Raw genomic sequence first — 144,179 nt, 5'->3', positions numbered from 1 at the left:
TTGTATAGTGTGTATTCAACAATAAATAACGAAATGTTCTAAATAAATAACACTGTAACAATGTGGTCACAGGCAGCCTCCCATAACGTGGATGCCTTCTAGCCACTCTCCTGTCTGTGGCAAAACATTCCACTGCCCCTAGCGTATCGCATTGATCGAACATTGATCGCTCATATTTGTGCCTGAGGGAAACATACAAATTTCGTATCGAAATGAAGAAAATGCTGATCTGCCACATCGCCGGGGTGTTGCTCTCTATAGCTGTGCCAACATTAGTTGATTACTGGTGCGGTGCTTATGGAAGCCCTAAGAGGCCATACATTGATACATTTTATTTACTCCGTTTTCCCGTGATAACGAGTTAATTTAATTTGTTTTCTCGTGATAACAGGATAATTTTCTCGAGATCTCGAGATAACAAAGTCCGTTTTCTCGTGATAACGACTTATTATCTCGTTATCTCAAGATAACGAAGTCTGTTTTCTCGTGATAACGACTTAATTTATCTCGTTATTTCGAGATAACGAAGTCCGTTTTCTCGTGATAACGGATTAATTTATTTCAGGGGGGTACATGACATACAGGTATACACAGTACTGTTACATTTGTGACATACAAGATATGCAAATATACAGTACTGTTAAACAGAGATCCTAACAGAAAATATACATACGAGGGGGAGGAAACTGTACATGGAGGGGGGTGGGAGGGGTTTGGACATACAGGGGCCAGTTTAGAGTTGCAGCCTCCCGTAGCCAGGTGTTCTTTGAGAGCTCACTTTAATTGAGCCACCGGTAAAGCTGAAGCCTTTGCTAACCGTCTTCTTAGTGTGTATATATATATATATTATCTGTAACAGCAAGGCATAAATACAAAATATGTGACGCGGTGATCAATATCCTCCTGCTCCTTAGCCCCTTTCGTGACTGATGCACCGCATCACAGTCACGAAAGGGGCTACCTGCTCCTCTGACATTGCGACACTGAATGATGTTTCCTGCAGTGATCTAATATATACTAGACTATCGTTTCGTTTTCTCGAGATCTCGAGAAAATTATCCCGTTATCACGAGAAAACTAATTAAATTAACTCGTTATCACGGGAAAACGGAGTAAATAAAATGTATGAATGTACGGCCTCTTAGGGCTTCCGTAGGTGCTGACAGTAATGGCTAGAAGGCTTCTCCATTACTGCCTCTGTCACAGATGCTCTCTGTGCGCTCCACTGTGGACTCACAAGATGTCATAGCAGTTTTAGGAATGTCTGCCATTGCTGTGAATTTCATGGGTTCATGTTTTAAGACACATTTTCAGATACACTAGAAGCATATGGTAGTGATTAATAGGCAAAGAATAACCACACTTTTCAGTAATGGTAAATTATGATTTAGTTTTTGTATCAAAGCAAGAATGACTTGGGACCAACATGCTCTCCTCTCCTCTCCTCTCCTCTCCTCTCCTCTCCTCCTCTCCTCTCCTCTCCTCTCCTCTCCTCTCCTCTCCTCTCCTCTCCTCTCCTCTCCTCTCCTCTCCTCTCCTCTCCTCTGCTCTCCTCTCCTCTCCTCTCCTCTCCTCTCTTCTCCTCTCCTCTCCTCTCCTCTCCTCTCCTCTCCTCTCCTCTCCTCTCCTCTCCTCTCCTCTCCTCTCCTCTCCTCTCCTCTGCTCTCCTCTCCTCTCCTCTCCTCTCCTCTCCTCTCCTCTCCTCTCCTCTCCTCTCCTCTCCTCTCCTCTGCTCTCCTCTGCTCTCCTCTCATCTCCTCTCATCTCCTCTCATCTGCTCTCCTCTCTGCTCTCCTCTCCTCTGCTCTGCTCTCCTCTGCTCTCCTCTCTTCTCCTTTCCTCTCCTCTGTTCTCCTCTGTTCTCCTCTCCTCTGCTCTCCTCTCCTCTCCTCTGCTCTCCTCTGCTCTCCTCTCCTCTGCTCTCCTCTCCTCTGCTCTCCTCTGCTCTCCTCTGCTCTCCTCTGCTCTCCTCTCCTCTGCTCTCCTCTCTTCTCCTCTCCTCTACTCTGCTCTCTGCTCTCCTCTACTCTGCTCTCCTCCTCTCCTCTGCTCTCCTCTACTCTGCTCTCCTCCTCTCCTCTCCTCTCCTCTCCTCTCCTCTCCTCTCCTCTGCTGTCCTCTGCTCTGCTCTCCTCCTCTCCTCTGCTCTCCTCTCCTCTGCTCTCCTCCTCTCCTCTCCTCTCCTCTCCTCTCCTCTCCTTTGCTCTGCTCTGCTCTCCTATGCTCTCCTCTCCTCATCTCCTCTCCTCTCCTCTCCTCTCCTCTCCTCTCCTCTCCTCTCCTCTCATCTCCTCTCCTCTCTCCTAGAGCCATTTGCTATCTGAAACTGAATCTCTGTGAGGAGGCCAAACGGGACTGTGACTCCGCCCTGGAGATGGAGCCAACCAATAAGAAGGCTTTCTACAGACGGGCCCTGGCTCACAAAGGCTTACAGGTGCAAACACCTCTTCCATCACACTGGATGCACAGTAGTACCTGCGTTGCATTCTGGGAGTTAATCCAGATTGGAAACTATTCACCAAGTCTATAGTCTAATAAAATACACAAAGATTTGTTATTGGTGCAGACCCTTGTGAAAAAGTATCATGGTAGTTTGATGGTAATTTCCATGGTAAAAACTATTGTATACATAATTTACAATGATACTGCCATGGTAACAGTGATGTATCACCATGGTATAATCACATGATGCAATGATGTCACCTCACAGCGCTTTGTGCCAGATCTCTACATTTCAATTTCTCAGATTATTCCAGATTGCTAAAGTACAGAATCTAAGCTTTCAAATGATGTGTCATATGTTGAAATCTGAGAATGTTTTGAACACGATGTGCTCAATTATAACTTCTAAAACTGGCTGTGTTCTAGAATACCTAAGAGGTGAAAAGGCGTCTCAAAGGAAGGCCACTTTTCACACTTCAGACAGTTTCAACTGGGCGTCAACAAAACCCCCTCCAGCAACGCCCCTCACCTGAATAACATTAACATAATTAAGTGCTGCCATCAGAGTTCTCTCTCCTCAGGACCCCTGTCTCTCCAGGACCCCCTATCTGGACTGTATAGGACTGTGAAGCTATGTACCCCCCCCCCCATGCTGCTTTGACACCAGAATTATTGTTAAATCTATGTCACAACGAGAAAAAGCAACAAAGTCCTCACTCAGTGGCATGGGCCATTCTCTGATGCATAAATAATAAAATAATGTATGATTGAAGTGATGGATGTCAGTGTCACAGTTACACATACACACAGTCCTCATATCCCTCCTAGTTACACACACACAGTGCTCATATCCCTCCTAGTTACACGTACACACAGTGCTCATAGCCCTCCTAGTTACACACACACACACACACACACACACACACACAGTGCTCATATCCCTCCTAGTTACACACACACACACACACACAGTTCTCATATCCCTCCTAGCCACCACAACCTAATGTTATGTAGCTCTGCAAGCTGCTTACACACACACTTACCTGATATGCTAAGAGTTAAAAAAGAAGAAGAGAGTATTTGATGAAGAAACTGTACATTGTATGAGGTGGGGTGGGGGGTAGTTACACATACACACATCAAGCTGCAAGCAGAATGATTGTTAAATCTATGTCACAACGAGAAAAAGCAACAAAGTCCTCACTCAGTGGCATGGGCCATTCTCTGATGCATAAATAATAAAATAATGTATGATTGAAGTGATGGATGTCAGTGTCACAGTTACACATACACACAGTCCTCATATCCCTCCTAGTTACACACACACACGGTCCTCATGTCCCTCCTAGTTACACGTACACACAGTGCTCATAGCCCTCCTAGTTACACGTACACACAGTGCTCATATCCCTTCTAGTTACACATACACACGGTCCTCATGTCCCTACTAGTTACACACACACAGTGCTCATAGCCCTCCTAGTTACACGTACACACAGTGCTCATATCCCTTCTAGTTACACATACACACGGTCCTCATGTCCCTCCTAGTTACACATGCGCGCAGTCCTCATGTCCCTCCTAGTTGCACATACGCACGGTCCTCATGTCATGAGGTGATGAGCATCTTAAACTATCTGGACTCAGTGGTTAAGAGGTGATGCAGCATCTTAAACTAGCTGGACTCAGTGGTTAAGAGGTGATGCAGCATCTTAAACTAGCTGGACTCAGTGGCTAAGAGGTGATGCAGCATCTTAAACTAGCTGGACTCAGTGGTTAAGAGGTGATGCAGCATCTTAAACTAGCTGCACTCAGAGAGAGGTGATGCAGCATCTTAAACTAGCTGGACTCAGTGGTTAAGAGGTGATGCAGCATCTTAAACTAGCTGGACTCAGTGGTTAAGAGGTGATGATGCAGCATCTTAAACTAGCTGGACTCAGTGGTTAAGAGGTGATGATGCAGCATCTTAAACTAGCTGGACTCAGTGGTTAAGAGGTGATGCAGCATCTTAAACTAGCTGGACCCAGTGGTTAAGAGGTGATGCAGCATCTTAAACTAGCTGGACTCAGTGGTTAAGAGGTGATGCAGCATCTTAAACTAGCTGGACTCAGTGGTTAAGAGGTGATGCAGCATGTTAAACTAGCTGGACTCAGTGGCTAAGCGGTGATGCAGCATCTTAAACTACACACACACACAGTGCTCATATCCCTCCTAGTTACACACACACACAGTGCTCATATCCCTCCTAGTTACACACACACACAGTGCTCATATCCCTCCTAGTTACACACACACACACACACAGTTCTCATATCCCTCCTAGCCACCACAACCTAAGAGATACAGATACAGTGCTGAGATTATAAACTTGTTGTTATTACACACACACACACACATGGACCCTGCATCCATACACTTTCGTCTTGTTTACAGCTCTCCACCTTGCTATCTGAAACAATAGCTATCAATATAACGTTAGCAACTTTAACTTACATGGCTGTGTGGCTAGCTAGCTAGCTAACGCTAACGTTAATGTAGCTAACGTTAATGTAACGTTAATGGGCTCGTCGTAATAACACAATAAACGTGACATGGTTGGACTTGTGGTCGGCAGAAAAACTTGGTGTAGTTTTATCAAAGATGCGGAATTGTAAAGAGTTGGCTGCTACTGTAAACAAACATTATTAAACTTACCCATGCAGACGCATCTCGACCGATCTCATAGTTAATTCCGTTGAATAGCGCGGTGTTTTCACCGGTGAGCCGAGACTGAATCAACTGGTTTAACAAAGTTCATGTACTCGTTCATTAGATCCGATGCATTCATCTCTTTCTGATCCAGTGCAGCTGCTGCAACGTAATGATAATCCCATTGAAAGTGTAAACAGACAGCCAGTGCGTCGCTCTAACACTCCCCCAATGTAAATCTCTGCGGGTTTGATTCACATGCAAATACAGTAATTACGCCCCCGTTTCATTGAAATAAAGTCCGTGAACAACCAATTTTTAAACAAAGGAATGATACTATTTTAGATATTCTAACTGTTCGTTTTTATAGTAAACAAGTACTTATACATTCAATTTATAATAATATGAAGAAGAAAAAAAAAAACACAAAAAAAAAAAACTCTAGAACGTCTAGACGAGAAGGGGGCGGGCCGAGTTGTGGTCACAAGCACTGTGACTTGACACAAATGATAAATGGCCCATTCACTCACACATTCACATACAGACGGCGGAGGCAATCATGCAAGGTGCCAACCTGCTCATTTGGAGCACATAGGGGTTAAGTCCCTTGCTCAAGGACACATCGTCACGCTACCCGGGAGGAGCGGGAATCAAACCAGGAATTGAACCGGGAACCTTCTGATTACCAGGCGACCGCTCTACCTCCTGAGCCACTGTCGCCCCGTCCTACCATAAAGAACCAAAGATCTAATCGTGACCTCATAATTGAAATTCGTATTTAATCTGAATTTGATTTGTGTATCGTAACACCCCTGCTGGTGAACATAATGTTATGTCTCAGTGCATCAGTTTATTGTATTTCATATTAATCTGTGTGTGTGTGTATATCTCTGTGTGTGTGTATCTCTGTGTGTGTGTGTGTGTGTGTATCTGTGTGTGTATCTGTGTGTGTGTGTGTATCTGTGTGTGTGTGTGTGTGTATATATCTGTGTGTGTGTGTGTGTGTGTGTGTGTGTGTGTGTGTGTGTGTGTGTGTTCCCCCAGGACTACCTGTCAGCCAGCAGTGACCTGCAGGAGGTGCTGCAGCTCGACCCCAACGTGCAGGAGGCGGAGCAGGAGCTAGAGACGGTGATGGGTCTACTGAGACAGAGCCTGGTGGACGGCACCGCACACACACACTACTAGGTATCACACACACACACACACACACACACACACACACACACACACACACACACACACACACACACACACACACACACACACACACACACACACACACACACACACACACACACACACACAAGACCCAAAAATCGAATCTTTTTTTTATGAGAAGACTGAAACATATGTATATAATGAAACACACAATACAGTTTTTTTTTATTGCTTAAGCATGATTTTGAAAACGGGGCCCGGTGTTTCAAAACACACAATTAGCACAACCACACACACAATTATCAGAACACCTCAGATCCTTTGCTAAATTAAACACTTGTCAAAACCATACACTAATTTATAAAAACTACATTTTGTTACCACACGTTTCATATGACTTAATTCTGTTTGAACCAGTTACACACACTGCTGTGCTTAACCTAAAACACATTTAGCAATTCTACTTCTCAGTGATTAGAGTACTGTAAGTGAAGTACGCAGAGAATGTGCAAATATACAATAAATTCACCAAACACTACACAAGACCAATGCTGTAGACTGATGAAAATATAATTTATTTATCTACATATACCCAAATCAATGATGCAGACTGCTGGAAAAAAAACATTTTCTCTCCATATACCCAAATCAATGATGCAGACTGATGAAAATATAAATGTTCTCTCCATATAACCAAATCAGTCAACATTTCAACATGGAGAATCACAACAAAACATGTCCCAGTTTTCATGCTACTATGTGCATAACACTGTAAGCTCAGCAAATATCAGACAAACATAAAATACTGTATCCAGTACAGGTTAAAATTACAGTAAAACAAAAACTATTTTGAAAAAATTTAAATAGAGTACAGAAAATACTAGACATTATCTCTTTGCCTAGCTGGATCTGGCAAGAGAATCTTTTGTTGTGATTCTCCATGTTGACATGTTGACTGATTTGGGAAAATGGGAGAAAATGTATATTTTCATCAGTCTGCATCATTGGTTGTCTTGTGTAGTGTTTGGTGAATGTATTGTATATTTTCACGTTCTCTGTGTACAGTACTTCACTCTCCTTCCATTTTGGTTGAAGACAGGTGAACTCACCTGCTGCATTTTTATAGTGCTTAAACCTGATTGGTGTATCTACAATTAAGCAATGGTGTGTTTGTGCATCTGATGGCTGTGTTTAACCAATTGGCTCATATGTGTGGTAATTTGACATTCTGTGTCTAATGTAATGCAAGTGTGTTTAGTATTTTGCAAATCACTGTGTATTGTTTTGCAAAAAGTGTGAGGCTGACATTGTGCTTATAGGAGTGCAAATCTGGGCCTATGTTTTGCTCCTTGAGTGTAAGGTTTTGATAATTGTGTAATACGTTTGATTTGAGTGTTTATGCAATTTAAGAAAACTGTAAAGACTAGAGATGAACTGTTTATTTCCTTTGTACATAGGCTGTGCATATGTTTGTTTATTTGCTTATGTGTATGATTCTTAACTGTTTTTATTTTGTTATTGGTGTATATATGTGTATGTATGTACAGTATATGTATATATATTATATATATATGTATATATATGTGTATATATGTATATTTGTACTCCTGTTGGGGCCTCTTGGACCAGATCAATGTTTTATCTGGCTAAATAAAGGTTAAATAAATAAATAAGAAACTGATGATTTGGTCCTGTTAACTTTGAATTTTCTATGGGGACTGCAGTGCCCAGATCCCTCTCATGGACCTGGACCTCACTTTGAGAACCTCTAATGATTCTAGTTCTTCAGTATTCATCTCTAATTACTCTAAAATTGCATATTTCTGTGTTTAAAAAAAAATATATATACAAAAAAAGGGGGGGCCTCCACCACCCCCCGGGCTGAAGCCCCCAATGTTTTCTAACCCTAAAAACGCCCCTGGTTAGAATAAATATAGAATATAGTTTCAGTTTAGTCTAAAGTCAAGTTTTTATGTTTTCTTCACACCTAGTTTTCGTTTTCGTGTTAGATTTAGTCAACTATAATAACCTTGAGACACACTCAGGCTTCTAATCCCTCTGTCCTCTGTCCAGGTGTGACGGGCCGCTGGCTGAGAGAGTTGGACAGCGGAGGAGTTGAACCCGTGTATAAGGCCTGTCGCAGCAGCAGTCACAGAGGAGGGCTGTCGCAGCCAGTGAACTGAACCCCAGCCTGGGTGTCTTGTCTTGGGGACAATACGAGAGTCGGTGGACTCTCCCTGGACCGACTCATCGTGGGATCGGCTTTTTAAACCACGGCATCCATAAAACACCTCGCCCCGGGTCCAGCGTACGCATGGCTTTGACGAGCGACAGCCCCTGATGCTTAAGAGAGTTCATCCCGTAACTGGAAGGTTGCAGGTTCAACCCCCCCCCCCCCCCTCCCATTGAAATACACAGTGAAAGTTATGCGTCTGTCCGAGGGATATGTTAAGAATTACATGTCCAGATACACAGTGTAATATAGCGATTGAGAGCTATGAAATCCCCCCAAAAATATACAAAAGACTACAAGGAGACTACAAGGAGACTACAGAACTAGACCCAGATCCAGGCCCCATCAGCAGTGTATGCAAACCATTCCCATTCATCAGAAAGGTACTACAGATGAAGGCCAGCTCTGTTAACCCTCTGAGACCCACATAGACATATTTGGGGGGGGTACAAGGTCTACAGTAGATGCCACATAGAAGTGTTATACACCATCCGAAAACTGGTACCCTGAAGATTATTATAGATTTCAGATGCAATCTAGCACCGTTGATTTTTTTCTAGCCATAAATATGTAACAAATATTGTGTTTTGATTTGCGCCTATTCAACATACTGAAGGGTTAGAGTGTATACAGGCATGGCACAGATACAAATACATAGAGAATGCCTGTATCATAGTGTTTGTAGCCACAACACCCGTCCCTTAAAGGGCTGACATAAAACATTATAAAATATAATAAAATAAAAAGGTAATACAATCGGTTAGTGTACAAAGTAGACATGCCCTCACTAACATTAGATACACAGATACATACACCATTACATACACCTGGGATAACACTCTGGTGTGCACCAACATCTCTATGTAAAGATACCCGTGCACACCCCACTGCAATCCCAGTATTAAGGCACACAGGAATACCATCTATAGACCTAATATATCAACATACCCACAGCCCTACTCAGACCCAGACATTCACCCAAGTTCAGTTATGTGTAATAGGTTACTGCAGTAAATTCAGTTATGTGTAATATATTACTGCAGCAAGTTCAGTTATATCTCATACTGGCAATCGCGTCTCGCTCTGCGTACTGAGATATCATAATCTCCAGCACCTACTGTGCCCGTGGAAACTAAACACATGCACCCACCTGCACGTGACCACGCCACTCCCGTGCGTGCCTCTACAATAGGCAGGAAGTGGTCATGCTTACACCCTTCCTCATTCTTTTCTATCCGCGGAAGCAGCTCATATGCACTTCAACCAGGTGGAACTTGGTTATGAAGCGTAGGGAGAAATTACGCAATGTTGGGCTTTCGCCAGAAGTACGCCAGCCCCCGGAACCTTCTCGGCACGTCCAGACAGAATGGCGGTCCTATCCTGTGTTTTCCTCGTCGCTTGACAGCGGACCGATGGGCTACGCTCGGCGCTTGGCACTTGAGCCACGCCGTGCTCAGGTAGGACCTACGCCGACAGGCGTTGGTACTGGCATATTAGATGCTGCTCGTTGTCTCGTGAGACGGCCGAGCGATGTGTTGGCTGGGTGTTTGGATAAACGTGGTCATCATGACTCATTGTTGAATGTTCCAAGTATCCTAGCGCGTGCAGCTGATGCTAATGCTACAATGTTTGGGGCGCCGTTCCCATGTACCCCGCCGGGGCTGTCTTCACTCTTCCCTCCTCTTAACCATTTCATTGCTGACGGTCAATCGGTGTCTAATGTTGGGGGTTTAGCTGAGGCTTATTTACCCTTTACATGGGTGGATGGGCTGACGACAGGGCTCAGGACAGGTGTGCATTTGTGAATCTATGAATTGAAAATGGGGGACCCTGATGTAGACAGGACACACGTTTTCTCTGGTCTGCATCCCCTTAACAATTGTGTGTATTGGGCTAGGCCATTCTGCAATATGTTAATAAAGTTGTCGTTCATTCATTCATTTATCCCTTACACGGGTGCACAGGTGTGCCGCAGTGGAGGTTATTGCATGACTACTAGTGGAGCAGTGCTTCACTAGCAGCCGCCACTGGTGTTCCATGCTTAGTGAAGCAGGTGGCATCGGTCCTTTGCCCTGACATGGTGGAACGGTATCCCGCCCGGCCGACGCCAAGAGGCGAGTCGGCCCGGCAGGTGGCTGAGTGGGCTGATGAAGCTTATACCACCGCAGTACAGAATTTAGCAGCAACTAACAACATTGCTCAATTGGCTGCTTTTCTGTAAAAAAAATTGTCGGGTGGTGGGGCCTTAGGGCCAGCCGACGTCAACCATCGTGCGAGGTTTTGAGGTTATTCAGCTTTTGACCCAGCCGCAAGCTATAACCGCAGGGAGGGCTAGGATGCTGTCAACGGTTGTTCACAGGCATCTTTGGTTGGAGCAATCTCCCCTTGAGGAGGGGAGGGGTCTCCTCCTCAGGGCTCCCCTCTCCGCGGGTGGACCTTGGTCTGTCCACGGAGGCGCAGGCGGTATTTGACCTGGGCTCCACAACGGCCCACACCACGCAGCCAGAGGTGAGAGCATGGCCTCGCCAGCAGCTGCGGCGAGACCCCCGGCCAGCGGCCATGTGTCCCCCGCCTGAGATGACCTGGACACAAAGAGAACAGGTGGTCACAAGGCAGACAGCCTCGGCGGCTGAGGGATCAGCTATATTAGATGGGCACGCCCTGAAAAAACGTTGCCATCTAGCTGTGTCTAGCACGCTCCGGTTACTCCCCCCCGCTACACTACGGGACTCAAGGCTCTGATTTGTCCCCTTTGGCTGCGGGCCGCGTTCTTCCAGTGAAGCGCAAGCGGCCCCACATATCGCTTCTCATGGAGACAGGGGCTGACACCCAGTTGCTAGCTAGGCCTGGGTCTGTCTATGAGAATGCTGTGCTGTCAGGAGGCTCCCACACCACACGTCCTGCGTCTGTGTTTGGTGAGCCTGGTGTTGTATCTGTCGACGGAGCAGGGTTCCCTGTATCTAAATAATGTTGTCAGAGGGGGAATCCTAGGCCCAGGAGGTCGCAGCGTGGGTTCCCCCAGCCCCGCCCTCGCCAGGCCGGGTATTATGTTAGTGCCTCCCCCTGGACTTCCGATCCCGCGGTGGTCAGTCAGGCATGCGTAATTTGGGTGGTAGTAATATCACTACACGGCTACGGTGTGTAGGGACTCACCCTATCGGGCAGTGTGGGGACCACACACCTTGCATGCCCAGCTGCAGAGCAGGCTGTCCTCAGCAAGCTAAGCCGGGAAGATGCTCAGCGGGGGAGCCTATGTCACCAGGGGTGATGGCCGCTCCCCCCATATCAGACCGCCCCTTCTGTCGGGGTTCCCCCCTTGGGTGCGATTGCCTCGTTGGTACAGTCAGGGTGCGTTATCCTGGCTCCGCGAGACACCCTGCTCGCGCGGTTGGCGAGACCAGGGTTGACAACGCACAGCGGGAGGGACCGGGCCACCTATCTACGATTCCTAGCGGACCAGCGGCAGTTGGCGGCGGGGGCGCTTTGGAATTTTTACCACGTATGGCTACAGTAGTGCCATATGTCGGTGTGGATGGAGAGAACGCTGAGGGCGGCGCTTGTGTTACAGTTTGCACACCCCCGCCCTTCGTTTTTTGGGTTTGGTACAGACTATTGTCAGAGTCCGCGGCAGTGACAGCCATGGCCGAGGAGATTCGTTCTCTGGCGGCGAAGCAGGCCATCGTCGTGGTCCCATGGGACGACGCGATGAGCGGCGTTTACTCCCGATATTCTCTGGTCGTTAGGTTTTACCTCATGGACATGACTGGGGGTTCTGTCTCCCAGGCAGTCCTGAGGTCCGGGACCTCTCCTGCATCCCGCCATCAGGTGGGCTAGCAGGAGTGTGTGGGTGTGGACCGCGGAGTGCTGTGTCACACGTGGTCCCGCTTGCTCTGTGCGTTCTTGGGGGCCTGGTTTCCCTTTTCGCACATTGGTTGTAGTTGACTGCCTCCCCCCCTTCGTTAGGACAGGCGGGTGGACGGGACTCCCCTCCTCCCTGGCAGGGGCTTACAGGCCCTCAGGGGGTGCATTTGACGTGGCCACGTGTCCAGTATGAGATATAACGTAAGGTTATCCTATAACCCTAGTTATATGAATACTGGCTGAGCGTCTCGCTCTTCAGCGCCCTGAGGTCCCTTGGATGTTTTCCGTGTATGGAATTCGAACATGGAAGGGTGTAAGCGTGACCACTTCCTGCCTATTGTAGAGGCACACACGGGAGTGGCGTGGTCACATGCAGGTGCATGTGTTTAGTTTCCACGGGCACAGTAGGTGCTGGAGATTATGATATCTCAGTAGGCAGAGCGAGACGCTCAGCCAGTATTCATATAACTAGGGTTATAGGATAACCTTACGTTATGTGTAATAGTTTACTGCAGCAAGTTCAGTTATGTGTAATAGATTACTGCAGTGAATTCAGTTATGTGCAATAGATTACTGCAGCAAGTACTGCAGCTTTGGGTTTTGGTTCTTGCCGGTGGGATGCACGGTCTCAGAGGGTTTAAGGTGTAATTCTGCCAAGATTAACGTGTAGTTTGATCTTTCTTTTATCTGTTTTATGAGTTATGAGCTCTCAAGGTCAAGGAAAATTTGATCATCAAATTGTATTCTCAGAGGTTATTGAAAGAAAAGATGTTATGGCCAGTCATTCCACCAAACCTTTGTTAAACATCCGCTGTGGGATTGTTGGGGGGAGGGGGGCTAATGTACATATTCAAGTATTGGCAACATGATGGCTTGACGTGATATTGACAGCTCACGGCTCTTAAAACCTGTTTTCAATAGGAAAATGTCTACTTTTGTAGAGCAGCACTAAGTTAATTTAGGTGGAATTGCCCTTTGAAAATAACAAATGTCCAGGTTACCTATTTGCAGTATCGAGTGACAGAGTGCGAGAGGGAAAGGGAGAGTGATGTGTGCCTTATTGAGATTCAAATTACAGTCATGATGAAATAAGTCAACATTACCCCCAATGCTTGCTTTGTGGTTGAACAAGAGCTTTAAAGAAAGAAAAAAAAGTACATTATTTGTTTACATTTGTATTGTTTGCAAACGTAGAAGCAAAATGGACTTGAACAATGGAAGTTTGAGTTACAGTGGGGTCTAAAGGTTCTGAAGGGATCATCTCTCAGAAAGACCTACCCTTAGGTATGGCTATGTTTGTAACCGTTACATTTTCCAGATTTGGGCTTTTTAAAAGCTTCTGTTTTAGTACAATTGACTTATTCGATCAAAGCAACCAGCTTCTCCTAATCAATGCACCTGCTTATACAAACCACCATGCATAGCGTAAGTAGTTGACTTGGGGGGGGGGGGAACACATATTTTTGCATATTTCCTAAATGGCGTTGCAGCCAATGTTTCAAGATCTATGTGCTGAGAGACGGGGCTGGGTGGGTTAAATCCTTTTCAATTCAGGACACTTTACATTCATATATATATGAATGTAAACAACATTTTGGCATGAGCAGGTTGACCTAACCAATCTGAATCATAAATTGAGAATGAATATTCCATCATTAGAAAATGTATTGGGATATTATTGGTTCAAGTTTTGAATTAAATTTAAATTGAATTAATCCCAATTTTGCTGAGAAGCATGTGAGAATCCTTCAGAATATATTATTGATACAATTGAATTGGGGTTTACGATGGCAGAAATCAAGATGATGTACAGTTGTACAGTACGGTGTCTGCTCCCGTTTGGCTCTCCTGCTAAATTTCAGATAAATGTCCTGAATCCGTTTTTTTTTTTTCAATGACTTGAACCCTGATCACCTTGGTGGTACAAGACAACTCTGCAGTTGGAGTCATGTTACAGATGCTATATTGTGTACAGTACGATTCTGGTCTCAGGTTCAATCTTGAATGTAACCAAGATGATTGTATGTGTATAATGTGTACAGTATTTATTTAGGTTTAACAGTTGCAGATACAATACTTTGAAGAAGAAAAAACCTGAACAAAATGATGACACACTCGATGTGGGGCGTGTTCTTTTGAAAATGTTGCTTCGTTGAATGGGAGATTTAGCATGTTTTGAATGTAGATCATTTGAATGCAAGTGTAAATAATAAACTGCATTGTGATTGCTTTGATTTGAGCATTGTTTTCTAGCACAGGGTTGCCCGTCAAGTAATTTAATCGTTCAGTTTGGTCTTAATTCACCAAGACTTTGTTAGTCGATTTTTATACTTTTCCCCCCATGCTGAATGAGTTATTTTCTGAAGAATGATAAGCACATAACTGGTAAGTGTAAGCTCTTTCTCTATGATCGAATGTGGAAAACAAGATTAAATGAACTGATTGATTATTAGTCGACAAATCCTGTGACTATTAGGATATTATGAATTTCTTAAAAGCCCTGTAATGTGCGACACGTGGTGTAGTGGTTAGTTAACACTGTAGCCTCACAGCTAGAAGGTCCTATAGGTTTGATTCCCGCTTGGGGACCAGGTTGCCAGGTACCCAGGTGCCATCCGTCGGGCAAGAACTGTGGGTTTTCAGCCTCTCTCTCTGGAGCTTAACGGAGTTTCGATTCCTGGCTAGAGGAGCTTGTTGCGGCTCATGCGCATGCGCGCGCTCGGCCAATCAGAGGGGTCTGCAGAAATGGGCTCAACCAATCAGAGGGGTCTGCAGAAATGGAGCTACGGAAAGTAGAGACGTGGTATCTCCTGGGCCTTTCTGTGTCTCCCCTCACTCGCAAGATAAACCCAATGGAAAAACATGCAGAACAGACGAAGACGGACAGCCCATGTCTGCTCCCGGCTGTCCTTGGGGGGCATGATGACAGGGTGGGTCAAGTGCAGAGACGTTTCATCGGCGACCCAATGCATGTGTGTTAATCTGCATGACAAATAAAGACCTCTAGTCTGAACTCTGAAGAGATATTTTGCATTTTTGCTAGCATTATTTTTACTGTTGTGCGGTTGCCCTATTATTGGATTGAATGCAGGGGTGTAAAGTACTTGAGTAATTGTACTTTGTTACAATACTTAAGTACTGTTTCGGAGGATTTGTACTTTTACTCAATTATATTTCAGAGAAAAAATACTTTTTACTCCTTACATTTAAAATGCAGACCTACAAAGTACAAATCTCACAGGTCCAACCATTTTAATTAGTATATTTGTTTATCTGGCCTAACGTTAACACATTCCCTGCCATAACTTATATCCATCAATATAGCCAGTCTGCCACCACTGTAAGCCTATGGAGATGTTCACCTTCTTTGCAGGGCTATAACTTTTTAAATTGTATTGCTAAATTGACATTACTATGGCCCATTCAACATCGATTATCTATCGTTCAGGATGTAGGAACGTTATACTTTTTTCATTCAAACATTCATACAAAAATACCTTCTAGAATATAAGTATGTTTTTATCGTTTTCTGCAGTAATTCCTAGAACGTGAGTTATAGGCCTAAACGCATATATAGATTATCGATTGCCGTTTATTCCCGATACACGCTATATTAAAAAATGCAACTATATGATCCTATATGTTATGCGTCATGCGCGGAGGAAAGGGGGGGGGGGTCGTTTATAATTCCGTGATCGTCAGTAAATGCTTTATGTAGTATGGGTGATATATTGATCAGATCGGTTTGCAGTGAAATTAATAAACAATTGGGCTGAAAATAACGTTAGCGTCCTCTTACCGTGCGTCAAAGAGACTGGCGGTGAAATATCCCAAGTATATGTAGCACCCTGAATATGTACCTATTATTCAGAAGTGCTGACTTGCCTTTTATCTCCCCTTTGTGCACAAAGACATGTTAACTAGTTTCCATTGATATTCCCTCGAACAATGACGCAGGCTTCCCCTTCTCCTACCGGCTGGAATATGGATTATAAACAGTAACACTGGATCATGGGGGACCCTGATGGAAACAAGACAAACGTCTTTCTCAGGTCTGCATCCCCTTAACAATTGTATGTATTGAGCCGTACTGTATTGTACCCATTCTGCAATCTGTTAAATAAAGTTTTCATTCATTCATTCATTCATCATATTCTTCCACCCAGTGCTTCCCTGTGGGGCTAGGTGGCAGGCGGAGCGTGGAGAGAAGCAAGCAACGAGGAAGAGGGAATCACCTGGAGGTGAGGGGAACAGGAAGTTCTCTTCGGTGTGGGATGTAGCCGTGAACGGTCGCAGCTACAACGGGAGGTGCTTTGGAATAGCCCCGTTAAAGAAGTGAGCCAGAGAGCCCCGCCGGAGCGAGCGACGGGTGACGAGACATACTTGCTAGTGACTGGTTATTCTAGAAGTATCCGTGATAGTGTGTGAGTAAGAGAAACCGAACCCAAGGACTAACGTCCATAGATAAACGTGTTATAGTAGCAGTGTGTGCGGTATATTTAGCATGCTGCTAACGGCTATATTGACTCCAGTATACACCGGGCGCGAGGCGCTGAAGAGACCGGTGGTGTAGCCAGCCACGTTGCGTTAACAGTATAACCGAGTAGCAGGAGGGCTGTCTGGGACCCGCAAGAGTAGCTTCAGTTAAGGTAGGGCCAGAGTATTGTCGCGCGTCGACCCAGCGCCGCCGTCAACAACCAGTCTTCGCCGGCGTTCGACACCTGCTCTGCACCAGCTGTCTACAGCCCAACACGGTTCGTCCCGACCAGCAGAGGTCGCCATCACCCCGCACGCGCGCTCAGCCCACTACTGCTCCCTCTGCCCCAGCCCCGCTTGCTAACGCCCGTGACGAGAGCGTTCGACGCCATCTTGCTACTCGGACGGTGGTGGCGCGGCGAGGCCGTCATCTTGGTTGAGTACAATAGGGCTTCGGTGCCCAGGATCTTATTGCACAGTACACAGTGTGATGCGGCCTACGGGTGAAGCTAACGTTGCTAACTACAGTTCATAGGGGTACCCCATAAACATTACATGCCGGCATTAGTATAGGACTTTTGTTGAGGTAAAGTGGGCCCACCTTTTTGATTTCCTTTGAGTGTGATAACGTGTTGGTTCTTTAATAATAATTTCCCATCTAATTAACCCTTTCCCTGTGGGGAGGTTACAGACCTGTGATCTCATAAGTAAAGCCTTAGAGAGGTATTATCCATGGTACTAACCCAGACATGGGTGATGAGTCAAGCACATTGAAGTATATTATCCCTGGTACTAACCCAGAGGTGGGTGAAATATAAGTGTCTATCAGGTATTGAGTTACAAATTGAGTAATAGTAGGACTTCATTCTATTTGACCCATTCCTATTAAATCTTTGTAACTGAACAGTACAATTAACATAAAGAATTAGATGGGGTTCTGTGTGCGTGTCCCTTCCTGAGCCTATAAACAACTCTTTTGGTGTGGGTAACGTTAATACAATTAACCCCTTCCTATCCAACTCTCCCCTTTTCATTATAAGGTTTCTAGTGGTCATCAAGGGAGGGTACTGCTTGCGGGAGGAACGAATCTATCTATGCATGTCAGTCACTAGGTGTGGGAGGGTTAACGGAGGTATTCAGGGAAGTGAGAGCGAGTTGGGGAGTACTGCTGACCGCTCCGGAGAGGAGAGGAAGACCAGAGTACCAAACCAGGTTGGTAAATCCCGGGCCCCATTCACTCCCACTACCGGGCCCCAGTTTGACGCTCCAGGCCCAAAGACGAGGGTGCAGTCAGCCGGAGCTCTGCTGTGTCCAGCTACCTTGTGACTGCCAACAACCGTTCCCACAAAGCAGGGATAATCCACCCTGCTACATATAGGACATTGATCGCCTAGGTCCATTTCCGGGTTGTATGTCGCAATAAACGCTGAAATCATATCGATTATTAAGTTTATAAACCGATCCATATGTACATTGTGTCTGTCAAGAGTCATGCAACAATGTCTGACGGCCGGATGAATTTAATCGACGCACACCTCCCACTTCCTGTTGTTCGAGTGTAACTCGCCCGACCATCCACCAGGCGGCGGTATTGAGCCATCGTTGTATTGAGCCGTAGGGTCCAGCTGCAGAGCCGGAGGTGTATATATGAATTAAAAATTAAATATTGATCTCAATATCGCTGTACAGCGCGGTCAAAGCATGGCGGGCAATAACGTGTTACAGCGTGAATGGCGGTGGATGTGTTAACGTTATTAATCTTGCGGCCGCACTTTTATTTAAAAACAGCCAATCAAATCCCCATCAATGGAAAATTAACCCACCCATACCCATGCTGATTGGTCCTTCTGCAAGACTAGAATGCGGGTAACCTTGTTCCCAGTTGTATCTCCGTGAGATAAAAGAATGCAGGGATCTTTGATTAAACACCTGCTATCAGAAGAATAGACAGTCAGAGTGACAAGCTACAGAAGATGGTCACAAACGATAGTATCAGGCTGCGGTTACACTATTGGTCAGAATTTTTGGTCAGAATTTATTGAAAGGATAGCCCCTTGAGATGCAGCATCTCATTTTAGAGGGGGTCCTATGCACAAACGTAAAACATTACATACAGTACAAGTACACAATACACACATGTACAGATAGTTACTGTAGCTTGCTCACCCTCTCCCACCCACACCCCCATTCACCAACTCATTTTAAACAAAGAAGTCAAGTATACAGTACAATGACCTATCTCAAATTCAGAAATAGACGTATGTACAAGCAGTGTTAAAAGCATGCACAGGTAGTTTCAAGATGTGAATACAGTGAAGTCTTGAAGCGGCCAAGAGAGGTAACAGATCTGAGAGAAAGAGGAAGGTTGTTCCAGTCAGATGGAGCTTTGTAATGGAATGACCTTCGTCCAGCTACAGAAAATATTCTTCTGGGAACAGTAAAATAGGGATGTTGTGAATGTCTAAGCGGGTATGGTGATGTATATGGTTCCAGAGACTGTTTCAAGTAAGAAGGACAGTTAAAGTGAACACATTTAAAAAGGAATAGGTACCAGTGAAGTTGCCTTCTTGCCTTAGGCTGCAGCCAATAAAAGCGAACTATACAGAGAGCAGTGGTGTGTTCTGTATGGACACCTCAGCACAAATCTACATAGGGAGTTATATAATACATTGAGAGGTTTGAGATTAGTGTCTGTGGTGTTCATATATACAATATCAGCATAATCTACAATGGGAAGTAGTACTTGGGAGATTATTCTTTTCCTCACTTCAAATGAGAAACAATTGATTGAGGGATAAAGTGAGCACAAGCTTCCATATGTTTTTTTAATGGTAAGTTCAATGTGAAGTTTGAATGAGAGTTCTGGATCGATCGTGATACAGAGGTATTTAAATGAATCTACTTTTTCAAGATGGGAGCCGTCTTCAAAATTGATCTGTAGGTCAATGGAACTTGCACCACTACGTGAGTGGCCAAGCAGCATGCTACAAGACTTCCTCTTATTCAGTAATAGTTTGTTGTTTTTAAGCCATTTTTGGACCAGATTGAAGTCTGACTGTAAAAAATGTTGAATTTGATTAATGTTTTTATCAGAGACATAAATAACGGTATCATCAGCATAGAGCTGGACTTGACAGTGGGAACAAATATCTGGCAGATCATTAATAAATATAGAAAAGAGAAGTGGCCCCAATATGGAACCCTGAGGAACACCTTTCTCAACAGTTAGAAACTCTGACTGAGAGCCTTGAAGTACAACACACTGGCGCCTGTTGTGAAGATGGGCACTAAACCATAGTAGGGCATTTCGGTTTAAACCAATAGAGTACAGTTTGTCAAGGAGGAGGTAGTGATCAACCATATCGAACGCTTTGGAAAGATCAATGAATATTGCACCAGTAAGATGGCCTTTGTCAAAGGACAGAAGCACATCACTGGTGAATTTTAATGTAGCTGTGGTTGTAGAGTAATGAGGTCTGAATCCTGATTGGAAGGGGGATAAAATGTTGCCATGGTTAATGTATTTTGATAATTGTTTAAAAGTTTTTCAAAGATTTTCGCAATAGTGCATATAATGGAAATAGGTCTATAATTATTTAAATCTGATGGATCTCCAGCTTTAAAAATGGGGGTAACTCTTGCACATTTCCATATCGATGGGAATGAGGAGGTAGACAAAGATAAGTTGAACAAGTCTGCAAGGCGATACATTAATATGTGAGCAGCAAGTTTGATAAATTTGGCTTCAAGACTATCAGGACCAGCACCACAACTCTCTTTCAGTTCACATATTGCATAGTAAACATCAGTAGGCAGAATTTTCTTAAAATAAAACGAACCATTATGAGCACTTAAGTTAGGGGAACCAGCTGTAACATAGGAGTCTGTGCATTGGGAACTACAGATAGAGGAGAAGTGTTTATTGAATGCTTGGGATATGAGTAGAGGATTAGAAATAATGTCATTATTGATTTGTATCTGCTTTAGTTTTTTTGTCCGTTTTATTGAGAAAAGTGTTCAGTTTGTTCCAAAACTGTTTTGGATTATGAAAATCATGTCTAAAACTATTTTTGTAGTAATTGGATTTTGCATTCCTTGTTTGAGTTTTTGATGAATTCCTCAGATATCTATAATGTTCCCAATCCACAGGGTCTTTAGTTGTTCGGTATTTCACCCAGGCTTTGTCCCTTTCTTTAAATAGATGGATAAGATGTGAGCTGATCCACGGTAAATGTCTACCTTTCACTCTAATTGTTTTGATGGGTGCATGAACATCAATTACTTTAGTATTGGCCAGTTTTCGTTTAGTTTTCAGGGTCAGTTTCGCTTTTCAGAACGCAACGTAATGGCAGGCAAGTTAGACATGGTTTTTGCCTCCTGAGCACAGTGATGTATATACATGTAGTACAATGCCAAAGCAGTAGGTGGCGATGTAGTTCAAACATGAAGGGAATTTTCAACCAATCAGAAAAGTTGAATGTGCCAATACACTTCCTGCTAAAAATCAACAATCCACCATCTTTAAAGGGGCTATGTACTGCTATTCCTAGCACTATTTGGGCAACTTTACACAATTCCTGTTAGTCTATTGAAGACATCTGTAAGGTTTTTCTTTAAAAAATGCATTGTTTTATATTTCTAATCAAGTACTCAAAACCATCATTTTTCAGCTCCAAGATTTCAGGCTGTTATGGCCTGGCTCCGCCCATAAGCACTTTGAGTGACAGTCAGTCCACACAGTCTGCGACTGGTAGGCAGAGAGAGATAGAGAGAGAGAGAGAGAGAGGGGGGGGGGGTGCGAGAGAGAGAGAGAGAAAAAAAAGACAGGCCGTCTCTTCCTTTCGTTTTTTCTCTCCCTGCGTGGGAGATTGAAACCCGACACCTCTGCATACTCTGGAGGGAGAGAGAGAGAGGGAGACAGAGAGAGGGAGGGAGCACTTGGGGGGGACCTGCCGCGCCACACGAGAGAGGGGAGGAAGGGAGGCCCCCCCCCCTCGTTTTCGAGAGGGTCCCACCTCCCGTGTGGCGCGGCAGGTTCCCCCCAAGTGCTCCCTCCCTCTCTCTGTCTCCCTCTCTATCTCTCTCTCTCCCTCCAGAGTATGCAGAGGTGTCGGGTTTCAATCTGCCTCGCAGTATGAGGAAGTGGGCGGGCATTAGCTCCAACCAGAGCCAATCGCATCACTGTGCGCTACCCAGCGTCCGAATGACGTGACTCAGACGTTCAAATCAAAATGGCCTGATTTACTGGAGGAGGAAAGGGGCTGAGCTGAATCAGAGCAATCCGCCAATATGGTATTTAGACACTAAAACACATTGATACAAACTCCTATTACTATAATACAATGCTAGAGACTGAAAAATGACATTTATAGTACATGTCACCTTTATATGCCTCGCGTGAGCCATTTAGCCAACGTAGCATTTATCTTTCAGCAAAGAAAGTGCAATAAACAAAACGGATACATTCACTGTGTGTTCTGCCTCTCATTTGTTGATGAAACAAAACTAACAACACAATTGACCACGAAGAGCGGAGTCTAAGTCTCACAAAAAGATTGTTGCCGATTTTGTTAGCTTACACGCTAACGTGATATGCCAGTACAACAGTATAGCATTGTGGCTAGCAGCGAAGTTTGTTAGCTTACGTGCTAACGTGATTCGTATATGCCATTATAACAGTATAGCATTGTGGCTAGCAGCTTGGTAACGTTAATGCTAGCAGAATGAATGGATGTAAACTTTATTGAACAGATGCAGAATGGGTACAATACGGCTCAATACAAACAATTGTTAAGGGAATGCAGACAGTTGTAGCTTGGACTGGGCTCCTTATAACAATAACTTGACAACACATGGTAGCCGCAGCTACTTGGGACAGCTCTGCTGTAAACACTGGAAATAACCGTGCGGGTCTCTACTGCGCATGGGCGTTGAGCAACAACGGCTCTGTATGCGGCTCATGTAGATTACATGGCACCATTGTCGGCGAGTTTTGGAGAGTATCCAAAACGGAAACACCTTTTCAGCGTGGTCAGTAGGATAACGCGGTTTCCTGCCAAAACTGCGTTTCTTTTTTACTTCGACAGCAAACGTAATCATTCAGCAACAAAAACGTTGCTGTATTCCCCAGTGTAAAGTGATGAAGAGGACGAAACGGTCGGCGTGGACGGACAAGACGAGCACCCATGGCCCTGGCCTATCCATGAAATGTTCTCTTTGGCCGCAGTCAACACCGATTCTTATAGAATGAAGTGTCTCCTTTGCCTCCCCCGATCCCATGAAATGTCTGCCTTCAAAGCTGTAGTTTGGCCAACTTTACAACTGATGCTGTGATGTGAATGCCGTCCACGGTCCATGTTAGTTTACCTTGACATGTTTTTTCAAATTCGATGGAGAAGTGGATTAAGTCATTTTAATGGAAAAAGTGTCCTTTAATTTCAGCATTGTCTATCGCAGAACGGAACACATACCACTGGCATTGTGGGCCGAGTATGCTCGGTTTCATTCCAGCCTTGGCTAAACACAAGCCGATTATTTCATTATAACCTGGTGCAAATGTGTAGTTAAAATGAAAACTTGGCCCACGAGGGAATGCGTTTGAGACCCCTGGTCTATCCCTTGCAATAAAAAAAAGTTTACTTTTAAATGTACTTAGGTACTAAAAGTAAAAGTAGAACATTGACTTTTACTCAAGTGTTTTTAGCCAGATACTCTGACTTTTACTTGAGTACAATTTTGAGACGGTACCCATACTTGTCTGGGTACTTTTTACACCCCTGATTGAATGGAAGCTGAAGAGCTGCAGCCAACAGAACTGAATGATTCAATTAAGATAAAAGAAAATTGGGAAGATTTGTTGGGAAGTAGGTAACTGATTTGAGATTACAGACGTCCATGTTACACAAATTACAAGCAAATTACACAACGTCCCAGCAGGCAATCAAACATGGATTACAGTTTGAAACTATCCCTTCCGACCTTGTTCATATTTCAAGTAAAAAAACAGGCAGAATGATTCAGAATTTTATTGTAAATTTTTTTGTAGATATGAATTTACACACATTGTAAAACAAAAGAAAAGAAATACAATTACCATACGCTCCTTTTAAAATAAAATAAAAAAATACAATTATCATAAGCTCCTCTTGCAAGTTAGACCTGGCGCTATAGTCTTCAGGGAATAATATAAAAAAAGAAAGAAAATAAACAGGCATCTCAACAATGTGTTGGGAGGGATGGGGGGTTGATTTGCTGCCTAAGCAGCACAGAAGAAGAACTTAGGTTGGACCTTTTCAGAACAAATACTCAACTCTTCACCCAGCCTGGTTCCAGGACCCTGTATAAAAATCATATGCATGTGGAATTATGTCAACACTAGGGGCATTGTAGATGGGGGAACTCACAGGTTGAACAGCAGAAATGGATCAACCTCCTTCCCACCACTCAGGCTTTGGCTACATTAGGGAAGTATTTTCAGAACAGTCATTCTATATATATAAAACAAAAACATATATATAGGTCAGTAAGGTCACAAAGGATTCTATGAAAACTCCACCGATGACTTATAGGGTTTAACCTGCATTGCCATGAATCTCTATGGACAAGGGAAGACATTTTGTAACCTTAACTGGACACTCGTATACTTATTTCCATTAACTGAATCATAAATTGCGTCGATCTCGCATAGAATCTCTAAAGCACAAGAGGCTGAGTGCAGTCTTTGGTAAAGTAGGCCAAACCATGCGGCTGTGGTCCGTCGGCGTTAGCCTCTTCAGCCAGTACTGCTAGCGGTCGGCATCAGACCATTGCACTAGAAATTACTGCTCTCTTATGACTTTCATGTTTTTCTTTTAAAGACACAAGAGGATGAGAAAAATAAAGAATCTTAAACAGCATGCCCCCCCCCCCCACCCCAAAAAGGCACAGCGAGTCCCAACAAATAGGTATATAAAAAATAAAATGTGAATCACAACCATTATGTAGACTTTCAAACAGTATAAGACTTGAGGGGGAGAGTCGATGCCTTTACTTCATCACTTTGCGTTCAACATGGGCCACCAATCAAAACATCAAGTTGACTTAAGCAACTTTACACAGCTTCTTAGGGCTGGGCAATATGGCCAAATGTCATCACAATATTTCTTTCATTGTTTTGATGGTATGTTTTTGACTTTAGGGTAAAAAATTATGATAATCTTTGTTATGTCTGTTCCCTGTGACACAATCGTCACGGTGCCACACTATTCTAAGTCTCTCCTCATTCAATTTCCATCAGTGCCTGTATTACATCCAATTTTGATCAGATTACATTTGAAAAGTTATACAAAAAAAATAAACGCATTGTACAGATTCATACAAACGCACACCTTTACATATGTGATGGTTTACCTCAAAAGCCAGTATACCTCCCAATGCGCTAAACACATGGTTGACTCAGGTTGACTCTCCCTCCTTAATGTCTATACCAAACCAACCCCTAGCCAATACATAAAGAAAATCTGAGGCCATAGTGGGGGGAAAAAAAGAGAAAAAAAGAAAGCTTTTCACATCTGGCTTCAAAGAGACCTCTAGAAGAAGAGAGATGCTCTTTGCAGTATAAACAAGGTGGGATCTGAGAGTGAATCTAGCTTTTAGTTCCGCACCTCTGGAGGAACGGAACAGAGACACAGAGCCAGAGTCCAGAAAGACACATTTTTGTATAAACAAGAGCGACTACCGATTGGTTTAGCTTATACCCAATAACTGAAGCCCGTCCATTTGCCTTACATGTATAATAAAATATATGGAGGTGGGGCTAGGGTTTGATTTCCTAACAAGGTGTTCGCTGCACTGCTGGTCAGAATAAAAACACAGGGCTTCAACACGTAAAACAAGACTTTCCCAAAATGGAAAATAAAATACAGCAAAAATACAGAACCAAAAGAAGAAGAATCACATCTTCACCAAAAGAAATAATCTGTTTTTTCTTTTTTGATGACGAATCGACAATTTTGCTACAGACTGGTCCCTCTTAGGTTTTTTCTTTAAAAAAAGAAAACGGGTTAAACAGAAAGCTCAACAATTCTTTCACTGTGGTGTGTATATATATATACGGCGCCATTACAGGAATTATAGTTTATCGGTGGCACAGCGGTGGACCACAGCGATAACATTGCCACCCTTGAATCTCATATAAACCACTCATAAAACACTACCTCCTTGTAGACCCGAGAAACTGAATAGTTGTGGTAGCAGCTCAGTCTTCGCTGACTTGATCTTCCCAATCCCATCAGATCTGCTAACACGACCTCCAAGCCTAGAGGAGGGTCTGCGCGGTTGATATGAGATTCTGAAGATCACTCAGTTGTGTTAATTAAACAAGCCTCATCTTTACAGGCTCATTTTGATGGCTTTCAGAGGATAATCTCTATTGTAGATCATCGTAATAGCTAGCTGGATAGGCTAACATAGCCATCTGCAAAACCGCACCACACTGATAACCCCATGTTACACCTGTCCCAGTACATTGAACTCTACCTTCTATAGGCCTTGCTGCTCCAGCTAGCATTTCTACCAATAGGCAGAGAGCTCTGGTCTTCACATGACTGCTGGCACCGCCACAGAGGAGAACCAGCCAATCAGCTTTGACCTTACTGGGCTTCATCTCAACTTGTTCACCAATCTCTCTTAACTTTGTCCTCAATCCCCTTCTGTCACTATATAGACTTTTAACATTCCCATAGTATTCTCGTCTCCATAGCAGACACAAAACAAAAAAGAAATTTAGCTTTTATCCCTCCCCCTACCACTAGTCCTCAAAAGGCATGCTGTGTCCCACTCAAGATCTGTACGAGTGGTTAGCGGCTAGCGCTAGCGTTGCGGTTAGATGTGCTAGCTAACATATGTCAGCATAAAGCGCTAAGGCTAACTGTGCTAGCAATGCTAACAGAACTACCACCACCAGGGCCGGACAAAGTGTAGTTCCATTAGATATCAGTCTGTATACAGCTCTTACTGGGGCTTCCAGGCTGTATAGTGGTGTTGTTGTTGGTCTCTTTCAGGTCCTCGTCCTGCTCCGGGTCCACTGAAACTGAGTCCGGTTCCGTGTCTCCGACCAACCCCGTGTTCTCCTCCGCGATGTAGAAGAAGGTTCCCCCGCTGCCCCCGTCCGGCGAGGCGGGAGGGGACGACGACAGCGAGAGGTGGGCAAAGGAAGCGCCGGCGCCGGTCAGAGACGGGCACAGCTCCAGGCGGTCGTGCTCCACCTCGGGCATGGGGGCGACGTCGCTGAGGGCGGGGGGGCAAGGGTGGGAGTCCACCGGAGCGAAGCAGGGGAGCCGGGGGGCCCTGGAGGTCTCTGGGTCCGAGAACTCGGCCGAGAAGTGGCTGCAGTGCGAGTCGGCCACCGAGGGCAGGCTGCCGCTGAGCGACGGAGAGTCCAGCTCCGAGGAGTTGGTGCTGCGCTGCTCCAGGAGCCGGGCGTCCATGTCCTCCCGCGTCTCTTTGATTTTCGTCCCTCCTTTTCCGCCGCCACCACTGCCCCTTTTCCGGAGCTTTCCTTTGCTCTTCTTCCCCCCTGAGGAAGAGGAGGACGAGGACGTAGACGGTTCCTTGGCCCAGGGAGCCGTGGAGCAGCAGCGGGCGTCGTGGTGGTGCGGGCAGCAGCAGGCGGAGGGGCACGGACATGTGCCGCCGGTGGCGCCTCGGACGGCTGCCGCGCCGCAGCCGGGATCATCCAGGCTGCTGCTGGCGCTGTGGTGACGCAGCTTGCTCTCCGGCTTGGCCTCCAGGTCAGCCTCCAGGTCAGCCTGCACCTCCAGACTGCCGTCTCTGGAAGACACCAAGCAACTTCATTTACATGTCATCTGGGTTTAATACGGGACTCGGCCTCCTCTGGATGATGTGTCAACACAGTCGTTAAGGTCAGGGAGGCTCAGTGAAAGTGGTTGAGAGAAGCTGGAGTGATTTGTTCAACTAGTGATGTCTGACAGATACAGTAGTGATGTCTGACAGATACAGTAGTGATGTCTGACAGATACAGTAGTGATGTCTGATAGATACAGTAGTGCTGTCTGACAGATACAGTAGTGATGTCTGACAGATACAGTAGTGATGTCTGACAGATACAGTAGTGATGTCTGACAGATAACAGTAGTGATGTCTGATAGATAACAGTAGTGATGTCTGATAGATACAGTAGTGATGTCTGACAGATACAGTAGTGAATGTGATGTCTGATAGATACAGTAGTGATGTCTGACAGATACAGTAGTGATGTCTGATAGATACAGTAGTGATGTCTGACAGATACAGTAGTGAATGTGATGTCTGATAGATACAGTAGTGAATGTGATGTCTGATAGATACAGTAGTGATGTCTGACAGATACAGTAGTGATGTCTGACAGATACAGTAGTGATGTCTGATATATACAGTAGTGATGTCTGACAGATACAGTAGTGAATGTGATGTCTGACAGATACAGTAGTGATGTCTGATAGATACAGTAGTGATGTCTGACAGATACAGTAGTGATGTCTGACAGATACAGTAGTGATGTCTGACAGATACAGTAGTGAATGTGATGTCTGACAGATACAGTAGTGATGTCTGACAGATACAGTAGTGATGTCTGACAGATAACAGTAGTGATGTCTGACAGATAACAGCAGTGATGTCTGACAGATACAGTAGTGATGTCTGACAGATAACAGTAGTGATGTCTGACAGATACAGTAGTGATGTCTGACAGATACAGTAGTGATGTCTGACAGATACAGTAGTGATGTCTGACAGATACAGTAGTGATGTCTGACAGATACAGTAGTGATGTCTGACAGATAACAGTAGTGATGTCTGACAGATAACAGTAGTGATGTCTGACAGATACAGTAGTGATGTCTGACAGATACAGTAGTGATGTCTGACAGATACAGTAGTGAATGTGATGTCTGATAGATACAGTAGTGATGTCTGACAGATACAGTAGTGATGTCTGACAGATACAGTAGTGATGTCTGACAGATACAGTAGTGATGTCTGACAGATACAGTAGTGAATGTGATGTCTGACAGATACAGTAGTGATGTCTGACAGATACAGTAGTGAATGTGATGTCTGACAGATACAGTAGTGATGTCTGACAGATACAGTAGTGAATGTGATGTCTGATAGATACAGTAGTGATGTCTGACAGATAACAGTAGTGATGTCTGACCTCTCCAGCGGCATGTAGGCGTTGAGGATGGACCCAGCCATGGCTTTAGTGCTGGCGTTGTCGCTGATGGTCCCCAGGCTGACAGTGGCAGACTCTCCGCTCAGACTGCAACGCTCCTTCTGGACGTCCGCTTGGACCTCCAGCCTAAAACACAGGGGACTTTTAGTGACCCATATAATCCTCCTAGTGAAAATCACTCAAACTACCAAACACATTGACATGTATCAAGGGGTCTGGTCCTCGTGGTGTGTACTCTTGTTCCATTTAACTCTTTCACTACCAAATGGTTAACCCTTTCACTGCGACAATACAGAAGGTTAACCCTTTCACTGCCACACGACAAACGGTTCAAATAAATCAAAACACGTATTCTATTTTTCCACCAATACCACTTTCCCATAGTAATTACTAAACTTTCAGTATCTGCCGTTGCCAGGTACAGTTCTGATACATTGCTTTTACAGTACAAAGATTATTAGGAGTGTTTGAAATGAGTGTTCGATTCAGACCTTCGAAATCACAAGCAGGTTTGTGATTCTACCAAAATAAATTATTTCCATCCCTGGCTACTTGTGTGCGTCCAGTAACCCCCCCCCCCCCAAAGAACACACAGCATAGTTAACAAGCGTATCAGTCGCCTACATTTTCCAGAAATGGCCACTTCCGGAATCGGATATGAACAAACTGAACTGGAAGATCCTCCTGCTCCCCTCCAGTCGCTAGTGTGGCAACATGTTGCTTCCCATGAGGTATGTAACCAATGACAGCCACAAATGCATCATCAATTATCCTCCATTTTGTATTGATCGTGTCCAGTGCAAAGGAAGCCTTTCCAAAACAAAAACAACTCCTCATTGGGAAATGAGGCTCTTCACCCTCTCCTCTCTCATCAAAACAGTTTTCCTTGGCAAGTCCAGATTAAGAGAGGACGATGACAGACAGTGTGAGAAAGTTCTCCTGGGCAAAGGCACAAGCAATAAAAACAAACTCTTTATTTCTAGTAATGATCGATCTCCTTTCAATAAAGTCCAGCATGCTGACGCCAAGCTGCCAAGACTGCCTTTCATGACCCTGCCCCAGTAGGCAGATCTGTTGCCATGGCTACGATGATCATCAGATTCCCTTGCTGCTGCCATGTCGAAGCAAATCCTTGTATTCATCTATCCCGTCGTGTATTGGGGTTGTATTTTTAAACAGAGATTCAGATTTTCTTTTAAGATCTGTAACGTAGCAACAACAGCTATGAGGTAGAGCTGTCCCTGACTAAATACATTCTTAGTTGACTAGTAATTATAAATGTTCAGTGACTAATCGAAGAGTCCTTTTAATCTACAGGTCTGTACTAGTGGTAGGGGGAGGGATAAAAGGACAGATTATTGGGGATGTAACAATCTCAATACGAAAAATGTAAAAAGATTTACATCCATGTATCAAAATTGTAAACTGTATCAATCATTCTCCTTCTCTGGTTCTCTTCCCCAGGTCTAGGTCTCTCATTTCAAAACTAAGCGCCTACTTGCTTATATATATTTATATAGTACGTATCATATATAATTAAAGCTCTGTAGTATGAATACATTTGAACACAAAGAGAAAATCTCAATTCTAATCGAATCAGAGTATTGTTACACCAATGATCTACTAGGGGTTATCCAGATTTATGTATCGACACTGGTTCGATACGATACGAACTAAACTACATCTGTAATGCGCCCAATCAGCAGATTTAAATGATGCAGGAGAATATTTAACTTACGGTAATGTTACCAGTAGCCTACGGTAATAGCCATTTCCGAGACAAACTGACAAGAATATGAACCTGGTTTGGGGTAAAGGGTGTAGGGGTAGGGAATAGGATACAAACCCGATTCAGGGTAAGGGGTGTGGGTGCAGGAGGAAATGGTTCAAATGTGAGCTCCAGGTATTGACAATGCCCACAACAACCCAACGTAGTGAGAGCCAGCATATCACCAGGGTTATCAAGTGGGAACTGATAACACTGATATTTTGCAAAGTTAGGCCCACGACAACTCGGGAAGGCTCAACAGTTGGGTCCAGCTAGCATCCTTCTTCCATGATATCTACACGCAGAAGCTCCCTATGCTATCCTATGTCACTAAGAAAACGGTTTCTGATACCAATATCACACATGAAACAGCAACAACAGAGAAGAAAAGTTTACTTTGGCCCCCAGCTGACATTATTTCTCCTCAACCAAAGTCTCTAGATGAACCGAACCGTGGTGGTCGAACACATTTTTTTGTTTTTACACACAAACCGGTCCATCGCCGTTATCTACGTATGACGGGGGGGCGGACAAACGATTGAGAAAAGCAGACTCTGGGTGGGCCAGCGTGGTCCAGGGGTACCTGTTGTAGCAGCTGCCCGCCAGGCTGCCGGTGATGCTGGCTCCAGCCAGGGCCGTGGTGCTGGCGTAGTGACTCAGGCTGTCCGGCTGCGCGGAGCCCAGGCCGCAGCGCTCCATGTGGCTGCCGCTGGCACTCATCAGGCTGCCCGTCATGCCGCCCACGCTGCCCCCGTCGCCCAGGCTGGCGTTGTTGAGGCGCGTCTCCGCCACCGAGGTGGTGTCTAGGGCCGGAGGAGGGCAGAGGTGGGAGAATTAGTTCAAGCCATGTATTCTCTTATGGTGGGGGAAGAGGGGGTGTTTTCCAACACATCGCCAATTGACCATCTGCAACAATTAGGGATGCACTGATATTAACTTTTTGGCTGACACAGACAACTGATAAACATTTATTTTACGATGATAACCGATATGATCTGTATAAATGCAACAAATTACTATGATGATCTAATTTTGTACACACTCTTTTTGTAGTGAAACAATCCTGTGCTGCGTCATTGTCACAAGTAACATTACACAAACAAACTCTGCATGGCTAAAAAGGAAAAACGCCCACAACGACAGCTAGACAAGAGAAATAATCATCAGTTGTTCACATCGGCCCAGTTTTGCTCATCAGATCGATGCAATCAATAAAATAATCACCAACCGATATGTTTGCCGATATATATATATCTCCCAGCATCATCGGGAGCAGTTGGGGTTTAAGTGTCTTGCTCAAGGACACTTCAACACACTGCCAGGAGGAGCTGGAATCGAACTGGGAACCTTTCGATTACCAGACGACCGCCCATATTTTGAAGTGGCCTGGTTGAAAGGTTTGCTTATATTTACCGTCGTCTGCTGTCGAGCACCGAAGCGCTCCTATTCAAAACCTGTATGCAGTGCGTTGGACTTCACTTTTGGGTCTCGGATACTATGTCAATAGTTATTTTGCAATTGGGTCAATTCAGAACAAGGGACGGAAAGAAGGGTTGAGTGACAGAAGAGTAAGAGGGGACATAGAATGAGCAAAAGAAAGAAAGAGCGAAAGAGAGAGAGAGAAAGAGAAATAGAGAGAGAGAGAGAGAGAGTATAAAAGAGATATTGCTCCTTGCGTATAGCCTGCTGGTTGCAAGGCATCAGGGGGAAACAAAAGTTGCACAGCCTTCCAGAGGCACACAGCAGACTGACATAGTGCAGACGTACAAGTATCTGACATGGTGTCTCACACGCCTCAAAGTGTGGAGGGAAGCTGCGAGACATTTAATCCCACACTCCTTCTGGGCAAGGAAGAAGGGCGAGGTGGGTCTCCGTCTGGCACTGACTGGTGTCTGCCAAAACACAAACATGCCGGCAGCAAGAGTCTGTTCAGACCAGGAAAGTCCCTCCACACCGTCTGCCATCTAACACTTGTCTGCATCTTAACAGCCTGGGCAGTGGGCACTCAGTGGATTGTGAATCACGTGCATGCAAACACACATGCCAAGGCACTGCAGTGCCAACTTGTGACAAGCGTACCAAAACTCAAACTGTGTTGTTGTTAGTTGTTTTGTAAACAAAAGTGACATTCATCATAACTAAAAAAAAATATTTTTCAATTAGAATACTATTGTGTCTTGTGTAACAAGGATTTGAAAGGATTTATATTTCCATGAAAGACGAACAACAATATTCCTACGTCTTTTTGCTAATCAGATTTGATAAAATGTCCATGACTATTCAAAGTTTCCATGACTATTCCATGCCGTTTCCGTGACTATTTCATGATGTTTCCGTGACTATTCCATGCTGTTTCATGTTTCGGTGACCATTCCATGCTGTTTCAGTTACTATTTCATGTTTCAGTGACTATTCCATGCTGTTTCCGTGACCATTTCATGTTTCAGTGACTATTCCATGATGTTTCCGTGACCATTTCATGTTTCCATAACTATTGCATGATGTTTCCGTGACCGTTTCCATGGTTAACCCGAGAGAGACTCCGTTTCCATGGTTAACCCGAGAGACTCACCAGTGTTTTCATGGTTAACCCGAGAGAGACTCTGTTTCCATGGTTAACCCGAGAGACTCACCAGTGTTTCCATGGTTAACCCGAGAGAGACTCTGTTTCCATGGTTAACCCGAGAAAGACTCACCAGTGTTTCCATGGTTAACCCGAGAGAGACTCTGTTTCCATGGTTAACCCGAGAGAGACTCACCAGTGTTTCCATGGTTACCCCGAGAGAGACTGTTTCCATGGTTAACCCGAGAGAGACTCACCAGTGTTTCCATGGTTACCCCGAGAGAGACTGTTTCCATGGTTAACCCGAGAGAGACTCACCAGTGTTTCCATGGTTACCCCGAGAGAGACTGTTTCCATGGTTAACCCGAGAGAGACTCACCAGTGTTTCCATGGTTACCCCGAGAGACTCTGTTTCCATGGTTAACCCGAGAGAGACTGTTTCCATGGTTAACCCGAGAGAGACTCCGTTTCCATGGTTACCCCGAGAGAGACTCACCAGTGGCTGCCGCTCCGCTGGCTGCGTTCACGTCGTTCTCGTCGTCGAACTCGATGCGGACCCCTTTGCCGTTGCCAGCAGAGACCCCGCAGCCCCCGCTGCGACACAGAGAGATGGGCACGACCCCGTAGACGTACGCCAGCATGATGGGCACCCCGATACCTTCAGGACGTAAACACAGACAGAGGACACGGTGAACACAGTGAGTCTACAGCAGGGGCAGCAGCTGACACACTGCTACCGTCAGCTCCATGTGGAGATATATATATATCTACAAACTATATTATTAAGTTAATCAAAAAAAGATTCCTTGCAGCAGTGTTTAAAAAGTCATTCCTTGCAGCAGTGTTTAAAAAGTCAAAGATTTAATTTTTTTTATGAAATAAGACCATGACAATTGTATTACAGGATAAAGATAAAATATATATATGTCATATCACAATGTAATTTGCACTAGAAAATGATACCGTCACATACCGTTATACTGTCAAAACTAAGGTAAATATTGTGATATATCATATCACCCAATAGCAGGTTAAGAAAGTCCCAAATACTGTAGATTCCATCTACAGATCAAACTCTTAAGGACGGCATGTGAATCGACCCCACATTGAGATGAAGAAAATGTTGAGTGCGTGGGGAAGACCTATGAAAAGAAGGACTACTCCCTCTTAGTCGATTAATCAGTTGGTTTGGTCTTAGTCACTTAATCGTTTAGTTTGGTCTTAGTCATTTAATTGGTTGGTTTGGTCTTAGTCACTTAATCGTTTAGTTTGGTCTTAGTCATTTAATCGGTTGGTTTGGTCTTATTCACTTAAAGGGGAGATGTCTTGCTATTCCTTTCACTATTTGGGCAACTTTACACAATTCCTGTGAGTCTATGGAACACATCTGTAAAAAAGAAAATTCCAAAAAAATTATTTCTCTCTCTCTCAACCCGTTTGAGGAAGTAATTCCCCTCGCTCCGTTGTTGAGCGAATTGTTGATTGTGGGCGGTGACTACAACCAGTGCCTTACACGTCAGCAGAACAGTCAAATCAGAATGGCTTAGTTGAGTGAGGGACGATCTTGTGAACTCGAGACTAGACTGATGAGCCAAAATGAGAATGAGAGACGGACCCCATTGATACAAACCCCCATCGCTAGAAAACAATAATAAACACTGGAAAAGGCAATTTATAAGACAATTATTTTGGTCTTAGTCATTTAATCGGTTGGTTTGGTCTTAGTAATTTAATCGGTTGGTTTGGTCTTAGTCACTTAATCGGTTGGTTTGGTCTTAGTCATTTAATCGGTTGGTTTGGTCTTAGTCATTTAATGGGTTGGTTTGGTCTTAACACTTTGACTGTCACTCACGGCTTTTCTCGGATTTACAATAGTTACGTTGAAAGCCACTCACGAGAATTCTCGGATTTTTTCTTTTTTAGCGATCTGAAATCATATTGCATCACGTGAGCCTACCCTAGCCTACCCAAAGCGCCCCCTATCGTCTCCCAGATGACATATGGGATTTTGGAATGGACTCAATGAAAATGGATGGGGGGAAAAAAATATTCCAGTGCACATTTTTCCCAGTCCACTGATGCAGCCGGGGTTACCAGAGTTCATTCTGGAGACTCTGAGCCGCGGCAAGCATGAGTTCTACTGTATACACGTTAGATCTATACACTTATCAATTTTTTAGAATGGTGATCAGGAATTGGAATATACCAGTTGGATACCATCTGATGTAAGGTAAGGAATCTATGTTATCAGTGTTAGGATAATCAGACTCGTTTTGATGAAGATATAAGCTTTTTTCTGATATGTGCTCCAGCGGTGTCACTGTAAAATCCATGAGAAAAAAAAAAAAAAAAAAAAAATAATTACCTCGTGTTTATTTGCAGCAAGAAACAAAGTGCAATAAAAGTGCAATAAACAAAAAAGGACACATTCGAAAAAAAAAATCCATGGGCTATTATCAGCGCGCGCCTCGAATGTGCGTGCGTGTACGTATAATATTGATCATCTAGCGTTTATTTGAAAACGATTCATAAATAGGCCGACAAATATCAACATTCTGGAATATTCCAGTAAAAGACGATGGGCTGTTTTTTTTTACCTCAAAACGGGTGCTTTTCAAAATGCTCTCAAACGGAAATGAAGCGATACAAAACCAATAGGGATGCCCCGATCACGTTTTTTGCCACCGATACCGATCACCGATCGTCGTGAGCCATATCAGCCGATACCGATCCGATACGATCGTTTTTGATTAAAAAGAAATTAAAAATTATTTTATATAAAAAGTTTTTTTTTTTTTTTTATAAAATATATATATTATATAATTAGACTTGTACTTGTATTATCTGCGAGACATCGCCACCACGCAACAAGTCAAAATGCTCGCTATCTGCAAACAGCTCCACTGTCTGTGTGTACTCTAGTAGCCCTAGCTCCAAAAAGGATTCTCCGGCGCTGCAGCGGGACCCTATTGCCTTGGTAACGTTATGCTTTGGTCATTTCACATTCAGCAAGCCCTCAGCTCGAATACGCATTCAATCAATGTTATAAGACATTGATATCAGGAGCTATCTGTAGCTACTGCTAGCCGGCTAGATGACGTTAAGACAACTATTTAGTTCAATCGGACATTTCGTTTTGAACCGTGAACTAACGTCAGCTAACGCAAGCTAACGGAGATATCAACATGGGCTACTAGACTTCCTGGGGCATTTGTTGATATCCGGAGCTATCAGTAGCTAGCCGGCTAAATACCGTTAGACAATGCCTACTAAAAGTGAATAGTTGACTGGGTAATTTTGTTTAAACAGTAACGATAGCTAGGTAGCTAACGTTAGCTCAGGTCGAATGCACTATCTAGACTCAGCAGAGGAGGTCCGCCTCCTCTGTGTTTACAAACTCTACACGGGTACGGGCGGGGCTAGGGAGGAGGAGCAGTTTGCAGGTCCTGTGCGTCTGAGACAAGCGAGTGAGATATCCACTTGATCAGTTTCCGCGATCGGCGAATATGACTAATTATCGGAATTCCCCGATCACATATTTATACTGATTATCGGCCGATAACGATCGGTGGCCGATCGATCGGGGCATCCCTAAAAACCAATCTGCCTTGACAGCACTGACTGGAAAATGATTCTTTGATAAGCGACGGGCAGATTAGACACATAATTAAAAACATAGATTAGGCGATATTAACGTTAACATTAGCGCCGATGGTGGCATTCAAGCACTAAGTCGTGCGCCCCCTGGTGGCACTGAAAGTGTTAAGTAATTTAATCGGTTGGTTTGGTCTTAGTCACTTAATGGGTTGGTTTGGTCTTAAGTAATTTAAATCGGTTTCCAAGACTTAGTCGATTTCTATGCACCCCCATGAATTAAAATGTTTACTGAAAAAAAATGCTGAACCCCTTTGGTAAGCAGTGGCACTAGCTTTAAAGAGCCCCATCGGCACGACAGCATGTGTGAAACACATTCATTCTACAGTGTTGTTGATATGGCCATCAGTCCACTCTGCATCTTTAGTGAAGGACAGCCCTATAAAGAGACGTGGCTTCTTACCGACAGTGACGGCTGCGACGACTGGCGAAACTATCACAGAGAGCGTCACACCGCCGGCAATCACCAAGTTCCTCTTGTGTTTGGAGATGTCCTTGCCTTCGTAGCGATTGTGGATCTGAGCAGGAAAATAACAGGTTTTCCGTTGGGCGGGGATATGGTTCTACATAGAATAACTACTCCACTGCTTTACATGTAGTCAATGGTGTGTATGATATAGGGATGGGCAAGACTCACAAAAGTGCTATTTGAGTACGAGTATCGGTATGAGTATCTGTATGAGTACTATGAGTATCAGTTTCATCTCCACACATGGTATAACTTAAGATGCTTCTCTCCCAGATTCTTTCATCTCTTGATTTACACAAGCTACAACTGGCTACAATAACAGACTGGTATGTGAACTCAAAGACGTTCAACCTCTGTGTGTAGACTAACATAATATTCACAGGAAGGGGTAGAGGAGGATGACCGTAGATGATAGTGACAGAAAGCTGCAAGCGTTTCTGCGTCATTGTCAAAGAGACAAAACTGTAAATTTTATTGGACTTGGAAGAATAAATGGTCAGATTCTATACTGGTAGAGGCGAGAGGCGATTTTGGAGCAATATCCAATATCCTTGAGATCTCTAGTTTCATACAATACCACAACATTTGTGCTAGCTTAGAAACTGAGCCTGCTAGAGCCAATAAAATGTGGCTAATCGACCAGCGGGATAACTGTACCATACATGAGGATACTGAGGTATCGTCCGGGCTCTGCTGGAACCTACTCGGCTGGTTAGTGCCAATTCCCAGTTATTCAGACTAGTCCTCCTGACCGGTTTACAACCAGGTAACTTTCCATCACAGCTCTCTACTACCTCCCCCGGATGACTGGAGGACACGCTATCTAAATCAGAGATAAGAGTGGGTTACTGTCTTAGAGGCAGTTAAAAACACAAGAGAGGTGCGGTTGTTTATCTGAATAAGTAGGACAGTGGTGTTGAGTTCTTGGAATACTGGCTCTTTTCAACATGATAAAGAAAGTCAAAAACGTTTTTTTTAACACTTGATTTTCAATTCAAACTCAAAGTTACAGTCTTCTGATAAAGCGAGCGTCAACTTGAATGTCAACGTCATGTCATACAGAATATTTGGGGTTTTGGTTGTCATGTAGGTCAGTTTGTTGAGCTGCCGGACACTCAACTCTTCCTTAAAGAGGTATTTCTATGATTTTGAACCTGAATCCTATTGTTCTGTTGTGAGGAGAGGAGGACATGTGGTCTGTGCCTCGAGAGTGTTTTGCGTTGTTTTTGCAGAATGTTGGGTTGTCCCAACACTGAGAAATTGTTAAATAATGTCCATTGTGCCTTTTCTGCACTTAGGCTGTGACTAGTGGCGTCTAGTGTATCTTGCCTAGTGTGAGTTCAATCTGAATTTTGTTCGACGTCACAGGCTCACGCACCACTGCTAGATAAACAATAATTATCGTATTTGCACCATGAAAGTGGCTAGTTCGTTACAGAAACAGCCTGTTGAGAACAGGACTGAAACAAAGGGGTATAGAGGCTGCTAGAATGCATCATCCGAGTAACCACGTGGCAAAACATTTAGACATTTAGATTTAGACATTTAGATTTGGGCACAGATTTAGTTTTGTTTACAAATGTTCTTCTGTGTGGTGCTTCAGCTCCTGGCTCATAGGCCTCACCTTCCTTCCCACGTAGACGGGGATGCCAATGATCATGGCAGGGATGGCTATGCCAGCGATGAGGGCGATGCCCACGGGGGCTCCAACCAGCGTGCCCAGCTGCCACAGGATCTTCTTCTTCCTGCTCCACGGCTTCTTACCCCAGAACGTGCAGCCTGACGGACTGAGAGAGAGAGAGAGAGAGACAGAGTGAAAGAGAGGGATAGACAGTGAGAGATAGACAGAGAGAGAGAGAGAGTGAGAGAGAAAGAGATAGACATAAAGAGACAGAGAGAGACAGAAAGAGAAAGAAAGAGAAAGAGAGAGAGAGAGAGAGAGAGAGAGAGAGAGAGAGAGAGAGAGAGAGAGAGAGAGACAGGAGTCAAGATAGCTGTGTGTGTATCACAATGCTGCTGTATCGGAGCCAGTCTTTTAAACCCAGTTGTCCTAACCTTAGGGCTAGCCTGATACATATGATCTAGTGCAGCGGTTCTCAACAGGGGTTCCGCGGCACACAGGGGTGCCACGGAGAGCTGCCAGGGGTGCCGTGAGATGCCTGGGAATGTTTCTTTAAAAATATAGAATGACAACTATTTAACTAAACAAATAGTCTATCTAGTGCTTCATGTGTATACCATAATTGCCTAATCTAATAACATGAACTAAAAAAGAAATCGATCACACGTTTCGTAAAGTTATTATAGAAACTTCAGCAACTTAACGTCCGCGGCAGGCATCATTACTTTTACCAACAGATTTTCCAACGCATTTCCAGAGCAGTCGCATTCGTGTGACATCACGGGTCCTATGTCCGTTATCAAGGAAATGCAAAGCGGCTACATTTGGTAATCACGCAGCAATCGCCGTCGTGATAATAATCACTAAATGCATTCAGTGCTGGATCTAATCAAATGGATTTATCGAGACACGTTATGGAAAGTTCAAGACCGGACCACACAGCTTCTGAAAAGTGCTAATTCCCGACGGCGATGGTCACAGAACAAGTGAGTGTATCAGCCGCTGTGTTATGATTATTATGATACAAAATGTGAATGAATGAATGAATGAAAACTGTATTTAACAGATAAACAGTAAAAGGCACTCTGCAGATTACATTTATATATAGCTGTTGCCTGTTTTATACGTCAACATTGTATTGCTGACCATCAACAAAGAATGACAGGATGTGATGTCATAATCAATCGTCACCTAGCTAGAATAATATTTCCAACGTGAACCGCAAAGCTGAATTTTCACACAAAATGGACAAGTTCATATTTGTGTGAAGCTGGATTTTCATCCATGACAGCTCTGAAAACCAAATATAGGGCCAAGTTGAGCCTTGAGGATGACATGCGTGTTGCCTTGTCATCGATCTCCCCACGTATTGACCGTATCATTAGCCAGCAGCAGCAGCAGACCTCGCACTGAGCTAGAAATGTCCACAAGTGCTTATTTTCTGTATTTATTTATATTTTTTGAGAAATGGTAACTTGGTGATCCTTTGATTTTTGAGAAATGGTCACCGTCACACTAGTTATTTTTTTTGGAAAACAGTGCAGCTGCAACAGATAGCACTTTATTGATATTTTTCTGTATTTTAAAAAGAAATACATGATTTTCTGTTTGAGAAATGGTCACACTAGTTATTTGTATAGAAAACAGTGCAGCTGCAACAGATAGCACTTTATTGATATTTTCTGTATTTAAACAAATAAATACATGATTTTCTGTTTGAGAAATGGTCACACTATGTTATTTTGATGGAAAACAGTGCAGCTGCAACAGATAGCACTTTATTGATATTTTTATGTATTTAAAATAAATAAATATATGATTTTCTGTTTGAGAAATGGTCACATTATGTTATTTTTATGGAAAACAGTGCAGCTGCAACAGATAGCACGTTAGTGATCCTTTTCTGTATTAAAAAAAATACATGATTTTCTGTTTGAGAAATGGTCAGACTATTGCTATATTTATTTATACATTTAGACCTGAAACGCCTGCTAATAATGCATTATATAGCCTGCATATACACACAAATGTGTTTCCCAGTTTCAATGGGTTAAATAAACGTTATTTTGAAAGCAAGCACTTTTGTCATCATTGTAGCAAAAAAGACAGGACCGGAAAAGTCTTTATCGTATGTAGGGGTGCCCTGGAATATTTTATTGGACACAGGGGTGCCTTGGCAGCAGAAAGGTTGAGAACCCCTGATCTAGTGAGTACTCCACTGTGTGTGTGTGTGTGTGTATTACCTCAGGTAGTGCAGGTCGGAGATCTCCTTCATGCAGAGCCAACAGAACTCGCAGCCGCAGACGGCGCAGGTCATGTGGTTACAGCTGCCGTCGTTCATCTTGATGATGTAGGCGGCACAGCGTGGACATGGCTTGATGTCGTCGGCTAGTGTGCGTGTCGGGGGGGGGGGGGGGGGGGCAGAAAGGTGTGAAAAGCTGTGGTCAGTTCTGTGTATGTACTGTAAACATTGGGACAAGTCAAGTGTACATAGTTTGTGTGTATTTCCACAACGTCGAGCTGAACTCAGGGTATCCCTCTTGCCAGCTGGAATGTTAGCTACAGATTAGGGGTGGACGGTATAAACGGTATACGGTATAAACGGTATGAATTTGCTCTACGGTATGGATTTTGACTATACCGTGTAACCGGTAGGGCAGCTCTAAAATAGCAATGACGTCATGTAACCACAGCGCGACTATTTCAATCGCATTTGCCCCTAAAAATAGATAGAATTAGTCATAGATAATAGATATGTGCAACAGGGTTTCCGTTAGAAAAAATTGTTGCCGGTCTCCGTGACCTGCAAGATTTCAATCTACCGGACAAATGAGATTAATTCCGGTCATAGTTTATTGAGCTTTAAAACAATTTATAGGCAGACTATATAAAGAATGTCATCCTCAAGGCATGTAGATTTATAATATTATTATTTAAAACTAGGCTACTTTTGCGTATACAGTCATTAATATATTCCAAATAAAATAAGTCCCTCGATACTCCGTGCTGCTGCTGACTTGAAATAAAATAGACCGCATATGTGGGCAGTCGGTCCGACACTAAACAGCAGTCTGTTATAATCACATTTTTATGAGCTAACGAATTCCGTTATATTGGACATTTGTATTAATTATATCAAGCGAAGAACTGAGAAATTTTGCAGAGAGAGACGGCAACATTATCGTGGCCGGGTTTGCGTGATGTATATCTCCACCTCCCAACGACTTGGTGCTGGTCATAATGTCCGGTGAAAACAACTCCCTCCAAGCACAACTTGACCACCCGAACCGTACCAAAACAGGCCAAAATTAAATAGCCCATGCGACGAACGATTCATTACATTCGTTTCATCGTTGCTCCACCAAGCAGCCGGTCCAACAATGAAAGCTGTTATCAGCGCGAGCCGGCCGCAGTTAGTTTGCAAGAAGCATCCAGCTGCAGACCCGCAGAGCAGCTTTCCAGGTCTGGGGACCGCACTGTGCCAGCAAAGCTGGTGGGTTCTGTGGGTCTGCAGCTGCATGCCTTCCGCAAATCCAGCAGCAAGCTCTCGCTGAGCGAAGCAACGACAACAAACGCAATGATTGTTTCGTTCATCGCATAGGCCACCCAACTCCAGCCCATCCAAATACAATTCAAATAATCAAACTGTGCCCAGAGGGAACTATTTTCACCGGACACTATGACCGGAGAGATTAAATATGTCGGACTTCAACAGATTTTGCCGGTCAAATACCGGTAAATACCGGCTAACGGAAACGCTGATGTGCAAACTGGAAAAAGTTATTTAGGAGGCTTCGCGCAGTGGGCGTGTCAACACGCAATTGTCATTTCATAATAAACACATATCACCGCGGCGCACAGCAAGTTTCAATTTCAGTTCCTGGCATTTTTAACCAGTGGAGAAAGGTAAGGGATTTCCCTATCGTTTTTCTTATATGAATTATTCTACGTTAATAAAACATACCTGGTGATCAACTACAGTTTGCTGTAAACATTATGATATGTGTGTAGTGTTATGATAACGACGGCTGCAGCGGGAGGACGGCTGCAGCAGTGGAGTTGCGAATAGCATGTAGCTGCAGAGCCGCAGAACCATGGGCGCTTTTAGGTCTGGTCACAGGCCCGCTCAACAGCGCCCCCCCACCCAACGGCTGAATTGCCAATGGCTCCTGAAAGCGCCCATGGTTCTGCGGCCTGAGATTGTCTGAGGCAATTACAGAAAATGAATTTAAGTTTATGTTCGTAGAGTACCCGGTTACTCCTATTATTTACACTTTACCTAAAATCCATAAGGATATGATTAACCCTCCTGGTAGACCTATTGTTTCCGGTATTGGCTCTGCCACAGAAAAAATCTCTCAGTTCATTGATGCGCATATTAAGGATTTGGCCTCTTCTCAGCGTGGTTACTTGAAGGATACTACTACTTTTTTGAACAGGCTCTCGTCCTGCAACATTAGTCCTACAGACTTACTAGTTACCATAGATGTAGTCAGCCTTTACCCCAGCATTCCACATGCAGATGCGCTGGACGCGCTGAGTTTTTATTTAAACTCGAGGGAAGTATTACTCCCCCCTACAGAAGCGCTGGTTAGTTTAACCGATCTAGTTCTAACTAGAAATTATTTTAGATTCCAAGATAAATACTATTTACAAAACAGAGGCCTCAGCATGGGCTCTCCAGCCGCAGTGAACCTAGCCAATCTTTATATGTCCAAATATGAAGTGGATCATATCTTTAATAATAACCCGTTTGAGAAATGTGTCAAATCTTATATGCGCTATATTGACGATCTGTTTTTTTATTTGGTCTGGTTCATCATCTGAACTTTTTGCCTTCCTTGAGTACCTGAACTCCTGTAGAAGAACGATAAAGTTTACATTAAAGTTTGATATGTATAATTTACCCTTCCTCGATGTTCTGATCAAGAAAGCCCCAGATGGCATCTCATTACACACAGGTTTTTAAAAAGGAGACGGACCGTAACTCGTTCTTGCATTATTCTAGTTATCACACCCCAGCCTTGAAGAACAGTCTTCCTTATAGCCAAATACTTCGCTATAAGAGAATATGTGATACTGACGATACATTTATTGCACAAGCAAAGGTACTCCGTGGCAGTTTCCACGAGAGAGGATATAGTGCTGATTTGACACTAAAAGCCTTTAATAAAACCAAGCATATCGACAGGGCCACGTTGTTTACCCCCAGAAAGAAAGAAGATAAACCTGACAAAGTATCTTTCGTGTCTACTTACAGCCCTATTACGAGAGACACGCGGAGTATTGTCAATAAACATTGGCATATTCTGCAGTCCGACCCTCTCATAGGGACAGCGTTTCAGCATTCGCCTAACTATTTTTACAAGAGACAAGCGAATTTATCTAATCTCCTAGTCAAAACTGATTTGCCCTTAAATAAACCTTCCCATTTTATGTCCAACATCCCAGATGGAAATTTTCCCTGCCAATCCTGTGTTCATTGCCAGGGTATGATTAAAGATAAATTTTTCGCACATCCAAAAACGGGGAAAAATATCCCAGTCAAAGGACGGATTACGTGTAATTCGTCCAATCTGGTGTATTTGCTAAAATGTCCTTGTAATTTTTACTATGTGGGCAAAACAACGAGAGCCTTTAAATCAAGAATAAGTGAACACAAATGTGCTTTGAGGAATTCAGATGTCAAGTCATCGGTAGCTCGACATTTCTCTAAGTGTAAGCATACCGTCAACGACCTCAAATATATGGGACTAGAGTTAGTACTCGGGCCAGCGCGAGGTGGAGACAGACACAAGCTGCTGCTGCAACGTGAATGTTATTATATCCACCTGTTCAATTGTATCGAACCTAAAGGAATGAATGAAGAAAACGTCTTAACCTGTTTCCTTTAACCTCCTTACTCCCACATTGTTATTTCTGGTCTGATTAACACTTTAACTGCCGGGAAACGCTTTACAGCGTCATTCCCGGCCATGCTCAAGTTGCCGAAGGACGCTTTACAGCGTCTTTAATATCAATATTTCAAAAATCTGTGATCGGATTCATATTTCCCCTCCGCTGGCCTGAGATCCACCAGCAGGACCCACTGAGCTCTCTGGCGGTTCAGGAGCGCCATCTGGTGGCCGATCGGCGCAATCGCCAAACAGGAAGTGCTGTGGAGGTTGTGCTGGTCGGCCATATTACTTCCGGGCACTCGGTTTGGCTGCCGGCACTCTGGCTCGTCACAATATATAGCGATCCATTGCCAATAACTCGATAAACAACATGATTATTATGAACAGCAGTCGCATCTTTTCACCTGCGCAGCTCGATCTCTCAGTGTCGAGTAACGCGTGGGAGGCTCACGCTGCCCCCAACACTTCCTGATTCTACTGCGCAGGCGCACCAACCGACTTGTAGGAGTCGCTTGTTCACAACGTTCGATCCCCACCCTTCAGTTTTCCCTCCCCGTAATACGGCCAATGTGTATTACTGCGGACGACCAGCTAAACTGAAAACAATGTGGAGAGCTGGATTCGAACACGCGAATCCTAGCGTCTCCACACTGGTGGCGAGTGCCTTGCCCACTACACCACCTAGCCGCCATTTAGGGGTTATTTTCTTATAATTTTGTCTGTCAATTGTAATGTTGTAATGTTGTTGATGTTGATGTTTGTAAGTCAAAATAAAAATGTAAGTTAAAAAAAAAAAAAAAAAAAAAAAGGACTGAACTGAACAGGCCCGTTTCTTTCGGGTTACGTCATAGAACCTCAGTGTTACAGGTTTGAGCTCCGAGCCTCGACATTTAGCCTTTATCGTATTTTCACACCAGCGCTTTGTCTCCCTATGCTTTCTCTTTTGTTCTTTCTTAGCTTCTCTATTCCATTTAAATCTTTGAAAAATTTTCTTATGTACCCCAGTTGCTATTGCATGTACATGTGTTTTATTTCACTTATATGTTCATACATACCAACTATTTCGCCTGTTTTATTCTCCACCCATCGATCATCCATAGCAACACAACCATCACCAACATCCAAGAAGGGGGACCCTTGAACGGCCCTTCTAAGGTTTCTCTCCTCCACATCGCCCTGTGGTGCTTTTTTCCTATTGCTAGGTTTTTAGTGAGTTTTTCCATACCTTCACTGGGGTATGTCTGAGTGTGTTGTTTTGGATTTCATGATGGGTTTTTTGTTCTTGATTTATTGTGATGTTTCTTTTTGACTTGTTTAAAGAAGACGTGTCCAGCCCATGGGGACATTAACGTGTGATTGCGGGCCTTAAAAATACATTTGATGTGTGTAACTGAGGGGTACAATTCCCTGACTGTATTAATCAAGTACTAGTATCATTGAACTACTACCGTCTTGTACATTACTGGCCAATACCGTACAAAGGTATATTAGATGACAACACTTCCACAATAACACGGTTTCCACTCAAATACTTGTTTAGAATATTTATTACATCAAAGGGTTATTACATTTATCATTTGAATGCGCTTATAAGGCAAATCGAATGTGCATAGGCAAATCAATAATGAATATTAAGGATTATCTCTATGGTACTCTGGGAAAGGGGTGTACTACCGGTTGTAAGCCAGCAGAGGGAGGCAAAGCTCTATGCAAGTCAATGGTTCACGGAGGCGATATCACCCCTGTGTCAGCGGGGATAGGCAGCCTGGTCCCAGGGTGCGCGCCGTGCAGGTGAGAGCCGTGGAGCCTCTGGTACGACAGAGACGGGCTCGAGTGATGGTCTCACGGGCAGGTGTAGATCCCACAGTAGCAGTGGGGTAGGCGGTTCTCTGCTCCAGCAGCTTGGTGAAGAATGAAGAATAATAATCCTTGCCGGAAAGTGGCACTGCTGGCGGGGTGTAAATCCTCCGTGGTGCGCGGTAGTGCACGGTTGAACTTGACGTTACTATCCTTATTAGCACGCGGTAATAAGTGCTCTATTGTAGACACACAATTACTCACTTCACGTGGTCTTTGACTCGTAATGAAGGTTTACTAATAAATAGCGAACGATACGTTAAACGAACGTATTAGGATAACACGAGACTCTATCTTGGGGCGATGCGAGCCCTACTCTGCCCACGTTGCGTAGTGGGGAGGGACGTCACTTGGATAACTGGAACTGAACGAGACTGAACGGGACAAGGGACTAAGAGGAGTTCTACATTTCTTGCGCCCTATTTATATGTACGGTGAACAAATAGTACCATTCGTATTTCGCCAGCCGTATTCATGGTGAGAAGCTGGGCATGTACAGACATATCTCGTCGGTACCTTTGAAGTCAGCTCTAGGGGGTAAAGCACTGGCGCCAGGGGATCGCTTCCAATAGGAGAACGAATATTATGGTCTGTCCTGTAGACTAAAGGGATATTCCGTATATATGTACAAAGAATATACAAGGGATATCAAACGATATACAAATATTATACATGGGATCTCAGGCAATAAATATATATATTCGGTTTAATCTGACCCTTTGTAACAATGTGATAAGAGTGCGGTCAGGAGCCAGGAGGCCAGGTACCTGTGCCTCCGCTCTCCTGGCTGTAGCTGAGGGACGAGGACCTGAAGCTCCTCAGCCGTAGGCTCTGGGTCCTCTGCTGCCGGGCGGCGTCGCAGGTCTGGTTGGGGTGCCACAGCTGCTTGCAGTGGTAGCAGAACTCCGTCCCGCAGCCCTCGCGGCCGCACGTGAGCTTCGGACAGCTGGCGCAGCCGAAGGCGATGACCGCGTACCTGCGAAAAAGGAGAAAATGGAACCAAAACAGTAGTTGGTTTGAGTGGTGGCAGTTTCCTGGCAGGTTAACTGCAGGAACCAAAGGTGTACACCAGGGGGCAGTATGCTGGTAGGAGAGAGAACAGCATATGGAGTGGGAGTGATCTGCTGTGTGACACACACACACACATTCTTGACTGTACAGTATTGTCTCCATTCTGTTCCCTCATCGACCAATACCAATAATCAATTTCCACATAAATAGAAGGGTGCTGAGCCAATCCAATGGCAATCACGGTTTTTAATAATGTGCAAGTCTAATATACGAGGGCTAAGAATCCATTACTAAGAATCACAAAAACAGACAAGCCGATGAAAAGACCCACACAGGCAAATTCTCATTTACATCCAAATAGGATTCCTGCCTCTAACAAATGGACCTGCTAAAGGAGCAACACACAGTGGTAGTTGTCTCCCATTAGAATCTGATTTGGAACGGTGATTTTAACTGCCTTCATGTTGGGTGGACTGGGCAGATTGATAAAGCTTTTTGTGGATGATTACTGAAACAAGCTTATCAAAAGTATGAAGCTTGTTGTCATCCAATAGCATTTTGAAGATATTGACCAAAAGGGGCATAATATAGTAGTGTTTTCAATGAAAATGATAACAGAAATTATCATTCCATCTAATATTGTCAATGTCAATCATATCGCAATTGTAATATCAGTTAAAATAATCGCAATTATATATTCTTTCAAAATTGTTCAGTCCTACCCATCACTAGGATGATAATCAACAACAACAACTCTCATAATGGATTCTTAGTGAGCTACTATCAACCAGGCCAGAGTTGAACCCTCATTACTTTTCACTCTTCCACCAGCACCACAATATAATCACCACGGAAACATGCCAAGCAAATCATAAAAACAAACACTTTGACCCTTGTTAGCGCTGTAGGTAATGTGTAATTATATAATCATGGCACTGGACGCATATTATATATACTGTAGGGGGCGCCTTTCCTGGACACAGACTGTGTGAATTATTAACAATATGAAGAGTATCTTCATTCCCTGTAATGCATGCCAAGCCCCGTCTGTGTCTATGTGTGTGTGTGTGTGTGTGTGTGTGTGTGTGTGTGTGTGTGTGTGTGTGTGTGTGTGTGTGTGTGACCGACCTCAAGAAACCCTGCACTGGTGAGACTGGAGAGAAGACACTCTGAGTAGCCTACTGCACATCATTGGGGAAAGTCTGGGGGTGTTGCAAATGTGGATTTTATGGTGGTTTCTGTTCTGGATCTATTGTGATGTTTCTTCTTTATCTGTAAAGCCCATGGGGGCAATTCGTTGTGATTTCTTGGGGCTATACAAATACATTTGCTTTGATCTATCCAGTAAGCATATAAAAAATGTGTTCATTTAATAAGTCCTCATTAAAAAACATGTTCAATGAGTCCATCTTATTCCGCTCCTTCAAGATGGTAAACACTGTGCCTGGACCCGTTGACGGCCCTGTGCAGGGTGAGCTGTGGTTAACAGTACAGTAGCTACAGTAAACCGACACTCTATGAAGAGTGCAGAACCATGCAGTCTAGACAGGGCTTCCATAGTTCCGCCAGAGGACCCTCTCTAGGTGATACCCAGGGGGCTTCTGGGTTAACCCTGTCACTACCACACTACCAAATGGTTAACCCTTTCACTGTGACAATACAGAAGGTTAACCCTTTCACTGCCACAATACCAAATGGTTAACCCTTTCACTACCACACTACAGAAGGTTACCCCTTTCACTACCACACTACAGACGGTTAAGTCCCGCCCCCAAGTTCCTTGTGTATCATCTCATCTCCTTTTATAGTCTAAATGTTAGCACAGCCTCGATACTCTGGTGTAAGAATGCAATTAGTTTAAGACTTTCACTGCATTGCATATTAGACTGTGTGAGGAAGTTAGGCCTCTATGCATGACGTCTACATGTTCTGCCCAGAGTCTTAATGTTTCTCTACTCTTATCAAATACTTTTTGATGGCATAACAGTATTTAGTTTTGGATTTTTTTTGTTAATGTCATTATGTTGAAATACAACAACCAGACACTGACATTTCATTAAAAACTGTATTATCTTGGTGGAGAGGTGGAGTGAAGGGGGGAGTGGAGAGGTGGAGTGAAGGGGGGAGAGGAGAGGTGGAGTGAAGGGGGGAGAGGAGAGGTGGAGTGAAGGGGGAGAGGAGAGGTGGAGTGAAGGGGGGAGAGGAGAGGTGGAGTGAAGGGGGAGAGGAGAGGTGGAGTGAAGGGGGGAGAGGAGAGGTGGAGTGAAGGGGGAGAGGAGAGGTGGAGTGAAGGGGGAGGAGAGGTGGAGTGAAGTGGGAGGAGAGGTGGAGTGAAGGGGGGAGAGGAGAGGTGGAGTGAAGGGGGAGAAGAGAGATGAGTGAAGAGGCGTCTCGCCAGGAAGACTGAAAACGATGGAGAGGATGAGTCAGCAGAGCCAACAGCCTGATGAAAGAGCCATTATTCAAAAAGACACAAGTGGTGATGTGTTGTTGAGTAACACCGTGGAGGGCGTGTGTAGAGTAAAGCATAACAGAGGACTCAGGAGCCGTACACTACACCAAGCTGATGAGTACGCGACACCAAGCTGATGAGCCAGTACGCTACACCAAGCTGATGAGCCAGTACGCTACACCAAGCTGACGATGAGCCAGTACGCTAGGGCTGAGCCCAAACATTCGGACCTTCGTTTGTTATGTTGGCGTTCGAATTCTAAATAAACATTCAAATTTTATTTTAATTTTTTTATATATATTTTTTGTATGCGTCTATTCATTCCGTTTAAACCAATGGGGGTTTTCTTCACAGTTGCAGTTACAAAATTTGGCTACACTCAGGGACCGAAACTAAAGCCCGCCGCCCCTAGCAGGCCCCTAAAAATATTTGTATGCGAACGGTAAAAATCAATTACGCGCACGCTGTGCGAATACAGATTATAGCCTCTCTCGTCTTTTTTTTCCTCCGCTGCGAGATCGTTAAAAAACTACAAGTCCCACATTGCACTCAAGCCAACGGTCCAATCACAGTAGAGTGAAGTGACTGGTTTCATGGGAAATAAAGCAAATGACCAATCGGAAGCTCAAATTTTTCTTGTTTACTTCCTGAAACTCCGCGATCAGGGCTCTCGTTTTCCGAGACACCAACTTATTATAGTCTCTCTTACCAATAGCAATAGATTTTAGAACACCTAGATTTATCGATAGCAATAGTAATATAACGAATAACGTTAATGCAACAAAACGAATGCCTTGCTTTGTTAATCATAACGTTGATGCAGTAGCGTATGTCGGTGTGTTGGCTGTAACGGACATGACAATAACATAACGTGTACACATTAAAATTGCGATAATCTATTCTAACATTTTCAAATCGATGCAGTTGAATTTCCCCCTTAGGATCGATGCATTGTTACACCCCTACACCAAAGTCACTGGCCCACTGTGTATCTGTGTGTATAATAACTTGGCTAGCGTTATCAACAGCAGAGGTGGGCAATGGGTCCAGCTGCAGCACCGGAGTGCAAGCGATGTGATGTAATTGGCAGACTCGACTGTCGGTCTACCTGACACGCAAACTCAAACAATGTTTCTGTACTGGAGGTGTGATTGATTGATTGATTGAAAACTTTATTAACAGATTGCAGAATGGGTACAATACAGTACAGCTCAATACACACAATTGTTAAGGGGATGCAGACCAGAGAAATACTTTCGTCTTGTTTACATCAGGGTCCCCCATTTCAATTAATCAGGAAAGTGTACAGTAGGAAAGTGTACAGTATTTCAATAGGCAACCCTGAAAGGATTATTTTTCTAGAAGAGCAACACAGCCAAAACAGACAGTGGAGCTGTTTGCAGATAGCAAGCATTTTGACTTATTGCGTGGTGGCGATGTCTCGCAGATAATACAACTACAAGTATGATTATATAATATATATTTTATTTAAAAAAAAATTGTATATATAAAATATATATTGGCAGGTAAGAAATATGCTTGGCGGGTAGACTCTTCCCATCTACCCGCCACTGGCCGGTGAGTCAAAAAGTTAATTTCGCTCCCTGGCTACACTAATATTATAGTATTATAGTATATGACTCATCATAGAAATTTAAATAAAACATTTATCATAAATGATGAAGCCTATCTGCATCCGCTTGGCACTCGATCAAGACGTCACCATCACTTTCGTACAAACCGTGCCCTTATACACTACACCAAACTAATGATGAGCCAGTAAGCTACACCAAACTGATGAGTCAATGCAGGTGTGAGCATGACTTCACTGCAACTCCATTCTTATGCCTACTCCAGTCCCCACCCTCCAAGAATTTAAACAACAACAACAAACTCGTCTTAAATTCTCCAGGCAATATACGATTCCCTATTTCACACACTCACTTAAAGTGTAGGTGACCGCTGCCCAACGCTGTTGTTCTGTGGTTGTGATAATGGCCAGATGGTGCCCTGAGTGGCCTTTGCATGCGGTTGCTAAGGTGCAGACTCAGTCTGGGCTGTTTATGTTTATTGTACTGTTCAGTGACGCATGTACAGTTACTTCAGTAAACCCTGTTCTCTCCTTTTTTCTTATATACAATTCTTATATATAAAAGAAAATTAAACAGAAAAGCTGATTGCATACTGCCTGAAATGGAAGGATAGGAAGTTCAGCACATCTGGTGGGTAATATTACCGCAAGAGGATTTTAAAAGGTAGATTATAAATATATGATATATATTAAATTAATGGGTAGAAGTGAGGTGTTGATGACTGAAATCGAATCTATTTCACAGCCACTTTGACTGCACCATTGATGTATGTTTGTCAAGCCAATTGAAAAAAAACTGGTAAATCTCTTATGCTGAGGGCTTTAAACAACAAAATTAAAATGCCCATTTCAAATTGTAAGCCTAGGTTACTCAATCATCTATTGTTACCACGTAGCCTAAGGACACAACAACAACAAAACGTATATTAATTTACCTGGTGCTACTCTGTTTATGGCCAAACACGCTACAATTTGATAGTGGTTGCCTATAAACATGTAGTTTCCTCATGGCTTAGTTCCAGGAATGGCTGACACATTAAACAAACAGTTGCATCACTAGGGGTGGGAATCACCAGTTTCATCATGATACGATACGATATCGATTCTTTGGACAACGATACGATATTTGCCGATATCACAAAGTCTCTCACGATACAATACGATACGATTAGATTCAGGTGCCTGCGATCGATATGAGATGATATCATATGCCCATTTAACACAATCAGTAACATTTAGATCAACAAAAAAAAGGTAATGAAAATATCATTTGACATTTGTATTTTTGAGCTCTTCCAGACATTTAAAGGAAAATCAATCTATTGTTTTTAATACAAATAGACCTCCTGTTCACTGTAAAGTGCCACGTTTTTATATATTGAGCTTTAAACTTTAAGCTACATTTTTTGGAACTCAAAACTCACAACCTCCCTCTCCCAAACCGTTCCTACAACAATTTGTTGATGTTGCATGATCATGTATAGGCCTACATTTATTATGTATTATATTGTTTATCAAACTCCTCTGACCTCATCTGGTCTTTCCAAAGACGCGCGCACACACACACACAGAAAGGGAGAATGCTATGCTGTAACATCTACACACACGGAGCTACTGCTGTTGTTCTTGGGCGGATATGAGACTCACCACAGGATTTTCAAAATAAGAGTATCGATATGAATCGATCTTATTACATCGCATCGATCCGATTGTTGATAATTACATCGATGTATCGATCTGGATCGATGTATCGTCCCACCCCTATGCATCACTGATGAAAATGTGGTATTTATAACAGAGTTTTAAAACAAGGAAATGAACAAGCTGCTTTACAGTACCTAGATAAAAAGGTGAAAGCCTTCTCTAATGAGACAAAGAGATGCTGTTACTTCAAAGGCTTGAGTAGACTGTTGACGTGCACTCAATTTAGCACAAATTTTTTTACACTATTTTGGGAACTTGTGTTCAGATAGAAGCATGCTCAAGCACACCTCACATGTAAAGAATACTGGTGGTAGTAGACATCAAAAAGAAAAAGAAAACCTGGTCTAGTGAACATGGATTTTGTGCAGTAAATTATTTTAAAAGAAAACTGTCAAAATACTGATTTTACTACGGAAGCCCTAAGAGGCCGTACATTCATACATTTTATTTACTCCGTTTTCCCGTGATAACAAGTTAATTTAATTAGTTTTCTCGTGATAACAGGATAATTTTCTCGAGATCTCGAGAAAACGAAACGATAGTCTATAGTATATAGGGATGGGAATCGAAAACCGGTTACGGTTGGGAACCGGTTCCTAATTGGCCGATGCCTGGAACCGTGTGGCTCCCGTGACTTTCGATTCCCTTATCGCTGCCAGGTTTTTCCTAGTTGCGCAATAATGTTAGCGTTAGCATGTAGCCATGGCAGACTATTTGATTCATTAAGGGCTCGAAATTGCCTGGGTTTTGGTAATATGCTCCCGAAATGCTCCCGCTGTTTGGCTACTTCTATGTGCAGTGAAAACTACTTGAATGCTTTAGAACCTAGTCATTGATTTAGTTTAGGGTGAGCTAAAATTAGCCGCGGAGCTATCGCTAGCTAACGTGAGCTAACGCTATTTAATCAAGCTCACAAAGAGAGATAAACAGCTGACAGCGGACAGGTACAAATACAATAAAACAGCGGGTGGGGACTGTTGTGTAAACCTTGTACTCTTTAGTTCACATATAATAAGAGCCGGAGTGTTTGTTTACTAAGTCTCTACTCTGAGTCGGTCAGACAGGAAGTACCATGGTGCAACATACAAATGTGTCCGTGTAGCAACACAAGCCAATACCTTACAGGACAGGGGCCCGGGGAGGGAGCTCTGTGTGTGTGTGTGTGTGTGAGACAGAAGTCAGAGGAATAACGACCTGTTATTCAATAGATTAAATTAGTTTAAGAATAAAAAAATAAATACATTTTAAGAGAATTTTTACAGTTTTTGTATTTTTCTGACATGGTAAATGGCTGCTTTTTTATATAGCGCTTTTATCCAAAGCGCTTTACAATTTGTTCCTTACATTTTACCCAATCACTCACACATTCACACAACGACGGCGGAGGCAACCATGCAAGGTGCCAACCTGCTCATCGGGAGCAGTTAGGGGTTAAGTGTCTTGCTCAAGGACACATCGACACGCTGCCCGGGAGGAGCGGGAATCGAACCGGGAACCTCCGGATTGCCAGACGACTGCTCTACCTCCCGAGCCACTGTCGCCCCTGACATGGGGGCTCAACAATAAATGACAATCAGAAATGTCAAGTTGCATGTTGTTATTCTAACCAGCTTAGTTCTGTTGCATTTCCAATTTATTTATTTAAATTATAAATTGATCAGGTATCGATAAGAGAATCGAATCGATAAGCAGAATCGATAATGGAATCGTATCGATAAAATCCTATCAATTCCCATCCCTAATAGTATATATTAAATCACTGCAGGAAACATCATTCAGTGTCGCAATGTCAGAGGAGCAGGTAGCCCCTTTCGTGAAAGGGGTTAGGAGTAGGGATGCACGATAATTATCGGGCCGATAATTATCGGGCCGATATCAGCAATTATGACGTCATCCCGATAAACCCGATAACGTTATTAATAGCTCCGATAATATATAATACATTTTTTGGTTAAAAGAAATCCGTTGTGGGTGGATTTGGATGAAGGGCGCTTGTTTTTATTATAGCCTCCTCCCGTTTTGCCAGTACTGTGGTATGACTGACAGCGTGTGGTTTAGGAACAGGGAGTTTTACACAAATCCAGCGCTCCCTTTCTTGGCTGTGACGTAGTCACGTTACATTCGGAGACAGACAGTCGATCTGCCAATTACGTCCCTCCGCTTGCACCCACCTCTTCTTCTTACCACCAATCAGAAGCTCTCGTTCGTTTATTTACCTCCGGATTGTCGGCCATTATTCTACTCGGAGCTATAACGTTAGCTGCTCCCCGCCAGCCACATTGACAAGTACCAGCGCTTATACATTACTGGCAAATGTCTTGTTGCACTTGTGGCAACGAGCGTTGTCAGCATCGACTTTAGTAAAATAGACCCAGACTTTTGAGGAATTTAAACGTCGCAAACTAATCTTGTTGGCCGTTTTCTATCTCTCCTCCCTCGGTCTCTCTCTGCCTGCGCGAGCCGGCTGTGCTCTTACACACACTCACACACACACACACACACACACACACACACACGGGTGCTGTCGAGAGCAGAGCTATCTGAGTGAGTGAGTGAGTGAGTGTGTGTGTGTGTGTGAGTGAGTGTGTGTAAGAGCACAGCCAGAGCAGAGCGCAGGCAGAGAGAGACCAAGGGAGGAGAGATAGAAAACGGCCAACAAGATTAGTTTGCGACGTTTAAATTCCTCAAAAAAAAAACTCCATAATTTCTCGAGTACCGATAGCAGTACCGATGACGTCGGATCTTATAAATACTAAAAAAAATAAAAATAAAAATTGATTAAAAAAAAAAATATATATACCGTATATACATTTATATACAATTATTTATAATACAATAAATATCGGTTATCGATATCGGTTATCGGCTTGAGGAGCATAAAGTTATCGGTATCTGTGTCAAAATCAATATCGTGCATCCCTAGTTAGGAGGATATTGATCACCGCGTCACATATCTCATCAATCAAGGCCTGACACAGGCTGAAATAGCTTTATGCCTTGCTGTTACAGATAATATACACATTAGTGTGCGTCATCTAAGAAGACGGTTAGCAAAGGCTTCAGCTACCGGCGGCGCAATCAAAGTGAGCTCTCAAAGAACACCTGGCTACGGGAGGCTGCAACTCTAAACTGGCCCCTGTATATCCAAACCCCTCCCACCCCCCTCCATGTACAGTTTCCTCCCCCTCGTAAACATTTTCTGTTAGGATCTCTGTTTAACAGTACTGTATATTTTGCATATCTTGTATGTCACAAATGTAACAGTACTGTATACCTGTATGTCATGTACCCTCCTGAAATAAATTAATCCGTTATCACGAGAAAACTGACTTTGTTTTCCCGTGATAACGAGATAAATTAATCCGTTATCACGAGAAAGCGGACCTCGTTATGTCGAGATAACGAAATAATAAGTCGCTATCACGAGAAAACGGACTTTGTTTTCTCGTGATAACGAGAAAATGATCCCGTTATCACGAGAAAACAAATTAAATTAACCAGTTATCACGGGAAAACGGAGTAAATAAAATGTATGAATGGGGCTTCCGTATTTTACTCTTTATTATTGTCCATTTTTAAAACTGAATCAAACCATAAACAAGGTGGCCTATTGGGATGTTAGATCCTAATGTGAAAAACTGATTTTATATGTCTGTATTTTTTCTGTTGTGAAGCACTTTGAGCTGCAATTTCTGTATGAAAGGTGCTATACAAATAAAGTTATTATTATTATATGAATCAGTATCAGTTGTGCGCTTGCTGTGCTAGTGTAACTTGGCTACGACTGCGTTTGTCTAGTCCACAATGGTTCTTGCCTCCCTCTCAGACCTCCTCAAAAGGTCAAAGGAAGGTTACGACGCAACAGAGTTGCGCTCTCTTCCTTTCATGCATCCTACGGGACTTGTTTTCATAATTTTATTCTGGTCGCTGGGTGAATGAGTGAGATACAATGTTGAAATGTGTATACACCCATGGGCACTATAGTCCTGTTCCCCTGTCACGAAGCACTGTGTGACACGAGGATTACAGTTAAATACACCGTATGTGGGGAAATTATTACGTTTCAATTGAATTTGCAGGTGGCACATTGAACAGATCAGCGGGGTTCAGCTAATTCTATCGCGCCTAGTCTTATTTTTTGACAATCTGAATGTAGCCTTGATCGTATTCTTGTGAACATAGCTGGTAGTCCACTCCCCTCAGTATTTTCACTCGTATCGAAGCAGCTGAGAGGGAGACCGTAGGAGACACACAGAAGAGAAGGTTTTGGGTGGGATTCAAACCCACACCAGAAGGTATTAGATTCAATTGAAATGTAATTAATTTAAAACACAGATTCTAACCATATTCCACGTCTTACCCGCAGTCCGGGGCGGGGCACCAGCGACAGTCTGGGTCGGCGACCAGCCACCTCCTCAGCATGAACTCTTCGTACTTCTCCATGAGCGCCCGGTCGGCCAGGATCAAGCGGATGTCGTGTGGGTTGTAGCGCTCCGAGCACTCGGGGCAGCAGATGTTGATGCGCGACTCCGAGATCTCTATCCGCAGGTACTGGCGGAGGCAGTCGGCGCAGGAGCGGTGGTGGCAGGTCATGATGTCGGGGAAGCACTCGCGGGCGTGGCGCAGCAGGCACAGCGGGCACTCCAGAAGATCCGATGGGGAACCGGACACCACCAACAAGGACGCAGATGAGGGCGGCGCGCCGGGCACGGAATGGGTGGAGGCCTTGTCTTGACACGTCTCGGACGGCATGCTCTCGGTGCTGGCGATGCCATCGACCCCGCCGGCGGCCTGGAGGGGGCGGGACTTGCGCTTGGGGTCCCGGTCAGGCCGGCGCCGGCGGCCAAACAGCGAGTGTAGAGAGAGGCGGCGCTTCTTGGGCGTCTTTCGGATCGAGGGCAGGCTGATGGAGGAGGCGGCTGAGTGGAGGTCTCGCTCAGAGCCGCCATGGTGCTGTTGCTGCTGCTGGTGGAGGTGGCGCAGGGTGTTCATCTCGCTGTAGGGGGTGCCGCTGGTGCTGGGGGCGGGGACAGGGATGGGGTAGAGGGGACAGGGTGGTCAGAGGGTGGGGGGGGGGGGGGTGTTTGGGGGCCTTCTGTTAGGACATGGTGGTTGGAGGCCAGTTTAGGGGGTTGAAGGGGTAGTTGCTGTGGCCTGGTTTGGTCCAAATGACAGAGATAGAAGGCAGTGTTCTGTAGCCAAGCGGGGTCCAAGATGACGCAACGACCCACCTGAGGGAGAAAGAGAATAATGTCAGAAAGTGAACCCAATCCTAAATCCAGGCGGCGTCTATACTTTTACCAACGGATTTCCAGTTCCGCGTTCGCGTTCTGCAATCCGATTGGCCACTGACGTTTCTGGTCATGTGACATGTGCGCCAATCGCGTGACGCCTGTTTCGGCGCCTATTTCCACCTCGAACAGCCTGCAAACTGCCTAGTTTATCACTGGTTAAGCTTAGGCAACTCTTTCGAAGTTGGTTAAGGTTAGAGTTTGGAATCAGGGCTGGTGTTCTATCGCCCTGCTCTAAGACAAACTCTAACCTTAACCAACTTCGAAAGAGTGCCTAAGCTTAACCAGTGATAGAAACAGGCAGGTGCAGATGTCACATGACCAGAAACGTCAGTGGCCAATCAGATCGCAGAACGCGAAACTGGAAATCTGTTGGTAAAAATAATGACGCGTCCAGGCGTGCATATAAGAGACGTGTTCAAACATAGAGCACACATCAGATGGACTGCATGTGTGTGTGCTGCAGGATCCACAGTAGTCCACTGAGATACAACACTGGAATACAAACACAATCTCACACGACAACTCCATCATCTGATTGGTTTGAATTTCACCCAAAGAGATCTCCATCACCATGTTTGATCTCCATGTGGGGAAAGATAAATTCAAGAATATTTTCAATATTAATATCAGAGTACCTGCTTAAGAATAGAAATACATCCAAATGAATGTTAATCAAACTTAAAACGTAATGCACTAGATACATTTCTGGATCACTTGAAGTGAGGACTGTGTACTGTAGACGTATGTGGAATAAACAGTCAATTCATTAATAAACATGGCAGTGTTTCCCATTAATTACTTTAAATAAAAGATTTTTTTTTTTAATATAAAGTTTGCCAACAATAGGGATGTATCAGTAGTATTGGCAGTGGTAGTAGTCGTAATAGTAATCCAGTATCTTTTTTTATTTTCTAAAAAATAAACCAGTTCAACACAGGTATTTTGCTTCATTTATTTGATGGCTCAAATGTATGCTCTAGTAGTCCAGTGGTTCCCAAACCTCTCCTCGAGGCACCCCAGCCGTTCCATGTATTTGTTAAATTCCACCACCAGCACACCCGATTCAACTAATAAAGGGCTAGTTAAGTTGAATCAGGTGTGCTGGTGGTGGAATTTAACAAATACATTGAACGGCTGGGGGTGCTTCGAGGAGAGGATTGGGAAGCACTAGTCTAGTCGATTTTGTGTTTTGAGCACAAAGTTCATCATAGATCTAGCCTCTTTATTTTGCTCTTAAAGTACACCAGATTGATGCATTTAACTTTTAAATGTGGGGGGGGGGGGGGGGCATGCCCCCGGACCCCCCTAGAGGGCCTGAGGTTCACCCACCAGTCTCACAAAATCCTGTGGTACTGGGCATGCGATGGGGATAGTGTGGACCTTTAATACGCTAGTATTACAGATTTAGACAACAAAATTGTGTGTACCATGACCCACAATATCAAAGGAATCCAAAATACCATCACCCTGACGGACTGATGAAAGATAGATGATCATGTTACCCAACAAAGATAGATGTTACCCAACAAACATGCCTACACAAATATACAGGAACACACCTACACATGGAAAACACCTCGCAATCTCCCTGCCAACTCAATACACGAAAACACCCACAGTGGCAATCCCTCTGCCAACTCTCACCACGATTTTCCTACAAAACTCACCCTCCCGTACCTTTAGCGCACATGTGTGATTGAGATTTAGTTATGTGTGCGAGTAGCTTGACGGGTTCCTATGATTAAGAGTTTCCTGGCAGACATTGGGCCATAAGAAGTCAGGCAAGGGTGTGTGGTGTACACGTGTGTGTGTGTGTGGGTGTATGGAGATAAATGACAGCGGTGTTTCCTCGAGGGTGCGTGTATTCCTACTACAGAGGGCCAATAACGGGACAAAAAGTGATATATTTCCACCGCTGTTTTCCCGATGTGGCTACAGCTGTGTTTTTGCCTCCAAGAGCGGTCTATAGGCCCCACGGCTCCAAGTGCTGTTGGGACGGTTTAGTTTTACAGAATGCAGATGAAGTGGGAGGTTCAAATAGCTATGGGACAATCCATCACAGGTGGGAGGAGGGATGTCGGAGAGGACTACAGTAGTGCGGGAAGAAGGGTGTGTGGGAAGAGGCCATAGTTTAAAGAGATGCAAACTTCAGATATTGGACACAATCCATGACTTTAGGTTTGTTGTACTAGGGCTAGATGATATGGCCAATGTATCATAACAATATTTCTTTTTTTTTTTTTTTTTTTTTTTTTTTTTACAAACTTCATAAAAAATTTATATAAAATTAACACTTTAATCGCCATGGGTTAAATTCATAATTTACCATCCCTCGCCCAGCTCTATTTGTCTATGGAGAAGTTCCCCTTCTTTGCAGGGCTATAACTTTTTAAATTCTATTGCTAAATTGCCATTATTATGGCCCATTCAATGTCCTATATGTATTGTTCAGGGTGTAGCAACGTTAAACTTTTTCATTCACATATAATATGGTCTAAAGCAGTGGTTCTCAACTGGTCTAGCCTCGGGACCCAACATTTTCCTTAGTCATTAAGTCGCGACCCAAAATTTTGAACCACTATGATTTATGTAAAAAAAAAAAAAATTTGCAGTAATACGCAATCTTTCAAAACATGAAATAAACACAAAAAAGTGCAACAAAAGTGCAACTATTGCTAAAAACCCAATGAAATAAAAGAATAATAAATAATATACAATAATCACTATGCAACAACCATCAAATGCACACAGCACACACACCCACACGCACACACACACTCACTCAAACAAACAACACACTGCAGCACCCACTCTCCACACTTTAGATCACACAAACACACTTACACTTTATATTTATTGATAAAGGATTTGCACTACAACTCGTACACCTACTGTGAATTGTACCTAAACTGCACCTCGTCCATTTATGCCTTGCACTATATAGTATTGTATATTAGTACACTGCACAGTATTGTATATTGTATGGTAACTACGTCTACGAACATTGTACATATGTCTAAACTGAACACTGTGACCTCTTTTTTTTTTCTTCTAATTTTTACTATGTTTTTATTTCATACTATCTTGTCATGCACAGTCTCTGGAGCGCAACAGTAAGAAGCATTTTGTACAAAAGTATTCTGTACTTCTGTATGACAACTATTAAAGAAACTTGAAACTTGAATATATGCTTCTTAGCAGATTTCTTAGCTTAACATAACAGACCTAAATTTGGGGGAACTAATGGGATAACTGAGTTTGCAACAAAAGTGCAACTAGGGCTAAAAACCCAATGAAATTAAATAATAATAATAAATAATTATGCTTCTTAGCAGACTTCTTAGCTTAACATAACAGACCTAAGTTTGGGGGAACTAATGGGATAACTGGGATTGCAATAAAAGTGCAACTAGGGCTAAAAACCCAATGAAATAAAATAACAATAAATAATATGCTTCTTAGCAGATTTCTTAGCTTAACATAACAGACCTACGTTTGGGGGAACTAATGGGATAACTGGGGTTGCAACAAAAGTGCAACTAAGGGCTAAAAACACAATGAAATAAAATAATAATAATAATAAATAATATATCCTTCTTAGCAGAATTCTTAGCTTAACATGCAGGGGACTAATGGGATAACTGGGGATGATGTTTGCTCCTGACAAGAGTCTCAAAGTCTGGGGTGATGGTAGACAAAGCAACTCTGAGGTCATGCTCAATGTCCAATCTGTTCCTCCGCTTTGTCTTCAGCTGGACCAGAGCTGAGAAGCCACTTTCACAAAGATAGGTAGTGAAAAAAAAAGTAAAAAAAACAATTTTTTTTTTTTTTTTACACACACATCCGCGACCCACTCAAAATGGCCCCGCGACCCACCAGTTGAGAAACACTGGTCTAAAGTATAAGTATGTTTTTATCGTTTTCTGCAGCTTTCTCCAGAACTTGATTTATAGCTCCAAATGCATTATATTGATGATGAAATACAGTTTGATAGCAATCGGCGCGAGATGAAAAATTTCAACTGGACGTACTTCTAGAATGATCTACGTATGATCTGATGATGACCGGATGGGCGGGGGATCGGTTATAATTCCGTGGGCAGCGTTAGATGATTCATCCAGAGTGGGTCATATGTTCATCATAGCAGTTTATATGGAATACGTTAGAAAATAACGCTGAATCTTACCGTATGTTCCTCGCGCCGTTGGACGATCAGCGTGGAGTAGACCGTTTTCGATTATGGGATGTTGATCCTGATGAACCATTTCCAAGTTGTATAATACTATATACGTCCAAATAACGTTGTTTATAGAGTTAGGGCGAGCGATTGATCATCCAGTGTGTTGAGATGGAGTCCGGCTACCGATCGCGAGTGACCGGAGCACATATGGATGAGCACTTCCTGTTTGGCGCGCCCCTCCCTCTTGGCCGATCTGCCGATCGGCCACCAGATGGCGCTCTCGAACCGTTACAGTTGAGTGGAGCTCACCAGTACATCTCAGGGCTCCGGAAAGGAAATATGATTTCGATGACAGATTTTTGAAATATTGACATCAAAGACGAGTTACGGCGTCTTCGGCAGAATGAGCATGGCTAGGAATGACGTCTTAACTCGTCCCCGGCGATCATAGTGTTAAACAAAAACACCCACAATACACCCCGCCCCAGCTCAAGGAGATACCCCACCTATCCAGCCCTAATCCGAAAATACCAAAAAAAAAAAAAAAAAAACATTGAGCATGAAGAGAAATCACAAATTAACAAATAGCACTACAGTACGAACAAACAAAGAAAAAACAAGTGGCGATTACCGGGTTTCAAGCCAATATTGTTCATCAGGATTGGAAAATAAGTTCACACAGATGGCAGGGCTGTACACTGCAATGATCTCATCGCAAATTGCCCCTTAATTTGGCCGTTGCGAGTTGGAAATATTATTTGGGAGCAACGTTGCGAGTTGTGATTTCAACCCTTCATTCGCATTTCACTCCTAAATTAATCCATACAAATTAGATACATTTTTTTAAAAACATTAGCCTACAACCAAGGCTGTACAGTGCGACACAATGTCGTGGTGCTATGAAAGAATCTGTCGGCAATGAATGAACTTACTGCGATCACCGATAGCCTGAGTGAAAAAAAAGATTTGTGTGTGGAGTGAATCTAGGTCACGCTATATACTTGGTACTTGTAGTCTATCGTGCGATTAAAGACCATGTCCCTATCTGCGTAGTCTATACATCCAACACCAAATCCCATAATTCCTAGCAAAACGAAACTGAATGTGGCCTCTCTTCCTTTCAATATGGACTATTGCATCGCCAAAGAAGCACCTCATTTCAATACATTTAAGATGCAAATTTTGCTCTGCAAGAACAACGGAGTGGATATCAGTCCATCTTATGACAACCACGTCCGATGTGGAGAGATGATAAGATGATGATGATTGACGTGATGATGTGATGATTGATTGACGGGGAGTCGGACACGGACACTTCTAACGTTCAGGTTCAGCCATCGATTTGGTGAGTAGTAGTAGCCCACTATTAGGACGTGAAATACTGTCTACTTAAATTTATAAAATATCAACCTATCTATCTATCTATCTATCTATCTATCCATCTATCTAATAATGAGACAATATGCAAATAAGATAATACTAATAATTGTCACGGTGTCCCCGTATATGAAATGAAAGTGGCTTGCAACTTTACTGGCTGTCACAAACTGTTTATTTCTCGTTTAGCATAGTATTACATTCCACTTCTATAAAAATCAAAGTCCTACCGTAAGAGCCTCATACGGGTCAATTAAACCTTTTTGATTAGTCTTTCCTTCGAGCTAAGTTGTACTGAACATTTCACTGTCAAAAGCGCAAATGTGAATAAGGTTGCGTCGCAACACGGTTTTCAAAATAAAGGTCACATATACAAATACCTCTCAATTCTTACAAAAAAAAGTCCCGGATATACATAAACATTAATTGGCATAGATCTCTATAAACGGCCCAACACATTGATCACTTTAGGCACACACTGAAACCAGTAACATCACAAATATGAAGCAGGTAATTACCCATACAAATAATAAACCTTTCATGGGGTTATTTACAATAATAATTCATTTGATTTCTAAAGCACTTTTCATTGTGAAACAAATGTATGCAGAGTTTCTTGTCCTCGTGATTAATGCAATGGTGTGTGTGTGTTGTGGTGATCTCATTCAAGGAGCACTACACAAGCGCGCGCACACACACACACACACACAGTTTGTTGTTTGTTCTATTAGTGATTTACACACTCTGTTGGTTCATTATAAAAGATACAAACCTGAAAACAAACGCACTTAATGTTAAATAAAAGGACCACAGTAATGAGGCAGGAGGAACATATTTTTTTAATAATGGTAAAATTGTTATTAAAAAATTTGCCCCTAAAAAATATTTTTTTGCCCCTAAATTTCTCATTTAGGGGCAAGTGTGCCCCTAGTGAAAAAGCTTAGCGTACAGCCCTGGATGGTTCAGCAGTGTTATGAAACATGTCCTGCGAGTTTTGTAATGTTTGGATAAAAAAACGTTATAGATTTATATTATGTTACGCCCACCTTTAGCATTTATTGCGCCCCCTAGTGGTCAATAAGAAGATATGGTTCAGATAGTTATTTGGACATACCCTGCAAATTTGGTGACGATTGGCCTCATGGCATAGGAGTTTAGAGCTGTGACTCTTCACTGGCCTCACGATTCGACGATGCAGCTCAATAATATATTACATCCTCAATTTTATAATCTATATTACTGCACATGGCTACTTTTTCATCAATTAATACAAGCAGTCAGATAAATTAACTTTTATTTAGAAAGTTCTTAAATCAGAATGTCAAAATAAATGTCTTTACTAGTGTTGCATGATAGATACTAGAAAGGTATCTCGATACCCAGCTGTTACAGAAGGTTCAATACTCTTTTTATTAGTATCAGTACTATCGAGTCGAGTGGATGCATGACCAGAGCACTAGCTTTAAGAATACAATATTATATTTGATTTGTAGGGCGCTTTATAGTTGTGGAGCAAATCCCAAAGCGCTGCATTGTAAAAGAACATAAAAGATAGCAAGAGTAAGATAAAAAAAAAAAATAATAATAATAATAAATTATGTTCCGTCACAGCTTCGATGCAGAATCGGTCACGTCCGCATCGTGATGCATCTTAGAATGGAGACATTTCCACAACCCTATAGGAGTTATGACCTTTCAAAATATAAATGATTAAATGATAGCACCCCCATATGGCCAATTGGAGTCATATTTCTTGGAGAGCATTTACTTCCAATTAGAGATGTTCCGATACCATTTTTTCCTTCCCGATCCGATACCTAAGCTTTGGGTATCGGCCGATACAATACCAGTGCACTGCATACATAAAAAAATAAAAATAAAAAAGTATATTATATAAATAAAACTTTTTTTTACAGCTACAGATACTGTTTTATATATACTGTTTTTTTTTAGTAATAAGTAGAAAGTAATGGTATTTATTCAACAGGTGATTGTATAGATTAGTATTAGTATCATTAATTGATAACTATGCTCAATGAGTTCACCCACAGAGCAGTTGTTGGTGGTTCCACACGGACGTTATACGTTGTTGCACTATCCAGGTGCTCCGGTTCAGTTTTTCGTGGCCTATGTTTGCGAAGACGCTCTCTGATTGGCTAGTCGCGTTTTCACCAGTAACGTTACAGTCTTTCCATCTACCGGTAGCTCATGCTAGCTAACCTAGCTCACGGTAACGTCGTCACTGATCGACCACCTCGCGTACACAATTAATGACATGTTGCGGACAGCCATATCGGTGACAATGTTTAGCTTAGCCAAGTCTGCAGGGGTCTACTTACATTTGTTACAGGCAGGACTACCGTAATATATATATTTTTTATATTTTAAATCAACATTTTAATATTACTCCAAGGAAGATTTTTGATTAAGTTAAAAATATAAAATATGACCATATTATTCTGTAACTATTCATATTCAGGATACTTCCCGGTCAATGCTTGCACACGGACACCCAACAGAATTTCATGCACATAAATTGCAATCTCTCTTAGCTGTGAGAAGGATGAAAAAGAAAAATCCCAGCGCAATAAAGATATTTTTATTGCACTATTAAAGTGTTGACGAGGCTACTGAGTGGGGCCAGTCTGGACACAACACCCTGTGTTTGAGTGTGTGAACGAGAGAAAGAAAGAGGGAGACACCTTTCAGATGAATCTGCCCACTTGTTCAGCCCATCTCCCAGTTGGAATGAAAATGTCATCTTATTAGATAAAAACAAATCACCTATATATATTTTTATTGCAGATGTTAAAAGTTTTCCAGAGGACATCATTTAATAATAATAATTGGGACATTGTTTGCAATTGAAAAAAGGTATTGTATGATGCATTGCAATATTACAATACTGTGAGTGTGACAGTATTGTGATAATATCGTATCATGGGGCCTCTGGTGATTCCCAACCCTAGTACTGGTGAATCCCTAATACACTCCATACACACACTCTGTATGTGTGGTGTTTTGTGATCCAGAGATCCTACACACACATAGGGCTGAGCCCAAACGTTCGAACCTTCGTTTGTTATGTTGTCATTCGAATTAATGATTTCGATTCGAACCCGTTTTTTTTTAACAAAAAATATATACCAGAATGTGATATATATCAGAATATCACAGTACTATGTTGTGTTTACAATAATTCAAGTCACACGCGCTAACGTTAAGATAGAAGGAGCCGTCGGCCAACAAAGATGTTGTTTCAACAAATGTATTCACAAAATGGATTACCATCCCAACGTTATTGAAGCCTCCCATGACCAGTAAGTAGGTACTACTACTCTTAATAACCGCAGCAATATGCGCATATGCACTACGTTATATGCGTAAATGTGCCTAAAGTAAAGACAGTACTGAACCAGAAACATTATTTAGGAGCACATTTTTTGCATGATTAAAAATGAACGTCCGTTCGAAAAACCCTGGCGAAGTTCGAATGCCAAAAACAGGCTTCGGGGACAGCTCTAACACACACACACAGGGGAAACCTGGGTGTGAATCATTGCACGTGCCGATTCATTAACATGCTCTATTTTGCGTCTCCAGGACCACTTCATGTGCGCCGCTGGATCTTTACGCTTCATGGACAATCATCTTCAGTCTCATTGAAAACCTAGAGCAGTCGTGCCCAACCAGTCGATCGCGATCGACCGGTAGGTCGCTCGTTGGTTTCAAGTAGGCCGCGAGATTATTTTGGAAAATCATTTAATTTGATTTGATTTGGAGGGGAGGACAACACACGTTCGAGCAGTCCTGTGTATAAAAGGCAGCCTGCGCCAATCGATACCATCTACATTCCGGACAGCGAGCTTCACCATAGGGATGCAAATTGATGCCTTTGTTTTCATGGAGTGGCATGAGTGGGGGTCGGGCCCATCATCTGGCAGGTACAGTATAAACGTGGCTCTGAGACCAGTCGTGAGTCACTCGAAACTGCAAGATGAATGGAACACCACCAGCTAAAAAGAGGTTCATTCAGAGGACACTCGTTTTCAACAACGCAAGCAAGGCTTCACTGCCGCCAGGACCCTCCGACGAGCTGCGCCTGCCGCCGCCGCCGCCAGGGAGCAGCTCCAACGCCGCCTCCGATGAGCTGCCGGATAGCACCAGCGTCAGCGCCGCAAGCAGAACCGGAGCAGCCAAAAGACCAAAAACATATCATTTCCATGAAGAGTGGGAGGAGGCTTACTTTTTTGTTTATTTCAACGCAAAGTCAGTATGTCTGATTTGTAAACAAACTGTGGCTGTGCCGAAAAAGGGTAATTTGGAGCGGCATTATACAACGATGCACAAGAAACACCGCACGGATTTTCCTCCAAAAACAGTCCTACGAAGAACAGCACTCCAGCAGCTGAAGTCTTCACTAGTGGGACAACAGTCCACTTTTACGAAGCCCAGCACCAAGGCAAAAGCTGCAACAATTGCTTCTTATCGTGTCAGTCACATTCTCGCTAAAAAGAAAAAATCCTTTAAAGACGGCGAATGTGTAAAAGAAGCATTGACTGCCGCTGCCGATTCACTCTTCGGTAATTCCAAGTATCACACAGAGATTATGGATGCTGTTAAAGACCTTCAGCTGTCACGTAATACTGTGACCCGGCGCTGTGAGGAAATGTGTTATTCCCTGCAGTTCGATGAATCGACTGATATGGTAGATGTGGCACAGCTATGTATTTACATTAGAATGGCCTTTGACGACATGAGCGCAAAAGAAGAGCTGCTCACCATATTGCCTCTTAAAGGATACACTAAAGGTGAAGACATCTTTCAAGCCTTCATGGAGTTCGCTAAGCAGAGCAACCTACCCCTCCATAAACTCATCTCTATTACAACCGATGGGGCACCAGCCATGGTTGGCTGTAATAATGGGTTCATCGGACTGTGCAAAAAAAGCGACGCTTTCCCGGACTTCCTTAATTACCACTGCATAATTCACCAACAAGTGCTGTGTGCAAAGATTTTAAATATGAAGGACGTTATGGATATCGCTATGAAGATTGTGTGCTCTGTCAGGGCAAGGAGCCTACAGAGGAGGCTATTTCGTGCACATATGGAGGAGACGGGGGCGGAGCACACAGACCTGCTGCTGCACACAGATGTAAGGTGGCTGAGCAGAGGTAGATTTCTGGAGAGATTCAGCGAGTTGCTGCCTGAAATTAAAGAGTTTCTCAAGCTTGCTAAACATGCCGAATATACACATCTAGAGGACAACAACTGGCTTTTGAATTTGGCATTCATAACCGATGTCACTGGCATGCTGAATAACCTGAATTTAGAGCTGCAGGGAAAGGATAAATGTGTAATAAACATGATCAGCTCAGTGAATGCTTTTAAAAGCAAGCTCACCATGTGGGCGAGAAGGCTGCAACGCAGTGACCTACGTGACTTTCCTCACATGCAAGCAGAACTTCAACGTCAGGGTGAGGACACCGCACAGTTTGATTGCACACATTATGAGGAGCAAGTTCAAAGCATCTCGTCAGAGTTTGATAAGCGCTTCACAGACTTTTCAATACTTGAACCTGTTGCAAGCTACATGTGTTTTCCATTTGGAACTGTAGATGTGGATGACATCACATCCAAAGTGGCCACACCAGGGTTAGAAATTAAAAAAAAATGCAAGGGCTTTTTTTGCCCCCCTTAATTGATTTTCGGGGGCTTTTTTTTGTATTTCGGGGGCACTGAATTTTTATGATAAACGGTAGGGGTGGGACGGTTCACAAAATGGACGGTTCAGTTCGTATCACGGTTTTGGGGTCACGGTTTTCAGTTCGGTTCGATATACGTACATTTTTATTAAAAAAAATGTAACACTCAAATCTAAACATGCTTCTCATTTATTAAAATTTTTTTAAAAGTTTACAGTGTTAGTGTTTACAGCCTTAAATAATGTTTGGCACACAAAGACCGAACTGACTGAAAAATATAGGCTACATTTGTAGTATTAACTTAGTGCAAACAAACAATATGCTCAGCCAGCACTTGACTTTCCTTTCTTTAATATAAACACAAAAAAACAATGTCAACCATGTTTAAATTCCCTGATTGTCAGTTCTTAATGGAAAGATTCGTGTTCTGCTTGAAATTATTATGTATCTGTCTACATTTATTTAGACTAACATTATTTAAATATTGAGTGCAACTGTGGTGGATTACGTAATTCGGTGAGTTGGAACCATCTATGGGTTGGCGCCGGGTCCCCACGGACATTTTAGTGTCACGCACCTTCAGCTCAGGCAATGTTATTATCAGCTCCGGTAGCTCCGGTAACGTTAGGAGGTGATGGCATGCAGTGGGAAAGCGGCAATAGTCCCGGTTGGAGTTAGTAACCTCACCTCCGCCAAATGATTTTTTTTTTTTTTTGCGCGTCATCTGAACCGTACGATACACAGACGCGCCATTACCGGATAAATATATATATATAATTAGTAAACTGTCGGGGGCATTTTGTGCCCCCCTTAACAGATTTTCGAGGGCATTTTGTCCATTTTCAAGGGCATTATGCCCCAAGCCCCAGTTAATTTCTAACCCTGGGCCACACTGTTTAATCTGGACAGCCATGCTGTGGAGAACAAGATCCTCACACTTCAAACTGACATTGAGATTAAAGCCAGGGCAACACAAGGGATGAAGGCAACACAAGGGATGAAGGCAGAGTTCTGGGAGCTACTGCTGCCTGAGAAGTACCCCAACCTCAGGAGATGTGCCATGAACTTAACAGCATGTTTTGGATCAACCTACCTGTGTGAGTCTGCTTTCTCTCACATGAAGATCATCAAGTCCAAGTACAGAACCACATTAACAGATGACCATCTTGTGGACTGCCTGAGGCTTGCAACCAGCTCCTACAACCCAGACATTGAAAAACTAGCTACCTCTTCCCAGTGCCAACGTTCTCACTAAGGTAGAGACATTAAAAAGAAAAAAGAAAAACAGATAAAGGAGAACTATCAGTGACTGTTGACAGACCTTTTTGTGGAATTGTTTTTTGATTGTATTCCATTTTGCAATGTGACAGCTCTGTTTACACATCATTCCTATTCCTTTTTTTATTGTACATATATTTGTTTCATTATTATTAGTTAGAATCTAACTGAAAAATATATTCACAGTATTCACAGTGTCATAAGGTGCATAAGGCTAGTATTAGTAGTAATAGTATTACCCATTCAATATGCACATGACAGAAAATATTATATGGCATATGGCATGTGCATATTGAATGGGTAATACTATTACTACTAATACTAGCCTTATGCACCTTATGACACTGAATATATTTTTCAGTTAGTTAGATAGTCAATTATATTGACATTTGTGTTGTTTTTACTACCTGTACGCCCCCCCCCCCCCTTCCCCCATGCTGCCATTATGCCTGAATTTCCCCAAGGGGATCAATAAAGGAATATCTTATCTTATCTTAGCCGAGAGTAGGACAAATATGGGCTGGTAGCTCTCGGCTAGGTGGCAAATTAAAAAGTAGATCTTGGTTCAAAAAAGGTTGGGCACCCCTGACCTAGAGCATGATGATGAGCATCCCTTTATAATAACTCCCAACCCCCCCACACACACACGCGAGCCTTGCCCTGGGGCTCACCAGGGGCCCCACTCAGGGGGCCAATACCCTAAAAGTTACTGATTTATCTTCTTTCTGAATACTAAATCATTTAAATGGTCGATGGATACTTACAATGCTCCCCAAACGCTACGCCCATTTCTGTGTGTGTATGTGTATGTGTGTGTATATGTACGGTGTGTGTAGAGCCATATGGAATCCGCGATCACGGAATCGCGGAATTGAGCAATAAAAATGGAATCCACTAAAAAAAAAAAAAAAAAAAAAAAAATTTACCTTTTTTTTTTACTGTTGTGGGACTTGTACAGCACTTTGTTCAACTTTGTCAGTGCTGTAAAGTTGAAACCTTTTTAAATCTTAGACAAACAAAACACTTTGCTTTCATGAAATATTGTAAGCCGTCATTTGAGGCTTTATAAAAGCAGCACAATGAACACAAATCTGTCAGTGCAGAGTCCGACCTCATCTTAAATAACAAACAGCATTGCTTGTTGTAGTTAACAAAGAGAGGCAGAGTTGATTTTGCAAAAATATATATAATTTTTTTTTTTTTTAATAATCGAATTTTTTCTTCATATTCGAATCCCATGCCCATCGAACAAAGCTTCGAAGTATTTAAGACAGCCCTATTAAATGGACTGTTATATCTTATTAAATTGTGGGCATTTATTCATTCCCACTTATTAGACACTATTTCTGATGGTAAAATGAGCGTACAAAGCAAAATACAGAATTCTGAAATATTAAAACGGAAAAAACGGAATTTGGAAAAAAATATAATGGAATTTGGAAAAAAATAAAACGGATTTCATATGGCTCTAGGTATGTGTGTGTGTGTGTGTGTATATGTATATAATGTATTGTATGCATGTGTTTTAAGGGACCGATTCCAGGAAAATTCCACTGGGAGATACCAGGGTTTCCGTTAGAAAAAATTGTTGCCGGTCTCAGGGTCCGGTAGATTTTTATCTACCGGTCAAATGAGAGAAATTCCGGTCAGAGTTTATTGAGCTTAAAAACAACAGGCTATATAAAGAATGACATCCTCAAGGCATGTAGATTTATAATATTTTAACTTAAAGCTAGGCTACTTTTGCGTATACAGTCATTATATTCCAAATAAAATAAGTCCAGAGACTCCGTGCTGCTGCCGACTTTAAATCAAATAGACCTGTGTCTGTGGGCAGTCGGCCCGACATTAATAAACAGCAGTCTGTTATAATCACATTTATGAGCTAACGAATTCCGTTATATTGGACATTTGTATTAATTATATCAAGCGAAGAACTGAGAAATTTGGCAGAGAGACGGCAACATTATCGTGGGTTTGCGTGATGTATATCTCCACCTAGTCCCAACGACTTGGTGCTGGTCATAATGTCCGGTGAAAACAACTCCCTCCAAGCACAACTTGACCACCCGAACCGTACCAAAACAGGCCAAAATTAAATAGCCCATGCGACGAACGATTCATTACATTCGTTTCATCGTTGCTCCACCAAGCAGCCGGTCCAACAATATCAGCGCGAGCGCCGCAGTTAGTTTGCAAGAAGCATCCAGCTGCAGACCCGCAGAGCAGCTTTCCAGGTCTGGGGACCGCACTGTGCCAGCAAAGCTGGTGGGTTCTGTGGGTCTGCAGCTGCATGCCTTCCGCAAATCCAGCAGCAAGCTCTCGCTGAGCGAAGCAACGACAACAAACGCAATGATTGTTTCGTTCATCGCATAGGCCACCCAACTCCAGCCCATCCAAATACAATTCAAATAATCAAACTGTGCCCAGAGGGAACTATTTTCACCGGACACTATGACCGGAGAGATTAAATTTGTCGGACTTCAACAGATTTTGCCAGTCAAATACCGGTAATTACCGGCTAACGGAAACGCTGAGATACGCTGCAGAGGCCAATTAATGTAATCAAAGGGATGCTGCAAATCACCACTGAGAAGCTGCTGCTGCGGAAGACACACACATACTGTACATACACTCCAATGACCTAGAAACCTCTAGGCCTTGTCCAGACGAAGACTGATCAGATCTTTTTCGTTTTCATTTAAAAAAAAAAAAAAAAATCCGTAAAAACGAAATCGTCTCATGAAATAAGTGTGTGTCACAATTATTATAAATAAAATAAATATCTTTCCTGTTCTAGACATCACTCTTTTATTTTGAAACCCCCGACCGGAAGAGTTATCGTTGTTTCCGCTAGCAGAATAACTTGTGTTGTCCGGTTCTGTGCTTTTGAGCTGATGCTAATTTCCAAAGGATAGGAGAGAGACACCGCGGCGCAAATGCAGCTACAGGCAATCGATGATGAGGAGGAGGAAGAGCTGCTGATTTTGATCGGCAGGAGAGAGAGAGCGCGTCAAAGCCATATATAACATAATAGCCCGGTGGTGAGGTCAGAGGCAGCTCGAACTGCCTGTTGTATTAAATTAATTGATTGATGTTTAACTTGTCTCTGTGTCCAGTCCTTTCGGCGTAGTGGCACCGTCGCCTCACAGCAAGAAGGTCCAGGGTTCGATTCCCGCTTGGGGACCAGGTTTCCGCGATGCCAGGTACCCAAGTGGGTGATCTCCCAGGCCTTTCTGTGTGCATGTTCTCCCCGTGCTCGCAAGGGTCCCCCGCCCCCCCGATAAGAGAAACCCAATGGAAAAACATGCACAACAACAGATCGCCAACGCTGTCGCGTCTGTGACGAAGACGGGCAGGAGCACTTGGATGGTCCCCGGGCGTGGTTCACGGCACAGCCCTCGTCTGCACTTGGGGGGGGAAGGACGACGGGATGGGTTAAGCGCAGAGGAGTATCGCATCGGCGATCCTAAAAGACAATGCATGCCTGTGTATGTTCCGGTGTGTGTGTGTTTAAAAAACTAACCACTGTCTGTGCCACTAAAACATTGAGTGTCGTTGCATGCCGAATAAAGACCTCTGCGACAGGTCCTGCATTATTATTAATTTCGACTAACTCCACCCGTACATTCTAAACAATGAATGATGCATGCAATTGTATTAATGTTACTGTGTGTTGTAAGGCTGAGCCCGAATGTTCGTTCGTTACGTTGGCATTCGATTCTAAATCAAAATTCGAATTTTTTATAATAAAAAAATTTATATCTTTTTGTATGCGTCTATTCATTTTAAACCAATGGGGTTTTTCTTCACAGTTGCAGATAAAGATTAGGCTACACTAATATTATAGTATTAAAAAAAACTGCTACGTTATATTCATTAAAGAAAGTTGATTTAATAAAAAAGAAAGACTCATTTAAACAGTTTAATCACTTTATTAAAATTGAGGATTTAGTTTGAGGATATTTATTTAAATTTTTTTTTAATTAAAAACGAAGGTTCGAACGTTCGTTCGAAAAACCCTGACGAAGTTCGAATCCCAAAAACAGGCTTCGGGGACAGCCTTAGTGTGTTGTTGTAGCTATGTTAATACATTCTGAATGGCATTAACGTTAGTTGGGTATGTTAGTGCTAATGTTGATCGCATTGAATTAGCATCAACGCTAGCTGAAAGGCAGGCAGCAGTTCAGCTTTACTGGAGTCCCTGAAGAATATAGAAGGGGGTTTACTTCAAAACAAAGCTGTATTCAGTTCTTGTGGATGGACATTGTTTGGACGTAGACCACATTGCCACCTACATGTGGGTTGATTGTCCAATTTCCCTATTGCACTACTATGTAAACATAGTATGTTAATAAGGGTGTTTTCACATTCGGTACAATTAGCTTCGTAGTCGTACAGCACAATTTCCCCCCTTTCTCCACTCCCCCTGCCGGCCATCTTTCACACTAGTAATGTTGTTACCCGAGGACACTCGAGTTCAATGGCAAACCATACCCGAATACACATGAACCGTACCTGAATACACCTGTTATGCCGGGCCATTCAGACAAGGCCCATGTGAACAGCTGGTTTAGGATCAGTTAAAATACAGAGAGGCGATGGGAGAGAGCAGTGTTGAAAAGGGCGTCGAGATAGTTTGGCTTGGCTGGCCACCGTGCTACCTGTCATCACTCTCACAGGCTTCCCAAATGGCTTTTTTTTCTCCCTCTCTCCCCCTCCCTCTCACACACACATAAAGTGTCAATATAAACAGTGTTGTAATAGTGAGTGTAAGAGGTCCAAATAGCTGTACTAGTGTGAGGAGCATTTGCCAAAACGACCCCTTCTCCATGATTATTAAAATCTACTGGATTTTCCCGATAATGAACATGTATTTATGTCTACCGTGGGATTTTAAATGAGTTTCATAAAGACCACACAAAACTTCAATCTAAGAGGAAAAGTATACGTGCCAAACTCAAGATTAGTTGATTTTTTATTTATTTTTCTTGTGACAGGAGTGATTGGACTGCAGACCGCCTCCATGCTCATAAAACACGGGTGGCTCTGAAAAAGTGGAAAATGTGTGTGAGAACTTAAGGTTGGCGATTACTAGACACTTTCTCAAGGCTGCAGAGCTAAAAAACAGCCTCTAGAACGCTGCGATAGCCTAAAAAACTCGTTACGGTTTAACAAGGTGGAATAGAGTCAAGTAGGTTATGCAACAGAGAGGGAGGGAGAAGAAACCTTGCGGGAGGAAGAGGCTAAAAGAGACAGAATTCAGCAGAGAGAGAAATCGAGGAGAGCACATTTTCAGATTAAATACAAATTAATAATACAAATGGGATAACTGGGGTTGCAACAAAAGTGCAATTAGGGCTAAAAACCCAATGAAATTAAATAATAATAATAATAAATAATTATGCTTCTTAGCAGACTTCTTAGCTTAACATAACAGACCTACAGTACGTTTGGGGGAACGAATGGGATAACTGGGGTTGCAACAAAAGTGCAACTAAGGGCTAAAAACACAATGAAATAAAATTATAATAATAATAAATAATATATCCTTCTTAGCAGACTTCTTAGCTTAACATGCAGGGAACTAATGGGATAACTGGGGATGTTTGCTCCTGACAAGAGTCTCAAAGTCTGGGGTGATGGTAGACAAAGCAACTCTGAGGTCATGCTCAATGTCCAATCTGTTCCTCCGCTTTGTCTTCAGCTAGACCAGAGCTGAGAAGCCACTTTCACAAAGATAGGTAGTGAGAAAAAAAAAAGTAAAAAAATAAATAAAAAAATTACTTTTAATTTTTTTTTTTTTTTACACGCACATCCGCGACCCACTCAAAATGGCTCCGCGACCCACTTTTGGGTCGCGACCCACCAGTTGAGAAACACTGGTCTAAAGGACTGGACACAGGGACAAGTTAAACATCAATCAATTAATTTAATACAACGGGTAGTTTGAGCTGCGCGCACCATATTATATACGGCTTTGAAACGTTCTCTCTCTCCTGCCGATTGAAATCCTCATCATCGATTGCTGTAGGCCAGGGGTGCCCAACCTTTTTTGAACCAAGATCTACTTTTTAATTTACCACCTAGCCGAGAGCTACCAGCCAAAATTGTATATTGTAAGCAGTCATTTGAGGCTTTATAAAAGCAGCATAATGAACACAAATCCGTCAGTGCCGAGTCCGACCTCATCTTAAATAACAAACAGCATTGCTTGTTGTAGTTAACAAGGAGAGGCAGAGTTGATAAAATGTTCTCTCTCTCCACTCCTTTGGAAAATAGCGTTACGTTAGCTTAAAAGCACAGAACCAGACGACAAAGTTATCCTGCTAGCAACAAAACAACGATAACACTTCCGGTCGGGGGGTTTCAAAATAAAAGAGCGACATCTAAAACAGGAAAGACATTTATTTAGTAAATTTGTGGCACGCACTTATTTCTCGAGACTTTCATTTTTACGGAAACCTTTTTTTAAATGAAAACGAAAAAGATCAAAATAGTTTTCGTCTGGACATGGCCTGAGTGAGTGTATGCTGATTGTGAATGCAGCAGATAACCACTGATAACATGAAAGACACGGCACCAATACTCCGTCATTAAGAAAAAAAACAGTGTTGCTGATTAGAGGGAAACTACATTTTAGAGTGAAAAAGAAAATGTCCGTTTCCATGGGAACAAGAGACTGGTATGTTGTTTTCGTGAGCATTTTTTTAAAGTCTGCATAATGACCATTTGTAAAATTAAGTTATCCCATCCCAACCAAGTGAGGGAAAATGGCATGTTATCAAGCAGTTTGGCACCAGAGCCAAGTTGTAAAAGACAAAGTGCTTTAATTGGTGGTTTTCAAAGGTTAAGAGTCACATTTCATTACCTGGCCCTGAACAAACTGTCACAAAAGACGGGTGTGTCTCTAAAGGGCTTGAAGATACTTCCTCGCTACGCAACAGTGTTAAGTGCTAATTGGTTCGGTACAAGGTGGCTCAGTTCTAATCAAAGAAGAAACAAAAAACAAACAAACACCCATTACCCACACACACAAAACATCCCAAACTAATTTATAAATGGTCACTAACATTTACTTTGTTTGTTTAGAGGACAGCCTATGTTAGCACAGATAATGTGGTGTTTTGGTGCTAGATCGGACACCTCGAGGCAACACTAGATTCCTGTGACGTAGCCTAAAACTGTAACCTGAAAATGTTTGGCCAGTCAGAGGACGACAATGCGCCGATCTAGCGCTACCAAATGAACATTCAGCAAAGCGCACCTGTAGAGTTGCCTGAAGCAACTAAAGCGTCGGGCTGAAGGGCATGGCTCCAGGCGCTGGGCTGTTATCACTCAAGAGCAGCATGCGTGACCCACTGCGTCAATGGGTTACTCGGGGACAATAATGACACAATGCTGCCATTGACTAACTCCAATGTTGGCATTAACCTGGGCCCCTGACATCATTCCCACCACAAGACAAGCATCATGCGACAGGAAGTGCCCCAAATAGGTGACAAACAATAAATCAGATATCAGCTGAGCTACATGGGTAATTGACCACACAACATTATACACAACCTCCCACTATATGCCTCAGTGAAATACCACAGGAAATATGCATACCGGAAACTACAAGAAATTAAAATATAATTTCCCTCCAGACAGAGCACTGAGTTAAGAGGATATCATGTCCAAAGACAGTCGGATTGCCGGATTGTCATGTCAATTAGCATATTACTTTCAAAACTATATATACTGAAGGTTTATCTGGTTAATATAAAAAAAAACACCTGGTATGGCAATTAATGATATATAAATAGTATACACAACATTTGTAGATAGAGTTTGACCTTTAATTGTAATGGCAGGGAGTCTTGACAGCAACCGCTGAATTCCTCTGTGTCCCATTTCAACAAGCTGATTATTTTCAGTCCAGATCTGGGGTATCTCATCAATGAACCGCACCATGTCCCATTAAAAATCAGAGACGGCTGTTCTGTTGATAAGGCCAGCAGCCAGTGAAGTAAAGCAGTTGTTCCATGGAGGGTTTGTTCCATATCACCGGCTAACGGTCTGTCCTTACATCTCCAATCCACATGCAGATACTAGGGATGTAGCGATACGCTCCGTGGACTGTAACGACTGTACCGTTCGATACCGTTGACATGTGGTTCGCTAATGGCTGCGTTCTATTATTGAGATCTCCTTGTTAAAATGTTATTGTGTGAGCCCGGCATTCTGTGGGGGCAGATGGTAAATGGACTGCATTTATCCAAAGTGCTTTATATTTACATCAGCCTATATTTAGCTGACGCTTTTATCCAAAGAGACTTACAAGTTCTGTACGACAAGTCAACAGGAAGGGTACAACTCATTCAGCTGAGTAACAATGTTCATCAGTGTTGAAACTTGGGTGCTGCAGTGTTGAGTGCATAGGAGGACATATTAGTACTATAGTAGGTAGTAATATAGACATGGAAAATGTATTAGTGGATGAGTGCATGATAGAAGACACTGACAGTAAGAAGGTTAGTATTTATTTAAATAAAACATTTAATTAAATTTCAGATATTGATTGAAGAAGTGCGTTTATAGTCAACAGCAAAAGATTGGTGGTCGGGTTTCAGCGGTCCCAACTGTGGTGGGAAGTTCGTTCTACCATTGTGGAGCAAGGACCGAGAATAGGCGGCTTCTCTTTGATGACCCTCCCGGAGCTCGGATAGGAGTGGGTCTGTGGCGGCGAGAAGATGTAGAGCGGAGGGGTCTTGTCTTGAGGGTGTGTATTTAGAGACCATTGACGGAGGTAGGCGGGAGGCGTGGACGGTATGGTCTAAAATTTATATCACGGTATAATTTAAAGCATAGACGGTAACGGTATATATCACGGTGTATGGCGACTGTTCAAACTTACTGCAGTCACCGAGAGACTAACACGGGGAAATAATGGTACCTGCCAGACGCGCCGCTCGCCACATAATCACGGATCCAGGATACTGTGTTTGGTTAGTTTATTGGAGTTAAAAACAGTTCATATAGTATCAAAAAATAGAACGAGTCATGGTTTGATTCATCATAGTGTAACGTGCGTGCGGTCAGCAAAGTGTGACTTCCCCGGTCACTCCCTCAACATTAATGTTCCCGAAACCCGCCCGTGAACAGCTGACTTTACTACTACGACACCACGTGACCCATTTGTGAATGACGTGACCCTAACAACCCGAGTTGTGTATACCTGTCACCAACACACGGTATCAGTGTTTCCGTTAGAATAATTTTTTGCCTGATAGGCAGGCTATATAAAGAATGACATCCTCAAGGCATGTAGATTTATAATATTTTAACTTAAAACTAGGCTACTTTTGCGTATATAATCATTATATTCCAAATAAAATAAGTCCCGAGTCGAGACTCCGTGCTGCTCCCATTGCAAACAGCGGGGCTGGATGCTGGATTTTGCTAGAAGCATATGTAGCTGCAGAGCCGCAGAGCCAGGGGCGCTTTCAGGTCTGGTCACAGGCCCGCTCAACAGCGCACCCCCCCCCCCACCCAACGGCTGAATTGCACAGTGCAATACTCCAATTCAGCCATTGGCAATTCAGCCGTTGGGTGGGGGGGGGGCGCTGTTGAGCGGGCCTGTGACCAGACCTGAAAGCGCCCCTGGCTCTGCGGCTCTGCAGCTGCATGCTATTCGCAAATCCACTGCTGCAGCCGTCCTCCCGCTGCAGCCGTCGTTATCATAACACTACACACATATCATAATGTTTACAGCAAACTGTAGTTGATCACCAGGTATGTTTTATTAACGTAGAATAATTCATATAAGAAAAACGATAGGGAAATCTCTTACCTTTCTCCACTGGTTAAAAATGCCAGGAACTGAAATTGAAACTTGCTGTGCGCCGCGGTCAGGGGCGTAGCTGGGGGGGGGGGTAGCTTAGGATGATTCCAAGGGCCCAGCACTGGGGGGGGGGGGGCCCAAAATTTTTTTTTTTTTTACTAGACATCACTCAGGTGTATTATTGATGCTCTCATTGATACTATGTTTGTGTGTGTGTGTGAGATATATAGAGAGAGAGGGGGGGCTTTGGTAGACTATTGCATTGGTCCATTCATTGAAGATGAACGCAATGCGACATCCTTTACTAGGCTCACCCACCAACAGTGCAGGTGCTGAACTGCTGATCCGAATGTATAGGTAAAAACCATATTATGCGTTTATCAATAAAAAATTGGCCAACATTGGAGCTACACCCCTGGCCGCGGTGATATGCGTTTATTATGAAATGACAATTGCGTGTTGACACGCCCACTGCGCGAAGCCTCCTAAATAACTTTTTCCAGTTTGCACATATCTATTATCTATGACTAATTCTATCTATTTTTAGGGGCAAATGCGATTGAAATAGTCGCGCTGTGGTTACATGACGTCATTGCTATTTTAGAGCTGCTCTACCGGTTACACGGTATAGTCAAAATCCATACCGTAGAGCAAATTCATACCGTTTATACCGTCCACCCCTAGCGGGGAGCCATTCCCTTTGCTGCGCGATATGCCAGGTCGAGGACCTCACTCACACACACACCCAAACCGATGGTAGACGCAAACCACACAAGGTGCCAAGCTGCTCATCGGGAGCAGTTAGGGGTTAAGTGTCTTGCTCAAAGACGCTTTGACACGCGGACCGGGAGGAGCCGAAATAGAACATGGGAACCTTGAGATTACCAGATAGGGCTGGGCGATATGACGATATTATATAAATATCGGGTACAGTTCATTAACGATACACTTTTTCAACGTATCGTGGATATCGTGATGTTTTGCCCAAGAGGATTGTCAATCTGTCCACACGTTACTCGTTCATATCTCAGCCTGTGCTGAGATATGCCCATTCCGCTGTCTGTTAATAAAGTTTTCAATCAGACAGATGTATGGAAAGGCTTTTATTATAACATTCGTTGTAGTAAAATCATTATGCCTCATTTAGTCATCCTGTGAAGCACTGGTCTCCTACTCGACGGCCGCGGGGAGCTAACGTTAGTAGCTTTGTTGATGTTCAGCACACGGGACATTCAGGAAGTCAAAAACTCATAACGCTTGCCGATTGGTGCTAAGAACAGCAGGGCGGGTGCAAGCGGTGTGACGTCATTGGCAGACTCGACTGTCAATCAAAATGATTATGTTTCCGTCAGAATGAATGAATGAAAACTGTATTAAAAGGTTGCAGAATGGGTACAATACAGTACAGGAGGATGAAGACCAGAAAAAGACTTTCGGCTTTTTTACATAAGGGTCCTCCATTTTCAATTCATCAAAACATTTAGAGACATACATATATACAGTAGTTTCATAAAAATGCTAAAATGCTATTTATTGATTGATTGATTTAAAACTTTAACATATTGCAGAATGGGTACAGTACAGCTCAATACATACAATTGTTAAGGGGATGCAGACCAGAGAAAGACTTTAGTCTTGTTTACATCAGGGTCCCCCATTTTCAATTCATCATATTTCATATCTAAATCATATAATATCTCATATGCAATATATAATCTAAATCTAATATAAAAATGCTAAATGCATGGGTATTTTATTTTGTCTTTAATGTTAGCTTGCAAACTCAAATACTGTCTTGGTAAGCCTCATAATGAATTGTTTGGGGTAAAAAAGAAAAACATCGTGATGTGTATCGTGTATCGCCGAAAGGTCAGAAAATATCGTGATATCATATTTAGGCCATATCGCCCAGCCCTATTACCAGACAACCTCTAAACCTCCTGAGCGACTGTTGCCGGTCAGAAATAAGGTGTGGAGAGAGTGGAGATGGCGCTCAGACCAGATGAGAAAACATCTGATTGAGCAGGTGAACATGCATAACTTCAACTTGAGATAGATTGAGGAAGCTTTTGGTTTTATCATTTTGGTTTTCCCATTTTGCAAAAAGACAATGACGAAAAGCCATCACGATGAAAAGCGCTCAAGATGCCTTTGCAGCCGCACTCCCCCAAAACAGTCCATGAGATGAAGAAATAACCAGATGCATCAGTGTCTTCAATGCAAAAGACTTGGGGGTGTTTGGTCGTCAATAAGGACATATTTCTGGGTGGCTGAGTGGCGCAGTGGGCAAGGCGCTCACCACTAACGCAGGATATGCTGGTATCGAGCCCAGCTCTCGGCGTTGCTACCGGCTTGGCCGGTCGTCATACTAACACAATTGGCAGTGTTAGAGGGTGGGAAAGCTGGTGGGTGGGGATTGGACGCTGTGGACAGCGACTCCTACAGGTCGGTTGGTGCGCCTGTACAGCAGAATCAGGAAGTATCGGGGGCAGCGTGAGCCTCCCACGAGTTACTCCTCGCCACAGAGATCGCACTGTTCAGGTGAAAAGATGCAACGGCTGCCTCCTCGTGTACCGGAGGGGACACGTGATGCAATGCTTGGTCCTCACTGCAGCTGACCAGTGGGAGGCATAGTCTAGCAACGTTCGAGACAGGGGAGAATTGGCGAGGCGAAATTGGGATGGGAGAAAAACAGAAAGATAAGGAGAAAAAGTGGATAAAAAAAATTATAATAAGTACATATTTCGGCTCACTGAACCAAGTACAATGGCCACACTTTAGCCGCACTGACCTACCAGCTCTGTACAAAGAGACCAAAGCTAAAGTGACACAAAACCTCAGTCAGACACAGAGTGCATCTGAAAAACAACAGACGGGTGGACCTCCAGGGGATGACCCAGAGCTACGTTACAGTCGCAGCCCATGTAATGACCAGCCTGTGGGGAGTGTACTCCAGACGCGCCCTGGAGTCAGAGCTGAAGTGTGTTGAAATCGCCTTTGTTTTGAAGCAGGGAGCTTGGAATGACTAATAATAACAATCATCATCACATTGCTGTCGTTAGACGATGCAGGAAAAATGGATGTAGCAGTGGCTGGGCTTGCTCCCCACATCAAATGGTTTGTGCGCACTTTAAACCTAGCTTCACAAGCAGGTTTGAATGTACTGTGTGTCAGTTGTATGCATCTGAAGTTCTCATGGCATATTAGAGAACGCCCGGTAATGACCGGAATTTTTCACTGTGATGGCAGGTGTCGTAGATGTTAATGTTAGAAACTAAATTGTTTGCCAATTTGCACATGCATAGGTCATGGCTGGCTGTGGATACTAGTACTGATTTTGATTTATTTTATTTCGGTGTCGTGCAAAGTGCCCAAAAATACTGTTTTACATTACACATACAATTGTATTATCTAAATACAGATTAATACAGACGTACTAGTGGCTATAACACTATAAATATTTATTTTATTCAAATTAAACTACTAAAGTAAATGGAATTGTATGTGAAAGAAATACAGTGCGATTTGAATCCATGAACCCAGTATCGCGATCAAACCGAATTGTGAGCGGAGCATATAGTTTACATCCCTAGCAGACACTCCTCTGACTATGAACCTTGCGCCGTAACAAGGCTCTGTGATATATGGGACTGGCTCACAGAGGAGCAAGAGGAGACTTTAACGAGACCCGAGGAGCCATCTCTAGTCACCACGGGGCGATGTGAAATTACAACCCAGGGCTGTGATTACATGAGAAAAGCTCTATGCTGTGGCACGGCACAAAGAAGACAGGAGAGTGAGTGAGATCCGTGCGACCGGGGGTCACAGCGTCTACGTGCGTGTGTTTAAAGTCCTGTGCCCTAGGAGCCTAGAAGGCTCTCAAAATACAATCTTCCATCCTCTCTCTCCTCCATCCCTCGAAAGAAATCGATCATCTTGCATCACCTGATTTTTGAAAGGCTGTCTTCACTGCGGTTTAGTTACATGATACTCATCCTTCCAAACATACTGGTTTACCAGATGGGCGTGTTGAGGGGGGGGGGGGGGGGGGAGAGAACATGGCAAAGTAAAAAATACATTCTTTTGATTTAGTAGACTAATTGAGAGGAATTTTCTCAGACGGAGGCATGTTCAAATCGTAGGCCATTTCAATAAGAAAGAGTTCTTCTCACTCTTCCTAACGACCTCCTTCCTGCATCTCTATGGCACTCTGCTTCCAGAGTAAATGGAAGAACAATCCTCTGAAACTAGTTTGTTTGAATGATAGCAGGTGCACCTCCTCCTTCATTGTATTCAAGGAGAGCGGGGTAACTCTTCCATCTCTCTAAGATAAGATAAGATATTCCTTTATTGATCCCCTTGGAGAGATTCGGTATCATAGCAGCATGGGGGGAGGGGAGGTACAGGTAGTAGAAGACATACAGGTACAGGTCACAGAATTATAGTACAGTGGAGTAAAAATAAAAATAGATTAAAAAGGCAGTGTAAACAATATAAATATAATAATAGTCTGCTAGAGTGATAAAATGGGGGGGGGGGGGGGGGTCTGATCGGATCTAATCCTTTATCCCGCTTGTGTGGACACCTGGCTCTTGTCTTTTAAAAAGGTAACTGTACTGGCTTTATTGAGGGATGCATGTGGCTATACTGCTGCTATCTATATTAGCTAAACCAATCAGATCACAAAACACCTTGTGGGCGATTGGGCTGTGACTAGAGTGTTTCTTTTACAAGAGGTTTCATCATGTAGGCAAATTTCCGGCGACATTCCAGACAATGCACGTTCACTTCCCAGTACTGCCGCTCAGGACGCGGGAGCAGCCCGGAGACTGTATGGACACATCCAGTTCTACACAACCTGCCTTGTTCTCCAGGGGCATTTCCCAGACCTTTGTAGCTGCCGCACTGAGAAACAAAACGCCATCAGATCTTTTGTGATCGTCAGCACGGCCAACGACATCACAGGGATTCTTCTAAGGCAGTGGTTCTCAAACTACGGGTCGCAACCCAAAGTGGGGGCATGGGTAGGTGACAGTGGGGTTGCGCATTGGCAAGTAAAACAAAATAAAAACAAACAATATATATATTTTTGTTTTGGTCTGGAAACATATTTTGGCAAAATATGCCTAGTTTTATAAATGTGTATAGATAATAATGCTGTAATAAAATGTTCTAATAAATATGATCAAGTTCAACAACGTGTGCTTTTATTTTGACATTCCTTAATTCCACATTGAAATTACACAATACATTAACTCATTGGGCGCCATTCACGAGAAAAGTCGGGTTAACTCGCCATCGCTTGAGCGCCAATCACAAGAAAAGTCGGGTTTTAATCGTTATTTATTTTATTTGCTATATCCGTTCATTTTTCATCCATCCAGCCTAATGTTATCATTGGGAATGGGTCCGAGCTTGCAAAAGGCCAATACCGCTGCCTAACGCCTTCCGGCCGGTATTGCACATCATTGGAATCCCTCCCCCTTGCTGATCTAAGAAGTCTGGTCCAGGTTTTCCTTCTCGGGCATGCAGTATCATTATAACAGACTGGGAGCAGCGTGGATTATGCGTTTTGGTGGAGAAACGTTGGATGAATAGACGCTATCAATATTTGGAATGGCGATCAGGAATTGGATTATTCTTTTTGCAGTACATCAGATGTGAGGTAAGGACTCTATGTTACCAATCTTGGGTTAATCTGATGTTTCTTTCGTAACGATCACGCATGCGTGTGTGTGCGGTTGGCGCTGACCAAGGCACGGAGAAGCGACTTTTCAGCCCCCGCTTCTGTTTGTGCATGAGGACACATAATACCGATAATCTAGCGTTAATTTCAGAACGAGTCATAAATCAAGCAATAAATGGCACGATTTCTAAGGAAATGCATTGAAGCGCGGTTTGCTGGAGATTCTTGAGATTAGACAGAACTCGCTCTGGAACTATACTCATATTTACCACGACATGTTTATTAGATCCATAGCTATAATATTCAATTAGTTTTAGCACTCGCAAACACGGCATTCTCCCCATTGCATTACAGCGATGGCTTTCTAACCAGAAGGTAAACAGCGCCCCCTTGGTGTCCATTGAGTGTGGGGTCACCAAAGAAAATTCCTAAATAAAATGGGGTTGTGGTATACAAAAGTTTGAGAACCCTTGTTCTAAAGGCAAACGCGGGCCCCCGAAAATAACCTTTTCTAGCTTCCCTGGCCAGTGCACATCAGGTTTAGGCCCAAATTCTGTCCGCCGGGGAACCAAAATAACTCTGTAACTTAATGAATCTGTCATCGGCTGGCCAACCCAGTACAGGGGTGTCTGGAGATCACATAGGCCGGGGATGAAGGCATCCACAGCTGCTACAGACTTTCACCACTATTTACTAAACATTCTGATCCATGGCCAAGAGGGCAAGGTACTTTTCCACACTATCTCCATAAAGCACACAGAGGCAGGACACTTAACCCTTTGAACGGCTGAACTGTGAGAAAGAAGTGAGCAACACTGACACTTTTTACGAGCACAACATTTCAACTGAACGGAATAGGCCTGTCCCATCTTGAACCTTTGCAAGACGCAGCTCGTGAATTTCCATAACATTGGATTTAGCAGATTCTCTTCTATAGAGCGAGTACAAGGGCAGATGTTCTGCTGTTAGTTACCAACATAGCAAGTACCCATAATAAAAGACTACCGAGGACAAATCATAGCAAGTACCCATAAAAAAAAGAGTACATTCTGCCGTTACCATCATAGCAAGTACGAATAAAAAAAAATAGTAAATTATGCTGTTATCATGACAGCAAACTGTACTCATAATGAAGAGTACCGAGGACAAATGGAAGGTGGCCAGTAAATAGCCTGAGTATAAGTAGACAAAAATAAAAGCAGCCTATAATGAATAAAGACATTTTTAAGAGCAAGATCAAATACAACAAGGTTGGGTTGAAGTACAAAAAGACATGCCAGTGTGTAACTAACACAAGGGCAGAGTAGAACACGACACTGGGTGGAATTGTGGGAATTCACCCCACCCTCCACCTAATGCTATGCATTCTCTCAACAGCCTCAACTCAACTGCACCGACTGTCCCTCCACTGTCACTCCTCTCTGCCGAGGCTTTACGCCCCAAACTGGACTGGGCGTAGGAAGCAGCCCTGTTTCGCTCCCCACACTACAATGACAAGATGAAAAGAGACACCGACTGCTATTCACAATCCACTGGCAGTGCTGGGCTCACTGTTAATGAAAGCCAAAAATGCATTGTCGGGCTGCACTGTAGCTTCTGAGATCCGTCACTTCACATCTTGTATAATCCATTGGAGATTTATCAAATATCTGCAGTGGGTTATACATCCACCAAGTTCCTACTGATATTCTAAGAGTACTAACCTTTAGACTCGACATTGGTGCCCTTTTCATGCATCGATGATCCAGGGAAACTTCCCAATTGATTACGGATACGTATCTGCCTTCATTATTATGGGGGTGTAGTTGTAGTAGAAAATAGTTCCTACTGCTCACAACAAGGTCTGTGTATTATCCTGAGTAACCGGATCATTTTGAGTTTTAGTATTATTTTGGTGCTATGAGCACCACAAGCCAAGTGCCATTCAGCTCCATTGTATTAGAGTAGCGGCAGATATCTCAAACTAAACAAATCACACTGAAATGATCTGGATGGATAGATATTACTCCAGGGGTGGGCTGCTGTATAATGACAATACATTTTAATCTAATCTAAAAAGTAAGGCAACAAACAGCATAGCGATAGCATACATCTAATTTCGTTGGGTGTTAGGCAAAACATATATTACACGTCTGCACTACAGACTGGAAAAGCAACCCTGCAGCAAGTATTTCCGTTTCCCGGAATTCAAGATTCATTCTTCAGTCAAAATGATGTCATCCAATCTCACGTGTTTTAACACTGGAAATAGTTGAGGGCAAAGAGAAGACATTAGCTCTTGGTAACAGAGACTGAGGTGGGGTTAGGCCTAATTCTCCAGTACCCAGTTTTAGCCTGCCATCAAATTGATATCAAATATCAGTAGAAGTAGGCTACATCCCTAGTGCTAGGTGTGGTAGTTGTGAAACATACACAAACGGTTGAGGAATGACGATATGGAGATACCATATACTGTGTTGACGGTGCTCAAGTAGGACCTGTGGGCCTGATTTGGCCGCCCACAACATTATTTTTGGCCCTCCGACTTGATCATTTGAGGTGATTTTGAAATAACTTTACAAAACAGATACACCCAAGACACTGTTTGATTTACCCACAGCCCACCAGATTTTCTTCGCTGTTGGCTCTTCCATGGCAAAAGGTTTAGGAAGCTTCGATCTAGAATGTTAATCATACAGTATAGCCTTAATGCTAGTGTGGTTCTGTGTTGCACCTGCACCGGTATGAACAAGCTGATTACAGCCTATTAGCCGAGCGTCAAATCCCTGCCTCTCTCTCACTCTCCGGATTGCTGCAATACAGTTGGCAAAGGCATCATCTCCTGAGAGCGAGACGAGGGTTTCTGACTTGATTTCCTCACACGACCCTGCTGGAACATCAATTTATGATTCTCAACAGGCTCCCTGAGCTTTAAATTTAACTGGCATCTAGAACCATAAGTCAGACACATAACATGACAAGGCCAAGAACCTGTTGTGCTTGCGTGTGTGTGGAGACATGCAAAACAAACAGGAGAACATTACAGGTTCAGCTAGGCTACTTCACAGAAGGCAAGGTAAATTACAGCTGTGAGGATTCTGAGGTATGGGGAGGAGTTACAAATTATGTAGACTATTACTTTGACACATATTTGTCCAGTGCTAAACACAGGCACAATCCAACAACCTCAGTATTCTTAGTAAATTCTACTAAAACAAAAAGCTAACCTCGGACGGGTTTCACGTTGAGTCTATTTCTCTCACATATGGTACCAGTGTGAATTTAGCCCAGGGGTCAGGGAACACTGAAATGCTACATAAAGCTGTGACTCTGGGAAGAAATGTGTGGAAATTAGATTCTCTATCGTCGAATTAGGCATTGAAGCATTTCACGCCCCTGAATGGGTCCGATTCATTCGGCACAGAGGCTGGATTCGGCGGGTCTGAGATTGCTCAAGTTAAACAGTAACGTGTCGGTAAGACAGCAAAATGGTTCACTTGGCGGTGAGCTCCAGTGAGGGTGGTCTAGGGTTGATTCCAAATACTGTTGTAAAAGTGACATGATGGATAAACTCCTGAGAGAAAAACTAAATCGTTAGGGACATGGCTTTTTGCATACAAAGAGTAATACAAAATCACATTTTAGGCAGAGGGTATTTTAGACAAAAATAAAAAATAAACGAAAAGCACACCATCCTGATCAAACGTCTGCTTAACAACTGAAAACAGGAAGCAAATTAAACATTCTGGAATGTCAACGGGAAGGTGCCCGATTAGTAATAAACACACACCGTTAAGGAAATACACAACAATGGTATTGTTTTTTGTGTGTGTGTGACTGTGACTGTGTGTGTGGGGGGGGGGGTCTTCAGAATTACCTGTGTTGGGACAGTCGAAACTACGTCTTCAATAATCGGCTCCAAACACTTACACTTGTGATCATTTGATGAGAATAATTGTGTGTGTAAATAAATACATAATCAGAAAGCGGGTGCAAAGTTCAAACAATAACAACAAGGATCAAGAGTTACAAGCAAAAAAATAAGCTAAGCATTTCAAATAAACCAGAAACGTATGTTTCATTCTGACAACGCCAAGTTGGTGAAATCCTGCTCATTAGAGAGCTAAGGTGACGCTTGCTTAGCTAGGAATTGGGCACGAATACCCAGCGAATGCATAATATTGATTGATTGAAAACTTTATTAACAGATTGCAGAATGGGTACAATACAGTACAGCCCAATACACACAATTGTTAAGGAGATGCAGACCAGAGAAAGACTTTCTTCTTGTTTACATAAGGGTCCCCCATTTTCAATTAATCAGGACATATGACAATACATGACATACAGATAGATAAGACAGTACTGCTACATCTATACATTTATGACATAACAGATTTGCAAATACAGTACTGTATGTGATACAAAAAGAGTCCAGAAAAGAGAGTATACATTTGACGGTGATACATAACCCGCAAGCAAGGAGGGGAAGGCCATCGTCTGTGTTTACATTGCCAACCAGCGACGCTAACGACGTTAGCTAACCAGCCACACATCGAGGTAACGTTAGCTCAGCTGCTAACGAGAGGCTGAACTTAATCGCTCAGCCAGTGTTAGCTGACCAGCTAGTTAGTTAGCGTTAGCTGCTCGATGGCGTGCTTACTTGGCGTTAATGTGGTTTGTTTGCTAACGCTAGCTAAAGACAAAACAATGTCTTACGAGTTAAGGGTTTCCTACTAGCGTTAATCAGAAGGAACACACAACAAGGTAATGTTATTAACATTAAAGCGAACCAGCTAACGCCGTTAGCCACAAAGCTTCAAAGACGAGGAAGTTGTGGTCTCGCTAATATTAGCGTTAGCTACTTCAAGCTATAATAACGCTCGTCTAAACTTACCGTTAGTTATTATCCCCGATTATGCCTCTTTAGTGTGAAACCACCACCGTGTGAACTCTGCTTTCCATGTGTCAGCGTGTGTGTGTGTAACAAAAATGTCGTTGTAGAAAGATTGTTGCAGAAAACTTCGCCGAGCAGCACACAGGACACAGTCTCCCTTCCTCAGCCCGTCCCGTCACACATTAACTAACAGCAGGACGAGAGCTCTACGAGATGTATTGAGCTCTACTTCTGCTGCCTGGTTACTGGAATGAAACACCACCTTGTGGCCACAGAGAAGAGTTTCACCAAAGAGTTGTATTATCGATTCGACACACGCACACACACGCACATTTAGAATCTTTATTTATGTCCACATAAAGACAATGTTTAAAGGACACAAATATGATCAGTGCACTTGTACATTGTGGGTTATTCTGATACATTCGTGCCCCCCCCCCACACACACACACTATTAGAACTCGGACATATAATATAATAGATGGATATAGGCCTATTTATTGCACACTACCTTTTATTGGACGGAGGGTGCTCTGTTTCCTTCCTGCAGGCATTTGTCAGCCCACTTCTTTGCTGCTTTTTTTAATATTTGTTATTCCCTGCTCCCTTCCATGTACCTGTTTTCACTATGTCACTTTGTGTTTTATTCCGAGTAACACCCTGAATGCTGTCTTTACAGCTCTATTCCCCATCCTCTGTCTGGTCTCAGTCTGCTGCTCATTCTCCTATAACTCAAGAACGGCCTGTGGGTGATTTCCACACCTGAAGGGACAGGAATCTATATGCAGCTGCATATGGCTCGCTGATAACAAACTATCATTACACATGGGCCAAACAGAGTCCATTCTCTTCGGTTCAAATAACAAACTCAGCAAGACCGATGGCTTCTCAGTTACAGTGGGTGACAATATTGTCACAAGGAAAGATGAAATTACCTACCTGGGTTCCATCCTAGAGGCTAATCTTTCCTGTGACAAAATGGCATCCAATGTAATAAAAAAAGTAAACCAACAAACTCGATTCTTGTACCGGATCTCCTCTCTGGTAAACAAGAATACCCTGAAGACTCATTCAAGGGTACTATGACTATGCTTGCACCTCATGGTACCAAAGCACCTCAAAGGCGCTAAAAACAAAATTACAAACATCTCAAAACAAACTGGTCAGACTACTGCTTGACCTTACTCCTAGAACCCACCTCACCCCTGCCCACTTTGACAACCTAGGATGGCTTAGAGTAGACGACAGAGTACAGCAACTTGCAATGGGCCTGGTCTACAAGATACACTACATGACCAAGGTACCCATGTACATGTCAAAATACTTCCCAAAGGTCAGTGAATACCACGATCACAACACCAGAGGGAGCTCCACAAATCATGTTAAACCCAGATTTGGCTCAAACAAGGGACTAAACACTTTCGCAATTATGCCACATCAATGTGGAACGCCCTACCCACAGCTGTAAAGGAATGTGAATCACTACCCACTTTCAAAACCACTCTCAAAGAACACCTACGGGAGACTGCAATTCGAAACTGGCCCCTGCAAATGTCCTAACCCAACCCCCTCCAATGTACAGTAAATTACCAAGTATGGTTTTGTCAATATTCCAATGTACAGTTTTGCTTGTACAGTTGTACAGTGTCCCCCCCCACCCCTCCTACCCAACCCCCCCCCCCCACCCAACCACCTCCAATGTACAGTCCCCCCCCCCCACCCACCCAACCCCACCCCACCTACCCAACCTCCTCCAATGTACAGTTTCTACGTCAAATGTATATACTCTCTTTTCTGGACTCTTTTTGTATCACAAACAGTACTGTATTTGCAAATCTGGTATGTCATAAATGTATAGATGTAGCAGTACTGTCTATCTGTATGTCGTGTGTGTTATATATGTTATGATGAATTGAAAATGGGGGACCCTGATGTAAACAAGATGAAAGTCTTTCTCTGGTCTGCATCCCCTTAACAATTGTATGTATTGAGCTGTACTGTACTGTACCCATTCTGCAATCTGTTAATAAAGTTTTCAATCAATCAATTAATCAATCAAGCTACATGTTAATATTTTATTTACCACTTACCATTTAATATCACCAAATGCAGGAGTAGTATTTTTTCGGACAGGTGAATAATTCTGATGGCTTCTGTCAAGTTTGATGACACAAAATGTGTGTTTTTCCTTAGATATTTTCCTTAGATATGTCAGAATTCCTCTCCACTTCACACCTACAACACATACTGTATTGTGCTGTTCCAATGTGATTGTTGTGTAATGTGTATAATGTGCCTCAGTTGTTATTTTTTCTTGTGTGTTCCATCTCAGCCTCACATATTGAGTCTGAATCAAAGAGTTCTATAATATAACTCTGGGTCTACTCTGTACAAGGTCTTCCTTTATACATGTAGCAGCCTGAAAATATTGTCTATTATTCAGAACTGCTGACTTGTGTTTTATATCCCCTTTGTACACAAAGACATCATTGATATCCCCACGAGCAATGATATGAGTTTCTCTTCCTTCTATCGGCTGGAGTATGGACGATACACAGTATCGCTGGACCATATTCTACAATCCTTTTTCCTGTGGAGCTAGTAGGCGACCAGCAGGGGGCGGTAGCAGGCAGAGAGTGTCGGAGAGAGAGGGGAGGAGATATGGAGGAGAGAGACGGAAGACGCTCTCTTCGGCAGTGAACTTGAACACGAACAGTTGCAACGGACGGGGGCTCGGGAGAGCCCTGTTGCAGAAGTTATGTTGGAGGGCCCCGTGGGATAGCGACGGCGACGGGTGATAGGAAGTACTTGCTAGTGGACACGATATCCTAGCAGTACCAGCGATAGTGTGTGAGCAAACAGTGCAGAGCCAAGCACTAACAATCGGGTTATAATAGTTACTGTGTGCGGTATAAGTAACGTGCGGCTAACAACATATCAAAGTCCTTAACAGTCGGGTTATAGTAGTTACTGTGTGCGGTATAGAGTGCGAGCCCCGAGACGCGTGTGGGCCTACAACCGGTCGCGTGTAGCTTTATGCCAAGCAAGCAGTGCAAAAATTTACCGTAGTGGCGTGCAGTAATGCGCCTTTCATTTTCCGCCGCCCAGCGCCCAGGTCGTGCGGAAATAGGCTGTCTATTGCCATTCTCTTTGACAAACTCTAACCTTAACCAGCTCCTTAACAGCGCCTAAACTTAACCGTTCTAACCTTAACCAACTCCGAAACAATGCCTAACCTTAACCTTAACCTTAACCATGCCTAACCTTAACCATAGAAATTATATTGCCATTCTCTTTGACAAACTCTAACCTTAACCAGCTCCTTAACAGCGCCTAAACTTAACCGTTCTAACCTTAACCAACTCCGAAACAATGCCTAACCTTAACCTTAACCTTAACCATGCCTAACCTTAACCGGCGAAAGAATACACGTTAAAAAAAAATCACGTTAAAAAATATTTTCGATGGGATTCAAACTCGCCAGCAAACGAGCCATAGGATCCACAGCCATGTGGCCTTGCCAATTGAGCTATTGCTAGATACTGAATAAGGGGCGGTGACTTATATATATTGAGCTCCGCTCGTGTCGAACCAAGGCGGGATCTCATGCGCATGCGCGGGCACCTCGCGCGAGCACGCCGGCGCACGCACGCACCTGAGCGAGCACGCCGCCGCCGGTGCACGCACGGTAGCATTTGTCTAAGCGGGGCCTGAAAAGAAGGGCGCTTTACCGCACTGGCGTGCGGTGACGAATGCGGAAGCATTTTTGCACTGCTTGCTTGGCATAAAGGAAAACGCCAACCGGTCTGCTCCGGCTGCCTTCAATCAGTCTGCTCCGGCTGCCTGCAATCAGTCTGCCCCGGTTACCTGCGACCAGATCTGCACCCGGCTGCCTGCAGCCTACGGGAGTTCGTCCCGTCCAGCAGGGGTCGTCATCACTCAGCACACGCTCTCAGCCGGCGCTGCCTCTCTGCCCCAGCTCCGCCTGCTAGCATCCTCACCGAGATCGTTCAACGCCATCTTGCTTTCCGGACAACAGTGGCGCGGCGAGGCGGCCATTTCGGATGAGTACAAATGGGCATTGATGCTCCTGAGCTATTATACAGTATACAGTGTGGTGCAGCCTGCGGGCGAAAGTAACGTTGCTACTACCGTTCCATAGGGGTACCCCAAACAATACATGCCGGCATTAAGATAGGACTTTTACTGGTATTTTGTGGGCCCACTCTTTTGCTTTCTGTTTATTTCTTTTGAGTGTGATACCGTGTTTGTAGTGATATGCAGTAGGTACCATATAATGCCGGTGTGCAACCCGGACGATATATAAGAGTGCACCAGTATGTATGAGCGTCCTGTTTCTCAGGGGAGAAGTTTATTAATGCAATGGTATATTGCTTCTGATCCTCGATCTCCATATCAACTCCATCAATGCGCTCATCTAGCTCTATGTCCCCATGGTTTTCTGGGTTTGGCAACCGGCTGAGGGTGTCTGCCAGGATCATTTGAGTACCGGGTCGGTACATGACTTCATAATTGTACCCTTGTGTCTTTATAAGCATGCGCTGGAGTCGTGGTGGTGCAGCATGCAGTGGTTTTGCACATATGGTTGGTCACGAGTGGTTTGTGGTCTGTTACCACGAGAAACGATTTCCCATATAGGTACGTGTGGTATCGCTGCATCCCATATACAATGGCTAGCATCTCTCGCTCTATATTGCTGTATCTTGACTGGCAGTCAGTCAGTGTTTTTGAGCCAAAGGCGATGGGTCTGTTGTTCTGCACCAAAGCAATGCCCAATCCCTTCTGTGATGCATCCACTTCAAGGGTTAAAGGTGTGTTTGGGTCATAGTACTTCAGACATGCATGCTCGGTGACTGTTGACTTCAGGTCCTCGAAGCATTTCTGGTGGTCAGTGTCCCATATCCATGGAGCTTTTTAGCAGCCCCCTCAAGGTGTGAGCCTTATCTGCAAACTTTGGTATATAGGGGGACAGGTATGTTAGCATTCCCATGAATCTGTGCAGATCATCTTTGTTTTGGGGTGTTGGCATGTGTTGTATGTCCCTGATCTTATCTGGGTCTGGCATGATGCCTTTGCCTGTGTACAGGTTGCCGAAGAAGGAAATGCTGCTTTGTTTTATGGTGCACTTGTCGCTGTTGAAAACAACACCTGCCTCGCCAGCTCGTTGCATCAGGTTGGTCAGGTTCTTGTCATGCTCTTCCTCGTTTGCTCCATATACTGCTATGTCATCAGCTATGCTGACAACACCTTGGAGCCCCTCTAGGATCTGGTCCATCTTGGCCTGGAAGAGGTCTTGAGAGACACTCAGACCGAATGGTAAGCGCTTCCAGCAGTACCGGCCAAATGGAGTCCGGAATGTTGTTAGGAGTTGTGAGTCTTTATCCAGGTGTATAGACCAATACCCTGCTTTTGCGTCAAGCTTGCTAAATATTTTGGCATTAGCAAATTCTGGGTTTAATTCCTCCACAGTTGGAATTTTGTGTGGGCATCTCCTAAGGCTGGCATTCAGTTTTTGAGGATCTAGGCATAGCCTAAGGGAGCCGTCTTTCTTCGTGCCGTACGTCAGACTGGAGCACCAGTCTGTGTGTTCTTCCACCTTCCTTATCACCTCTTGCTCCACCATTTTATCCAGCTCTGATTTTAGCTTGTCTTTGATGTGGATACTGCATTTCCGTGGTGGGTCAATGAAAGGTTCAGCATCCTTTTTCAAAAAGAGCTTAGCGGTTCCACTAAAATTGCCTAATTTATCAAACTGGTCTGGGTAAGCTTTCTTTAGCTCCGCAATGTTTGATATCCTCTTCAGTGGTCTCTGGCTGTTGTTAACCTTCTTGTTTACTGTATCAACATTGACAGTTACCAGGTTTAACAGCTCACTGGTTGGCAGTCCAACTACAGCTGGACCTGGCACATCCACAACATAGAACCTGGCATTGATCCATTGTGAGTCTCTGTACTGGCATGGAATGTCGATAGTACCCATACAGGGAATCTGATGACCACTGTATGCCGATAGCCTCCTGTAATTTTTCCTCAGCTTTTCCTGCGCACACGCATCCTTGCCATACATCTGTCTGAAGGTGCGTAGTGGAAGAGTATTGCCTGATGCCCCTGTGTCTATTTTTAGACGGAGTGTATGTCTGTGGCCTGGTAGGTCAGGTGGTCTCACGTTCAGTGTTGTGTATGCCTCTTCTCTGGGTGGCTTGCTCTCAATGCTGTGCATATCACTACATCCCCCTTGTTTAGCAGCATCGCCCCATATAATTAGCGGAACACTCTTATGTCAATAGTCCACTGAAATCACATCACCAAGTGCAAGTTATTTAGGTTTACATTCACCCCCCAAGACCATAATGATAACAAAGCACCAGAGTCCCCATGATGACCCAGCCTTGTGCTCCTGGTGTTGTTCTGGCCCTCTGTAGTGGGCATCTTCCGTGCAATAATGTGTGCTCAGGTCACATAGTCTTTGTAAAAATCTGGTCTGTTCACAACCCTCCCACATCTTGTGCGTCTTGGTCCTGGGCTATTGGGCACCTGTGTAGTACAGGGTGACATTGTAGGTGTTTCCGGTGGGTCACTCTGCATTGTAGGTGTTTCCGGTGGGCCCTCATGGGTGTCCTCTTGAAGCTGTGGCACAGCAAAGCGTGTCTGTGTTGGACTTCTCTGCATCTGTGGGATGTATAGCTCACGCAGGTGGCTCCTGCACCGCCTGACCTGGTTGCCATTTGGTGTTTGTACAACATAGCTTCTTGGCTCATTGCATTTTTGTACAATGATAGCTGGATGCCATGTCCCTCTATCCTTGTTCAGCACAGTCACACGCTGTCCGGGGCAGAGTGGGGGTAATTCTCTGCGGCAGCTGCGGTCGTGATGCTCTTTTAGGTCCGCTGTTCTCTGTTCCATGTGAACCCTATGTTCCTCCCTGCCTGGCTCTGCCCGACTTGGCAGCAGGGTGGTGACATAGCAGTATATGGAGCAAACGAGGAAGAGCATGACAAGAACCTGACCAATCTGATGCAACAAGCTGGCGAGGCAGGTGTTGTTTTCAACAGCGACAAGTGCACCATAAAACAAAGCAGCATTTCCTTCTTCGGCAACCTGTACACAGTCAAAGGCATCATGCCAGACCCAGATAAGATCAGGGACATACAACACATGCCAACACCCCAAAACAAAGATGATGTATGTATGCCAGTATGTATGAGCGTCGCTATGTCAACCAAGTAAACTTGAGTCCAGTCTGCAACTCAGTGTCTTCATTGTCTCGATAACACTTCATGGTGACAGCGGTAACAGTAGTGGATTTCTACAAGCAGGACGGGAGATTGTCTGAGGATAATTCTGCATCGGCACGTAGGAAACCCGTCACTCCGTCAGCGCTAACTCGGCGCTAATGAAGCAATCTGACAGCTGACAACTGACAGCAGCAGTCCACATGCTGGAAGCGCAACCCGAATGAGAAGACGTCATGGCATTACATTTGCCAACAATGAATTGGGCCGACCCGGATCAGGGTGAGGCTATTTCATTGTTTAAACAAAAAATGTCTCTTTACCTGGACGATGAGGAAATAGAGGACAATGCTAAACAGGCACGAAAAATATGTCGTGGCATTGGAGATGAAGGACTGAAACGGCTGAATGCTAGTGGACTCAGTGAGGCTGACAAGAAAAAGCCAGCCAAACTATGGGAATTCTATGAAGGTCAGTTAAAATTGAATGTTAACTTTAGAATCCATAGGCTCCAATTAATGCAATATAGACAAAAAACAGACGAAAGCATTGATGATTTTGTGACCAGAGCCAGAACATTAGCTCAAAAATGCCAGTTTATTGATGAAGAGCTCAATGTACGTTTAATGGAGCTGATCATTGCCAGCACACCCCACGATGCTCTGAGGAATAGTCAAGTCAAGTCAAGTCAAGAGTTTTAATTGTCACGGCATACAGGTATACAATGAAATGCGGCTGGTCTTGCCCGCGACAATGTGCAATACAGTGGTACAACATATAATAGAATCCAATAAAAATACAGTGGTACAACATATAATAGAATCCAATAAAAACAACAGTGCAATAAACAGGTAACATGGTGTGACATCTCGATATCTGTACATAGTATTTACAGAGCATATAGGACATGCTAGGTAGCTTTAGTAGTGCAATACACTGTTCCTGTTGTTATACTAATTTAAAGTGGCCTTTCCTCTTGGCCATAAGTGTGCGTGTGTGCGCCATGAGTGTTAAAGTGGCTGCTAGTGTGTGAGCGTGCTCAGCGTGCGTGTCGTGTGTGTGCTTGTGTGTGCTTGTGTGTGGATAGTTCAGTTTCTGTGTCTCTCAATGTTCATTGTTCAAGGCTCTGATGGCCTGGGGGAAGAAGCTGAGCCTAAGCCTCTCCGTCCTAGTAGCTGGGGTTCGCAGGCGTCTGCCTGACCTCAGCAGCTGGAACAGGCTGTTATTGGGGTGGTGGGGGTCTTTCATTATTCTGCAGGCTCTGGATTTGCACCTCTTGTTGTATAGAACCTGCAGGGTAGGTAGCGCAATACCCGTGGTACGCTCGGCTGAGCGCACCACTCTCTGTAGGGCCTTCTTGTCCTGTGCCGTGCTGTTTCCATACCAGGCAGGCAGTGATGTTTCCGGTCAAGATGCTCTCTACAGCTCCTGAGTAGAAGGACTGGAGTATCTTCCCCGATACTCTGAACTTCCTTAACTGTCTCAGGTGGTAGAGGCGCTGCTTCGCTTTCTTTACTACTGTGTCTATGTGTGTTGACCATGTCAGATCCTCTGAGATGTGGACCCCCAGGTACTTGAAGCTGCTCACCCTGTCCACGGTAGCCCCGTTAAAATCAGGGACGTCTTGTATAGGCAATTAGGCATATATCTTTTCATTCAAACTTTGGTGGACGCTTAATATCAGACTCATGTTGGATATCATACATAGATGTTTAACACTTTCAGGCTTTGTTCCCAGGGGCTTTAAAAGTATAAGTTTGAATCTGATCCACATCTTTTCCTATCATTATCCTAGTGATTATTCTGCAGATAGACCAAAGATTTTGATTTAAGATTGATAAACCAAGTAAACTCTGCTCCATTAGAAAAAAAAAGACAAGCCTTTCTTTTGAACAGCTCTTGGGAAGGAACAGAGCCCAAATATCTGGCTCCCTTCAAAGAGCTATAATTCCCATCCCTACTGGCAGTTAACCAGGTTCATGGTGTCCCATGAGGCTCTTTATGCAGTCTATCGCTTAGCAACACAGCTAAAAGGGGGGCGGGGGGGGTAAATGGAGCCAAGATAACTGACCACTCTACTGAACCCATAACCTTGGCCATAGCACAAAGACGGCCATTGTTCCATATCCCCCATGCACCTGTCTCAGGTGCAAGGGGAAACAGAGGGGGCGTGTAAGGGCTATGTAATATTAGAGTGGACCCCGTGTTCTTGAGGAGTCCATATAAGAGTGATGTTCAGGTTTTTCACGTCTCAGTCAGGGGCGGATTTAGGATTGTAGGAGATCCGGGGCTTAAGGAATTTTTTTACTTTGACACCACAACCTTTAACTTAAACCACCACCTTAAAGCGGACAAAAGGCACTAGAGAACACTTAAATTCACACCCTTTAATTAATGAAGCAAACAATAATAATAATAATAATAATAATAATAATAATAATAATAATAATAATAATAATAATAATACACTGTATTTGTATAGCACCTTTCATACAAGAATTGCAGCTCAAAGTGCTTGTAAAAAAAAAGACAGGCATAAAATGAGCACAACATTGGCAGATCAAGAGCAATGCATAAAGTGCAGACATAAAGCATAAAATAGATAGCAGCAAAATAGACAAAGTCAAGGTAAGACATAGAACATTAAATCACATCGTTTTTCATATTAGGATCTAAGATCTAGGGTTAACTCGCCGAACGTTGAGCGCCAGGACCCCCGAAAACCAGAGTATAGTCGGGTTTTCATCGTTGTTTCTTTTATTTGATATTTCCATTCATAAAGACATGCCGGCAGCCTGTGTTATCACTGGGGATGGGTCTGAGATCTCAAAAGTACAATACCGCCGCCTAACGCCTTGCGGCTGCTATTGCACTCCATTTGAAACGATGTGGCTTGGTGTCTGGGCCGAGCTGCGGCCTGCGGGTGGGGTCTAACTACTCGGTCAAGCCAAGCGCTTATAACGCATGCATCGACGAGGGTCGGGTTCATGTTCAATGCTGGATTACGTTGGCACCTTGATCGACATCAGTACTTGGAATGGCTATCAGATAATTGGAATATTCTTTTCGGGACAGATCCTGGTCAAGGTAAGGACTATATGGTATCAATATTGCGTTGATCCGAAAATTCCTTCATGCTGATCGGGGCGTGAGTGTGTGGCGTGTTCCGTTGGTTGCGATCAAAGCACGGAGGGGCGCCCCCCCCCCCCCTTCATGCATCCATGATGAAACATAATACCGATAATCTAAATTTGATTTCGAGAACAGTAGCTAGTCCAGGGAAGAAACGATAACACGTTTACTAGAATACACGTTGCCGGCCATTACGAAGCATTTAGGAAATGACACCAGACCACCCTGAAACTACACTCATATTCACGACGGTATAAAACGGAAATGTATGGATGGAAAAATGATCTGTTTTTTGCATCTTGACCGGAAGAAACTCAATGACAATCGACTATTATTAGATCCATAGCTATAATATATAATATAGCTTTAGGCCTGCAAACACAGCCACGTATCCCCATGTTAAAAGGCGCTGGCCTTTCAACAGTAACAGTAAACAGCACCATCTTGCGCTGAAAGTGTTAATAGGCTTATCACTGATACAAAGTAAAATAGTGCAGTGCAATAAAATAGTTAGTCAAATAGAATAAAATAATGCAATAGTGCATTGCAATAAAATAGTTATCATCGTATTTTTTCGGGGAGGCCGGTAAGGAGTGCATTACAGTAGTCGAGTCGGCTTGAGATAAAGGCATGGATCTGGTTTTCAGCGTCCTTTTGATTTATAAATGGCCATACTTTAGCTATGTTTCTAAGGTGGAAGAATTATGTTTTTGTCAACTTGTTGATTGTGATTTAAAGCTTAGGTCTGAGTCTACCATAACACCAAGACTTAACTCACTCAAATACAGTTAGCAGCTGGATAGACTACAGATGGAAATTAGCTTCTGCTAAATCTGGTGCAAACATATTTTCATGTAACAGTGATTAATTTTTAAAGTAGATTCTGGGCTTTTCAGAAAACATTCAGGGCTTGAGCCCAAGTAGCCACCCCCTAGCCCCGCCCCTGGTCTCAGTGTTATCTTCATCACAAGGGCATTGCTCCAAACCATTTATGCTACCATCCCTGTAATGGGATAATGTGAAACATATACTAATACAGTTGCTGCAACTAGCTGTTGAGCATTCCCTCCAGATATTCTAAATTCTAAATATTTTTTTACATCAAATAACTTTGTATGAATGTTTTCTTTCCCCCACCAAATTGTTCAACAAACTACTGAAAGTAGCTTAGTAACACACCTTTACCCTCATTGAGAAAGCAAGGATCTATGAATATGCAAATTGGCAACAAGTATCCATTAATATTTACCAGGAATTCCAAGCTGGTAGCTTATATTTCAATACCAATACTCAACTTCAAAAGCTGATGTTCATTAACACAAGAAATAACGAGCATTAGAAAGAAATAGATCTGCTTGTACAGTAGGCCTATATTCTATGATTATTTTTGATACAACCAGGCTATATCTCACCCTCTTGGAATCAATGTGTGAATGTGCTGCTCTATGAGTGCATTTCTAATAAATAAGTGCTGCATCATAGCTGAGTTAGCCTATTTGTTTTAATTTACATATACAACTCACTCTGGAAGTTGCTGCAATGCTACAATCACTACACTTTTATATCTATCTATCGTCGAACCCCGGTCTCCCACGCCGCAGGCAACAACACAGACCGCTATACCAAGAGGTGAATCGACTACTTCGCAACGTGTCTATCGGTCTTTGAGGATGTGAGAGTGAGCTTAACCCATAGCACCGCTACTCACCCCAGCCCTTCTTGACTGCGCTTCACGATACCATCCGTTACACTCACCCTCTCAAACTCACTCCACTCCACCCAAGGCACTTCGTTGCCCCGAGTGGGAGTCGAACCCCGGTCTCCCACGCATCAGGCAACAACACAAACCGCTATACCAAGAGGTGAATCCACTACTTCGCAACGTGTCTATCTGTCTTTGAGGATGTGAGAATGAGTTTAACCCATAGCATCACTACTCACCCCAGCCCTTCTTGACTGCGCTTCACGATACCATCCGTTACACTCACCCTCTCAAACTCACTCCACTCCACCCAAGGCACTTCGATGCCCCGAGTGGGATTGGGAGTCGAACCCCGGTCTCCCACGCCGCAGGCAACAACACAGACCGCTATACCAAGAGGTGAATTCACTTCTAAGTAATGGGTTTATGCGTCTTTTGAGGATGTGAGAGTGAGTTTAACCCATAGCACCGCTACTCACCCCAGTCCTTCTTGACTGCGCTTCACGATACCATCCGTTACACTCACCCTCTCAAACTCACTCCACTCCACCCAAGGCATCCGGGTCATGGCACCATTGTAACGGTTGTGACAACGTCACCTCAAACTTCGATGCCCCGAGTGGGAGTCGAACCCCGGTCTCCCACGTCGCAGGCAGCAACACAGACCGCTATACCAAGAGGTGAATCCACTACTTTGAAACGTGTCTATCTGTCTTTGAGGATGTGAGAGTGAGTTTAACCCATAGCACCGCTACTCACCCCAGCCCTTCTTGACTGCGCTTCACGATACCATCCGTTACACTCACCCTCTCAAACTCACTCCACTCCACCCAAGGCATCCGGGTCATGGCACCATTGTAACGGTTGTGACAACGTCACCTCAAACTTCGATGCCCCGAGTGGGAGTCGAACCCCGGTCTCCCACGTCGCAGGCAGCAACACAGACCGCTATACCAAGAGGTGAATCCACTACTTTGAAACGTGTCTATCTGTCTTTGAGGATGTGAGAGTGAGTTTAACCCATAGCACCGCTACTCACCCCAGCCCTTCTTGACTGCGCTTCACGATACCATCCGTTACATATATATATATATATATATATATATATATATATATATATATATATATATATATATATATATATATATATATATATATATAAAAGGCCTATTAGACTTAGACTTATATGAACTCCTATTAATGCTGCATATTAATATCGCAGCATGGTAAGGATGAAATGGTCATGTGTGATTCTCAGTTCAGAGAGCAGTGATGACAGGCTGTCTCATCCATAACTTGAGGAAGGACGATTCATAATGCATTGTAAAATGGTAAATGGACTGCATTTATATAGCGCTTGCAAGGTGCCAGCCTGTTCATCAGGAGCAGTTAGGGTATTAAGTGTCTTGCTCAAGGATACTTCGAGACACTGCTGGGAGGAGCTGGAATCGAACCGGGAACCTTCTCATTACCAGATGACTGCTCTACCTCCTGATCCACTGTCGCCCCTGCGTTGTGTATCTTGGTTTCTCTGTTGCAGCTTACACAACACAGCTTATACACAGGAAATGCAGTAATGCTTTTTTTTTTTTTTTTAACAGATGATGAAACAAGAACAACAATGAAAAGCCATGAAGTCTGATGAGCTCCCAAATTGGACCAAATGAAAGTACAGCAGATCACGTGGGCTTCTGTTTGTATTGACAACCATGGGGTTTGTTTGCTGGCATTCGAGTGTACACACACACACACACACACACACACACACACACACACACACACACACACACACACACACACACACACACAAACAATCATATCAAAATATAGTTAATTGTTAACTTGTTGGTATCCCAATAGATTATATTAAAATATATTGTCATCGTACAGCGCAAGTACAGTACAACAGAAATAAGTTGGCATCTAACCAAAGTGCAAGGTAACAGTGAAGTTACCAATATACAGTGTGATTACATGTAAAGTCATTAATGGAATATATATGATGACGCTACTGAGTAATATGCTAATCTGATGTATGTACAGTATGTGCAGTTCCAGATGATAATGGGGGTGAGAAGGAGATGAAAGAGACATTTCTTCATGTGGTTTTAAACAGACCAGTTATGATATGTCGCCTCAAGTTTTGCTTGTACAGAAGTATCACCCCAAATACTTATGAGGTGAACACTGTTGCGACTCCCACCTCGTCACAACTCGTCAAGCCTAATCAAGCGCAATCCGAAACAGAGACAGAGACACCTGCCGCATATGAAGCCCGACAGTCCGTCGCTCACTGCTTGATCATACTGATCTCTCTCGTGTTGAAAATCTAACACGGCTTTGTTATATTGTTTCTCCCAGTGTTTTGTTCTTTTGTTTCCCTAACCGGTGTTATTTTTCTCCTCTCTCCATCAAGGATTCGTACTCCCCCCGGCAATCACTGTGTCGCTCCCCGCTCGCTCTCTCCCCCATTCGCACCTCTGGACTCCCCCCCCCCCCCCCCCCCCCCCCCCCCCCGCTATACTGGACTGGTTAGTACACGCACACGAACAACAGCCCTGCACATCTACATAACTACACCACATTAGTTTTGCACGCTAGACACACGCACCCATACCCATTACCCATACAGTAAATTGTCTTACACACACACCTCATTAAAAAAAATTCCGCTGGCATCCACACACTCCCCCCACATAGGTCCTGTTAGTATAAGTTAGTTCCCCCCCCTTAATTCTATTTAATTAAATCTTGTTATTTTATGCATCTGTCTCCTGTGTGTCTGTTCTGGGGTGCTGCCACATTTTACCGCTTTGTTCGACTAACAAACTCCTCACTGTCCCTCCACTCACCACCTCCATCACAGCTGTCATCCATGTTTGTATCAGGTTTGTATTCACAGAGTGACTCCCGCCAGTGCAGAATTATGAGGTTGCATTGCAAAATCAGACGTGTATCTGATTTAGGACCACATATGAAAAGCTACGTTCACACCACACGCTTTAGTGCTTAATTCTAATTCATTCACATTATCTTTTAAATGTGGCCAATATCAGATTCCAGTGTGAACTGGTCACGCTCCTGAACTGACCCGCATGCGCAAATTAACAATAATGATGATGGACGTAAACACGGAGGACACTGAAGTCAGTTTATAGTTTAATTTATAAGTTGAATGCAGTGGAAGCCAGCTTTCAGCAAAACTAATCACACCTGTATCTGATTTAGGACCACATATGAAAGCGGCCCAATCAGAATAGAAAAGATCAGATTCCATGTGATTTGTGCTGTTTAGCCAGAAAGCAATTAGTACCGTAATGTAATATTAAAGAATGAGAAATATCTTTGCTTATCTTGTGTTTTGTATCACATCATTCTAATAACTTGCACATATTATTCACTTATCAAGCTAATCCACAGACCTCACAGTGAACATTTTCATTAAGAACTATTATAGCGGGTGTACTGTCCACTGTGTAAAAGGAAACGCATGTTTTGTTTTTTATGTTTATGTTTGTTGAAGTCCGAGGTTCTCTGGGAAGAGTGCATGCTATGCTGCATGCACGGTGCGGGACTGAAGGAGACGATCCTGGCAGCCCCCACGGGAGAACTGAGGGCGGAAGAGCAAGCCCTGGACGACCAGCGTAACGCAGACGCGTACTGTGAGTTAGCGCCACTGCTCGACGACACCAGCTTAGGGCTGATATTCCGCGACACTAAAGACAAAGGCCGAGAAAGCCTGGAGGGGTTGAGAGAGCATTACATCGGGCGAGGAAGACCCCGAGTCGTGGCCCTCTACATAGCACTAACGGCCCTGAGGAAGGGGCACACCGAGACTGTGACCGAATACGTCAACAGAGCGGAGCAAATCACGATGCCATTGAGGAGTGCCGGAGAAGCACCAAGCGATGGGCTAATGATGGCGATGGTGATGAGAGGACTACCGGAGCTGTACAAACCGTTCACACTCCTGGTAACACACGGTTCAGCGGACATGACGCTGGGACAGTTCAAGGCCAAGCTAAGAAAGTTCGAGGCCTCAGAAGATACCCACCCAGCCGCCGCGGAGGCGGGAGAGAGGGTGCTAAAGGCCCGAGCGACGCCAAGGGAGAGGACCAGGACCATGGCGGAGAGAAAGGCCATCGGAGAAGCGACTGCACAAAGACTGTCTGGTGTAGCTTCTGCAAATCCACGGGGCACACAGACAGAGCGTGCATGAAGAAACACGACCAGAGCGTGCGATACGCGCATGGACAAGATGGCGGCCATGGACGAGACGGCGGTCATGGACGAGACGGCGGCCACGAACAAAATGGCGGCTCCGGACAAGATGGTGGCTGCGGACAAGATGGCGGCTACGGACAAGATAACGGCTGTGGACGAGATGACGGCAGCGGACACGATGGCAGCGACGGTCGACGTGAGACGGATCGAGACGACGCCCGGAGAATAACGGGACAAGAAGACTACGCTTTCGGGACGCGGACGCCGTGCATCGCCGGGCCGGCACAGCTGCAGCGGGCCCAGAGGAGGGGACTGATCGTGGACACAGGTGCGTCGTCCCATGTCATCAACGACAGGAGTCGGTTCAAGAACTTTGGCAACACTTTCCACCCGGAGAGGCTCAGCATGAAGCGGGCAGATGGGAAGCGCACCTATGGGTTGGCGCAAGAGAGAGGAGACGCACAGGTATGCCTCACGGACAGTGGGGGGCGCCGGCGTACGGTGACGTTAAAGAACGCTCTCTACGTACCATCGTTCCCACAAGGACTATTCTCTGTAAGAGCTGCTACTGCAAGCGGTGCCGAGGTATTCTTCGATAAAGGTACACATTTTCTTGTAGAACCTGACGGTACACGGTTTGACATAAAGATGTACAAGAGAGTGTATTACCTGCAAACAGAGTGTAATGACAACGACAAGTGTAATGGTGACAATGATATGTGTAAAGTAACTGTCAGCCACAATATTCAGACATGGCATGAGATTATGGGTCATTGTAATTACGAGGATTTACTGAAACTGCAAGCAGTGACAGAAGGCATGCACATTGAAGGTGAAAAGCGTAGACCTGATAAAGAATGTGTAGTGTGCAAAACGGGGCAGTTTACTCAACTGAGAAACAGAAATCCCACAGAAAAAGTAAAGGTACCACTTGCATTAGTTAACACGGATCTAGCCGGTCCAGTAAGCAACGAGTCCATAGGAGGCTTTAGATATGTACAGTCTTTTACAGATGTGTGCACAGGAGCAGTGTTTGTTTACTTTCTCAAAGCAAAGAGTGACACACTCCAGGCCACAGAGAAATTCCTGGCAGACGTAGCCCCTTATGGTAACGTAGGATGCTTGAGGTCCGACAACGAAACCGAGTTCACAAACGGAGAGTTCCAATCACTGTTGAGAAGGTACAAGATAAGACACGAGACGTCACGTCCATATCCCCCACACCAGAACGGAGTGGCAGAGAGGGAATGGCGCACCCTTTTCGAAATGGCTAGGTGTAAGCTAGTAGATAGTAACTTACCTAAGAGCCTATGGCATTATGCAGTGCAAGAAGCCACTTACACCAGAAACAGGTGCTTTAATAAGCACTCGGGCACCACCCCGTATACAGCACTGACAGGAAAGAAGTGTAATCTAGCCAGAATGCACCAATTTGGATCAGTGTGTTATGCGTACCTGCAGGACAGGGGAAAGCCCGAGTCCAGATGTGTAAAAGGACTCTTTGTAGGGCACGACAAGGGAAGCCCCGCTTTCCTAGTTTATCATCCCGGTAGTGGGAGAGTGCAGAAACACATGTGAGTCAAGTTTGTCACAAAGACAACATGTGAGAGCGAGACACAGACAGAGGAGCCAGAGCTGGACTCCAGAGTAAGGTGTGTAGAAACAAAGACAACATGTGAGAGCGAGACACAGACAGAGGAGCCAGAGCTGGACTCCAGAGTAAGGTGTGTAGAAACAGAGACACATCAGCCCAGTGTACTTAGTACGGCCGTGCAGGCAGACCATCAGAGGGCGATGACGAGGAGCACCCGAGGGTGACGTCAAGTGCCCCAAGCAGTGGGAGGTATCCCTCCTAGGGGAACACAAACCCCCAAAGTATCTGACAGACTATGCCCGGAGAGGGAGTGACGAGGATGACAGTACACTTACCACCGTTGATTACTGCTACAGGGTAGTCAGTGGGGTACCCCCGACCTTTAAAGAGGTCACATTGTCCCCCGAATCAAGTAAATGGGAGAGAGCAAGGGATGAGGAGATGAGGTCCCTAGAGGACAAACACACCTTTGCTCCAGCCAGAGGGCAGACAGACAGTGGGAGGGAAATGGGTGTATTCAACCAAGTTACCAGAGGGCAGACAGACAGTGGGAGGGAAATGGGTGTATTCAATCCAGGAGGGTATTGAAGACCACGACATATACAAATGTATGGTTCGTAGCCAACTGCTTAAATGCAGGAGGAGGAATTGAAGGCCACGACATATACAAATGTACGGTTTGTGACTAATTGCTTAAATGCTGAAGGAGGGTACTCCATGTTTAAATACTGAAGGAGGGTGGCTACACTGCTTAGATGCAGGAGGATGATACTATAGGTTTAAATACGGGAGGAGTAGAATCCATGTCTAAATACTGAAATGGATCCTATGTTTAATTCCATGTTTAAGTACAGAGGTGGATGATTTACCATGTTTAAATACAAAAATGGATCCCATGTTTAAATACAAAGGTGGATGACTTACCATGTTCTCAATGATTTAACCATGTGGGAAACACCATGTGATCAAAAACTAGACTATCAGGAGGATGCTCAGAAACTGACAAATGTAAAAATGTACAGAGAAGCTGTGGGTAGCCTCATTTATTTAACAATGTGTACCCGCCCTGACCAATGGTTTGTAGTGAGTAGACTGTCACAGCATTTTGCTGACCCCACAGAGGAGCATTTGGATTACAGCCAAACATGTCTTTTGTTATCTTAAAGGTACAGCAGATAAACAACTGTGTTTCAGAAAGAGCAGCGAGGGTCTAGGACAGTGATGCAGACAGGGCACTATCAACTTGTGAAGCCAAATATATGGTTCTAGCTATGGCCATACAGGAGTGTATTTATCCAGAACAACTGCTAGAAGTGATGGAGATAAGATTTTGAGTATATTGCTTAATATGTAATAGGTAATTGGAATGTATCCTCTATACCAAATAAGGTGGTTCTTGAAGATGAGGGGCGTTTTGTCAACATCATTTAAAAATGATGGACACTGTATATAAGAAGGCTGTTGTTTATGAGGGCAACCAGGGAACCATTGTGATTGCTAGGAACTAGGGATGTCCGATATTATCGGCCGACCGATATTATCGGCCGATATCGGCAGTAAAATGTGATATCGGAAAATATCGGTATCGGTTTAAAAAAAATAAAAACAATAACAATATTTGTTATATATATATCCAGTGAAATTATTAGTTGCCTGAAATTATTCAGTTTTTTGGGGGGGGGGGGGGGGGGGGAACCCTGCATATATCGGTATCGGTTGATATCGGTATCGGAAATTAAGAGTTGGACAATATCGGAATATCGGTATCGGTAAAAAAGCCAATATCGAGCATCCCTACTAGGAACCCAGTGTGTCAACATAGATGTAAACATGTCAATATAGAAAATATCATATCATCAGATCTGTCATCAGAGAAGAAAGAATGACACTGGCTTACTGTCCAACGGACGACAGGGTAGCAGACACTATGAGGAAACCTGTTCCAAATTAAAATTGAAGGGATTTGCAAGGGTCATGTTTAATGTGTAAATATTGACTGTCATACGCTGTTGATGTTTTGGATTATATTATTTCCTTTGTAAAATGTTTTTCAAAGAAGTTATCCAGTATGCTAATACAAACCCTAAGTGGGAGTGTTGAAGTCAGAGGTTCTGTGTAGGATTGTTAGTAACTGTCTAACTGCATATATAACTGTTTCCACTAGTAACTGTCTAACTGCATATATAACTGTTTCCACTAGAGGGCGCTCTAGGCGGAGCCACTCAGGAACCACCAGGTGGTGAGTATAAATAGAGATGTCTCCTCCCATTCTTTCTCTTTCCCCCAGCCTCTCAGTGAGAGGAGAACTATAGAACTGCTGCTCTGCCATGTGAATAAATAAACCACACCAAAGATAGAAATCATGCCTCTTGACCACATTATTGTTGCCCTATAGCCGGATTCTGTCAACAATGTTTATTGTTTATTGTTATTTGCACTTACAAACATACATTCTGGAATAAAAATAAGTAAAAGAAGAACAGTTAAAATGTGCAGGAAAAGTAAAAAAAACCAAGGGCTTATAAGCAACCTCCCCTCTTAAACCTATATAAGATAACTACGACCCACATTATGCACAAACACACATGTGCATATCCCTCTCTCATACACACAGATACATACAATACAGCATTATACAACAATTATAATGGTGGGGGGAAAAAAGACTTCACACAAATACACATGGATACTACAGGATCTGTAGTTCTTTTTTAAGCTTACTTTTAAATATATTTAACTCTTTCAGTGCCACTCACGAGATTTCTCGTGTTTTTTTATAGGTGGTTGCTAGCCACTCACGAGATTTCTCGGAATTATTATTATTATTTTTTTTTTGCGATCTGAAAAATTATTGCATCACCCGAGCCTACCCGAGTATAGCCGAGGGGCGCCGACGATCACTGTGGAAAAAAGCGCCCCCTGTCGTCTCCCAGATGACATAAGTGATTTTGGAATGGACTCAATGAAAATGAATGGGGAAAAAAATCCGGTACTCCACATTTTCCAGTTCACTGATCCAGCCGGGGTTACCACAGTTCATTCTGGAGCCTCAGATCCCCCCGGATCATAGAGATCTACTGTGTCGCGTTGGATCCATACACTTATCGATTTTTTCGAATGGTGATCAGGAATTGGAATATACCAGTTGGATACCATCTGATGTCAGGTAAGGACTCTGTGTTATCAGTGGTAGGATAATCGGAGTAAGTTTGATGAAGTTATAAGCTGTTTTGTGAAATGTCTTCTTTCGTTTTCATTGTAAAACTCCGAGAGGAAATCAACGAGGCGATTATCCTCGCGCGGCCGTAATGTGCGTGCGTGCACGTATAATATTGATCATCTAGCGTTTATTTGAAAACGATTCATAAAAAGGCTGACGAATATCAACGTTGTGGAATATTCCACTAAAAGACGATTTTCATAGAATGCTCCAGAATGGGCTGTTTTTTATATCAAAACGGGGGCTTTTCTAACTGCTCTGAAACGGCAACGACGCGATAAAAAAACAATCTGCCTTCACAGCACTGTCTGGAAAATAGTCTTTGATAATGCGATGGGCAGATTAGACACATAGCCATAATTTAAAACATAGATTAGGCGATATTAACGTTAACATTGGCGCGGATGGTGGCATTCAAGCGGTAAAATGGAAAACCAGGCATGGCATTTAAAGAGTTAAAGTGGAACATGTTTCTGTTTGTGGAAAAGTGGAACATGTTTTCTTTTGTATATCATTCCACATCACTGCACCTTGATAAACAAATGAGAATTTGGCAACAAATTAGTTTGGGTGAACTGCCCCTTGAAAATGTTTGTCTCACTCTGACAATATTCTTTGCTAGTCCTGAAATATTATTTTCTTTTTATCAATAGCTAACAAGTTTGGCACCAACTTGCACCAAACAAACTTCCACTGAAAATATCCCTTTCAAAAACAACTAAGAACTGTGTCCTGACTGAGCAACCCCACAAAAAGAGCACAACACACTATGAGAGAAGGAGCACGCCAGAGCGATTGAAGCAAATGAAGAATGAAAGAGGAAGCACCTTTAAAGAGTATGAATCAAACATCTTTCAAATCTGTGTTTTATTCAACCTGGTCACATGTTTCCTAATTCATCTGACCTGAGGTCATGTGACAAATAAACACGTCACAGTGTCTTCTCTTTCTCTGACCACTTCCTGTTTAGACCGGGGTCATGACACCAATGTAACCTCACACTTAGCTATTATTAAAATGGACAATCCCTAAACAGTTAGGGGATAGGGGTGAAGAAATGGTTGTCTAGCACCAATGAAACCTCATCAGTGACTGCAGTAGAAAGGTACAAGATGATTAGATTGTCTGCGGATACAGTCGTGGGACTAAAAAAAACGGGGAGGAAAGAACGGGGTCAGAGCCCAGGTGGGGGATATGAAAATGAGATTCCTTAATAAAAAATAAGAAATCCTAATAAATCTGTAATGGCGGTAACAATATGTGGGCACTGTCACGTTGACCTCTGAACCCTGTGCTTCTGGCCCATGAACAGATGCTGTTTTTGCACTCCATCCTGAGTAAACATCAGTGCCATAGAGCAGTGACTCAACAAACTGAGCCAAATAGAAACATTAATGGCTGGGAATTTCATACATACCCCTTGATAAACAGAAAATAATCATAATTGAGAGCTGAAAATGTAATTCCCCTTGGGGGTTGAGGAGGCGTTATGGAACATGGATGTCAGATAGGGGGCGCTATGGAACATGAATGTCAGATAGGGAGTGTTGCCCCTAAAAAGGTTGAGAACCACTGGTCTATATATACTCCAGGAGATAACAGTGGAGAAAGTGAAACAGATCAGAAAAGTCACCTGAGTGCAGTAACCTATATTCTCTCATTACGTTTAAGTTTATTATAATCTTTTTTACCGAGGGACAGTGCACATTAATAAACATCTTTAGTTTCCACATCAATGTAAATGTGCCAGAATTAGCTAATGAGCTAGTTTTCATTTCAAGTCATTGGGCATAACTTCTAGTGAAATTAAACTATTCTAACTATTCACCATATTTCTGGGGACCCCCTGAAACCCTTACAAGGACCACTGGGGGTCCCTGGACCCCATGTTGAGAACCACTGGCACAAAACGTGATTTAAATGTCCGGGGGTCATGGCGAGTAGATTTCCGACGGCACCTATGGGATCACCTGTTGGCTTGGAAACCCCTGGTCTACAGCATGTGTTCACAGTGGTTCCACTCTCTCAGCATCTTCACAGGGCCAAGCCCCCAAATGCTCTCTCCTTCCAGGTTTAATGATTACACAGAAACAAACAGGGCACTCCCAGGCAGTCTCAAACCGGCACCATTTAGCTCTCTTGGATAAAGCGGTTGCCCCTCTCAACAGAGCGGCGGGTCTGCTACACGGTTTGCCGTAGCTACAATTACTGCCTCTCAGAGTAAACAAAGGGTACATAGTACATACTGTTCTGAACTCTCTGGTTGGGTCACAGTGACTGGCCTGGTTTTTGTTCTTTAGCTCCTCGGATGAGGCAAAGCCAGGCAGATGGTTAAGTTGTCAGTCACACCTGGGACCCTCTCTACACATACCATCATCATCTATTTACGAAAAGCTGCTATAAAAATAATGTTTATGTGATGTCTCTGTTGTCCTACGAGGTTTGACGAGATGGCAGGACAAATTGTAATTGCGTCTAGATATGGTGCCAATGTCGTGCATCACTAGATTGAACTAGGACTTTTGATCATTGAAGAGGGACATCCACAGATGAATTAGGACTTCCTTAGAAAACAGCACTGAGTCTACAATGCAATGCATTGTTACCATGAGTGCAACTATTCAGTGCCCCCTAGTGTACAACTACTAACCTGCAATGACCTCTTTGACCGAGCTCACAAACTCGGCCCAGTCGTTGGCTTGTCTCATGTGTATTTCTTTAAGTGGACAAGACCTTATTTAGGACCCCCTAACTGGTAGGCCTGTATTCTGTTTTACAAAACAATTGGAAAATAACAACCAGGTTGATTCCTGTTCCCTGCACGTGGTACATAGTTTGGATCATAGCAAAATACTTACCAAACCATAGGGTTCTGCATTTCATCGTCATGCGCACAACAGCAAGGGCAGAATCACTATGGTCAAAGGTTATTACATTTTAGTTACATGCATGAAATATACATACATTATGTATCGTTATGCAATATCTTGTTTAAATGTCTAGCGCTATTCCTTGTATGTGGCATTTGTGGTGTTATGTTTGTGCTTGCATTTCAGTCGTGGACATTCATTATTTTGAAATTGGAGCTGTCCACATTTATTGAAACACTGGTGATTAATTTGAAAACCTGGAAGAGGCCTCTTTCCCCCCAAACCCTCTCCTTCTCAAATTGTATTATGTGCTATTGACTTGTTATTGTTATGTGACAGTGATATAAGATAAGATATTCCTTTATTGAGCCCCTTGTGGAAATGCTGGCATCATAGCAGCATGGGGGAGGGGGGAGGGGAGGTACAGGTACATGGTAATAGTAACATGATACAGTTAATAAAATTATAGTACAGTAGAAAAGTAAAAATTTAAATAGGCAGTGTAAACAATATAACAATATAATTAACTCTGATTAAATCTGAGGCAGTGTAAATCAAGGTGTAGATGAGGAACTGTATGCCCTATCAGTTATATTAGCATGACAATAAATGTAGTTACAATAGACACTATAATCTAAATATATACTATGAGTAAGTAAGTATACAGTTATACACAGGTGCAGTATGCATATGGTGATGTTATGCATTCATGACAGTGATATGGTCATGCATTAGCTCGCTCTCTCTCTCCCCCACTCGCACCTCTGGACTTCTCTCCCCTCTCCTCATGGACGGACTCACTCCCCGGATAAACCCCCCCCCCTGCTATACTGGACTGGTTAGTACACGCACACGAACAGCCCTGCGCATCTACATAACTACACCACATTAGTTTTGCACGCTAGACACATGCACCCATACGGTAAATTGTCTTACACACACCTCATTAAAATTTTTGCCACTGGAATCCACACACTCCACCCACGTAGGCCCTGTTAGTATAAGTTAGTTCCCCCCCCTTTATTCTATTTTATTAAATCTTGTTATTTTATGCATCTGTCTCCTGTGTGTGTCTGTTCTGGGGTGCTGCCACATTTGACCGCTTTGTTCGACTGTAACAAACGCCTCACTGTCCCTCCATCACAGCTGTCATCCATTTTTGTTTGTATCAGGTTTGTATTCACAGAGTGACTCCCGGCAGTACAGAATTATGAGGTTGCATTGCAAAATCAGACGTGTATCTGATTTAGGACCACATATGAAAAGATACGTTCACACCACAAGCTTTAGTGCTTAATTCTAATTCATTCACATTATCTTTTAAATGTGGCCAATATCAGATTCCAGTGTGAACTGGTCACGCTCCTGAACTGACCCGCATGCGCAAATGAACAATAATGATTGTTAACAGAATTCAACTATAGGGCGACAATAATGTGGTCAAGAGGCATGGTTTCTATCTTGAGCCTGAACTGGCGTGACTTCTTTTATTCACATGGTAAGCAGCAGTAACACAAGTCTTCTCTCACTGAGAGACATTGGGGGAGAGAACGAAATGGGTGGATACCTTTGCTTTTATACTCACCATAAGGTAGAGTACCTGGGTGGCTCCGCCTAGAGCGCCCTCCAGTGGGAACATATATATATGCAACTAGACAGTCACTGGTGGAGACAATTATATATATATGCAGGTAAACAGTTACTAGAGTAAACAGCCATATGTACAGTTAGACAGTTACTAACAATCCTACACAGAGCCTCTGATCTCAACACTCCCACTTAGGTTTGCATTAGCATACTGGCTGACTTCTGGGAAAAACATTTAACAAAGGAAATAATATATAATCCCAAAAACATCCATAGGGTATGACAGTCAATATCCTCACATTAAACATGACCTTTGCAAATCCCTTCAATTTTAATTTGAAAACAGGCTCCCTCATAGTATCTATTACTCTGTCGTCAGTTGGACGGTAAACCGGTATCATTCTTTCTTATCTGATGGCATACCTGATGAGATGATATTATTTATAATGACATGTTTACATCTATATTGACACATTGGGTTCCTAGTAATCACAATGGTCCCCTGGTTGTCCTTATAAACAACAGTCTCCATATATACACAATGTTAAACGGTTTTGACAGAACGCCCATTCTTCAAAAAAACACCATATTCGGTATAGAGGATATATTTCAATTACCTACTGCATTTTGAACAATACATTCATAACCTTATCTTCATCACTTAGAGCAGTTGCTCTAGATAAACACATTTTGCATTGTCATAGCTAGAAACATATACTCAGCTTCACAGGCTGATAGTATCCCTGTAGGCTCTAAGCCCTTAAACCTTTGTTGTCTTTTCTGAAACACTGCTGTCTGTCTGCAGCACCTCTGGGATAACGGAAAAACATATTTTTGACGTAGTTCAATTATTCTCTGTGGGGTCAACAAACATACTATGACACTCTTACTCACTACAGAACATAGGTCAGGGCGAGTACAGGTTGTCCAACAGAATGAAGCTACCCACAGTTTATCTATACATTTCTTACTTCAGTCAAAAACATCTCAGGACCTTTCCCCACATATCTCTTCTGGGATATTTTTACACAGTTGGCAGACTGTTCGAAGTCCATCCCTATAAAATGGTTTAACCTGCCTAGGACTTTCTTTTGTGGTCTGGAACGATGATCAAATCCTCCACTTCTGTATTTTAAACATAGATCCTCTTTTGTATTTAAACATTGAATCACCTCTGTACTTTAACATTGTAAACCACCCACCTTTGTACTTAAACATGGGGTTAAACATAAGATCCATTTCAGTATTTTAAACCTGGTAACTCATCCACCTCTGTACTTAAACATGGGACCAAACATATGGCTAAATTCTTCAGCATTCAATCAATTTTCTATGAACCATACTTTGTATTTACCGTGGTCTTCAATACCCTCCTGGATCGAATACAACCATTTCCCTCCCACTGTCGGGGGACAAAGTGGCCTCCTTAAAGGTTGGGTTTACCCCACTGGCTACCCTGTAGTAGTACTCAACGGGGGTAGGTGTATTGTCCTCCTCGTCACTCCCTTTCCTGGCATAGTCTGGCAGACATTCTGGGGGTTTGTGTTCCCTTGGGGGATACCTCCCACTGCTTGGGGCACTTGACGTCACCCTCAGGTGCTTCTCGTCATCGCCCTCTGGGGGTTGCTGACTGTCTGTCTGCACAACTGTACTAAGTACACTGGGGTGATGTGTTTCTATTTCTACACACCTTGCTCTGGAGTCCAGCTCTGGCTCCTCTGTCTGTGTCTCGCTCTCACAGGTTGTCTTCGTGACAAACTTGACTAGCATGTGTTTCTGCACTCTCCCGTTACCGGGGTGATAAACTAGGAAAGCAGGACTTCCTCTGTCGTGTCTATATGAAAAATCCTTTTACATCTTTGGACTTGGGTTTCCCCCTGTCCTGCAGGTACGCATAACACACTGATCCAAATCGGTGCATTCTGGCTAGATTACACTTCTTTCCTGTCAGCGCTGTATACGGAGTGGTGCCCGAGTGCTTATTAAAGCACCTGTTTCTGGTGTAAGCGGCTTCTTGCACCGCATAATGCCACAGGCTCTTTGGTAAGTTACTATCTGCTAGCTTACACCTAGCCATTTAGAAAAGGGTGTGCCATTCCCCCTCTGCTACCCCGCTCTGGTGTGTGGGATATGGACGTGACGTCTCGTGTCTTATTTTATACCTTCTCAACAGTGATTGGAACTCTCTGTTTGTGAACTCGGTTTCGTGGTCGGACCTCAAACATCTTACTGTACCATAAGGGGCTACGTCTGCCAGGAACCTTTCTGTGGCCTGGAGTGTGTCACTCTTTTCTTTGATAAAGTAAACAAACACTGCCCCTGTACACACGTCTGTAAAAGACTGTACATATCTAAAACCTCCTATGGACTCGTTGCTTACTGGGCCTGCTAGGTCCATGTCAACTAGTGCAAGTGGTACCCTTACTCTGTGGGATTTCTGTATCTCGGTTGGGTAAACATCTCCGTTTTGCACATTGCACAATTTTTGTCAGGTCTACGCTTCTCCCCCTCAATGTGCATGCCCTCTGACACTACTTGCAGTTTCAGTAAATCCTCGTAATTACAATGACCCATAATCTCATGCCATGTCTGAATATCGTGACTGGCCGTCCCGCTACACACATCATCATTATCGTTACACTGGTCGTTGTCATTACACTCCGTTTTCAGATAAAATATTCTCTGGTACATCTTTATGTCAAACTGGGTACCGTCAGGTTCTACAGGAAAATGTTTACCTTTATCGAAGAATACCTTGGCGCCGCTTGCAGTAGCAGCTATTACAGAGAATAGTCCTTGTGGGAACGATGGTACGTATAGAGCGTTCTTTAGCGTCACCGTACGCCGGCGCCCCTTGCTGTCCGTGAGGCATACCTGTGCGTCTCCCCTCTCTTGTGCCAATCCGTAGATGCGTCTACCATCCGCCAGCTCCATGCAGTGCCTCTCTGAGTGGAAAGTGTTGTCAAAGTTCTTAGATCGACTCCTGTCGTTGATGACATGGGACGACGCGCCCGTGTCCACGATCAGTCCCCTTCTCTGGGCCCGCTGCAGCTGGGCCGGTCCGGCGATGCCCGCCGTACGCGCTCCAAAAGCACAGTCTTCTTGTCCCGTTATCCTCCGGGCGTCGTCTCGACTCGCCTCACGTCGATCGTCGCCGCCATCGATTCTCCGGGTGTCGTCTCGATTCATCTCACGTCGATAGTCGCGGCCATCGATTCTCCGGGTGTCGTCTCGATTCATCTCACGTCGATAGTCGTTATCTTGTCAAAGCTGTAAAGGAATGTGAATCACTACCCACTTTCAAAAACACTCTCAAAAAACACCTACGGGAGACTGCAATTTGAAACTGGCCCCTACAAATGTCCTAACCCAGTTGTACAGTAAATGACCAAGTATGGCTTTGTCAGTATTTCAATGTACAGTGTACAGTGTCCATTGAATGTCGGCCATTTGTCTCTTCTCTTGTTTTCCATCCTCTTCGTTAATGGTATGCTTAGCTTTTGCTCTTGTTGGCCTAGCGACTAGCCACGCGGTGCTCCCGGTGCTATCCTAGCCTATAACTTCAGCTAAGCTTGCTACAGTACCTCCACTATTTCGCCCCGGTGTTATCTGGGCCCATAATCTGTTAACAGAATTCAACTATAGGGCGACAATAATGTGGTCAAGAGGCATGGTTTATATCTTGAGCCTGAACTGGCGTGATTTCTTTTATTCACATGGTAAGCAGCAGTAACACAAGTCTTCTCTCACTGAGAGACATTGGGGGAGAGAACAAAATGGGTGGATACCTTTGCTTTTATACTCGCCATAAGGTAGAGTACCTGGGTGGTTCCGCCTAGAGCGCCCTCCAGTGGGAACAGATATACATGCAACTATAGACAGTCACTGGTGGAGACAATTAGATATATATGCAGGTAAACAGTTACTAGAGTAAACAGCCATATGTACAGTTAGACAGTTACTAACAATCCTACACAGAGCCTCTGATCTCAACAATGATGATGGACGTAAACACGGAGGACACTGAAGTCAGTTTATAGTTTAACTCGCTCTCTCTTCTCCACCAGCCCTCCATTAAGAGGGCCGCCTTTCTCTCTCTACAATGTTGCTCTCTGCTCTCCAAAACCCAACTGACTTTGACCGAAAAAGCCCAGAGCTTTTCTGTCAGTTTGTTATCTTAAAAATATCACTCTCCCCCACCCTGAGATGCGGCCTTCTACCCGTCTTTCTCTCTCTCTGTCTGCTCTCGGTGGTGTTACTTATCTCAAAAGAATTTGGCTCTGCCCTAGGACTAAATCGCCTCGTGCCTCGTCGCCTAGGTGGCCCACCCCACTCGCTGTTCCTCTGCTTTGAGCTAGATAACAGGGCTCTAACAACCTTGTAGATTATACGTCTTATCTAGCCAGGCCTGATCTGTTCCAACAAACAGATCCCAGCTAACTTTTAACTAAATACTTGTTAAGGCAAAAAGGTATTTAACGCACATACTTATCCTGTTAGAATCATAACGAAAACCAGCTGTTTCTGTACATCAACCTGTACATCACAACTCTGCTGTTGTACAGAGACAACATGCAAAGAAACCGAGCATGGTGACATTGTTGATATTGTTGGAGTTTCTGGTGGGTTTAATCACAAGCCTGTGTGTGAGAAATGTTTTATTTTAATTTGTGTGTGAAGTGAATGAATGTGTCTCACTATTCTACTTGGTAGTTGTAGTTGTGGTGTATCCAACACCAAATCCCACATTTCCAAGCGAACAATCCCATTCTCCTCAGCAAGTTGAGCGAGCTAGCTAGCTATCTGGGACACCGGGATGAGGACACAATTAAGAGGTAATTTCAAGTCTTAACACTTTGAATACCCATCACGAGATATCTCGGGTTATCAGCCCGCGGGTTGAATGCCCATCACGAGAATTCTCGTTTAATTTTTTTTATTAGCGATCTGAATTCATATTTCATCAACCGAGTCTACCGTTGGTAAACCTGCCCCCACCAGGGGACACCCTCATCCCAATCTTTCTCTGTGTCTAAGCAATACTTACGCAACATGGACTTTAATGTCTGATGCCAACGTTCTAGAGCCCCCCGAGTTTCAGGGTGGTAGGCACTGGACACTATATGTCGGACACCCAGGGACTGCAACACTTGCTCAAATAACCTAGACAGAAAGTTGGTGCCTTGGTCAGTCTGTACTACCTTAGGCAGTCCAAACGTGGAGAAGAACTTGGTCAAAGCCTTAATTATTACAGGCGCTGTAATTTTGCGAAGAGGTATAGCCTCAGGAAAACGGGTGGCAGTACACATTATTGTCAACAAAAACTGGTTGCTGGCTTTGGTCTTCGGCAACGGACCAACACAATCAACTATGACATGTTCAAATGGTTCACCGACCGCTGGTATAGGACAGAGGGGAGCAGGTGGAATTACCTGGTTTGGCTTTCCGGTGATCTGACAAGTACTACAGGTACGACAGTACTGTGCTACATCGGACTTCAAACTGGGCCAAAGGAAATGTTGAAATATTCTGTTGTATGTTTTAGTGACTCCCAAATGTCCAGACCAAGGGTGGTCATGGGCGAAGAACAGTACATGCTGACGATAAACTGCAGGGACAACAATCTGATAGACAGTGCTCCAGTCTGGTTTCTGATCTGGTAGCCCTATCTCTGATTGCGCATGCTCTGCCAGTCTAGTACCATGGGACCTCCATGTACGCATCAAAACTCCTTCATCCACAAAATAAGAATGCAACTCTCTCATCTGTTCTGTCTCAAGAGAAGAGAAACATTTTGCAAGAGAAGTGTCAGCCTTCTGGGCAGTAAGTAACTGGTAACTTCAATGCATCGGAACTAGTTACCGTTGTCTTTGGGGGTACCTCACTATGAGTCGGTGGTTTGTCAGCGGTGTCAGAAGTTGGAGCCAGCAACTTCTCCCTGACAAAAGCTGAAGCAAAAACAGAGTCCGACAAGTCAATTTCATCACCCATCACCCTGAGCCCGAGTGACAACACTTGCAGAAAAAACTTCAGGGAAGTTCTGTGACAAGTCATCAGGCAGATAATCTGTGTCTGGGTGATCCAACACTTCCAGCACAGCGTTCACATGGCCTCCAGCTAAATCATTTCCCATGATAAAGGAAATGCCTTTAACTGGAAAGGAGGGTCGCACCCCTACTTTAAAAAAACCAGTGACCAAATCAGATGGTACATGAATACAGTGTAACAGGGCTGGCACGAAACCCATCTCAATACCTTGAACTAGGACACTAGAACCACAGGAAGATTTATCAGACAGAGGTAGTACATCAGAGAGGATAAAGGATTGTGAGGCTCCAGTATCTCGTAAGATCTGAACTGTACACTGATCTTTTTGATCCCCTGTCAAGGAAACTAAACCCTTGGAAATAAATGGCCTGAAACAAGGGTCGAGAACATCCTGATCATGGTGCATCTGCCGATCAGAACCAGGTGCCATTTTAATCAGACCAACCCCTTTGGGTCGCCTAAAGTTCTGAGAGGACGGTTGCTGCTTACGTTTCAATGTTAAACAGTCAGAAATAACATGACCAGATCTATGACAGTAGTAACATGCCCGCTCCTCTTTTGAGCGTGGAGGTGACATTTTTGGCCGGGGATGTGTGAATTCTGAATGGTTGGGGACAGAATGTTTCTGAGAGAAATCATGGGGGAGAAAGGAGTCACGCCTATCCACAAACACAGTTTAATGGGTTAGCGCAAACTCATCAGCTAATACAGCAGCCTGTTGCAGAGTGGACACTTTCTGCTCACTCAGGTAAATGACAATACGCTCTGGCAAACGATTCTTAAACTCTTCTAATAGAATGAGTTCTCTGAGAGAGTTAACATCTGAGGCCTTGCTTGCTGCACACCACTTATCAAAGAGAGTTCCCTTCTCTCTAGCAAACTCTACAAAGGTCGGGTTGGCAGCTCTCTTGTGATTGATGAATAAGCTGTGGAGGAGGACATACCAGGGTCTTGTGGAGGAGTCAACAGCGTAGCTGTGAGGTTTTGTCCGCTGCCCACCCACTCGCTCTGTTCCTTTAAGGTATTTTGTTAAATTAATTGCATTCCGCGCCTCACGCTTCTATCCTGTAAGATGCCGTTTGATTGGTGCTCTCCCAACCACACGCTTCTGGAGCAATGATCAATTTCATCCCGCAGCTGTCACAGCTTGTCATTAAGCGCCCTGTGGCTTTAAATACCCTGATCTCCCTAATATTGATGTTGGATCGTTTTGAAACATTCCCTGCATTTGCCTGTTCCTTCCCGTCGCTGCTTTCCCTGTTCTGTTGCTTCCCAGGACTCTCGAGAAATATTCCGTTTGGAGAACCTGCTTCCCCGTTACGAAGCGGCCGCCTCGTTTGATCAGTCTTTGATCAGTCTAAACAGTCTTTTGGATCAATCGTTTTTGTGTGTTTTTAAAGCACCGAAGAGATCCCGTTTTTGTTCATACTGTTCTCACCTTTTTGTCTGTTGGAATTACACGTTTGGATTACCTAATTGTTTTCACTCTGGACACTGCTCACTGTGTGTTTCACACCGAAGATCTGTCACTTGGATTATTTGTTTGGACAATTCACCTCACCAGTCACCTGTCAGTTTCAATTGTGCGCTGAGCTAACTCAGGATCTCTCTCTCCCTCTCCGCCTCCATCTGGAGCATATGCTGGGAGGATCTGCAGAGCGGCTCAGACGTCACGGACAAATTCCACAACATCACCTTCTGGGAGAAGCTGCAGAGCAGCAAACATTCCTCACATGCCTGTTTCCCAGTTTGTTCTGTTCACCACCTAATTCATTCTTGTTACTCAGTAAATAAACACGCCCTTGATTTTGGCTAACTCTGAAACAACTCTCTCTGTGCCGTTTGGGGTCGGTTTCAAACCCTAACATTACGATCCAACCATGACGACCCCAGCCGACACAGAGAGAGTCAGAACAGCATTAGCAGGCCAGATTGAGTTAACCAAGGAACACAGCCAACAGCTAGACAGGGCTGCGGCTGCAGTACAGGAACTCCGAGAGCAGGTCCTGCCTATTCAGGGGTCCCTGGGCGCTCTGGCTAGCCAGCAGTCAAGTATTCTCCTCCACTTACACACGCTGAGTGACACCGTTAACACCTTGCTTGTACCCCCACTTCCTTCAGGAGCCTTGGCCGGAGCATCACCCGCAGCCCTGGCAGGCCCCGCGCCTCCCGATCCCGCACCTCTGGAGCCCCGTCTCTCCGAACCACGGCTGTTCGACGGCAACTTCGAGGATTGTGCCACATTCATCATGCAATGTGAGTTGGTTTTTCGTCATCAACCCAGTCGTTTCACTTCAAGGGGAGCCCAAGTGGCCTACATGACTAACTTGCTCTCAGGCCGGGCAGCCCAGTGGGTCACTTCCTCCTGGGCAATGGAGGCAGACTTCTGTTTCTCCTACCCAGACTTCGTGGCTGAGCTCCGCAGGGTGTTCCACCATCCAGCCCGTGGTCTGGACCCTGGAGCCCGGTTGGGTACCTTCCGGCAGGGCAGCGGCGGGGTTACCGACTACGTGCTGGAGTTCAGACTGGCGGCTACGGAGAGCGGTTGGAACGACCAAGCACTTTGTCTTACCTTCATGAGGGGGCTCAACGACGCAGTCAGGGACCAGCTCGCGACCCGTGCGGAACCTGAGTCCCTCGAGGACCTGTTCAGCCTCGCCATTCGCGTCGACGGACGCCTCCAGGAGAGAAGACGTGAGAGAACCCGACAGGGACCTCCTGAGGTACCTCGGACCCCCCGTACTCGTGACGGTACTGCTGGTCGCCCTGCTCCCAACACGACTGGTGGTTTTTTTCCCTCCCGTTCGGTACCCGAGGAGGAACCCATGCAGCTGGGACGTTCTCATCTGAGCCAAGCTGAACGGGAGGCGAGGTTCAGGTCCGGCCTTTGCCTCTACTGCGGTCGGGAGGGACACCGTATCGCCAACTGCCCCACCCGGCCAAAAGACCAGGCTCGCCGGGACCCCGGGAGATCCTGGTGAGCCGTTTTTCTTGTTCCCGGAACCGTGCACCACCTGGCCATCTGATGAGCGTCACCCTGGCCTGGGCGGACCAACGGGCCACGGTGGAGGCACTCATTGACTCGGGGGCAGACGAGAGTTTCCTAGACTTCGAGTTTGCTACCCGGGCCAACATTCCACTTGAGGACCTAGTGAGGCCATTGGAGGTATTTGCATTGGACCAACACCGCCTGGCTGACATCACTCAACGCACCTGCCCTGTCCTGCTGACCATTGCTGGTAACCACGTTGAGAGACTCCAGTTCCTTATCACCAGATCCCCTCTTGTCCCAGTAGTCCTGGGCCGGCCCTGGCTCGCGCTGCACGAGCCCCACATCGCCTGGTCCTCCGGTACCATCAAGGGCTGGAGCTCCTCCTGTCATGCCCAGTGTCTTCAGGCGGCGTCCTGTCCCCCGCCCCGGAGATCCGTTGGTGAGCCGCCTCCGGACCTTTCGACCATACCCCCCGAGTACCACAACCTCATGGAGGTTTTCAGTAAGTCCAGGGCTCAGGCCCTTCCGCCCCACCGGCCTTACGACTGTGCCATCGACCTCCGCTCAGGGGCTCCCCTTCCCGGCAGCCGCCTCTACAGTCTGACCGTCCCGGAGAAGGCGGCGATGGATCAATACATCTCTGAGTCCTTGGAAGCAGGACTCATTCGGCCTTCCTCCTCTCCTGTGGCGGCCGGTTTCTTCTTTGTTGGGAAGAAGGACGGGGACCTTCGACCCTGCATCGACTATCGCCAGCTCAACGAGATCACCATTAAGAACAAGTATCCTCTACCTCTCATGAACTCCACTTTCGAGCCTCTCACCCAGGCTACCGTCTTTACCGAGCTGGACCTCCGGAGTGCCTACCATCTAGTCCGTCTCCGTGAGGGCGATGAATGGAAGACCGCCTTCAAGACTCCCAGGGGCCACTACGAGTACCTGGTGATGCCGTTCGGCCTCACCAACGCTCCGGCGGTATTCCAGGCGCTCATGAACGACGTCCTTCGTGACATGCTGGAGGAGTTTGTGGTAGTGTACCTAGACGACATCCTCATCTTCTCCAAGACCCTCGAGGAACACATCCAGCATGTCCGCCGTGTGCTGGAGCGCCTCCTCCACAATCGGCTCTTCGTCAAGGCGGAGAAGTGCGGATTCCACTCCGACTCCGTCGATTACCTGGGCTTCATCGTGGAGAAGGGCTTGACCCAAGCTGATCCTCGCAAGATCCAGGCAGTGGAGGAATGGCCTGAACCCACCTCTCGGAAGGAGTTACAGAGCTTCCTCGGGTTCGCCAACTTCTACCGAAGGTTCATCCGGAACTACAGTCAAGTGGCGGAACCGCTTACCAGACTGACCTCTCCCGCCCTGCCGTTCGACTGGTCCCCAGCGGCGTGTGCTGCGTTCCGCTCCCTCAAGAAGAGGTTCACTTCCGCCCCGATCTTGCTCCATCCAGACCCCAAGAGACAGTTCATCGTTGAGGTGGACGCCTCGGATACTGGACTGGGAGCTATCTTATCCCAGCGGTCGGCAACGGACCAGAAGGTACATCCGTGCGCCTTCTACTCGCGTCGGTTCCTCCCTGCCGAGAGGAACTATGACATCGGCAATCGGGAGCTGCTGGCGGTTGTGGCTGCCTTGGAGGAGTGGCGTCATTGGCTTGAGGGGGCCGAGGAGCCGTTTACCATTTGGACGGACCACAAGAACCTGACGTACATCCGTGCTTCCAAGCGCCTCAACGGCCGGCAGGCAAGATGGGCCAGCTTCCTCAGTCGGTTCGACTTCTCGCTGACGTTTCGCCCTGGTTCCCGCAACACGAAGGCCGACTCCCTGTCCCGGTTACACTCCAAGGGGGCTCCAACCACTGAGGACCCGACTCCCATCCTCCCGGAGGCCAGGGTGGTAGGAGTCGTCACCTTGGGCATCGAGGGGGTGGTAAGGTGTGCCCTACGCTTCCATCGCGCTCCAGGCAATGTACCGGTTCATCGTCTCTTCGTCCCCGACTCAGTCCGGTCCCGGGTCCTCCAGTGGGGCCATACCAGCCGGTTCGCCTGCCACCCGGGCGTTCATCGCACGTTCTCCTTCCTGGCTCGTCGATTCTGGTGGCCCACCATGAGGAACGACGTCAAGGAGTTCGTACTGGCCTGCGCGGTCTGCGCCCGCAGCAAGGCCTCCCACCAGGCACCCTCCGGGCTATTACAGCCGCTTCCCATTCCTAGCCGTCCTTGGTCACATGTGGCGCTGGACTTTGTCACAGGTCTTCCCTCCTCCCAGGGGAACACGTGCCTTCTGACCGTGGTGGATCGGTTCAGCAAGGGGGTTCACCTCGTGGCCCTTCCCAAACTTCCCTCGGCGGCCGAGACGGCGGACCTCCTGACACACCACGTGTTTCGCCTCCATGGTTTTCCCCAGGACATTGTCTCGGACCGGGGGCCCCAGTTCACTTCCCAGGTATGGCGGGCTTTTTGCAAGGGATTGGGGGCAACGGTCAGTCTTTCCTCTGGTTATCATCCCCAGACTAACGGACAAACGGAGAGGATGAACCAGAGCGTGGAGTCTGCTCTTCGGTGTGTGGCTGCCGAGAGACCAGCTTCTTGGAGCCGTTTCCTTCCCTGGGTTGAGTACTCCATCAACTCCATGGTCAGTTCCGCCACCGGCCTCTCACCCTTTGAGGTATCCCTGGGCTACCAACCCCCTCTTTTCCCTGCACAGGAGACGGAGGTGGCAGTTCCCTCCGTGCAGGACCACCTCGACCGGTGCCGTCGGGTCTGGGAGATCGCCAGGACCGCGCTGCTCCGGTCATCAGAGCGCGCCTGTCGTGGGGCTGACCGGCGCCGGGTTCCTGCGCTGACGTACCACCCTGGGCAGAGGGTGTGGCTTTCCGCGAGGGACCTCCCACTTCGGTCCTCGGCCAAGAAACTTAACCCCCGGTTCGTCGGACCTTTCGAGGTTCTGAAGGTACTCAGTCCGGCGGCGGTGCGTCTTAAGCTTCCTGCGTCCATGCACATTCACCCCGTTTTCCATGTGTCCCGGGTTAAGCCTGTCTCTCTCAGTCCCCTGATGCCTCCTGCTCCGGATCCACCTCCTCCCAAGATGGTGGACGGTCACCCCCAGTGGCAGGTCCGCCGGTTGATGGGCGTTCGACGGCGGGGTCGGGGGTTCCAGTACCTGGTGGACTGGGAGGGTTACGGCCCGGAGGAACGGAGCTGGGTCTCCCGCCAGCTCATCGTGGATCCCGGCCTGATCACCGACTTCCATCGTGCCCATCCGGGCGAGCCGGGTCGGCCTGGTCGCCGGGTGGCTCCCGTGGAGGGGGGGGTACTGTGAGGTTTTGTCCGCTGCCCACCCACTCGCTCTGTTCCTTTAAGGTATTTTGTTAAATTAATTGCATTCCGCGCCTCACGCTTCTATCCTGTAAGATGCCGTTTGATTGGTGCTCTCCCAACCACACGCTTCTGGAGCAATGATCAATTTCATCCCGCAGCTGTCACAGCTTGTCATTAAGCGCCCCGTGGCTTTAAATACCCTGACCTCCCTAATATTGATGTTGGATCGTTTTGAAACATTCCCTGCATTTGCCTGTTCCTTCCCGTCGCTGCTTTCCCTGTTCTGTTGCTTCCCAGGACTCTCGAGAAATATTCCGTTTGGAGAACCTGCTTCCCCGTTACGAAGCGGCCGCCTCGTTTGATCTGCCCGCTTTACGCGTTGCGCTCTGGTGAGTTTTTGTAAACAGTCTTTTGGATCAATCGTTTTTGTGTGTTTTTAAAGCACCGAAGAGATCCCGTTTTTGTTCATACTGTTCTCACCTTTTTGTCTGTTGGAATTACACGTTTGGATTACCTAATTGTTTTCACTCTGGACACTGCTCACTGTGTGTTTCACACCGAAGATCTGTCACTTGGATTATTTGTTTGGACAATTCACCTCACCAGTCACCTGTCAGTTTCAATTGTGCGCTGAGCTAACTCAGGATCTCTCTCTCCCTCTCCGCCTCCATCTGGAGCATATGCTGGGAGGATCTGCAGAGCGGCTCAGACGTCACGGACAAATTCCACAACATCACCTTCTGGGAGAAGCTGCAGAGCAGCAAACATTCCTCACATGCCTGTTTCCCAGTTTGTTCTGTTCACCACCTAATTCATTCTTGTTACTCAGTAAATAAACACGCCCTTGCTTTTGGCTAACTCTGAAACAACTCTCTCTGTGCCGTTTGCGTTTGGGGTCGGTTTCAAACCCTAACAGTAGCAGAGTTGGATTCATTCTTTTGGACTTCCAGCTCCAACTTCTGCAGTCTGAGCTCTTGCTCAAGCTCCAACCTACGAATGTTAACAGCCCTTTCATTTTCTGCCTCAAGCTTTGATTGATTGATTGAAAATTGTATTAACAGATTGCAGAATGGGTACAATACAGTACAGCTCAATACACACAATTGTTAAGGGGGTGCAGACCAGAGAAAGACTTTCGTCTTGTTTACATCAGGGTCCCCCATTTTCAATTCATCATAACATATATGACATACAGATACAGTACTGCTACATCTATACATTTATGACATACCAGATTTACAAATACAGTACTGTATGTGATACAAAAAGAGAAAAAAAACAACACAAGCGCAAAAGCGTGCTTACACTGATGAAAAAAGAACATGTGGACGTGGCTCTATTAAGCGAAACGCACATTTTAGAGGGAGACATAAATACGTTAGCGGATAACATATACCATAATATTAGTCACTCTTCTTTTGCTACGAGAACTAGAGGGGTAGCCATAGTCGTCAGACGCAAATTAAATATCGAATTGAAAGGGGTATGGTCGGATGCTGAGGGGCGCATAACTATAGCTAGGATTATACACAATAACAGGAAAATTGCATTGGCAGCGGTATATGCCCCGAATTTGTACGAAGTGGGTTTCTTCACTTCACTAACAGGAGAAATGTTAAACCATCCCGAGTACTCATATATAATAGGTGCGGATTTTAATGCCATTTGGAACCCAAGGATGGACAAAACTTACCTTTCCTTCTCCAGCGAACAAAAGAATTCATCTAAAGCATTAAAAGATTGGTCGAAATCAACAGGAGTAACTGATTTATGGCGTTCACTTAACCCCATGACCCGCAAGTACTCCTGTCGTTCGGCGAGACACAACACACTATCCAGAATTGATTACGTCTTTGCATCCCCGAGAATATTTGATAAATATGAAGTGGAAATGACACCCAATGCGCTATCAGATCACTGCTACTTAATCCTGAAAGCAACATTTGGTACACTATCTACCCGGGCCCCAAGATGGCGTTTTAATTCGATGCTGCTTAACAACAAGGAATTCATTACACAAATTAAAGAAGCTCTCACAGTATTCCTACAAGATAATGCTAACTCGGTGCAAGATCCCAGAATATTATGGATGTCGGTAAAGAATATGATCAAGGATTTCTCGGATAGATTTACCTCCATATTGCGCAAAAATCAAAACACAAAACTGTCTGAAATGGAAACGCTTTACTCAACGCTTTTTAATTCTTTAAAATACAACAACTCTACTAGACTAGATAACCAAGTTAACATTCTAAAGACAGAGATCAAAGCAATGTACAGACAAAAATCGGAATTGCAAATACGCAGCACTAGACAACAGCAGTACTTCCAAGGTTCTAAACCTAGTCACCTATTAGCCATGCGACTAAGAATTAATGCAAAATTTGCAGATATAACTGCCATTAGGAAACAACAAGCTCTAGTAACAGAACCCAAAATAATAAACGATACATTCAAAGAATTCTACTCCGATTTATATAACTCAGAAACGACCTTTGATCAAGACAAATTAGACACATATCTTAATCAAATTACTCTCCCTAAACTTACGGATGAAGACGCTAAACAGTTAGAAGTACCGATCACATTAGAAGAACTCAAGAAGGCCATATCCGGAATGAAAAACGGCAAAGCTCCGGGAATTGACGGTATCCCATCAGAAATGTACATTTCTTGCTGGGACATATTTGGACCCTTATTACTAAATATGATCTTATACTCAGTCAAAGAGGGAAGCTTCATTGAGCACCAAAATACCGCACTCATTTCAGTTCTTCACAAAAAAGACAAAGACCCCACTGAATGCGGTAGTTACCGTCCTTTAAGCCTCCTCGGAACCGATGTCAAACTGTACTCTAAGATATTAGCCATCAGATTGCAAAAGCATATGACGTCTTTAGTTCATCCGGACCAAACAGGCTTCATAAAAGGTCGCCTGATCAATGATAACATAAGGCGAATACTGCACGTACTAGATACAGACAAAGAGGACATCACACCTAAGGCGATACTATCCCTGGATGCTATGAAAGCATTTGACAGGTTGGAATGGCCGTTTCTATGGGCAGTATTGGAAAGGATGGGGTTAGGAAAAGGTTTCATTGATATGATTAAAGTACTATACAAGGACCCATCGGCCAGGATTACAACAGGCACATTCATCTCCGATATCTTTCCGGTATCACGCTCAGCCAGACAAGGTTGCCCTCTTAGTCCCGGACTATTCGATCTATCATTAGAACCTTTAGCACAATTTATAAGACAATCCCAACACATAGAACCAATAGTAATCAAGGGCACACATCATAAAATTAGTTTATATGCGGACGACGTAATATTGTTCATGCAAAACCCCAACAACACATTGCCGCTTATACTCAAGTTGATAGAGAACTTTGGTGATTTATCGGGATTTAAAATAAATTGGCCTAAGTCGGCTTTTCTTCCTCTTAACACCAGTGCAAAAAAAGAGACAACCCTCCCAGGTGCGATACCCATGGTCAAACATTTCAGATGCTTGGGTGTGGAAATATTTCCCACCATAAGACAAACGGTGAAGCACAATTACACAAAAATACAGAACAAAATCAAGGACGACCTGGACAGGTGGGCAAAACTTAAAAACTCAGTACAGGCAAGGGTATCAATAGTTAAGATGGATGTATTACCAAGAATCAATTTCTTCAGCTCAATGCTTCCGTTACCTCCTCCAGAGGGCTACTGGAAAAGATTACAAACCTCCACATACAAATTTATTTGGAATAACAAACCACCTCGCATAAAAAGATCCACCGCACAGAGAAATAAAGCAGACGGTGGCATGGCAGTCCCAGATTTTTTACAATATTTTAATGCCTTCACATTAAGACCATTGAAGAAGATATGGTTTGACCCCGAGGCTTTGGTATCTTGGAGAAAATTAGAAGAAAACATAGTAGCCCCACAGAGATTGAAAGACATAGCATACACTAAACTTTCAATCAAGCATTGTGAGCGAGAATTTGGCCCAATAATAACCCATGCAATCAGGACATGGCGGGAAACACAAAGGAAATTTCCTAACCCTCAAGTATGGCATAATCACACTCCCATATTCAATAACAATGCTCTCTTAATGGGAAAACGACCTATAAGATTCCCTGTATGGGAAGAAAGAGGCATACACTCATTAGGGGATATTTTTAATAACAAGGGCCTCTGTAGTTATGTCGAAATATGCATAAAGTTTAACCTCACCGAGTCCACATGGCTTTTTTACATACAGTTACGACTTTGTATGAGATCTCACGGTGTTCCATTACACATACCAATTGAACACCACAGATACCACAAATTTTTCTATGAAAGAGATACATTGGGAGGTTTTGTATCAGGTTTTTATTATCAATTACTAACGTCCTCGTATGAAACCCTTCAACTAGACAATGTCTGGAGGAGGGATATACCAGACCTGGAAAATGACTTTGATTGGCAAGGAGCCTGGGCAAATGTCCGACTTACATCAAGGAACCCGGATCATCAACAAATCAATCTGAACTATATTCACAGGACATACTTGACTCCTATAAGGCTGTGCAAAATGGGGCTTATACAAGACTCCAAATGCTCCCAATGTACAAATGGGGACGAAGGAACATTTATGCACATGTATTGGGACTGCCCACCAGTTAAGGCATTCTGGAAAGATGTGTCCCAACAATTATCAATACTCGTATTTTGGAATATACCTGTACACCCCGCGGTATTGCTATTGAATGATGTTTTTGAGTTTGCAGTGAATCCACAACTAAAAAGATTGGTTTTATCGGGTATCACAGTAGCTAAAAAACTGATCGCATCACGTTGGTTTCAACCGGAAAAAATGTGCCGGAAAGTGTGGTTTCTTACATATCTCGATGTGATATATCAAGAAATATCTACAGCAAGAATTCTGGGGCTCAATGAATCCAAAATGTCAATGTGGTTAGAAGTGGTGGAGAGAATAAAAGCTAGCCTATAATGGTGATGTTTGGTTAGGAGTGAGGGATAATGGAGGCACTATCCAAGAGGGGGTCCGGGAGGGGGGGGGTTTGAGCTGGAGCATATGTGTGTAGGGTTTTAGAAAATAGGTATTAGGGGTATATTATATACTAACATTTATATAATTGTAACTTCGCTGGATATACACTGTATACGGTTAAAATGTTATTATTGACTATTTTTGTTTTATCCTGTTTCTGTACTTGCATATATTTTAACCACCTTTACTGAAAGTTTCATTATACATTGTGTGTTGAGTACTGACTTTTAATAAGTTTTGTTTTGCAATAATAAAAAAAATTTAAAAAAAAAAAAGAGAAAAAAAAGAAGAGAGTATATACATTTGATGAATAAACTGTACATTGTAGGAGGTAGGGTGGGGGGGGGTGGGTAGGTGGGGGGGGACTGTACATTGGAGGTGGTTGGGTGGGTGGGGTTGGTAGGCGGGGGGGGGGGATAACTGTACATTGGATTATCGACAAAACCTTACTAGGTCCAAGAAGAGGGTCTCGTGTATTACTGGGTTAGGACATTTACTGTACATTGGAGGGGGGGTTGGGTTAGGGTATTTACAGGGGCCAGTTTCGAATTGCAGTCTCCCGTAAGTGCTCCTTGAGTGGTTTTAAAAGTGGGTAGTGATTCACATTCCTTTACAGCTGTGGGTAGGGCGTTCCACATTGATGTGGGAAAAGAAAAAGCAAGCTCTGTGGTGGGAGCGGACCTGGACAGTCTGGAGGTGGTGGCAGAGGGGAGGATGAGGAGGAAGCTGCATGCTATCCTTGAGAACCCCTGCCACCCCCTCTATGCAGGTGAACACCAGGAAGGCTGCTGGCCCAGATGGTATAACAGGACGCATACTTAAGTCCTGTGCCAACCAGCTTGCCCCGGTGTTCACCGCCATATTTAATCAATCCCTGGCGGAGTCGGTGGTCCCTGCCTGCTTCAAGATGTCTACCATCATCCCTGTACCGAAGAAACCCTCCCCAACATGTCCAAATGACTACAGACCGGTGGCACTCACCTCTGTGGTCATGAAATGTTTTGAGAGGCTGGTCAAGGACCACATTTGTGCCTCCCTCCCCAGTGATATGGACCCTATGCAATTTGCATACAGGACAAACAGGTCCACTGACGACGCGGTCTCCCAGGTACTGCACAGCACCCTCTCCCACCTTGACCGTCAGAAGGGGGGCTATGTGAGACTGTTGTTCATTGACTACAGCTCAGCGTTCAACACCATAGTCCCCACCAGACTGGTGGACAAGCTGATCAAGCTGGGTCTGAGCTCCGCCCTGAGCGCCTGGGTACTGGACTTTCTGAGTGAAAGACCCCAGGCGGTCAGGGTGGGGGGTCAGACCTCCAACACCATCACCCTGAGCATCGGGTCCCTAAGCCCCCTGCTGTACTCACTCTACACACACGACTGTGTGGCCAAGTTCAGCTCCAACTCCATAGTGAAGTTCGCAGACGACACGGTGGTGGTGGGGCTGATCTCGGACAACGACGAGAAGGCCTACCGGGAGGAGGTTGAGGTACTGGAACGCTGGTGCCAGGACAACAGCCTGCTCCTGAACATTGGTAAAACCAAGGAGCTGATTGTGGATTATAGGAGAGGACAGCAGGAGACACACACACCACTGATGATTAACGGGGCTACCGTGGACAGGGTGAGCAGCTTTAAGTACCTGGGGGTCCACATCTCAGAGGATCTGACATGGTCAACACACATAGACACAGTAGTAAAGAAGGCGAAACAGCGCCTCTACCACCTGAGACAGTTAAGGAAGTTCAGAGTATCGGGGAAGATACTCCAGTCCTTCTACTCAGGAGCTGTAGAGAGCATCTTGACCGGAAACATCACTGCCTGGTATGGAAACAGCACGGCACAAGACAAGAAGGCCCTACAGAGAGTGGTGCGCTCAGCCGAGCGTACCACGGGTATTGCACTACCTCCCCTGCAGGTTCTATACAACAAGAGGTGCAAATCCAGAGCCTGCAGGATAATGAAAGACCCTCACCACCCCAATAACAGCCTGTTCCAGCTGCTGAGGTCAGGCAGACGCCTGCGAACCCCAGCTACTAGGACAGAGCGGCTTAGGCTCAGCTTCTTCCCCCAGGCCATCAGAGCCCTGAACAATGAACATAGAGTGCCACAGAACACTGAACTATCCACACACAAGCACACATGAACACACACACGACACGCACGCTGTGCACGCTCACACACTAGCAGCCACTTAACACTTTAACATGAGCGGGCACACACTCATGCCGCACACTTATGGCCAAAAGGAAAGGCCACTTTAAATTAGAATAAGAGGAACAGTGTATTGCACTACCAAAGCTTGTCCTATATATATGCTCTGTAAATAACTATGTACAGATACTGAGATGTCACACCATGTTACCTGTTACCTGTTTATTGCACAATGTTTTTTTTTTTATTGGATTCTATATATGTTGTAACACTGTATTGCACATCGTTGCGGGCAAGACCACCCGCATTTCATTGTATACTTGTATGCCGTGACAATTAAAACTCTTGACTTGACTTGACTCTATGATGAGCTGACCGCAATGCGGTCCACGTTTAGCCACAGACTCATCCCCCCCCCGACATACCACAAAGCGCTTTGGGCAGTCCTTTGTGCCGGTGGCAATCAGGCTCCACAACCAAGCAGGGCCAGGATGGGCTAACTGCTGTGAACTGGAGGAGCTGGGTTGTGGACTGTAACAAATAAATTTAATTATTTAACAACACATTCATGATTGGACTTGTTTCTTTTTCACCACTTTTTTAGCTCTTTTTAGTCCTATTTTAGCTATTTTATCCCTGTGTACTTGTCCATCTTGTTTTTAACACATGTATGTTATGTATAAACTGTTTTTTAATTGCTGTTTTTAAATTGCTGTTACGCTGCTTATGCTGTAAAGAACATCTTAATCTCCCCTCAGGGATAAATAAAGGTTTTCAATCAATGTGGCATAATTGCCAAACGTGTTTAGTCCCTTGTTTGAGCCGAATCTGGGTTTAACATGATTTGTGGAGCTCCCTCTGGTGTTGTGGTCGTGGTATTCACTGACCTTTGGGAAGTATTTTGACATGTACATGGGTACCTTAGTCGTGTAGTGTATCTTGTAGACCAGGCCCATTGCAAGTTGCTGTACTCTGTCAACCTAGGTTGTCAAAGTGGGCATGGGTGAGGTGGGTTCTAGGAGTAAGGTCAAACAGTAGTCTGACCAGTTTGTGATGTTTGTAATTTTGTTTTTAGCGCCTTTGGGGTGCTTTGGTACCATGAGGTGCAAGCATAGTCGTAGTACCCTTGAATGAGTGCTCCTGCCAGAGTCTTCAGGGTATTCTTGTTTACCAGAGAGGAGATCCGGTACAAGAATCTAGTTTGTTGGTTGACTTTTTTTATTACATTGGATGCCATTTTGTCACAGGAAAGATTTGCCTCTAGGATGGAACCTAGGTATGTAATTTCATCTTTCCTTGTGACACTATTGTTGTAACTGAGAAGCCGTCGGCCTTGCTGAGTTTATTATTTGAACCGAAGAGAATGGAATCTGTTTTACCCAGGTGTAATGATAGTTTGTTGTCAGCGAGCCAGGTGCAGATTTTGCCGAATTCTGAGCTGAGGGTTTTTTCAACCTGTAACTTGTTCTTGTCAGAGACCAGCAGGGCTGAGTCGTCCGCGAACAGGAACAAGTTGCAGTCACAAGCTGACAACATGTCATTTTAATAAATTAGGAACAGTAGCGGTCCTAGTATACTTCCTTGTGGAACACCACAGCTCACTGGGAGGGGGGGGGATAGGGTACCGTTTACCTCCACCATCTATTCTCTCCCCTCCAGGTAGGATTGGATCCAGCTCACTGATAGACTATGACCTCCATTCTACGAAGCCGATACTCCGCCTCACATGCTTGTGCCTTCCCCTGAGCCTTCCATCTGGAGACGTGCTATCCTAACTTTGACCTGGGCTCCTTCTCGAGACCCATTTGACACAGGAGAGGCAAAATCAAAAGATGGCAATGTGACTTTCACACCTGCCTTCTCAGCACCTATAACATGAGCTTGCTCCTCAGATACAGAAGGCTGTTCTTCAGTAGGTTCACCAGGAGAACTTGCATGTTCATCAGAGACCACAGGTAAAACAAGCGTCCCCTGCTCCAACAGCTTACCTACCACAAGACACTTGATATCACGCTTAAGAAGCTTCTGAACCGAGAGTTGGAAATGTGTGGCAATCTCCATTAAGTCTGCCGTGCGGCAGCTATCCAGCTCTCCCCAAGTAGGATTGTTCAAGAATTCCCCCAGATCAAAAGTACTAACTGCCATTTTAAACAAATTATTTACTATACAAGTTTAAACAAACACAGTTCACCAAATCCATCAACCAACAATGAATCACGGGTTAAAGAACCCCGGACGAGCCCCCATTTATGTTATGACCCCTGTGGGTCTAAGGGTAAAGGGCTGTAACATAAATGTTGGTTGATAGAAATGATGGACCAGGTTTGTAAACAATGATATTTATTGGTAATGCAAAGGAAGCACATGTAGCTCAAGGGTGAGCCAAGGCCAAAAACAACAAACAAACACCACTATTCTCCAAATAAACCAACCTAATCTATAGTAAAAGAAAATTACCTAAACTACCCTTACCTAACCAAAACAGGAGAAAACAATATCCAAATGAAATGGCAGCTCACCCCATCCGTGCTTCCTGGAAAAGAGTAAAATAACACACATTAGTAATATATACAAGAATGGAAAACATAACAAAACAATCTAAAGCTATCAATGCTCTCTCTGTGGCCAATAAACAAATGCAATATTATCCAAGTCCAGGTTACAAAATCACACCAGGCCTAGCCTCATGCCAGAGAGAGAGAGTGACTGAAGTGAGCAGCCATTTTTTTTTTTTTTTAAACTTAAATTTTTATTTTCATTTTTTCAACAACATACATAGACAACATTCATAGACAATACACAGTACATAAATGAAAACAAATAGACAAAAAATTAGTAAAGAAAAAGTGTGACATGGGTCCTTCGGTCCATTCTACATTTGCATTATTTATTTACATTTTTATTCATTTCCTTGTATCCTTTTCAAACCTCTGTGATGTCGTTACTTCCCCTCCTGTATTCTTCCCATTTTCCCCATTTCCATTCAAACTTTTCTTCTTGCAGCCTCAGCAGATGTGTGATTCTCTCCATTTCCTGTATCCCCTCTACCAACTCTATCCATTGATCCTTTGTCGGCACTTCTACCTTGTACCACAGTTTAGTTAAAGCTTTCTTGGCTGCCACTATCAATATCTTAATCAAATATTTGTCTTCCCCTTGGATTCCTTCCTGTGACAGATTCCCCAAATACAACACTTGGCCTCCCTGGGGTATTTCGTATCCTATTATTTCATTTATTATCCCTCCTATCTCTTCCCAGTAGTGCCTTATCTTCTGACATCCCCAGAATATCAAGTCAAGTCAGTTTTATTTGTATAGCACATTTCCAGGCAGCGGTAGCTGACACCAAAGTGCTTCACAAGCAGGTTGATAAAAACAAATTAGTGTGAGGCAAGGTATAAGATTAAAAGAAAGAAATAAAAAAAAACATGGCAAAGCAATGAAAGCAACAAAACAAACAATATGGTGCAAGATATAAGATTAAAAACATAATAAAGCAATGAAAGTAATAAAAACTGGTAGGACACAGTAAAACAAAGAGGATAGAAGGGTCAGGGGTCTAGTGGTAGTTAGGTAGGGGGGAAGGCCAAGGAGAACAGGTAGGTTTTCAAGAGTGATTTAAAAGCCTGTACGGTCTGGGCAGTCCGTACGCTGAGGGGGAGGCTGTTCCACAGTCTAGGAGCTGCGGTGGAGAAAGCTCTGTCTCCCCTAGTTTTGAGCCTGGTTCTGGGTACTACCAATAGCATCTGGTCAGCTGATCTGAGGGATCGGTGGGGGGTGTGGCGGTGCAGGAGCTCGGACAGATAGGAGGGAGCCGTGCCATTTAATGATTTAAAAACATTTAGTGCTAATTTAAAATCGATCCTGAAGCTAATAGGCAGCCAGTGGAGCGAGGCCAAAACTGGGCTGATGTGTTCGTATTTTCTTGTTTTGGTGAGGAGGCGCGCGGCTGCGTTCTGCACCAGTTGTAAGCGGCGGAGGAGGGACTTGTCAATGCCAGTGTACAGAGCATTGCAGTAGTCGAGGCGGGTGGTGACAAAGGCATGTATCACCGTCTCTAGGTTACTTTGGGAGAGGTATGCCTTTGTCTTCGCCAGGAGTCTAAGGTGATAAAAGCTATGTTTCACTACGGCGCTGACCTGTCTATCGAATTTAAAATTACTGTCGAAGATGACCCCGAGGTTCCTGACAGAGGTGGAGAGGTTTGGGCCCAGGGGACCAAGTGCGTCAATGAGGGGGGGCGGGGGGGCACTATTAAAAACAATGACCTCGGTTTTCCCTTCGTTCAATGTCAGGGAGTTTTCGGACATCCAGCACTTGATTTCTGCCAGGCAGTCAAGCAGTGGTTCTATTGATGTCTTCCCTTGGGTGGGCTTTAAGGGGAGGTAAACCTGCACGTCATCGGCGAAGCAGTGGAATGAGATCTTGTGTTTTGCCAAGATCTGGCCTAGGGGGAGTATGTATAGGAGGAAGAGAGTGGGACCCAATATCGAGCCTTGGGGCACCCCGCAGGTGAGGGGGGCCACAGAGGAGGTGAGATCACCGAGTTGGACAGAGAAGGTCCTATTACTCAGGTAGGACCGGAACCAGTCTAAGACGGGGCCCCTAAGGCCTACGTAATGCTCGAGGCGAGCTATAAGGATGTGGTGGTCTACCGTGTCAAAGGCGGCTGAGAGGTCAAGGAGTAATAGTAGGGATGAGTTTCCTGCATCAGCAGCTGTAATCAGGTCATTTAAGACACGGAGGAGAGCAGTTTCAGTGCTGTGTCGTGGTTTAAAGCCAGATTGGAATTTGTCATGGATGTTGTTGTGTTCAAGGAATGATTGTAACTGTATGTAGACTATGCGCTCCAGGATTTTTGATAAAAATGGTAGTTGTGAGATGGGTCTAAAATTGGCGAAGACAGAGGGATCGAGGTTGGGCTTCTTTATCCGGGGCTGGACCACAGCGTGCTTAAAGGCAGCCGGGACACATCCAGTGCTGAGGCAAGCGTTTAGTAGTGGTAGTAATGTGAGGACTACACTGAAGCTGTCAGGCACAAACGTAGGGAACTCATTCCAGCCATGAAAGCTGCCAGAGAACGAGGCGACATCCGACATGACAAGCTTGTACATGTACAATAGAGAGCATCTTGACTGGCAACATCACCTCCTGGTTTGGGAATAGCACTGCACAAGACCGAAGCAGACTACAAAGAGTGACACGTTCAGCCGAACGCACAATTGGAGGGGGGCTCCCCACCCTCCAGAACATTTACAACAAGCGTTGCAAGGGCAAGGCTAAGAGAATCATTAAAGACTCCAGTCACCCGAACAACTGCCTCTTTGAACTGCTGCGGTCAGGCAAGCGATACCGGAGTCTCAAGGCGAGCACAGAAAGACTCAGAAGAAGCTTCTATCCCCAGGCCATCAGGCTGCTAAACGAACAATGAACACTACACAACAACAACCACCAAACGCACATAGCACACACATCCACACGCACACACTCACTTTAAACAAACACACTGTAGCACCCACTCCACACACTTTATAGCACACACCCACTTTAAACAAACACACTGTAGCACCCACTCCCCACACTTTATATTTATTGATGAAGGATTGCACTACAACTCGTACACCTTACTGTAAATTGTACCTAAATTGTACCTCATCCCATTTCTGCTTTGCACTATATAGTACTGTACATTAGTACACTGCATAGTATTGTATATTATATGGTAACTCAGAACATTGTACATATGTCTATACCGAACACTGTGACCTCATTTTCTTCTTCTAAATTACATGCTATACTATGTTATTTGATACTATCTTGTCTAGCACAGTCTCTGGAGCGTAACAGTAAGAAGCATTTTGTATGAAAGTATTCTGTACTTCTGTATGACAACTATTAAAGAAACTTGAAACTTGAAGCTTATTGTCCATCCCCCTTCCCAAAGGCTAGGAGCAGGAGATAGAGACTAGCTCTCTGGTTTCCTTAACTTCAGCTCATTACAGACTGTGTGATGATATGCATCTTCTTCCCTTATCAAAGGGTCTTGTTATGGCCCATTTGAATGTCTGCAGTATCAGAAATAAGGTACATGAACTTAACTATCTGATTGCAGAAAACACCATTCATATTTTGGCCATATCGGAGACCCATCTAGATGCTACTGTTTTTGACACAGAGGTGGCCATTGATGGCTATAATATATTTAGAAGGGACAGGAATAAACATGGGGGTGGCATAGCATTATATATCAGAAATCACTTTCCGACAACACTGTGCTCTGAGTTCATGTCAGATAGTTTAGAATCTCTGTGGGTCAAAGTGCATCTTCCTCATCTAAAGCCAGTGCTGATCGGCTGCTGCTATAGACCTCCCGGGTCTGATGTGCAATACCTTAATGACTTATGTGTGTTAATTGACAGAGTTACAGATGTGAATGGTGATATTTTTTTACTTGGGGATATGAACATAGACTGGTTTGCGAATCAATGTCCAATGAAACAAAAGATTGTATCATTAATCGATGCTTGTAATCTGTCTCAGATGATCTCTCAACCAACCAGAGTCTTCACTAACAGTGCTGGCCATACTTCTGCCACTTGCATAGACCATATTTACACAAATGTTCCTGAATGCTGCATTAAACCGGTTTCTCGATCTGTGGGCTTTAGTGACCATAATATTATAGCAATTACCAGGAAAACTAAAATTCCTAAATGCAAGGTCAATATAATACATAAAAGGATGTTCAAGAAATTCATTCCTGACAGTTTTTTGGCAGATGTTGGTGATATTGACTGGGCTGATGTGTATACTGCTGAGGAGCCTGAGGCCTCCTTAAATATCTTTATGGAACGCTTCATGAAGATTGTTGATAAGCATGCCCCTATGAGGAAGTGTATTGTAAAGGTTAGACCAGCTCCATGGCTGAATGAGACTCTAAAGAGCCTCATGAAGGAAAGAGATGAAGCCAAATCTACATTAGTAATGTCTGGATTAGTGGAGGACAGGTTAATGTACTGTCAACTGAGAAACCAGGTTACAAAACTGAATAGATCAATGAAAAAAGAATATTACATGCAAAGAATAAATGCTGTAAAGCAAGATAGTAAAGAGCTTTGGAAAACCCTTAATGAAATAATG

General features: G+C 44.2%; 2 protein-coding genes across 2 annotated transcripts in view; one reads left to right on the top strand and one right to left on the bottom strand.

The window, feature by feature from the left end:
• Positions 1 to 12,710, top strand: part of spag1a (sperm associated antigen 1a) — a gene marked incomplete at its 5' end in the record, with an annotated part of 63,881 nt that extends 51,171 nt beyond the window's left edge. Inside the window, 3 exons of the mRNA XM_084313696.1 lie at positions 2,308 to 2,434; positions 6,175 to 6,315; positions 8,362 to 12,710. Coding sequence (XP_084169822.1) covers positions 2,308 to 2,434; positions 6,175 to 6,315 — 268 coding nt within the window. The 3' untranslated portion in view covers positions 8,362 to 12,710. The remainder of the gene's footprint in view (positions 1 to 2,307; positions 2,435 to 6,174; positions 6,316 to 8,361) is intronic.
• Positions 12,711 to 23,868: 11,158 nt separating this feature from the next.
• Positions 23,869 to 92,049, bottom strand: LOC311227392 (E3 ubiquitin-protein ligase RNF19A-like). Its single transcript, XM_084313016.1, has 10 exons — positions 91,882 to 92,049; positions 58,020 to 58,890; positions 47,669 to 47,877; positions 41,391 to 41,535; positions 39,151 to 39,313; positions 37,461 to 37,575; positions 33,900 to 34,061; positions 31,424 to 31,643; positions 29,055 to 29,198; positions 23,869 to 27,667 (listed from the first exon to the last, which is right to left on the bottom strand). Exons 2-10 carry the CDS (start codon positions 58,649 to 58,651, stop codon positions 26,824 to 26,826), a joined length of 2,634 nt encoding a protein of 877 aa, XP_084169142.1. The 5' UTR covers positions 58,652 to 58,890; positions 91,882 to 92,049; the 3' UTR covers positions 23,869 to 26,823.
• Between the last annotated feature and the right edge of the window lie 52,130 nt (positions 92,050 to 144,179).

Source organism: Notolepis coatsorum (assembly GCF_963971535.1).
Source record: "Notolepis coatsorum genome assembly, chromosome: 4".
Classification (NCBI taxonomy): Eukaryota; Metazoa; Chordata; class Actinopteri; order Aulopiformes; family Paralepididae; genus Notolepis; species Notolepis coatsorum.
Note: the sequence above shows the minus strand (reverse complement) of the source record. Positions and strands in the feature narration are given on the sequence as shown.

Bases quoted from the DNA above. Each gene is read 5' to 3' on its own strand.
- LOC311227392 (XM_084313016.1), bottom strand. From the start codon at position 58,651: ATGAACACCCTGCGCCACCTCCACCAGCAGCAGCAACAGCACCATGGC. The intron at 47,878-58,019 runs GTAAGACGTGGA...CCTTTTTCGCAG, and splicing joins TGCCCCGCCCCGGACTGCGG to GTACGCGGTCATCGCCTTCG. The intron at 29,199-31,423 runs GTACCCCTGGAC...CCTGTGTTTTAG, and splicing joins GCGGGCAGCTGCTACAACAG to GCTGGAGGTCCAAGCGGACG.